Genomic DNA, 137,853 nt, shown 5'->3' on the forward strand with positions numbered 1-137,853 from the left:
TCCCTCCCCACAGAAGCTTGTGTGGATGGTGGTTCTATCTGGTGGTGGTTGTCCCTGCGGTGGTTCTGCCGTACACTTGGCTTACTACTTCATCATTTCTGTTATGGGAATTGAATGTATTGTACATCTTTTACATTGTTTATTCTGTACACATGACATCCATTGCAGTCTGTCCATCCCTGGAGAGGGATCCCTCCTCTGACGTTCTCCTGAAGGTTTCTTCCCTTTATTCCCCATGGAAGGGTTATTTTTATTCATTTTTTGGGGAGTTTTTCCTGTGCCGATGTGAGGGTTTTGGGGCAGAGGATGTTGCATGTGTACAGACTGTAAAGCCCCCTGAGCCAAATGTGTAATTTGCGATTTTGGGCTATACAAAATAAAATGAAAATGAATTGAATTTCCTGCCCCCCCCCCCCCAAACACCCGCCCACGTTATTCTGCTTCAGTTGCTCTGAGCGTGACCCAGTAAGTTGACATTTGCGTTAAGTGGAAAAGTGGAATAATTTGGGGATGAGACTGGGTTGACCCAATCTATACAAATAATGCTAAAATTCCTTTTTGCATTTCAATTACCACCAGTGCAGATGTTCTGATGTTTCTTGCCACAGTAAGTGTTAACATGAAAAACAACTTTCCTGTGGACCAGCTGTTTTCTCACCACCCACTTACATCTTGCAGATGACACTACGTGGATTAACCTGCCCTTAAATTTGCAGAATGGGACGTTAAACATGAAAGTACTGCCAGTTCTTAGACAGTCATTTCAGTAATGTAATCCTTATCACTGTGACTAACCAACGCGTCACTTAAAATAACACTCAGTAATATCAGAATAAATCAATGATGTGTAAAGAAATGGCTTCAATCCTATTATTTCTATGTTATATCTATTAGCTGGGACTCTAGGAGGTAATGAGGAGAAGGAGGTCTTCCAAGAAAATAATTATCGGAGCTGAAATGCAAATCTTAATTACAGAAAGAGCAGTAAAAAAAATTAAACATTAAATTCTATAATTAGAGTGATTAACTGATACTGTACTAATAATATGCTGAGATGTACTAAATATTAGCAACACACATTTAAGTGGAGATATGAATATTATTCAATTTTACTCAAATGTGTATAAACTCAAACAGGCCATTTCACACAAAAAACAAATAGCCACAATTTTATATTGGTTATTTTTTATTTATTTGCTCACTGCTTTAGAGAAACTTAACATAACCATCATCCACATTTAAGGACACGTTTTAAATCCATTCTATCATCATAAGGGCAAATTTTAAAACCAAATTACTGAAAGCCCTCCACAACTGAGCCCTGAACCCCTCCCACCTCTCTGACCTCCTGCTCTGACACTCTTCACTGCCGCCCCCTCCCTCCCCCCCCCCAACACCTTTAGAGAAAGATGCAAACAGCGTCCACCTGCATTGAAAATCCACCGGTTTCATTCCAATTTAATTTAATCAATTTGGACTATAAATGTGACCGTGTTTAGATACACATGCTTTTCTCGGAGGACATCCTTACAGAATACAAATACATTCATCTCATTGTTTTTTTTTTCTTAATTTTGCTCACCAGAGGGTGTTATTTGCCACATAGGCTTTTTAAAATATTGATTACATTGTTCATTACAGCCGTCGAAGCCGATATTGCTAGAATACAACGCGTGGTTCTTGGATCATTTATTTCCAAAAGCCCTTTTAGCATGCATTCTCCTGCCGTCGTACATTTCTGCCTAGACGTGCTTTTTAACCCTCAGAAGCCTAATCTGCTCCATTAATGGACTTTTTGTAGAAGTTAATTAACCATTTTCAATGATAGCAGCACACCAATCCCAGTAGAGAGCCACGCGGGGAGGGAGAGACGAAGACCGACTATGCTGTTGCCTAGCAACACATGTACAAAATTTGAAGCGATTTAGTGCCCCCATACTGGTTGTCACGGAGGTCAGATGTTTTACTAAATCCACACCGTGTGCTGGATGTCACACGGGGGGGAAGTCAACAGATCAATGTGGGCACATGTCCCCGTCCTGCACGTCGACGTGTAAAACCTGCAGCCATGCATGCATGGCGGTCTAATTCCACATCAGGATGCAAACAGAGGACACACACGACAGTCTTTTGCCGCTGTGGGATTTAACTTCTTTGCATAGTTGATCCCTCCAGGAAGGTAAAAAAAAAGAGAAAGGAGAATAAAAAATGAAAAAAAAGACCCAAGAGAGAAACTGAGCATGCTCCAAACATTTGGAAGATGATTCACTCACTCTTCCTGGAATATCATTGGCCAGCGCACCTCACCGACTCCTGCATCCCACCATACTTCACTACGCACATGAAGAAGCTCGTTATTAAAAAAGAAACTGTCCTCTCAGCTTGTTTGTAAATTGTGTGTTTGTGAGAGAGAGGGAAGGGGGGGGGGAGTGAAAGGGAAGAGGAGACACGCAAAGAGACACGGAGACGTAGGGAGGGAGAAAGAGAGAGGCGGGACGGAGCTGTTGAGGCACTCACTTCACAGCGATTTGGGTCATGCTAAACAAACGCTACACTAAAGACGCGCCGACAAATAAGAGCCTCGAGGTCATTTGAGTGTCTTCGCGGGCTTGGACAGGAGCAGCAGAGACCCACTCAGGTGTCTCCGTGCACGAGGACCGAGGTGAACGGCATCAATCACCGAAACCCGGGTGGGCAGAAATAATTATACACGTGTGCTTCACATATTGGGCGAGCAGTCGTTGTTCGGTCGTGCGTAGCGTGGCCCGGGGAAATATCAGTGTGCCAGTCCCCTGGATCATCAACACACAAATGGTGCACCGCAGTGTGTCTGTACTCGACTCCCCCTCTCTCTCTCCCTCTCTGAAGAACAGAGGCTTCTGACATGATAACTTTTTGAGGGATTAGGGAGACCTGTTTATATCTTGATTACCCCGCCGAAGACTGACAAAACAAAGGGGTTTGTGAATATTTACTGTTGAGTTTTGAGTCGTTCAGAATTTGATTTTGTGTGTATAGCAGTTTTTCAGCAACCAGATTTCTGTTGAAAAGATGGCGAGAGCAATATTTACCTCTACTATTAGATATTTATAATGATGAATGGACATTGCATGAATGTTTTAGCCACAAATAGTGATGTGCTTGACATGTAAACGTGTTCATGGACTGTAGATCGTCAGCAGTCGGCAGATTGACTTGCGTGTTCACGATAAAAAAAAATTAAATGAAGAGTGTACACAATTTCATCAGGAGAAAAACAAGTCTGCGACAATATGAATAAAATATGTGATTTGCTTATGATTAGCATACTAATAACTAATCACCATGCTAATCAGTTCATTTTGGGGCCTCAAATTGCAGGCTGGGAAATGTAAGGCGATCAATATGCAGGCCGAGGAGTGAGAAACGCTCAGAGAACGGAGCTGATGAAGCAACGATTTCAAGGGAGGGTAAAAGAAGGGGAGCTTTATAATAGGGAGAAAATGGAGGGCAGTCATACAGCAGTTACATTTGTGTAACCAAAGATGAATGGTTGATTTTTTTGGTAGAACCACAGGCGTCTTTATATTATATTGATTTCTCAACATATGGTGAGTTATAAATACATATGGTCACAATTTTTAATACAACATAATTGTGTAAAAAAAACAAAAGAGGACTCTTTGTTACATGAGCATCCTCTGCAAAATCCCCCCCCCCCCACACACACATATTAAGATGGGCCTTTAAAGGGGGGCAACAAGCCTCAATCTGTAGTCTCTAGAAGCCATTACAAGACAGGGCACGTAATCCCAGCCCAGTGGAGCACGGCCTTCATATAGAGGAGCCCAATTCGAGCTTCCGACTGAAACCAAGCGACGTGGCGGCCGCCTGAACGGGGCAGTGAGCCGAATCCCACCAAAGCTTCGGGGTGAGGAGGTCAGCTGGCCGCCGCGTTCACGTGTCACCAGCCTGTTCCACATGCCCGCGTGCTCCATCAGCAGGTGTATAAATATGTGCCATGCTTCACACCCCGTGTGTACACCGGGGACGGCGACCCAGATGGGCTTTTAAATGCTGCATTTCATGTGGTATCATTTAGTAGGTTAGTTCACCCTTCATTGGTTCGCCATCTGCTGCCCTCTCAGCCGGTGTCAGGAGCGTTCACGCTGCATGCAGCTGATCTGCCCTGCATGCCGGAAGTTTGCGCCGCGAGTCCGCGTGCACTCCCTCCACTTCAACTTATTGGAATTTAAATAAATATATATATTTTTTAAATACATCTGCGTTTTCTGATTTGTGTATGCCGGGAGCTGAGTGAGAGCACACGTGGGTTTAAAGAAGAAGAAGAAAAAAAAAGAAAAAACAAACGAGCCAAAACGCGCAGACAAGTAGACGCGCGAGCGTGACGTCACAGCCGAGGGAAGAACTTGTGCTAAATATGAAATCAAACAAGTGGGCCTATTTACACATGCTGAGAACCACTTACCTGACGAGCTGCTCCTTTAAACAGTGTGTTCTTGCCTTTCGCTCTCCGGATTGTTTCTTTGGAGGGGTTGTGGGGGAGGGTAGAAGAGGGGTAGAAGAAGAAAATAAATTCCACGGCTGGATCCAATCGTCGCTGATTAGCTGCCCCATGTGAGCGTCCCCCCTCCCTTCCCTATAGTCTCCCGCAAGGTTTTCTTTTAGTTTCGTTCATTTTTTTTTCTTTTTCATTGTTTGTCATTCTTCTTTGTTTAATATAATGATGAGATGATCGTCCTCGAGTTTCCTCCTTTTCGTCTCATCCCCCTCATTTGTGGCTTTGGAGTCAGACATCCGGCCGATGTCCCCTCCCTTCATTGACGGGCTGCCTTTATCACAATCTGCCAGATTTTGCAGTCAGACGCCTTCCAAATACACGCGTTTGGACCTTTTAGTCCTGCTTATATTACCCCCCCCCCCCTCGCACACACATATGTTTCCATTTTGCACCTCTACCATACATATCATTACTTGAGGGGAGGGGGTGCTCTGTGTGTATTTATTTGTGTGTGTCTTTGTGTGTATGTGTGTCATGACGGGGGGGGGGGGGGTATTTCGTGTTGCTGGGCGCGCAGATGATTGCGTTTTAAACATCTCAATCCGAAGTGTTCGTAGGAAAGAACCTGAATCAAAAATTAAGTGAGCCAGCATTCATAAGTTTCACACGTGAATTGTCTTCGTTCTCATTCAGCGCGCTGATTGCATAACTCGCTCTGGGAGGTGACTAAATAATTCCAATACCTCAATATTAATATTTATTAAAATGGAGGGCAAAGAGTAGAACATTTGAAATGTTACCAAAAGAAGAAAAAAAGGCTAAACATGCTGCAAGTGCGATGTCAGTACAGTCCATATGAGGAGGAGGGAGGGGGCGACTTTGAGATGACATTGAGGCTGTGTGGATGGGAGTTGAGTCTCTGGCTGTTGATGTTAGACAGTCGCACAAGGCGAAGCGGCTGCTGCCCATGTTGATTCAGCCTCCTCCTCCTCCTCCTCCTCCTCCTCCTCCTCCTGGTCTTCAGCACTGCTCCCCGCTGGACAGCTCCTGCCTGGACACCTCTAACGCTGCATGGTCCCTTTAAGTCTTTTAATGGAAGTAAAATCTATTTATGTTCCAAGAAATATTGGGAGTTTACAACTTCATCCGCAGGAGGAATCTACGGATACCTCGTTTCGACATTTGTGGCAGGCAGTGAACCCTCAGCGGCACAGATCGCAGAATCATTGTGAGTTAACTGGCTGCTGAATGATTGCGTCTGTCCGTGTGTGTGTGTGCGTGTGTGCGAGCGTTTCACACAAACGAGTCCGGCTAATGCAGGATTCTTTATTGTTCGTCTTGGTGGCGGCGGTGAGTCTGATCAAATTGTAAATGAGGCTGTCAACGCGTCGCTGTGGTCAGTGTGATGACTGCACGATGCGCTCTGCGCCGACACGCTACAGCCAATTAAATATCGAACTGATTGCTGTTCGCCAGTCTATTTGGAGGGTGCAAACGTGGAGACGCACTCCTGTGCGTTTATCAACGCGTTTGGTTGTAAACGAATCGCGTAGAACCCCGTGGCTATTTGTGCAGCCTGATGCGTAAAGCTTTTACGCATTGGACATCCCATTGTCTCCACTGTGCGTTTTTGTGTTCCAGATTATTTGAGACCTCTCTGTATCACTGCTGTTTGCTGTTCTGTATATGTGGCCATCAGTTTGGAGAATCTGCAGGTGGAAATTGCTGGACTGCACTTCATTATGCGTAATTATCATAGGCTGTGTGCTATTGCCATGGTGCGTCTGGCGCTAGAAGTGCATGTTTTAGATCCTCCAATTGAAGTTGTCTTTTTTTATTCGTCAGCAAAATCGACATCCGCTTTGTTTTTGTTTTTGCCTATTTATTTCCAGACTTTGTTTAGTCTATCACGTGCGCGCTGATCCCGTTCATGCTGTTAATTTACGCGCAATCTGTCGTCGGCTGTGTTTGACTTATGGGATCGAGTCCAGCATGACTTTGCCTTCGATGGTTTTATTGGTGTTTGTTCTGAATGAAATTCATGAGATGATTCAGTGTGCGCTTTTAAATGCTGTTTCAGTGAAACCGTGCGTGTTAAATGATGTCGCCTGATGGTACTTGTCGTGAAATAAATGCATGTTGTGCAAAATGTGTTGCGTTTCTAATAACCACAAATTCAGCGACTCCTGAAAGGGAGAAAGACAGAAAAAAAACACCGACCAAATGCTCTGTTCACGATTCCAGGTTAACGTCGACTGTTGAACCGTGTGTGCACAGGCTTCTTCTCCAGACGTTCGGTCCGAAGGTTTAAAAACCGCGAAGCTGCTGTCTACGTGGACCGGTGCTGAAGCCTCCCGTTCGACTGCCAGGACCTTTGCCAAACCCAGAGACATGGCGACGAACGGCACCAAAACGGACGGACAAGTCACGGAACTGAACGAAGTGGCCACAAATAAAGACATGCCCGGGTCACTGGAAGTCGCGCCCGAGAGGCAGATGAATGAATTGCCCGAGAGAGAAACATGGGGAGGGAGATTTGATTTTCTCCTGTCGTGTGTGGGTTATGCAATCGGACTGGGCAACGTATGGAGATTTCCCTATCTCTGTGGAAAAAACGGTGGAGGTAAAAAAAATCTATTTATATATATTTTCTTTTTCACTGCTAATTTATGAAAAACTACACGGCCCGTTGAGCTCCACGACGCACGGATTCGAGCGAACCTAATTGACCGTGACGCGCAAAGAAGGAATCTCACATACATTTACAAGCCTAATTAATTGACGTGCTGTATTTTTAATGCGTCAGTGCAGTTTCAGCTTAATATTGGTCTTCAATGCAAAACTTGCTCTACTTTTTTTTCATCCAGGAGCCTTCTTGATCCCCTATTTTTTGACTCTCATATTTGCTGGGATGCCCTTGTTCCTTCTGGAAACCGCCCTTGGTCAATACACCTCCATTGGAGGGCTTGGTGTTTGGAAACTGGCTCCAGTGTTTAAAGGTATACCTCACTTCCCCCGGAATATTTATAAACAATTGTGTCTTGTTTAAATATATATATATATACATATATATATTACTTTTACTAGAAATCATTTTTAGGATTTATCGAGGCCACATATGTGATAGCTTTTACTACCTTTCTGCATGATAGGTGTGGGCCTCGCAGCAGCTGTCCTGTCCTTCTGGCTTAACATTTACTACATTGTAATTATTTCTTGGGCCATCTACTACCTGTACAACTCCTTCACCACTGTAAGTACTGCCCGGGGACACGCACGTGACTCGTACAAAAGGACCGAACCATCTTGGGTGTCAGTTCATTAGGAATTAAGTATTTGAAGAAAAAAAAGGAGGGGGAGATGAAAAATAACACCAACACTGCCATTTTTTGTTTTGTTTTACAGGAACTTCCATGGAGCTCATGTAACAATGCGTGGAACACAGAGAAATGTTACACAAACCACTCCATTCTAGACACCACCAATCTCACCAGTTCAGTGTTGGAGTTTTGGGAGTAAGATATAGACTGCTTCTTCTGGCTCCCAGGAGAGCAGAGCTTTAAAATACCCTGCATGCGTATCCCAAGACACCCAATCCTCCCTTGCTGCACGCCCAATTCCATGTCTCACTTTTGCTCGCTCTGACTCATAGGCGCAACATGCACGAAATGACCGACGGCTTGGAAAAACCAGGCCAGATTCGAGTGCCACTGGCAATTACACTGGCCATCGCCTGGGTCCTTGTGTACTTCTGTATCTGGAAAGGGGTTAGCTGGACAGGGAAGGTAAGACGTATGCCAGATTTGGGTATCCAAGACCTCTTGTGCTGGTTTACTGGTTCCAAAAATGACCAGTACTGACAGCAATGCAGTACTATTCAGTCTTATATTACCTCATTAATAATTTTAACCAAAGTCAGCATTAAAGATTGGGTTCTAAAGTGAAAGAGAGGAGACATCAAACACTCATGTTCACTAATCCGTCTCTGCCTCCTGGTGGCTCCTCTAATTCCAATTCTCCTGACACGGCGTCTCTGCCGAGTGTGGATCCACGATAGGAGGAGCAACACGCAGCAGCACGCCACAATCTGCTTTGGTCCTCGCCCTTCACTCGGAACACTCTTCCCTCCCTCGTGGTGCCACATTTCGCAAAGCCGAGCTGGTCACGTGACCATGGCAAATACAATTTGTTTTGGCCACAAACCCCCCCCCCCCCCCCCCCACCCATCACGCCCCGGGCACACTTTGCACACAAGTGTTCTTGCACAGTGTGATGGATGCACATAGCCGTTCACAGGAAAGCCGCTTTTTGCTAAATATTTGATTGCTTATCTGTTTGCTTTTTGTTTTTGATTTTGTGTGTGGAGGCCGAAGATAATAGATCGAGACATTTTTCTTTATATCTCATTGTAATTTCTGAATAGCGTCATGAATTTCCTTAAGATTCAATGGTGTTACCCCCGCTGACCCTGCTGTCTCACATCGTACAGGTCGTTTACTTCTCAGCTACATATCCCTACTTCATGCTGTTCATTCTCTTCATCCGTGGGGTGACTCTACCTGGAGCTAAAGAGGGAATTCTGTTCTACATTACCCCACAATTCGAAAAACTCAAGGAATCGGAGGTAATGACATATCATCTTGATTCATACCCGTGCACTGCATGCCCGGGGGGAGCAGAGCTCGCCATCACGTGGCTAAAATGCTTGTGTTCCTTCGTCAGGTATGGCTGGATGCAGCCACCCAGATCTTTTTTTCCTATGGATTGGGATTGGGGTCACTTATAGCTCTGGGCAGCTATAACCCTTTCAAAAACAATGTGTACAGGTAAGACTACTGGTGATTCATAAATAGAGTTAAGCTATGAGAAAGAGGCGGAGAACGCTGCTGTATTCAATAAAAACGTAAAGATGGCAGTAATGAAATTGCTGTTTTTCAATTTCGTATTAAGGACCATTTTCAAGGGTATCTGGTAAAAACCCTTTAAGGGCCTTATCAATGTGAGTTGCTGGCGTGAGCATAATAACAATCCAAGGAGACTGCAGTTGTGCTGCAGGGCTAAAAAAAACACGACTGTGATTGCATTGAGCGATTTCTCTCCAGCAGCCCCGTGGTCGGGGTCACATACACAATCAGTTACAAGTTTCACATGGATCAATCCGTCTACATCTACATATACGAAAGATACATTTTATTATTTGTCACAAGGTCTCAAATGAAATCGTTTAAAAAAAAGAGGGGGTTTTGCCAAACATCTGTATGATCAAAAGGAAGGAATAGATTTCAGGCTCTCCTGGAAGCTCGATAAGGCAAAAAAAAGGCAAATCTGAGTCAACTGAAATCTTTGACAACAGGCCTATTTCATGTTTCCTCTCCCCAGAGACTCCATCATCGTGTGCTGCATCAACTCGTGTACCAGCATGTTTGCTGGCTTTGTAATCTTCTCCATTGTCGGCTTCATGTCACACGTGACAAAGAGACCCATTGCCGACGTAGCAGCTTCAGGTAAATGCAGATTGCTTTTTTCTCTGTGGGATCTGTCTCTGCGCAGAAAAAGAAAGAAAAAGGGCCCCGTCATTGACACCGACTGCTAAACACAACATTCGTCATCACTTCCACGCGGACGCGTGTCTGTTTGTGGTCATAACGGCGCACTATGACAATAACCCTGATTCGGTATGATTTTTATCGCCGCTATCCAGGTCCCGGCTTGGCCTTCCTGGCCTACCCGCAGGCTGTGACCGAGTTGCCTGTGTCTCCTCTCTGGGCCATTCTGTTCTTCTCCATGCTGCTCATGCTGGGGATAGACAGCCAGGTAAGAGGGCTTCGAGATGATCCGCTTCATGGGCTGACCTAAATGTTCAAACGCAGGTACATATCATGCCGCTCAGCCTCGCGTTCTGCGTGATAAGCGTGCTATTTGCTTCTTGTGGACAGATATAGCTGAGCTTTGACATCAGCTGTCAAGTCTTTTTAATGCAGCTTTATCACCTCTGTGTGGCCCGCAGGTTTCTCTGTCTCTGTATATTTGGGTTTGAATGAGGCCATGGAGATGGGGGCAAACAATGTAGTAATAAATGCAGTAACACACAAGATTTGACCACCAACACTTCAAAGTGAAATACTTAAATTATAACCTCATTCTAAACCGGGTTAATAGCCATGAGCTATTTCCAAAATGGTTGCCAAAGAAGTGGATGCTTTGTCATCATCAGCCAATCCCCAAACATTGAATTTACATGCAAACTTACGCTATTTTTTTTCTTCAGTTCTGCACCGTGGAAGGCTTCATCACCGCCCTTGTGGACGAGTTCCCGAGAGCTCTCAGGGGCAGACGAGAGATCTTCATCGCGGTTGTCTGTCTGGTGTCCTATTTGATTGGCCTTTCAAACATCACACAGGTGCGGCGGCGGGGATTAAAGAAATGAGTGCTCGAGTTGAAAGATGTGATGAAAAGATATATGCGAAATCAACGCATCTACCGCGCGGCGGCGGGGGGCGAGAGGCCATTTTAACATGGACCTGTGTTAATGACATCAAAAGCAGTAGCAGAGTATTTCATAATGCATTGTAACACATTCTTCTTTGGACAGGGTGGGATCTACGTGTTCAAGCTGTTTGACTACTACTCTGCCAGTGGAATGTGTCTGCTGTTCCTGGTCTTCTTTGAATGCATCTCCATATCCTGGTTCTACGGTGGGTATCATCAATGTTTCGCGCAGTATTGAAAAAGATGAACAACATCGTCTCGGCGGAAAAAAAAGAAACAATTTCAGTTAAATATATCAGATATGTGAGAAGTCGTCGCGCCCGCTCCAAGTTATGTCAAAACGGCGGTTAAGCCTCAAGGTCACGAGCAACCCTGCGTTCTCTCCTCGGCGTCACGCATGGCAGACCGGCGGCAAATTGAAATAAATTGGATATGAATATTTTTCATCATTGGTTCATTTGTCTCGCAGGTGTGAACAAGTTCTACGACAACATCGAGGAGATGATTGGCTACAGGCCCTGCATATGGTGGAAGATGTGTTGGGTCGTGTTCACCCCTCTCATCGTCGGCGTGAGTACTCCGCACTAATACAACCATACATCTAAAGTCATGACATGACAAATGGAACAATAAATAAAGTCAATATTACCCGCCCGCAGCCGCGGCAGGCGGTGAGCGTGCTTGCCTGTGGTGGCTGGTGTCAGGATGCGTAAAGCGTCTCGTGTCTCCCACAGGGGGTGTTCTTGTTCAGCGCCATACAAATGGTTCCTCTAAAAATGGGAGAATACGTGTTCCCGGCTTGGGGGCAGGGAGTGGGCTGGCTCATGGCGTTGTCCTCCATGATTCTCATACCAGGATACATGGTCTACATGTACCTCGGACTCAAGGGCACGTACAAGGAGGTAAGAAGCGAATCGCCTGCTAGCTTGCATTGCTAACATTTGCGGCAGAGCTTTTTGTTTGCTTTTTTGTGCGGCGTCCGTTTCCCTCCCGTTTCCCTCCCGTTTCCCTCCCAGCGACTGCGGATAATGCTCAAGCCCCCCGCGGTGGTCAGGCGACCTCAGGAGAACGGACCGGAGCAGCAGGCGGATACCAACGCGGCAGACCTATCCAGCCCCGTTAATCCCGCTAGCCCCACCGGCCCGGCTCCCGCCAACCCCGCCAGCCCCGCCAACCCAACCCCCGTCACCGCCGCCAGCCCCGTGACTCCCACCAACCTGGCTCCTCTGCCGGCTAACCCGGCCGCCGCCGCCCCCGCAGCCGCCCCCGCAGCCGCCCCCGCAGCCGCCGTTAGCCCGGTGAACCCGGCGACTAGTCCCACAACCAACATAACCATCACCACCACCACCACCACCACCAAGGCTAACCCCATCGCTACAACTGTTAGCCCGACCGGCCCACCGCCCAACCCAGCCGGCCCGACGGAGCCCGCAAAGCCAACCAGCCCGACCTCTAATCTGACCAACGCCGAGGCCAACGTGTAGACAACCAAGAAACCCTCATGGAGCGCATAGACAAAAGAGAACATTACAAAGCACTTCCAAGATTTTAATTGATTCACCTACCTCCAGGGGCAATATGTGATCAAAACCCATTTTCGAACCGTGTTTCATTTTTCCGCATTTGTGAGACCAAGCCAATGATGTCTTATTGTTGGTTTGCATTCTGAAAACAATATCAAAGACTGTTAGTGTTCACAAATACAAAACCGTAAATCTGAATTAAAAAAACAAAACAAGTGTAAACATGCTCTGTAATACTGTGAGAAAAGAAGAAAAATACATAGAGATATAGATTAGAGATTTGTTGGATATCTTCATGATTCAAGTAAATACCGTGTGAATATAGTAGTTGAAGTAGTGAACAAAATTGACATAATTGAAGAGTGCGAGGGATGCCGTCAATTTTATTGTGGATGTTTACTAAACCTCATGCAGTTGTCTCTTTTCCAAACGTTGCACTCTGTGAGGTAAACAGAAACCCGAGTAAGCACAATGCCAACAAGAAGTTCATGTTTAGCAGCTCTGTTGCAAAAGATTTTGTGTGTGAGAGAGACTGTTATTTTTCCTTCCTTTTTTTCAGTAAAAAAAAGGGAAAACTTTTATGTGATCGAAAACATTTTTAGAATTATTTTTAGGATGTTTTATACTATACGTGTTGTGATGGAGGACCAAAATCTATAGGCAGACAAAAGCAAAAACTATGCCATTTAGTGTTCGGTTGGCAAAGCACAGGGTACAAAGACGTACAGAAGAGTTAAAAAAATAAATAATTAATAATAAAAAAAGACAAAAGAATTGCAGGGTTAGAAAAGTGATTTACAAACATGGACTATCCCTAAAGGCTGACAGTCAATCCTGTTTACGTTTTGCATGCTTTCCTCAGGAACATCAGTGAAAAGTTTCTGAAATGTCTTCTGACATAAAAAAAAAAAAATAGAAGAAGAAGAACAGGAAGAGGAACAGAGACGGCCTTAAGCCAACAAACCAATTCCAACTGAGCCATCGTCTGTTTACATGACTGGGCACAAGTAATAAATACAACTTTGTATGCTAGCACAAAAACCTGGACCAACTCTGTGTTTAAGTACAGTCGTTATTCTTTTATTCACATGTGACGATCAATTGTAGTTTGGTCAGTATGTATTCAGCAATACATATGTAGGTGTATAAGTGCAGGCCGGTAAGCAAGTGGTCTGTTCCTCTTTTTTGTTTGTGTTGTCTTTGGTTTACTAGTGAATAGCACAAAGCTTTAATTTACCCCTCCCCCCCCCAGACTTTTCGCCATGGCGTGTTGGGACAATGTTAGTTTGCTTCTTCGGCAGCTACCGTGAAAGACATCCGGTTGAACGGAACATTGAAAAAACAACTCAGCGGAAGTGTGAAATGGCTACAGTTCATGTCCTGTGAATTTTGTATAAAGTTACTCTACCACAGTTTTCTCTGGAACTTTGTTGTAAAACTGTACTGTGTGAAACATGTTACTGTGAATGTCTGTAATACATTGGAAGTTATTGTCTAAATGTTGAAAAAATGGAGTTGCTGTTTTCTGCAATAATATTTTGATCACAGAAGCTAAAGCACATATCTTACAGAAATATACGAAATGATGATGACAATGAAGATACTGACGATTATATCAAAAATAGAAACTATGTCTAGTAAAACAATATTGTTTTGTATATTTTTAACTGTCTCACTGCCTACTGTAAAACATAATATAAACATGATATGTATCTAAATGGTGTCACATGATAAAGCACGATTGTTATGTTATACAAACAGAAAAAGACTGAAAAAATAAAGAATTATAGAAAATATAAATGCAATGCATGCCTGGCATATGTCCCTTGCAGCAAGTAGCAGCCCTGTGCTCTTCAGCCGCTATCAGGGAAACGAGGTCAACCCATGGCATCAAAAGGAGGATGCTGCGCTGATTCCTCCTGCAGTGATTGTTTCCTTTTCTTGCAGTTGAACCACACTGTTGTCCAGAGAGTATTTCTAGTCAATAGATGAAACAAAAATACCAATGGAATTACCAGCGGGGCTTAAGTGGAAGAAGAAGGAAAAGAAAAAGGTGTCGTTGAGCTGGATTTTGTCAGAATGAGGCCGGGGGGAGACGCAGTTGAATCAAACCAAAAAGCTCTCCTCTGTAGTTTTCGGTTTGAAGACGACACGCAGCTTGACGCTGAGAAAAAGGGGAATCTAAACATTCCAGATAAATGAAACGTGCGCAAAGAGAGGAAGGCCCTTTCCTCGTGGTTTAATCGAGTGTCAGGAAACAAGCTGAAACCTCGGCAGGAAAAAACATCACCGCAGAGCATCATCCTGGCCCTCGGGGGGCCCGGCGTGTCCACCCGCCCCATCTCCACTACCTCTTATGGCTCTGTGTGTGTGTGTGTGTGCACCCCCCCCACCCTCCTGCAGTTGCTGCTTCCATTAGCTTCCAGTGGGATAAAAGAGACGGCACCAGCTGACACCACCACAATGCCTCGCCGCGGATAAAAGAAGGAGACGTCCCCTCTGGTAGCTTGTGGGGAACTGTGTGCGTCTGTTTGCGTGTGTGTGCAGATCTGTTTGTGTGTGTGTGTGTGGGGGGGACAGAGAGAGAGAGAGACAGGGGTTAGGAACAGAAAGCCTCGTGTTGGGCTGGACGGGGGTTTGAGTAACGCCCCTCATATACGCTGAAATAAACCAGCCCCTGATGGATGGCTCAGGAGCCTCCTCCATCCCCGGCGGTGTCATTTAGCTTCATTACCTGTGAAAAAAAAAAACAGTCGCCACCGAGAACTGATCTCTCACTTCCACAGCAGCCATAGATCATCATTTTCGGCTTGGGCGGATGGGGGGGGCGGCGGGGGGAGGACGCTCCTGACCCGTCGGGATCAATCTAGCAATGCCGGCCTTCCGGAGCGACAGACTCTCTGACAATTTTATTCCCAACGGGTTCGCGCTTCTTTGCTTCAGATTTAAGGTGCTGGCTCCTAACAGATACACTCCCCCCCCCCGCCCCTGCCCCCCGTAACCACCCGTTCCCATAACGACCCTTCGTCCCAGCGCTTGAAGGCCGGGGGCCAAGTTGGCCGGCAACGTCGAAATCAGTCTCTCCGCTTGTTGGTTGTTCTGTTCTCATTTCGTCAGCCAATCTTCATCACACAGTTCCCCCCCCTCCCCCCCTCCCCCCCCCCCCTTCCTCCCCCATTAATGAGCGAATAATAGGGAACCCCTCCCAAGCCGCTCTTCATTTCCTGCCTTGCGATCGCTCGCTGATTCCGTAACTGTGATTAAGGGGTATATAAATAAACGTGACCTCGTAAAATGACAGTGTAAATTAGGTGTGCGCACGTATCAGCGCTGTGCACGCTAATTGATATAGATAGCGCTAATTAATGTGACACTATTTATCTATCTATTTTTTTTTTCTTTATTCGGGGCGGGCTCCCCGGGCTTCTCCGCTCCATTTTGTGGGCAGATCTGAGCGAGGGGGACATTGTTTGGTGTTTAGCATTTCTTGGCACTCTCTGTTTGCGAGCCTATTTTTAAAGTTTAAAAAAAAAAAGAAGAAAAAAAGAAAAGTGCCCTCAGTGTGGCCGCGAGAGAGGACACGGAAGGAAGAAAAACTGGTGATCCATGACGCTTTTATGAAAGGATGACAGAGCGCTACAGCTTACGAACTCACGCGGGCTGCGGTGATTAATCCTCGTAGCCCACTTACAGCACGGGGGGGGGGGGGGGGAAATTAAAAAGAAAAGATGAAAGTGAAGATGAAACTGTTGATAATTATGTTTGTACTTTCGCCGTTTTTGTGTCCTTAATCGCAACGGGCCTATTTGGGCTCAGTGTCGTCGCGGGTCACAGGACCTGCACATTTTTCGACGGTGGGTCTTCCTCCGTGATCATTCGGAGACATTTCTTTCCTGCCCAGACTTCTGTCTGAGGTACGCTCACCAGAGAATTCACAGCAAATAACATTAATGAATAACTGATCTTTGCAGATGCATGAATCTACATATCAATGTAATCAGAGGATGTTGTGTGCATGGCTCCTTCCAGCAGAGGGGCTGAGAGGATGTCAAGCATGCAAAGCCTCTCTGCTCATATGCTAATTGGGCTCCATTTTCCAGCATGAATGTGAAACTTGCCGTGATGAACTTGTTTACCAGTGCACGTGTTGTCTTTTTTTTTTTTTTTTTAAGGCGTCTTTTCTTGCAGCCTTTCCAAATCTTGCCGAGATCAACCCGGGGGGGGGGGGGGGGGGGGGTGCACCCTGGGACACGCGGCACCGTGGATCCCCGACGACGTGGCCGTTTTGATTAGCGCGCTCCCGTGACACAGCAGATATGGCGGTCATTTCAGGCAGCGAAGCTCGCGGGCAGAGCAGCAGCATGCGGCTGCTGCGCGAGTGGTGCAAATGTCAGAGTGTGACAAAGAGGTTACCCTGTCACCAATCATAAGGGCTTCATCGCCCTGGCTGAATGAAGATCTTTGGGTTTCGGATTAACAAATTCCCCTCTTCTTGTAAGTGAGGACTTGAATTTCCATGACACTGCCCCCCCCCCCCCTCGCCTCTTTTGGCATCTCTTAAACCCACGGAATCATGTGGAGAAACCTGTACCTGTCCGTCCTAATGGAAATGTTTCCACTGTTTGGATTTCTCTCCTGCAGTTCTGTTTAAGCAGCAGTGCAGTTTTTCCCTGTGTAGTCCCAAATGGGGGTAAGCAATTTCAATCAAAAAAACAAAAAAAGAAGAAAGGAAAAATTCCCAGCTGTGATTAAAATGATTCTCTGCGAGAGGGAATTTAACGTAATAATTTGAGCTAATCAGGAGAGCGGTCCCCTGCTACTTTGGGTTCTCCGTGGCGCTTCTTGTCTTTTGTCACAGCTTATAACGTCCCCCCAGTGGGCCGGGGGCTTATGGGAGAGTCATTGTGGATTACCGCCTGCATGCACGGGTCAAAGACTGAATGCAAATCAGGGCGAGGAACAAGCTTACTTACATTTTTCGCATACTAAGATTTCCAAGTGTGTTTTTTTGCGTATTCTGAAGGTAATGCAGGAAGGAAATGGGCTAGGCGCTGCGTTCTAATATTAATCGACTACTTTCAGAGAATGGAATAAATAGTTCATGGCAAATGTGTTTCCACGCGGTGAGCGAGGGGGGGGGAAGGGAGGGGTGACCTCGTGCCCTGGTGTGGAGCTGGTGGGAGGAAGGGAAGGCTCTCCAGCGAAGCTCCTCTAATGGCTTCCTCATGCATCCTCCCCTCCCCCCCAAAAAAAGGTTTCAGGCCCTGTGTTCCACCTGGGGAGGGGGCTCTTTAGGGCCGTGGCACCCTCTGACAACGTGGGGACGACGGGCAGAGGAATCGCACTCCGCATTATTCTGCCGCTACCACGTGCGAATGACGTGGCGCTTTGTACATACAGGCGAGTAAAGATGGAGGACGTGGACGCGCGCGCGTGCGTGCGTGTGCGTTTTACTGTACGTTAACGTGTACAAATGCTCCCGTTATGTGCAGAGACGAGAGCGGACAGCCTGCTCCGGGCCCTCGGCTTCAACACCTCTCTCCCCGGGACGTGTGCTGATGGGCTGCTCCGATTTTGACACGAGCCAAATTATCTCCACCGGCCACCTGCAGGAACCCCAGTTTTTTGTTCTCGTTTTGTTTGTTTGTGTGTAAACAGATGCTGATTTGATTGTTTTTGGCACTTTGTTATATGCAAATGGGACCAAGTGACCTCTGCGCGTGCTTCGCATGCACTCGGCCTACTGTTGCATGACATTTTCACTCATGCAGTTATGCCCTTGAACGCACATTATGACCGCGCAGAATAAGACAGATATTTTAACCGACCCACACGCGTGAATACCCCCCCCCCACCCCCCCTCTCTCCCTTTGCTCCCCCTTGCCCTGAAACCTCAGAAAAACTGAGAGAAACACACTCGGGAGACGTACAGTGCTCTGGGAGCCGCTTCGGAAGGCCCGTTAAGACGCAGTTTACTCTTTCTGACACGGAGAAGAACACACGGGGAACTTTTATAGAAGCACTGTCGTATGCAAACAGGCTCATTCACTGCTCTGTCTGTCTCACTCGCTTCCTTCAACAACACACACACGATGATTAAGAGGTCCGAGGGCCTGGGGGGCCACGCTCGGACTCGGGGGGCTGCGGTGAATCACGGCCATCATGTGATGCATGCTTTCTATTCTCATCTGTCAGAGAGGTTTGGGAACTGTGCGCACTGATGGGTGAGCCGGACCGGGCAGGCGGCCCCGTCCTTCCTCCTCCTCCTCCTCGGGCCACCCCCAGCCCAGCTCTGCTCCGCCGTCCCTCCGACTGACCCTAAACAGTGACAGGTAAGAGGCCCCCCGAGATGCAGGCTGCAGGCTGCAGGGGGGTCAATAGGAGGCCAAGAAAGGGCCAAACTGTGTGGGGCAAACAGAGTGGTTGAGTTCGCTGGTCGTAGATGACACACGTGGTCTAGGGATGGTCGTGAGACTGTCCTGTGGCCTGTTGGTTGCGGAGACCAGCAGCTCCTCAGCTGATATGATCCTTTTTAGCACAACACCTTTTCATTTATTAAATACTTTTGATTTTAACTGTTCATCCAAGATGTCTCCCGTCCGTCTGGTGTTTCTTCATTATTTGAACACAACAGCCTCCAAAATGATGACTCGTGTTGGCTTTCAACTCGTGGAGTTTTGCCTTTTAATGCTTGAATCACACTGATGTTAATAAGGTATTGTTACACGAAGAATAGAGAAAAATGTTACAAACATCAGCAGTAAAAGTGCATAAGAGGAACTTTGTATTATCTTATTTCAACACATTTCAACGTATTTCAACACAGTTTCCGAAGGACCAAATTCCAATGTATACTATAAATAAGCCCCCCCCCCCCCAGATGTGAGCATGGAACTACCCAATGGGTCTGACAGTATGAAGAGAGGCAAAGCGCTGTGCCGGAGTGAAGTTCCTGCGGTCTGTCAAACACATCCCCTGGCAGGGGCCTAATGTGGCGTGTGACACGTCACACCCTATCACTCCGCCTCACAGATGACCAGCCGCTTACGTATGCCGCGTGCACCACTGGGTCCCGAACCAGACACTGTCAGGTGTGATAACAGTTTGAGCGCCAAAACCCACTCTGAAGCCTTGCCTTGCCCCCACCCCTCGCGCGCGGCCCATGTGATGCATGCTGCAGCCGGGCCCGGGCTGCACGGTCCAGCTCGTGCATGTGAAGGCCCGGAGGAGCTCACCTGCCACAGACACACTCCCCCTCCCCTTCCCTCCATTCCAGCTGGGGGGCAGAGATAACCAGAGACAGCCCTGATAAAACCCTGGGACCAGCCGGCCGCTCTCCATGGCTGATGCTTGATTTCTTTGGGGGGGAATCAGGCATCTGAGGGGATGCTCCGCCCCTTTTTGGATCATTGAGGCGTGTCCTTATACTCCGCCAATGACGGGTTGTACCAGTGGTCATATTTACATTTTTTTCCGAAAAAACTCTTCAAACTGATTGATTCTCTCGTAAAAAAATCTTTGTTTTAATAATGGCGGAATTATGCGATGAAACCGGAAATCTCTTGAAAGGATGCAGTTAGCGGACCAATCACAGCGTTGCGGGCTGCGTGAACTCGCAAGTTTAGAAAAATGAGTCGACACACGCAAGGGGGGGTGGAAAGTCACGCGAGGGGCTCTTGCGTCTGCGTGTCCCTTGCGTTTCTCTGAAGACGCAGAAGCAAAAACTAGGCTTCATACAGCACTTGTACAACAGCTAAATCGCTTTCTCCTCCTTTTGGACAAACTGTTCTCTCGAGATTTTTATTTTTTTTATGTTGTCATCATTTTGCGGCCTGTGGGGTCAAAATGCGTCGCCTCTTTGGCGTTGGAGGTAAATGTTCCCCCCGGCACAAACTCATTATTACAATTCCCACGACGCCGCAGACAGGCTCGGCCTCTCTGACAGCGTTTTGATGCTCTCTTGCTCGTCCTCTCTCGAATTCTCCCACTCGACGACGGAGGGAGCGTTTTTTCTTCTTTTTTTCTTAATTGAATTTTCATCAAGGCCATACCTGGCTCCGTGTGAGCACGTGTGGGGGTGCGTTTAGTCGCGCTGTGTGCCTTTGTAACAGTGACAATCGTTCTGGAGAACAGTAGAATCTGCAGAGAAAACACCATTTCCACAATAAGGATTTCATCCTAATTGCATCATTTCTCTTAGGGATGTTTTTCCTATTGTAAAAGAGGCCAACCCCACTGGCTAAAAAGCATTGTCTTGAATATATTGTGTAGCTTTTTCTTTTTTTTTGAGGCGGCTCGAATCAATCTCGTCCACTTCTGGGTGCATTCTTTTCTGACTTGGATGAACTTCCTCGCCTCAAATGAAAGTGCATCCCAAATCAAAAAGGTGAGGGGTTAAGAAGTGATTTTGCATGTCTTGTCCACCTGGTCCCCCCCCCCCCCCGCCGCCCGTGTGCTCAGTTTGGTTTTCAGCATGAATGGGAACGCCGAAGCAGATAATAATCCAGCGTACTGTACAAAGTCTGAACAAAACAATGCGATGATGGAAGAGAACAAGAAGAGGAAGAAAAAAAATATCAGCAAGGAGCAAAAAAAAAAATTCTGTGCTGGATTGTTCTCTTTGATCCGGAGTGCAGTGAAAGGAGGGCATTATGTAACGTCTTCAGCACACACATGGCCGACTGTGTGACTTCCAAACACACGGGGGGAGTGGAGTGGAGTGGTGGGGTGATGTGGCAAAGGAAGGGGGGGGGGGGGGTGAGGAAAGAGATCAGGCCTTGAAAGGCAGTGGTAGATGGGCTCGTGAGGAGATGCGTTGCCGCCCGTATTGGCGTTGAGGGTCACTTCCTTTAGTTGAAAGCCTTCTCGGTCCTTACGAGCCTGTTAATGGGACACTGCCCCTCAGTGACGGTTCAGACACGTGTCTGCTGCTCAGTGCCCAGACCGAGGGACACGGGGTCCTGATCTTGCGGGAGAAAACGTGCTCCGTGTGGCTAACGAGAAACCCGCGTCATTTGTGCGCCCTAATTGGAAGCCACTCATTTCACTGGAAGGGAACAAAATGGCAGCGCGGTCATGCCATTGCGCAGCAGATGCCACCCCGCCTCGTTTTTTCCCCCAATCAATCATTTACAAATCAATCAATAATATACAAGGGCGACACAAGCCAAATGTGTCGAGCGCCATACGGCCGTGCAGGGGAGGGGGGGGGAGCAGTCAGAGATGGGGGAGCGGATCCAGCGTGCAACGCAGTGGAGAAGCGTGCTAAAGCGAGCCTGCCAAATCAATGCAACGTGCACGCGACGCAATACGGCCTAATCAAGATCGGTCCCAGCTGACGGGGGGAGGAAGTTAGGGAAAAGGCGATTGGTGGAGTGTGTGTCGGCGGTGGTGTGCGGCTGAAGGAAAGGAGAGAGGGGGGTAGAGGGGCTGACGCTGAGATGGCCTGACAGGGTCTGTTTCTGTTCATCGCGAGACTGATATGCAGAGTGACCGTGTTGTCTTCCCTTCCCTCCACAAAGGTTATGCCATTGCCAGCAGTCCACATGACACGATGAATGAGCCCCGGTCGCTGGAGCCAAGGGACGCAAAGTCGGGTCCGTCTTAAGGTGCGCAACGAAACCCTCATTTTATGGGTAAAATACAGTCGGATCCGAAATACACCCTGCCGTTTTTTCTTGTTTACGACCTATAGTGAGGGTACGGATGCATTTTTCTTCAGAAATGACGTGCTTGGTAATTGGGTGTGTTGGGCTGTCAGCTCAGGGTGCATGATCTTGCCAGCATGACTCAAGTCTGCCCGTGAGCTGCTTCCTGTGCCCGTGCATCTACTCCAGTTTGTTTGTATGATCTATTTTAGATTGTTTGGCCCAAGGATGTGTGTGTGTGTGTGTGTGTGTGTGTGTATCCTCACAGCAGAGAGCCACACATATAGGATGGGGGGGGAGAGATAATGTCCAAATAATCTACAGGCAATCATGCAAATTCCGTTGTGCAGTCGGGGATGCTGTAGAGAGGGGTTGTGCGGCAAATGTAAAATTATGCAAAGAATAGGGATCTGTATCGGCCCCTCCGTACCGGCAACATGCGGGAGACAATGCGGGAGGCAACTTGTGTGACACCACAAGGTGCCATTTGGGCCCCGTGGTGAAATCACAACCCCCCCCCCCTTCCCGTCGCTTCGCTCCTTTTTACGCACAACGGGAGCAGGACGGAGAGGACGGTGCTCAACGTGCGTGCGCCTCGACCGTGTGTGCACGCAGCGGGGTGCGCAGTGCACCCTGGGAGGCGGCGACTCCCAGCGGACGGGTCCTCGGTCGCCGGCGCAGATGTCGCGCTCCTTGTGGCCTTCACACACTTGAAGCGGGCCAAGTCGAATTCGCCGTGACCCCGATGTGTCCTCGCGATTCAGAGACTAGTTTCGGGTCGGCCTGATATCCGCGTGCGTGCGTTTTTGAGGCATAATAAAATGAAGTAAAAAATGAGGGTCTCCTCTCCGTAATCCCACAGGAGCGGGCTCCGCTGGAGAGGCGCGCGGCATTGTGGTTGGTGAATGGCTGGGTCTAATCTCGCGCGAGGGGGTTTTGTGCGTTTTTGAGCCTGAGGGGTGAGATCGGCAACGACCAAACAGAAAGAAGAGAGAGAGAAAAATAATACTTCTAGATACTTCTATGTTTTAGGTTAAATATTTGCGTTTTGAACGGTGCTCAACAAATTCAAATCAGCCAAAGAATTGAATCACGGACGTACGCCTCTAATGCACAAATACATTTAAATACATAAATATAAAGATCAGGCTGGAGTCTCATGGGTGGAAACATCTGCACTGCATTGTGCTCTCATGACACCAATGTCTTTATAGTTATTTCCACATCACCGACACACACACACACACACACACACACGGAAGAAATGTTGCATCCGTGTCAATCTTCCCAGAGGGATGACGCTGGTGTCTCTTGTTTCATCTCCAGGGACAATGAGAAATTAGGGTTGAGCTTGTAAAAGTGGTGCAACAGCGCCCTCTGCTGGTCTGGAAAGGGAACGAAGGAGCGCATCTCGGATCCAGCTACAGCCTGGTCAAGAATTATCAGTCATGTTCTCCCATTTCCATTGGAACATTAATGCAGAAGATGAATGCTTGCTTGCAAAGATCGGGTACCTAAAAGGCAACGGTGTCTACAATATGCCGTTTCCCAGCTTCCTAACTGAAAAAGAAAGCTACTGCAATCACACATAGTTAACCAAATGATGTTTAGTTATTACTGCAGATTGGAGTCCTCCAATTAGTGGAACCACTTCATTGTGGACTCAAGTAGCTGCAACACTGAAACAATAACCAAGATGTATTTTCCAGTACAGCAGTGCTACGGTGGAGATAAGTAGAAGAAAAAAAAACTTGTTGTTGTGGGTCTGCTAGAAACCATCACAGACCCTGCCCCCCACCCCTCCCCCGTCCATTGATAGCATCATTCACATTTTATTTAAGTTCCCTTGAATCAGGATGAATAATTTATTTTAAAATGTGAATGTTTGGTTACCAAAACATTTGCAAGCTGCAGGCAGGCAAATATTATTACAGAGTAGGTTTTGTTATTTGCTATATTATGACAAAAGAGGAAAAAAACACACAATGAAAGGCGTTTCATTTATTTGGAAGAAATTGAGTACAAAACAGTGGCATTTTCTTCCAGAGAAATAAGGACAAAAGTGAAAACTTTTTCTCTAAGTGAATGACACCTGAAGCAGGACCTTTCTGAAAAACACAGTCTTTGAGATACAGGTGACCTAAATATAGCAATTAAATAACGATAAAGACTAATACCTCAAACATTACTGACAAATCTACTTGTGTCAAACAAGCAGATTCCATGATGATCCCTAAAATCCACTAAAGTTCACACTAAACAAATCCGTTAGTTCAGAAGTCTTTGACGCTGCACCGAGAACTTTGATCAAAAGACAGCTGTGTTCCTGCACTTACTCATCATCTGACAACTGTGGGAAAATACCAACGTTTTAGAAAGAAACAAACATTTAAAGTAAAAACAACAACGCATGGTTTGACGATAATGAGCAACCATGCTACAATGCGAGCAAACTATTGTGAATAGAAACAAAGGATCAATCTTCATTCCGCGCGGCGCAATGATAGTCAGTAAAGGAGTAAAATATTAAAGACAGGATGGTGCATGTAACAAAGACTGTATGATATTAATACAAATGTAGGCTCTCATTGACAGTTAGTCGACAAAAAAAAAAAGAAATCTATGTTCAATACCACATCTCAATCAGTGATGACAAGTAGGTTACGCTACAATAAGTAGAGGCTGTCAGAAGGGCAAGAAATTCATTTGAGCAAGACTTAACTGCACAAGATACTTTTCTCCAGAACCACAAGGAACATTTCGGCAGCTCGCGCCATGACATCACCTCGTTTAAAAAACAGGACCAAACTCGTACTCAATGTGACCCCAAAGTGTCAGACAATTGCAGTGGAATGTTGACGCCCGATTTGTGAAATAAGGACACCCGTATTTCAGGTGAGTTTGAATGTCATTTGTGAGGGAAATTAACTGCTCCGTCATTGAAGCAGCAGAGAAATAATCCGTGGTTCTTGTTAAAAAAGAAATAAATCATGTTAGAATTCTGTTTTGCCAAAAGCCAACTTGAAAACTATCGACGCGTTCCGAATAAATAAACCACTGCTAATAGACTGCTACCGAAGGTCAGACCGCATTGGGCCTTGTAGAAAGCTAGAACATCCAGGTCCACAGAACAAGAAGCAACACGGCCCTTCAAACTGCATTGAGACAGCCTTTCCAGAGGCTGGGATTTGCAGATGGGTGATATACACCTACATAGAGTAATGGAAACCAGATACAAAAAAATATATTGAGTACAACTGTACCAGCAGTGAGTATTTCTAAAATGTTACTGATAAAAAATAAATTCTGAGTAAATATATAGCATAGAATAAGGTTTGTAATAGAAACCAGCTATTTGAAACATGCTTTCTAGTTAGACAAGTCTACTATGATTGATATTAGTTTACTAAGTAATCAGCCACAGTGAGCATATAAAATAGGAAACTAAAAGAATTCAGTTAACAGTGGATAAGTCCAGTTAGAATCTGAAGGGGGGGGGCATTGTACAACAATTAACCTGCTACCACCTCAAATGCCAGAAAAGGCAAAGGAGCAAAAGCGACATGGTTCCTTTTCAAGTAATAGGTTTTTTTTTTTGTTCTTCTAAAGAAGTGTGATTTTAGAATGAAAGACAATACAGACCGGGGCTATGGCTTATATGATGAAGGGGAGAGGCCGGGCATTTCTTTGGCTATCAAGGCAGGCAGGTCGATGGACTCCTGAACGCTCTGTGGCTCTCACAATCACAGCGAGATCTCGTCTCTGATTGTACAGACCAATAGTCGTGTCGACCCAACTCTCTCCTCTCTGTGGATAGAAAGACGCTGCCTATTTGATGCAGTGCTCGCAGCGCGTTGGACTGGGTTGATTGCAGGAGTCCTAATTTCCTGTGTGTATACGACCACTGAAATGAGGGTTTTAGTTAAGCCGAGTGTTCTGAAAAGGTCGACCTTGAGGTCCTCAAGGGAACACCGCGCGAGCACCATATAAAACATTGTTCAAGGCTGAGGGAAGTAAATGCTTGGCAAGGAATGACAGCGGGTCTGATCTCCACTCTCATAGGCAAACTTTAGAAGGAAGCGAACGTTTACTCCCCCTCGGCTTCACTGATCTGCCTCGGGGGTTCGATGACCGCCGTCCTTAGCCTTGATCTGGAGCCAGGCGTCTCCCAGCGCCTTGGCGAAGTGGTCGTCCACCGAGCCAGTGATGGACACCAGGTTGGACACGGCCTCGGCTTCTTTGTAGTTCTTTCCGAGGCTGCGGCGGAAGTGCTCCTCGATGACGGGGTCACATTCTGTGTTAGCTAACGTTAACAACAATGCGTGTGTGTGTGTGGGGGGGGGAGAAACGTGGGTTACTACCAAGCAATAGCACACTACTTCATGAGCTTTGGATTACTGGGTGCACATTGTTGAGACCGGGTCTTACCATTGGTCTTCATCAGATTTGTGGGTGGGCCGGGGGAACAGCCGTTCATGTGGCAGTGCGACAGGTTACAATTGCGGTTGCCTCCGGGGGCACAGGTGATAACGGAGGGACGATTCTATAGGTGGAGCAAAATACATACAATCAGCAAACGGACTGAGCGCTCTGTAAGTTCAGCTCTTTTACACTTGACACGTAAAAATGATCTGCAGCGGTAGAGACACATCTGAAAACAAGCGGAAGGGGTTCACACGTGCACATGAGCAAACAAGAGCAACGTCATGTCAGTGAGAAAAGATTTCAATATTTAAAACAAATTGGGGTGGGAAATGTCCAAAAATATTTGGTCTAAGTGTCAAAAATATTTGTAGAAAGAAAAAAAAAAGTCAAGTCAACAAATATTCAGTCGAACAATGTCATGGGGAAAAAAGTCAAAATATATTAGGCTCAAAAATGACAAAAACATTTGGCCAAAAATGTCAAGAGAAAAAGTCTGAAATTAGATCATTATCATAATGAAAAACTAAAAAAATATTAGGTAGTAGAAAGTCCCGATATATCTGGTAAAAATGCCAGCGGGAAAAAAAGTCTAAAGATATTAGGTAGAAAAAGTGTCACATGCATGGGGGGGGGATCACCTGACATGGTGAATGAACAGCGCTTGCCTCTTTCCAAATTAAAACATAAAAATGTTATTAACAATATCTCATACAAGGATTAGCACTTTCATCCTAGTCCCTGTGGACATCAGATGGCCGTGTACCGTCCATGAGTGTGGACGTACCTGCTGCCGCTCCACAGTCCCACTGATGACGGACCTCTCTCTGGGCCCGACGACGATGTCCTGGCTGCTTTTGGTCAGTGCCAGAGGCTGGTCTACAGCGTAGCTAGAAATGGAGGCGTACAGATGGTTCCCGTGGAGACCGTTGGTGGCGGAGGTTATGTGCTCCGAAGGAGAATGTCCCAGGCTCCAGTGCTCATTACGATTGTCTCCAGCAGAGGGACGGGCCCTAGACCAAAAATACAAATTTTCACGGAGATGACAGCCCACAGTGTAGACTAGGGGACGGGTCTTATTTCGCTTTTAACGAGTTCATCCCATTTGTTACAAATATGTCGACATTATACATATTCCTTCTTGCAGTCCTTGTTGTGGAAGCAATCTAAAATGTTGTCTTAAAATAACGAGCCTACAGAGCCTGGAGCTGGTCTTTGCATTGCACCAGTCAACAATGTACGGTTAGACTATGATTATTACTTTTTTAATAACCTCAAACTGGACTATTTTTTTTAAAGGTCCTTACAGTTGAGTGGCAAACAATCTGCTCATTTTGGTCATGTGGTCATCGTCACAGTCGATTCGGTCGTCCATTTGTTCTTCGCCATACTTCCGTTTGCTTGGGCAGTGTGGAGGAGGCCCAGTTATCTTGGACATAGTGGGCTGGGAAGGTGTCCTGGACTCATCTGTGGGAAAGGAATCAGCAGAACAAATCATCTAAAAGAACGTAACTTTACATTGAACACAAACTACTGTAGCGCAATATGGCATACCGTAAATCCTCAAATAAAGACCGGGATTCAATTAGTGGCCGGGCTTCAGATAGTAGCCGGGGGCGCGGTCGATACGGACAAATAAAGGCCGGGCCCCAAATACAGGCCGGGGGTCAAATTTTTTTTTTTTAAATGTAAAAGTAAAGAATATACTGCTGGAGGTAACATGAGAGCCCCTGCCCGCCACCTGCTCGTGAACTGGGTAGTCGCTGCCTGGGAGAAGCTGGACAAGGACATGATCCGAAAGTCCGTCAAAGTTTGTGGACTGACACTGAAAGATGACGGGAATGAAGACAATCTCATCCATTGCTTCAAAGCGGGACAGCCATGCGCCGCTGGTAGAGATGCGCTGGCGCAGCTCCGGCAGAAGAAATAAAGGCCTGCCCCTAATACAAGCCTGCCCCAAATACAGGCCGGTGCGCTGTGCAGCCTATGTAAATAAAAGCCCCGGCCACTATTTGAGGATTTACGGTATATAAAAAAAGGTTTCTGTGAAATGTTTGATTTCACTTGGCCAGGGCATACATTCATGGAATCATTGGATAATCTGATGTACTGTTCAAAATGTAATTAAACAGTAATTAGTTGTAAATGTAATTAAAATGAAATGCATAGTGTTCAAAGATCCAATCGATTTCTGGAGGCAGCGGACTATAGAAGTCATTTACTTCTTAAAAATGACATTCTGTGAAAAATAACATAAAACGGTTATTGTAAATATTAATAATTAATTTTGTCTCTAAAACATACAAAATAAGAGTTGGTGGGCATAATTTATCATTTTTTTCCGGTATTAAAAACATTAAGAGTCTTATTCACTGTTAAACATACACAGCAGTATCCACTTTAAACACATTTGATTTACATCGCAACCGATGGTTATGAGCTTCACTCAAGAAAGGCAAAAGTTAATAAAAGTCGCAACAAAAAAAAAAACACAGAACAAAGCGCCAATCGTGATAAACTAACCTTCGTAGTGCAATCTCCCGATGTTATTGTTCATCTTGTCCAGGAACTGAGAGTTCAACAGGTCCATTCTAGTGAATAACATTTACACGGACAGGCTAGTTGCTAACATCGATGTTAGCAAGATACACCAGCGAAGGCAACAACAACGAAAGTTAGAACCTGAAAAAGAGACGAATTGGGACAAACAGAAAAGGAAAGAAATGTTAAACTGGGCTAGCGTTTAAGACAATTTTCGTGGAGTTCGTTCCTTCGGCGTTATCGGCAAACGTCAACTGGCTGGCGACGGGAAACCCGACGTTGACGTTAGATATTCTGAGGCTAGCAGTAGCGCTAGCTACACACGTAAATTAGCCTCGGCTAACCTCGCGTGTTAGGCTAGCTTTAAACAGCTCACACTACTATTTGCTTTTGTAACGCGAAGTTAATTTTAGTTAGACAACACAGTTAAAACGTCGATGGTAGTTTGGTAGATAGTTTCACATATCCTTACGGTGGCTAGTTAGCAGTTATCTTAAGTTGCAGCAGCTAACTAACTAGCCGGATAACTTTAGCTAACAGCTAAGCTACTCCCCAACTTTGTAGCGAACAGGTAAAAGGTCCCGAATTAAACCGAAGGAAGCAGAGCCGAACCGACGATAAACGAAACACCAAAAAGGCTTCAAAAGAAGCGAAAACCGTCAAAAGTGAACGTTACTCACGTCATCGACAATGCTAGCTCCCCAGCCACAACATCAACACGGTTAGCCTCGGCTCGCTCTCACTCCTTCACGCACTTTTCCCTCACCAGCCCTAAAACAAAAGAGTGGAGCGCGGCCCCGGAGGGGACGAGGCGCAGGACCAACGGATGCAGCACCAGCGAAAGGTGAAACAAAAAAAAGGTGAAACAAACAAACAAACGGTTAAACATTTAACCTGAACGGTACAAAAGTTTAACACCAAGCTCTTTATCAATGTTTAAAAAGCATGATGTTTTAAAAGCTTTTAACATGTGTGGACTTACAGCTTTCTCTCAGAGCAGCTATGAGTAAATAACGGGTATGAGGTGTGTTCCATCCATGTATGTCTGATTTTTATTTTTTACCAAAGCGGAGGTTCGTTCATATGTTCACCCGACTATGCATGCTTAAGATGAAGCACATGGTGGTATCGGGATGGTATCGTTTGGGTTGTTTACAATACCGGTGCGGAACCGATACTTTAAAAACAACACCGGTGCCTGAACCAAAAGAAAGAAAGGGTTTTTTTTGCCAAAAAAAATACAATGTGAATGGTAATATATTTCGCGAAATAGAGAATTCTCCGACCAAGTCAAAGATGACTTATCAGAACGGCTGCAGAAAATTCTAACTGTTCTCCTTCCCTTTCGATGATTCGAAAACTCCCGGGGGGGTTGTCTTCTGGGTGTAGTAGGAATAGGTAGGAATAGGAGAGAGGAAACGGGGATGACAAGGTGAAGGTTGGATTCATTGTGCACTAAACAACACCCTGAACATGACAGGGAAACAGCAGACAGGGTTGAGCGAAGGATGCGGAGAGGACGAGTCCGTGGAGCACGTGTCAGGATCTAACTCAGTCTGTCTTTTCCCCTCTGTTTTCCCCCCAAGTCCCCTTCCCTCGTGTGTCTATCATCCCTGTTTGTTTTGTTTGGCCATGTGCTCGTTGTCTGTGTGTTCTTCGTCCCACCTCCAGACGCTGCCCATGGCCACACCCAAGCAGGACACAGCTGACATAGATGAGGACTCGTCAAGGGCTGCATTTCAACCCTGGCCCTGCAGACTTGGGTTGTCATTCTGTTGTGTCTTCTTTCCTGGTAGTCACCACTGCCATCTGTGAATTGATCTGCCTGACCGCGTGCCTTACTGATTGACTGACTCTCGCCCTGTCGGTAGGGTTCTGGTACACATCTTGCCTCCGCTGTCGAGCCACGGGACTCACACCGTGACCTGCCTGCCTGCCCCTAGTGTCGACAGGCAGGCAGGTCGCGGCGTAAATTGCTTTGCTGGGGCAAGAATAATCCCACGCATTTTGGGTCCTAAATCCTTGTTCTCCTGTTACAGCACATAGTTCTGAGTTGTGTGTGTGTGTGTGTGTGTAGAGAGATAGAGAGAACCTTTTTAAAAGACAATATGTGGAAAGTTAAAGAATTCAGCTTTAAGACACCAGTTAACTGTAGTGACTACTTTCAATAAATTCCTCTTTAAAAATAGTTCAATTGATTCCAGATGAATGCAGGAGGAGCATGTAGACATACGTTCCCTGTAATCTCTCATTTGTATTTATTTAAAGAAATGACTGTAGGAAACACTGCTTAGAGCTGCAAGTTTATTGATGCATGACAAGATGAAACATTACAAAATGTGTTAAACACAAACAGCTGAAGATAAAATACAAACAGCACCTGTTAAAACTCTTAAAGTTAAACTTAAATGTTGAAGAAATATGTTGTCCAACGGATTAAATGTGTAATAAATCTGTAGAACTTTTTAAAATCAGAAATAAAATAAAATTACTTCATATTGAATAATATCACCAATGTACTCACGCTCAAAGATGTCAAACTTTTTTTTAAACTTTTCAAACAAGCCTGCATTCAAAGTTCTCGACAAAAGCTTTAAAAAACAACACTCAATACCAACATTTGAATAATGTAATAATCAACACTTTACCAAGTAAAACTTTTAAAGACGTATAATGTATTTGAATTATGTTTTCATAGGTAACTACAAAATACTGTCTCATCAGGAAAGAAGAAGTTCATTCAATTTTTACTCAAAAGACAAAGATGTGGTTTTTCATGTCGTCATCCGTTCCCCTGGTTCTGTTCATGCAGATGTTTTTATCCGTCTGATAAAAGAGATTAAAGGTTATTTAAGAGTAACAGGTGTAAGTGTTGTGTTTGACCTTTGCTGACTGTTGGTAGTAATACACAAGTACACTCAGATTGTACTACATAGTCTGTTGTACTTGAAGTACCTGCAGCTGGTTCCATCCTCACATTTTGGTAATCGCTCTCCTCTGGTTCATCATTCGTCCCTGTTAGAAGGATCAGATGAATGCATGAAGAGACACTTTATTCTCCTTTATTAAAGCTCTGCTGGCCTCCAAAAGCATCTCAACTACTGCAGGTTGTTCCCTTATAGAAGTGTTCACATTAGCTATCAATGTCTTTGAGCTCAAACACAGAATCTGTGACATCATCAATACAATTTGTGTTTAATTTAAAGGATGCTCAACCAGTCACTTGATCATGTGATTGTCGGAGGTGGGAACAAGTCACTGTTATGCAAGTCACAAGCAAGTCTCAAGTCATTGCCCTCGAGTCCCGAGTCAAGTCGAGTCAAAGACGAAGCAAGTCCCAAGTCGAGTCACAAGTCAAAGCCAACAAGTCTCAAGTCGAGTCACAAGTCGTACCATTTTATTTTCGAGTCATTTCGAGTCCTTTTATTATAGTGGGGACGGGGAACCCTGGGTGATGGTGCGCTGCCTCACAGACCTAGACTACGAAGGGAAGGGTAATGGTGGATCGACTGTGACTGTGTTATAGTACTGTAACGCTCACCCCAATGCCGCAGCGTAAATAAGGAGGCGATGACTGGCTTGCAACTCCGCTGCATTTATTTATATAAAACAACTCAACTTCGGCCACTGTTGGCCGTCACCACGCCGAACGAACACTTCCGCATTCACGGCCCCCCAAAACTCGGGTTGTCTCGCGTAACTACAGCTGGTAACGGAGCAAAATGTGAACACATGCAACATCTGCATAACTGATTAACTAATAACTTTAACTCAGCTCATTACACTACTTTAAAACGGACGTTGACATAATGTTGGCGAGGATTTCCATCGGAGTCTGAATCCGGGTTCAAAAATCCCGATTTTTGTAACCATGAACGAGCTGTCTCGTTGATGCGGTCAAATGGACTGCAGTGATTGGATGTTGTTCAGGCAGCGCGCGCTCTCTGCATACAGGTGGCGCACATTTATTTGACAGATGCAGATAAACAGAGCGGCGCGGTGGTGTGAAAATATTATCTCCGAGTTTTAATGGGAAGTAGCAAGTCTTCTCGAGTCAAAAGGCTCGAGTCCAAGTGAAGTCACGAGTCATCGGTGTTCAAGTCCAAGTCGAGTTGCAAGTCTTTGTACGTTTTGTCGAGTCGAGTCTCAAGTCATCAAATTCATGACTCGAGTCTGACTCGAGTCCAAGTCACATGACTCGAGTCCACACCTCTGGTGATTGTAGTATTTAACAGCTGTGTGATGAACACACAGGATGTACTGCACCATGTTCAGGTTCTTCAGAGCCTCCGAGTGTTTCATAGAGACAAGAATCACCTGCAGAGCAGTGAGAATAAAGACGAGGTCACATCAATTATTTGAACCACTTTGTATGAATCATATAATCTTCTCAAACAGAAAACGAGAAATGTTAGCATTAAAGTTAAGAAAATATTATTAAATAAATCAGGATTAAAGCTGACCAGGAAGAAGAGAAGCATAATGTCCGTCTTGAGTTTCACCCTGGTTGATCATGTGGTCTGTAGCTGGGCTCTGATTGGTCCTCTGAGACCTTGTGGGTCCAAAACGTGAAGTAAATACAAAGGATTGAATGAGGAACATGTAAAGTCCTGCTGCCATGTTCAGAGTGAGAGAAGAGAGGCTTGTACCAACCTGCTGAGGCTTGAAGCTAAAGAAAAAGGTTTCACATTGATCATTAATTAGTGTGTGTAATAATATCTGTGACTTTGACTTATTTCAGTGAAATCTGTCTCATATCAGAAGGAAAAGATCTCACCTTTTGACTTTCTGTAGCGACACAGAAACAGCAGCAGGAGAATAATCAGTAAAACTCCAGAAACCAGACCAACAACCAACAGCACAAAAAACACAGAGCTTGGTGCTGCTTCTTCAGGATCTACACACAAGTACACAACAACCATGAAGAGATACACAAGTAATAATAATAACACATTTTATTCATAACACACTCTTCATCAACAGATTTGTCAACAACAGAGTGTCACAGAGCCAGAAAAACATAGTACAAAATAAAAGCTGGTAAAAACATAGGTACTGATGTGTTTTGTATATTGTCTCACTCAAAGAAATAGTTTATTTTAACATAACTTCTAATTCAGTGATGCCTTTTCTAACTCAGACTGTAACACATGTTACTAAACTCATACTCACATTTCACTGACAACCAGCTCTCTGCTGAGGTCAAAGTCTCCAAACCTTGAAGTGATTTCCTTCCTCTACATTTATAAAAGCCTTCATCTGACTTAGTAACTGCAGAGATAAGCAGCTCCCCTCTGACAGCATTTGGGACGAGTTTGTCATTTTTATAGAAATCCACATCATAAAGAAGGTTTTCTGTCCTCAACTTGCAGCCAAGAGTGACCGAATGTCCCTCAGTCACAGGACGGACAGGACTCACCAGGATGACATCACCACCTGTAAAGAGACCAGAGGACAGGAAGTCAAACAAGCTGATGTCCAATGACCAGAAGACATTTATAGTTTACATTTGTTATTCACATTCATACAGCAGCTGAGTGAATAGCTGCATTTCATGGATGAAAGAGACGGCCCTTTGGTGACGTACATGCTCACAGTTACATCTTTAATTAATGCTCAATATGTGGGAGACAAATGTCCACTTAGTGGCAGTGGGCTACAGAATGGTCTAAAAGGGACAAACTGATGCAGATAACTCTACAGCTTGTCCTGGTTTAAAGTCAATGGTGGATGTCTATGGTCATAAAGAGGAAAGTAAACCACAAAGACATGTTGGATAATACAGAGAAATGATATTGCAACAAAATAAGAGTGTTGAATCCTTTGTTAAAATAAATATTGAGTTAAACACATCATGAAGTCACCTCAAAAATGTCAGCACTCTGTAATAAGATGTATAAATACTTTAACCTTTAAATGAATATAAACTCACTGTGTATAGTGATGTTGGCTGCATTGCTGAACTCTGTTCCAGACTCACACCAGTACACTCCACTACTCGCTATAGCGTCGGTGTTGCATGTGGATCCAGTCATTTTCCCTCTGATATAACAGGGAAACACGAAGCCATTTTCATCAGCCCACATCACTCTCCACTTAGTAGAGGTTCCCTCACAGGTCAGTGACAGTGACTCTCTGCTGAAGTGCTGCAGTCTGTGAGGACTCACTGTGAGAGACGCTGCTGGATTCACACCTGAAGACACATCATTAGGAGACACACACAGGACAAACAATGTCAACACAAAAAGGACATTTTTTCCCTTGTGCAAGAATATAAAAGTCTGAACAAACTCACCTCCAGACCAGACAAACTTCACATCACTATATGGAGTGTAAATGACAGGATCTCCTCTTCCAGCTCTGCACACATATCCTGCTGTGTGTGTCTGTCCATGAAGAATGTAGGAACCCAGTTCAGTCCCATTGGCGCTACCAGGTAGAAGCTCATTTGTGTAGTAATAGGAGACGAATGGCTGCTCTGGAACAGCTTTATACCAGAAGAACCTCCATCCTGGAGACGGAGGTCCAACAATGCAGGTCAGAGTCACTGAGTCTCCAGGACTCGGCCATGATGGAGACACTGTGAGGACAAGCCGAGGTTCATCTGTTGGAAAGAGGTTTCACAGAATAAAGACGTGTTATGATGAGTCCCTGGTGGATTACTTTCACTGCTGATGTCCTCCATCTTTTTATCTGTCTTCAACTGTGTTAAACAGGCGTTTGGGGACAATGTCTTTAAACATAATAACTAATCTTATATTTCAAATATTCCATTTCAGATTCTTTGTCCCTAAATCTGCACTTGTAAGAGCTCCCATCAGACATCAGAAAAATGGTGATTTCATGTGTGTTTTGATGGTTTGTGTCCATCTCAATAAGTGTTTTGACTTTGTAGAAGTCAGCATTCTTCTCCTTTCTCTGGTCTCCATGTCTACCGTGAAGAGTCACTGATTCTCCTTCATACAAGGAGGACGCGGGAGGTAAAGGATCACATCTTTGTGAAACACTTAGTTCTTTGCTTTACTAAATCAGTTTAAATAAATTAACAATGATACAATATATCAGGGATTTATGTTTCCTACATAATTATAATTTAGCATAAAGTTGCAGACAGAAGATGTCTTAATGATAATAAATATTATAAGACGGGTAGATGAAATTCAGCACTCTGATTGGTTGAGAGTGAGTCACGAGGGGTGCATTATTGAACGATGATGTTCAGTTTCTGTTCACATTGACCCGAGCGTTCCATATCACTGCACACTTAAGTAACCGGTTACATTTTGGGGGACGGTTAGCTGACATTTTAGCTTTTAGCTCGGTGGCAATCGCCGGAAACCCCCCATAAAAGTAATTGTTTTGAGGCAATGCGAGCTTTCGCAACCAAGACTGATGAAATGCGATACAAAACGTTTGATGGTATGAAATGTATGTCCCAATTTGTGTTTTCATTTTGTATTCTTTTTCTAGTAAAACAAATGCAGTATTGATGCAGAAAATAACGCTGTATGAGGCAAAATGTGAGCTAAGGAATGAAAAGGTACAAGTGAGAAGACAAACTAATGGCCTCCACATCACCCGAAACGAAACCACAGAGACATCTTGTGTAGCAATTCAAACAAGGTTTCAGGGTAAAGGGGAAGTAGTCCGTACAACCATATAAGGTAGAATCATTGTTGCTATGGTTTTTTAAAACTTTCTTTGGAACAATTGCAGGGGGACTGAGGGAGTGGGAGAATATAAAAAGAGGTCACAGTTTGACAGTAGACAGACTCTCTGACGGTCTCTTGGTGAACCTGCGCGAGATGCTCACGTACCATTGTCTCTTCTAAATGAATGTTAACTTTTATTTAACTTTAATTGATTGACATGTCAGATTCTTCTCATTAACCAACCCAGAGGGGGGGTGGGGTGTTGTGCTGTAAGGCAGCTATCTACTTACGCTAGATGACGTCATCACCTAATTTGCATACCCTTTTACGCTGTATATGAGAGGAATTGTGGTAGCATGGAACAGTGTTCAGCGATTACCAATGCCAGTATAGCCTCAGCCTTGTTTGCAGTCACATTTTTAACCATAAATGGCAGCTTGTTTTGGGTGGTACTGTTATAAGGCTTTGCCTTTTGATTATGTTTTAAAGTTTTCATGTGTTTTTTAACATCACCAATTTTAGCATAAAAATCCGTCTTACAATACGTCTGCCCCTGTATCATTGCCAATAAACGGCTTTAACCAGCCTTTGAACTTGGCGTTCGAATCCCATTCTTTTCTGTATTTTTGTGTGTACAGTTTAGACTGCGACATTTCAAGCTAGCCAGCTAAATGTTTAGCTTAAACCGAAGAGCATACACCGGCGTCAACGAGGTAAGTGCGTGACAAAGGCTGTGCTTGGTGAGTAAAAGCGGTATTGTAACGTCATTTTTATTTTTTGGTTAATGATTAGACAAAGAACATTTTCCATTTACATTCGCGCATGCGCGATTCATTTGCAGTCTCGACATAGTGCAGGAGATGTTTACCGCTCCGACTGCAGCTGGAAGGGATTGCTGCGCAAGTACTCGGCCGCTTGTCAGTGCTTTGGGAAGGGGGTGAGGTTCACGACAGTACTCGCTGCTCGTTGAGAAGAAGCGTTGGAACGATACGTTCTTTTCACGTCACCAAAAGTCTCCAAAAGTCGCCAATAACGTCAGGAAAAGTCACTAGATTTGTCGCTTTTTGAAAAATGTGTCGCTGGAAGGGTCTGAAAAGTCGCTAAATATAGCGACAAAGTCGCTAAGTTGGCAACACTGGCTGCGCGTCGGGCCTAAATACCCCCTCGAACTGTTACATTATTGGACGATAAAGTACAGCCTCTCGTACCTTATTGCTTCATTAAAACACGGGCAGATGAAATACCGCGTTCTGATTGGTTGAGAGCGAGTCACGGGGGGTGCATTATTCAGCCTTAATGTACAGTTTCTGTTCACATTGACCCAAGCGTTCCATATCTCTGCGCACTCAGAGTAACAGATTAGATGCGACCGTTAGTTGACATTTTAGCTTTTTAGCTCGGTAGCGATCGCCGGTTTACATGTACGTATGGGGACTATTTTTCCTCTAGACTCATTAAATGTGATAAAAACGTTTGGTGGCTACAACCTTTTTGTGCTGAAAAGCATTTATTTGCTGGTAACCGTGTTATAAAAGCAATAAGGCACTTGAGGCTGTACTTTATCTTCAATAATGTAACAATTCGAGGGTGTCACGGTTTGGTTCTCCTTCCTGTTTTATTTTTTAGTTTCGTGTCCCTGGGTTAGCTTCACTTCCTGCCTTGTGCTGTGATTGCCTGATTGTTTCCACCTGTGTCCAATCACCTGCACCTCCCTAGTGTATTTAAGCCCTGTGTGCCTGTTGTCCCTTGTCGCGTCATTGTCTAGGTCTAGTCGTCGTTGGTGCACGTCCTTTTGATTTGTATTGTTGAATAAAGAGTACCTTTTGAAACTTTGAAGATCCTGCTTTTGAGTCCTGCCTTCCTCCGCACCAGCAGTGAATCCTGACAGAATGATGCGACCACTTAAGGACTTGGTTTTACCCCAATGTCCAAGTATTTGGGAACTCGTCTGGCTTTTGGGGACCCATGTGGCATGCAGCTGGCTGCCCAGCAGGCTCCGGGCAGTGTTCCGGGCACCGCCCTCGCCACTCTCCAGGCCCCGCTTGGGCCTCGCAGTTGGAGGCCAGCGTCCAGCCCCCAGTCCAGCAGGTGCTGGAGCTGGCCGCCCTCCTCCAGGCCACCTACAACCCCCACGTTCTGGACCTCCGCGCTGGGCTGCGGCAGCGCCGCCCACGACGCTTGTCTCCGCCCGAGTGGGCCCCAGGACGCCAGTCCCAGCCCGACTCAGCCCCAAGACGCCAGTCCCAGCCAGATTCGGCCCCAAGACGCCAGTCCCAGCCCGACTCGGCCCCAAGACGCCAGTCCCAGCCCGTCCCGGCCCCAAGACTCCCGTCTCCGCCCGTCCCCGTCTCCAGCCCCCGACGTCCGTCCCCGGCCCCGTCTCCAGCCCCCCGACGCCTGTCTCTGCCCGTCCCGTCTCCAGCCCCCCCACGTTTGATCCATTTGTGTTATCAATAACCTATTCATAATTTGTCAATAGGAATAGAATATGGCATGGTTTGTCTTAACTCTGTCCAGCTTTTTTTTCTTTGAAATGATCAATATTATCTGATTATTGATCCATTTAAAAACAAAGATTGGCTAATTAAACAGCATCAGTGTGAACTTTCTCTCCACAATATATTACATTAGCACTCCATCAACCAGGTTTATTAAATCAACATAACATAACACAACATTAATATATAAGTCCTTTAATGAACTCGTCGTGATGGTAAAACTTTGATCACTTACTTGATACAGTTAGAGAGACTTAATTTCTCTTGTAACATCAGGACGGATCTTGTGATGAGCAACACACTGATATTCACCACTATCTCCTCTAGTTAAAGATGACGATTCATATCTATTTACTGCTCTGTTGGTGGTAAAGAAATGATCATTCCTACTGAATGAGTAATTCCAGTCAGTGTCGTTTCCTTTCCTTGAGTCACATATGAAGGTAACTTCCTCTCCAGTAAAATAAATAAATAAAGGGGACCAGTTTGGCTCAATATGCAGCAAAGCATTTAGAAACAAACACAACATGCAAAGAATGAATATTGTCTTCTTTCTTGTATTCATCATAAATTAACAAAAGAGAACAATAAAGCGAAGGTGTTGAATGTATCAGAATAAAGAAAGTTGTATAAAAACCTTGAGCGTGTCCACAGTAGATGAGAATATTCAGCACTAAAATAAAGTGAGAAACATTATCATGCATCATCAAACTGACAGAAACGTCTCCGGTTACGAATGTAACCTTAGTTCCCTGAAGGGAACGAGACGCTGCGTGAAAACGCTGTGGTAACACCTATGCGTGACCGCGTCATGAAGCACGTGTGAAATCTAACCAATGGCGAGCTGGTACGTCATAGGCGGGCGACGCCAGGACCAGGACGCTATAAAGGGACCCGAAAGGCAGGACCATTCATCGCTGAACGGCCGAATCAAGTGTCACGGGCAAGCCGGGAGTATGGCAACGGCACGCAGCGTTTCGTTCCATTTCAGGGAACTAAGGTTACGGAGACGCAACTATTCGGAGAGCTTACACAGGGCGGTCCTGCGGATGTAGAAGTCTAAGACCCTAACTGGCAGAGGAGGTTGAGCTTCGCCTGGTCCGACGTTAGAAATGGAGGAGGACTGAACGCCTGCAGCACAATAGGCCCGACCATAGTGGACGGGGCCTTAGGAATATAGCCGGGGGAAGGTAGTAAGAACGCCTTCACCATGCCGGGTGCAAATTCCAAGCACGAGGGGGCCACCGAGAGGGCTTGCATATCTCCAATTCTTTTGAGGGAAGAAATAGCAAGCAGGAAGAGGGTCTTAAGAGCCACATACTTCACTGCGACCTCTGCAATAGGCTCGAAGGGGGGACTGGAGAGACCCTCTAATATGATGGCCAGGTCCCAGGACGGAACTCTAGTGCTGGCTGCTGGGCTCAGCCTCAGGGTGCCACGAAGGAAGCGGGATACCAGTGGGTGTCTCCCCAGAGAACGCCCCTCTAGTGGGGCATGAGTTGCCGACAGGGCCGCCACGTATACCTTGATAGTGGACGGGGATAAACATGTGGAGAAACGTTCCTGCAGGAACTCCAGTACTGAACCAACTGGGCAGTTAACTGGGTCCAGCTGTCGTTCCCCACACCAAGTGGAAAAAAGCCTCAACCTACCGGCATACGCCTTCCTTGTAGCGGGGGCTCTGGAGTGGAGGATGGTCTCCACGACATCGGTCGAGAGACCGGATTCTAAGAGGCGGGTCCCCTCTAGGGCCACGCCCATAGTTTCCATAGTTCCGGGCTGGGGTGAACGATGGACCCCGACGCCTGAGACAGCAGGTCCGCCCTGATGGGAATCTCCAAAGGAGGACCTGCGAGGAGCGACATAAGGTCCGCGAACCATACTCGAGCCGGCCAAAACGGGGCTACCAACAGTAGACTGACGCCGCCCTGACGGACCTACTCCAGACCCCTGGGAGCGGAGCAACCGGGGAAAAGGCGTACAGACATGACCTTGGCCACGCCTGCACCTGCACTGCACAGTGAGGGGTCTCTCTGAAGGCAAACAGGTCTACCTCGGTAAGACAGCCTCTCCACAGGAGCTCCACCACCTCGGGGTGGAGTCTCCAGTCCCCGGGCCTCGGCCCCTGTCTCGACAGGGCGTCTGCCCCCTGGTTTAGGTACCCTGGGATATAAACCACTCACAATGAGCGGAGTTTCCCGAGGGACCATCATATGGCCAGAGCCCGGTGGTCCTCTGCACTGGGGACAGCACACTTTTCCTGGCGTTGAGTCTCAGCCCCAGACGGTTGATGTGGGCAAGCACAACATCTCGATGTTGGGCCGCCAGCCGCTCGGGTGGCGCTAAAATCAACCAGTCGTCTATGTAGTTCAAAATGCGGATGCCCTGGAGACGCAATGGTGCGAGAGCTTCATCCACACACTTGGTAAACGTATGGGGTGAGATGGCTAGGCCAAAGAACCCGGTATTGGTTAGCTTTGTCCCCAAAAACAAACCTCAGGAACTTCCTGTGTCGTGGGAGGATGGGAATATGAAAGTAAGCGTCCTGAAGATCTATCGTGATAAACCAGTCCTCGGACTTGATCTGTGCCGCGATCTGTTTGAGAGTGGAACTCCACGGGAAGGCACAAACCGTTCATGCAGCTTACCAGTCCTAGTAGGCTGCTGCCTATACGCCGGCCAGCTGATATGTAGCTTATCAGCGGCTCAGACCTCCAGCAGTTCTTGGGCGGCGGCGGGGGAATGAGGCGTCTCGACGTCCTCAGCCTCCGCTGCCTCCACGCACACCACGTCCAGCTCCTCGGAGCTGGAGGATCAAGGAGAGCGGTGTCTCATCCGGGGTGGAGGAAGCCGCTGCGCGTGCCTCCGACGCCAGGTACGAGAGCCTGGGTCCCGCGGTAAAGGGCCGGGAAAGTGCCTCGGCCGCCCCGGAATCCTCCGCGAGATCCACCTGCAATCCCCACGAAGACATCTGGCGCTCTGCCTCAGCACGAGCCGGACCGGAGCCGCGGGGAGCGGACGAGAGAGACGGGAGCGCCAAGACAGGCGCTCGCAGCTGAGCGTGCTCCACGCCCAAGCAGACGACACACAAGGTGTGCGAGTCCCTGCCCGTATTGAAACTGGTGCAAGGGGGGGCACACTGGACAAACCCACTCAGCCATTACTACTTGTCAAAACTTCACACGCACTAGATGAAGGCCCAGAGATGAATGGTCCTGCCTTTCGGTGCCCTTTATAGCGTCCTGGTCCTGGCGTCGCCTGCCTATGACGTACCAGCTCGCCATTGGTTAGATTTCACACGTGCTTCATGACGCGGTCATGCAGAGGCGTTCCCACTGCGTTTCCACGCAGCTCGAGTTCCCTGAGAGGGAACTATTAACTTCTGGCCTATAGAAAGTTGTATTGATGAAAACTATGATTTAAAGAGAGATAGTACTTACAGAAAAGCCCCAACACAGCAAACAAAGTGTGTCCCATCCTCACGTCCACTGTGACACTCTGACTCTCTGCTTGTGAGAAACTCTTCTGCTTTGAGTCAAGAGACAGATTGAAATGTGGAAATGCAGAGACAACAGATGAATATCAGATGTGAGGAACTTCTGCTTCTGCTGATGTGATGCATTCTGGGAAGCCTCTTTCATCACAACTGAACTGTAGCCTGTAAATTTGAGTCAAAATAACATTTTGTATTCATTTTCTTTTGGGTTGTTTCTCTTACTTGTATTTTGCAATAGAAAAATAAAAACTCATTCAATTATACATTTAGAGAAGGATAGAAATCGGCAGTAAAACGATTAAAACACATCAAAAGAGAAGACGGTTAAGTCTCTTTCACAATCCACCTCATTGCATAAGACGAAATGGAATAAATGGAGATGTGAATTTCCACCAACTCTGTAGTTCCTCATTTGCAACAACGTGTTGAGAAAGCAATTCACTTATACTAAGTAAAATATGGAAGTAAATCTGTGCCATCGGGGTTTGAAATAAAAAGGTGATTGAATTTCTAGCACTGAATATTTATGCATTGAAATTATGTACCTGAATGTTTTTCAACATTAAAACACTGAAAAAAAAATTCAACCTAAAAAAACAAAAATATTTAGCCGAAACAAAAGACATGGTTACAATATTCAGCCGCAAAAGAAATGACGGTTACAATATTCAACCCAAAAAATGTCAACCTTGAGACACCAACATCCGGGACACTAAGGTAGAGCAATCGATTCTAGATTCAAGATCAAGAGCGTGCGTCAATCAAAAGGAGCGAGCACCCAAAACACCTTCGGCTTCGGATTGTAGTCATGTCCAATAATAACGGGGCTTTAACTCTTCTTTATGCCATCAGTGTGGCAACGTATGAAGAAATACATAAAAGAACATATAATGTTCACCCTGAAACAAAACATTTGCTTGCCACTGATGATATACAACTTTATTACAACTATACAAATCAGTTAAAATCCTATAAGCTCGGTTGGTTGTGTGTGTAGCGCAGCTGCTTTGTGGCTCAACATTATTTTAAGCGACACGGTTCGAATCCCGGTTGTGGCGGACTTTTAATAAATGTTCTTTTATGTATTTTTTTATACGCAGCAGTGACGTAGTGTTCGTTTATACAATCGTAATCGCTGCAAAGGATATGGGATGCATTTTTGAACATTTTCAGCACAATATGTTTGCAAATGTGTGACGACTCAAGTGACGGAGGCAGACAACATCTGCCGCTGTCGGGGGAAAACAAACACGCACCCGTAGCCAAACCTACGGTGGCCCTGAAGTGCAAAGCAACATTACAAAGAATGAAACACTTTTACAAAGCTCGAGACAAATTAACATTTTGGAAAACAAATTAACATTTTAGAAAACACATTGACATTTTATAAAACACATTTACATTTTAGAAAACAAAAAGCTAAACACTTTTACCAATCCCGAAACAAATTTACAAAGGACAGATTCTTCACGGCAAGGGAATGTACCAAATACCGGAAGTGACGGAAGTGTTGAGCGCGGTGTTTTCATTGGTTGTGGAGTTCATGGCGACAACGACGTTCATTGGAGGGATGTTTTGCCCGTTTTGTGGCAAACACATAATGCGGTTTTGCGTTACGTGTGGTCGGTGTTTGGAGTTGTTAAAGGACGCGGACCAGACGGAAACACCAGACATACTGCATCATTGCGTTCAATTTTTTAACGAGGGTCACTCGTACGCTGTAACCGTGGACATGATGTCAAGTCTACACGGTGTAAACATCAGCTTGAGGACTCTTAAAAGTAAACTGAACGAAGCAGGGTTGTACCGCAGAAAGCATTATTCCTCGCCAAACGCCGTTGTTACGTGCCTACTGGTTTGGCTACACGTGCATGTTTGTTTTGCCCCGACAGCGGCACATGATGTTTACAAATAACATTTTCATATAACATTTATTATTTAACAACTTTGTGTTACTGCCAAACATTGTACTTGGAAAAGTTGTTGCATGTATTTACATGATTTTGTCTCTAAATTGAAAAAGTGACATGTGAATATTGTCCTGCTTTTTTTATTCATATAACGCTAAATGAAGATGTGAAGCATGTGTTTGACAATGTACTGTAGGGGTGAACGCTGCAGCTGCTGTACGCTAAATGTACAAAAACTGCGCAGGATTTTAGAACGTGCAACATTTTACAAACGGCGCCCCATACTGTAATGCTACCCGCACATGCCGTGCTCCCTCGACCCCCGGCTTTTGCGCAGGTCTTTCACCACTGTGGAATGCTGGGTGATGGAGTTCTTTACCTAGTGACAGTAACATCTAGTAACATCACATCTTTCCCCTTACAATGAAATAATATTTACCCCTGTAAAACATAGCCATCTTTAGGTACCGTTATGTAACATATAAACTATACTTGTAAACAACTTCTACAATTTTATTTACTTGAACAAGAGTTCAAGTACACGTTGCTTTTTCTTTCTTCCAAACAAAACAACCTAAAGATAGTCTAGCAACTCTCAATCAACCTCATAAGTGGCTGAACATGTCTCCTAGGTCTAGCCTGTCTTTCAGCAGCTGGCGATTTCAGCAATTTGAAAGGTGTTGCCTCAGCCGTTGAGGCAGACTTCGCTGTCAGACCACTGCCTGATAGCTCAGTAGATTCAGTTGTGTCCTCCTGAACCGTGTCTTGAACTATACTGTCCTGTTCAGTCGTTCGTAGTTGAAGATCTGTGCAGTTCCTCCTCAGAGACACTCCATTCTCCTTTTGGATCCTGTAGGAGCGTGGAGCAACTTCCTCCTCCACCTGTCCCTTTTGTCGCTGTAGAGACGTCCCTGAGACACACCAGGGGGGTATTGCACAAAAGTAGAATAAAGAAATCCTGGTTAAGTGATAAAGCTCCTCTTGACTTAGTGTGAACTGCTCATCAGTGTTGTGCCTGAATGCGTTCATTGAACGATAGTTCATGAACTCGTTCATATTTTGGGCGAACGTGAACTGAACGTACTGTATTAATGCCTGATGAACGTCACTGTGAACTCGTTCATTCTGGTGTCTATGAACGGCACGTTCTTTCAGGTTAACATCGTTCAATAGGGTGCCAGATTTCTATAGAAAACACACCGTAAACACCCAAAAAGTGGTACGGTACGGTGCAGATTTTTGGTACTTTTCTCAGTGGAGACACAAATAAAAGGGTACGACCCGACCCCTACCGTACCGTACCGCTCGGTGGAAACGCAACAAAAGTGACCATCACATTCCCACCAACGAAGTCTCACTTTAGCAACTGTAAAGATCCTTATGAATTTGCACTGCCCTCTAAAGGTGAATGAAATTCATCACAGTCACAACAAAGCCATGAAATCACAACACGTTTGTTCGTACGCACAAAGAAATGTCATCTCTGCATTTTTTTGTGATGATGCTTATATTATAAGAATTGCCCTCTATTTATTAATTTATTTCATCATTGTATTAATTCCCTTGTCGTATTTACACTGGGGACTGGATGAATCATATTACATTGACACTCAAAAACGATTTGCATCCAATGTCAATGGATGTCAAATTTTGGTTGGTATTTATCTTGCATGTTGTGATAAATAATAATAATAGAAAAAAATAGAAATAATATCTTCTGGGTTTTCGAGATAATATTTTAAAATACGAAAAATTACCCAAACACACACACACACACACACACACACACACACACAGTTTCCTAACCCCATAACATTGTTTTACTTCGACTTCTCCGTTTTGCTACGTTACTTTCTTCGAGTTTGAACAAATATTATCAAATGACTACAATTCCCAATATTCTCTCTCTCAAAATTCTCCCCCACTTCCGGTTTCGCATCCGATATACCTGAACCTTCACCAACATCTAAGTGGAGGACAGCAATCAATCAATTTTACCTGACTCGTAACTACTTATCTTTACCTTTCCCAGTCGGCTGATCCAGCGGAGAAGCGAATCAGAGAAAAATACGATCACCTACATAAAAGAAGAGTTCCTCGTTTGTGTGACGTCATAGTCTCCTCCTCGTTTTCATTGGTTCTCCCTCCCGGCTTGAGAGTTTTCCCGCGCGTCTTCTGGCGTTAAACAACACACTGCCCTGTCAGCCTTTTAGCGGCTGTAAGCTAGCTCATCCTCCGCAGTTTAACACAAACAACCCGTAACGGTGCTTTTGCGGCAGATAATGTCCTCCCAGAATTACGACTCGGCCTGTTTACCGGACTTATTGCCGCTGTACTACCGACGGCTGTTCCCCTTCTCACAGTACTACCGATGGCTGAACTACGGAGGAGGTGAGTGTACTCATCAGACAGCCCGGGCCCAGCTAGCCAAAGTCACATGAGTATACTGCCTATATATATATATATATATATATATATATATATATATATATATATATATATAACGCTATGTGTGTATAATGCCTTCTTTCAACCACAGTGCAGAAGAACTACTTTCAGAATCGAGAGTTCTCCTTCACGCTCAAAGATGACATCTACGTCCGCTACCAGTCGTTCAGCACGCAGACTGAGCTGGAGAGGGAGATGCAGAAGATGAACCCCTACAAGATTGACATCGGAGCCATTTACAGTCACAGGGTGAGACACGCGTGCATCTGCCTGGATTTACGTGTCACCGGAGACGCATCGTGGAGTTGAGCTGGATCTCTGTGTCACCCTCAGCCCAGTCAACACAACACCGTGAAGTCGGGAACCTTCCAGGCCCTGGAGAAGGAGCTGGTGTTTGATATCGATATGACAGATTACGATGACGTCAGAAGCTGCTGCAGGTGAATTGGTGACGTGGTTTATTCCCGTTAATCGACTTATCTGGACAGTCGCATCACTGAGCTAACACAAACTCCTTCGTCAGTGCTGCAGACATTTGCTGCAAGTGCTGGACCCTGATGACCATCGCCATCCGGATCCTAGATCGGTCTCTTCGAGGTTTGTTCGCCATCAGTCTTTGATTTTCTGCTGAATGATACAACACTATATTTTCATTTTAAATTTTTTTTTTTTTTATCATGTGTTATTGTAGATGACTTTGGTTTCCAGCAGCTGCTGTGGGTTTATTCCGGCAGAAGAGGAGTGCATTGCTGGGTGTGTGATGAAGGTGCCAGGAAGCTCTCTTCGGCAGCACGCTCTGCAGTTGCAGAATACCTCAGTCTGGTCAAGGTAACATTACTTTTTTTTTTATAGATGTCTTTATTCACAAGTAATTCAGATTGATCAGATTTGTATTTGCAGCCCTACAAACATGAAAATAGTATTTTAAAAACCTGCTCATTCTTAGACTAGACTATGATATTTTGTTCATTTTATTTGTTGTGTCTTTACGAAAATGGTGAGTGAAGTTTTTCCGTGATGTTTATTCTGTGCTGGTTTTTTTTAGGGAGGTGACGAGACGTTGAAGAAAGTTGTGCTCACAGATCCAATTCATCCATTTATCAGGTAAGGATTGGATCCTTTTCAGAGTGTCGGTCTGTTTTGAAGCTGTAACTTTTTTTGTCTCTAAATGTAACGGCTGTCATTGATGTTGTGATCTCCACAGAGAGTCTTTGGTGTTGGTGGAGCGGTACTTTTCCCGGTACGCACTACAGGAACAGGACATTCTGGGCCGCAAGGAATCTGTGGACAAAGTGTTGTCACTCATACCTGAAGATATCCTTTTTTAGCTAATGGCTGGAGAAAAGGGAGTAAATACTTGTTCTCACGTGTAATATGAGAAAGGAGACCATATGAATGGATTTGACCTTAACTCCAGCTTTCACATGCAAGAAAAGAATTACAGCACTACTTCCAAAACGAGAAGAAACCAGAGACCCGTTGGAAACTGGTGAAGGATCAAGCCGTGAGGAAGCAGGTTTGTAATTCTGCCACCTTCTTTGACCCTGATTTTTTTTTTTTTTTATATTTAAAGTAGAAGGCTTATAATGAACACGGGCAAAATGATGTAATCTCTCTTCTTCAGGGCACTTCCAAAAAGGGCCAGCACTTTGAGAAAGAAATCATGCTGCAGTATTGTTACCCGCGGCTGGATGTGAACGTCAGTAAAGGAGTGAACCACTTGCTGAAGAGCCCCTTCAGCGTCCACCCCAAAACTGGTGAGCAAGGATCTAGTGAGATTAAATTGAGGCGGCGTGGTGAACACACCGCAGGCGGTCTCACTGTGGCGTCTCTCTTTTGACCTCTGGACAGGGCGCATTTCTGTTCCCATGGACCTCAAAGAATTGGAAACATTTGATCCATTCGCTGTGCCCACCATCAGGTGAGCGATGATTGGATGCTCCCATGCTCTGCCGTGTCTGCCGGCGTTTCAGATTAGTCGGAGATGATGTTGCTTTCTTCTGGGTTTTTTTTCAGTCAGATCTGCGAGGAGCTGGATCGACCAAGGTCGGGCGAAGAGGACGGGAAGTCAGAGGACGCCAAGGAGAAGGAAAACGAGAAGGAGGCAGCAGAGAGAAGAAGGATCAGAGGTAAGATTCTGGAAATAAAAAAATATTCTGCCTCAAAGAATCAACTGACATGATGGAATGTCCATCGTTTAGCTTTCTATTACATGAAAAAAATACTGTCCTTATTGAGCAAATGTGTTATGTGTCAAGTTTCATATCGCTAAGTTTTCCTTTTCTCGACAGATTACAAAAGAACGAGCCTGGCCAAGTATGTAAAGTACTTTGATCAGTTCCTCGATGGGATGGCTCGCTCGTGGAAAGGAGAACTTCTAAAAAAAAGTGGTCAGTATTATTCGTCGTGGATTAAATGAGAGCGCAGCGACGTTTTAGAAGTCCTCTCGTTTAACTCCTTGTTTGTTTGTTTACCTTTTCAGATGTTCAGAAAGACTTCTGAAGCAGATCGACAATCAGGAAGAGATGCAGAGGACAAATTGTTAATCGCTCCCCACTTTCATTAAACATAAAACGCGGTAATAACAAATAATTAAAAAAACCTAAGCATATAATCTCCTCGCTCAAGGATCTTTCTCGTCCGTTTAAATTGTTGTGATGTTTGCATGTTTTTTTCTATTGTACAGTCATGTGTTGAAAATAAATTTGGTATTTCCACTTTTTCAAAATCTTGTATTCAAGTGACTTTTAACAAGACCAAAAACTTGATTAGCAGATTAAGATATTCTTGTCTAGAATATCAGTAAGCAGTTTGGTTAATTTGACAAACCATTTTTGAAAGGTTGGCTATATTTCTCACTGATAAATATCTGGGTGATGTTCATATTTTTTAGAAATTATGCTTAGTTCTCCAGTGTTAAGGGGATTAATGAGCTCTCTCACCCGCTGTCAAACATGTTTTGTTGAGGCATCAACTGTACATGTTAGTAGCTATTCTGTCAAGAATTTCCCACTAATATATCTATGTAGTATCCCTTTTATCAATTCAGGCATTTATTTCCTCCAGTGTTGCATTGTTATAAAGAAAATGGGCACATCTTTAAAAAATCAAATCATCATTTTATGATATGGTCACATACAAAACAAAAACGTAATGCACCGTATAAACTAATCTTCATAAAAGTGTATATTAAAAGTTTTTTTAAAATATTGTTTTACTTGCTGAGGTACGTTTTTTTCACTTTTGTGTCTCAGCTTTTACTCATCCAACTATCAGCTGTTTTTCAGCAACACGTGACACTTTAAAGCAGTGTTAAAAAAAGCAAATATAAATACTCAATATAATAATGTATTTTAAATGTCGTTTTTTTCAAGAAGCCCCAGTCGTTATTACTATATTTGCATGTGACAAGAATTACCATGGTACAAAGTAGACTGCGCGTGCCTCCTAAATGACCCGGAAGAGGAAGGGTCTGGTCTAAACCGGATATTACCGCGGAACGGAGGTCAGGAGCTCTCTCTCGCAGCCATCTTGGATATAGTGTCCCGAGTCGGTGAGTGTCTCCTCCGATAATCCAACATCATCCAGCCGTTTTTCATACATTCCCGTATGTATTAAACGTTTCTTGTGGTAAAGTAAAGCTGTGTCATCCGGCAGGTAGAGATATGTGTCCTTTTTCGTCCATTGGCCCGCTGATAAAAGCCCTGATGTACCGCTGATAACCTGCTCAAAATGGGGTGGCGAGGAGGGGGGGCATGATGACTTACAGTTTACTGGCAGGCTGTTCGGGCCGCAGTGAGCTGTGGGACAATAAGTGTGCGAATTGGTTGTGCGACAACTTTAAAACTGGATAAACCGTAACGGTTATCTGTGTTACTCGTTGTTAACTTCGACGTCCACGTTAAAGCTGTCTGAGGCGGTTAGCTAGCCGGAGTTAACGTTAGCTGAACGTCGCCTCAATAGGGAGCTAACGTTAAAGCATGGGCTCTGTCACCTGTTCCAACACGCCAGGTCCCGACTGAATGGGCTAACGGCCTCCTGCTAACGTCAGTTCTCAAGTGCCCCACAAGTAATATCGTCTACATGTGTTAACTTAACTATGAAGATGTCGCTAGCTTGAGCTAATGAACGGTTGTTTCCTCACCAGCAACAATGCCCGGCGAAGCAACAGAAACGGTCCCAGTCACCGAACAGGAGATGCAGCAGCCTCAAGTCGAGACCGGTTCGTATATTTATGCTTCTCTGACGTGCATGTGACATGCACATTTTAAAATTAAAAAAATAAATCCACGGGTCCTGGAACTCAAAGAACGGGGGGAAATGTTCAACAAATGGCCTTTCAAGGAAGGTTATTTGTTGAGTATGGGAGACAATATTGCTCGAGTGGACGTTTTTTTCATGGCGTAGACTGCTGGCTGGACACTGAGCTGACGCAACAGGTGACGGTTATTTTCACTGTCGCCAGCCATTTGTTGAGATATGTCTAGAGGGAGTTTTTCCCCACTGAGGAATCTGCAGTGGTAATGTTTTATCTTGATCTGAAAAGAGTAATCCAGGACCCCACTTTTTATTTACACAAACTCACAATGGCGTGTGGTGACTTGCACTGACAACTGGATTTAGCACATAATGCATGGTGTTTTCCCTGTGCGTAGAAATGCCTTCAACCCACTTTTAATAGATCAGTTCATGCCCATCTCCTATGAGGTATTCAAAAACGTCTTTGCATTTTTTTTTAATTTATTGACATGTAAATTTAAATATTTAGGCTGATGCCAAGACTTTATAGAATGCAGATGTGTTTTGAAAATTATCAGTTGGAATACTATAAATGGTTCTTCATATAACCAAATTAGATAGTATTTATATAAATGATCAATGGGTTTTCCTAGGTTTGTGTTGATGGCTGTTATCTTGGGTGCTTTTAGATATGGCTAGAGGGAAAAAAAACTTGTTTGAAATCTTCTTGTATTTGAAACTTTGTGGACTTGAAAGCACATTATTAGGAAATATTGGCTCCATAGCAACACAACTGCAGTGGTGTTCAGATTATGTGCGATGGAGGAAAATAGCTCTCATTAACAATTTCACGCAATTTACTGAGCTCAACCACCTGCAATCTTCACGTTGGTGCCCCTGACTGAACTTCTTAGCGCACTTTTTCTGGACCTTTTTGCGTCCTGGGGGCTCTGCTTGCTAAGCCTTCTTGTGGGAAGAAATGGTGCCCGCGGAGTGACAGTCAAAATAATCATTACAGGATTTTGTTTTTATCAGCATATTTTCAGAACACTATAAATGCAAACAATGCTCTTCTACAATACACAGCCTTATTAAGTATTTAAGTGTGTTGAGTATTGGCTCCATAAACTTTTGGAGTATTACAGTACCGGACACGTTCTTTGATCAATTTAAGACTTTGGAAAAAAATAATCTTTTTTCATGTAAAGTTGTGCCTAGATTTCTCACATGGACACTGCATGTGGTTTCGGAAGCAGGCGTACTTTTTTCTTCACTGCACATCACGTTGTTTCAACCTTCACAAACTCATCGTTTCTGTCCACACATGGAGCACAATTTCTTTCTCACTTCACGTAGTATTCCTGAAGCTCTTAAAGCTTGCATTCAATTAGATTTGCTCCCCATCAATTACTCTGATTGCCCTTCCCCTTGTTACTCCTGTTACTTTTCCTTAATCAACTGTAGGAGTATTGAATTCTTCTGCTCCTTCTGAGATGGCCATTCCTGTGAGCAAAGTTATCCCACTGGAGATTCCTCCAGAAACCTCTGTTCCTGCTCAACCCATGGATTCCCCAAAAGATGCTAGCATTCAGAGTACTGATGATAAAGCAAATGGTGTCACTGCAACTCAAGAAAAGGCAGAGTGTAACAAAGACACCAGATTGGCGTCCACACCTGAGCCACAAGAGAAGACTGCCGAGGCACCTGTTGTCTCCCTAGAAGGGCCAAATGCTGCATCTCCAACTGTAGAGGTACAAGGTCAGGAGCCAGTTGTTGTTGCTTCTGCGGAAGAGTCAGCTGGCCAAGAGGTGACGCAGATTTTGGTTGAAGCAAATGTCCACGGGGCCAGTGCAGTGGCAGCAGAAATACTTGATGATCCCAAAGGAGTCCCTACTGAAGTCCTTGCAAACACCAAAGATGTGAAGGCAACTGAGGCCCCAGTGACCGAGGTAGAAGAGTCGAGGAATGTGTTTGTGGATGAAGATAAAGTGTTACCCATTAAAGTTAATGTCAATTTGGCCAATGAAAATGAAGATCTTGCTAAGAAAGAAGCTGAAACACTTCTCCCCAAGGCCGTTCAGTCAAAGGAGTCCTCCAAGCGTGAAGGACCACTTCATACCACTTGCCACCCGTCAGGTTGGTCTGTCCAGATAAAAAAGCACTCCCCTCCCTACCATCATCATTTGAATGAGCACTTTTTGATTGGGTTAGGCATATATTTTTTTACCAGGGTTTTGTTTCCCTTTGGTGGTTAGTCAGTTCTATCTTGAAGCATCAGTTTACCGGTCCAATAGCAGGTGTGTGTGTGTGTGTGTGTATGCATCGTGTTGAATTTGATATGCACTGAAAATAGGATTTTTCCTTGTCTTGATTATATCGTGACTAAATAGTGAGTACCAATTGTGCATTCTGATTGCCGTTTTGCATCAATCAGTCCGACAGGTATTTTTTCCTAACCTAAAACAAGGAGATTGTCTTTTGTTTGCGATCATTTAACCCGCATGAGTAAGACCCCAGCTTTTCCTGTCCGTAAATTTAAAGATTTGATTTTTCTATTCAGCTACTCCTCCTGCCCCAGGGTCCTCCCAGAAACCTCAGGCAGCTTCTGGCCCTGCAAAGCCCAAAGGCAAAGATGCCAAGAGTGCACAGGGTTTTTCTGCCCCAAAGGCTGTACCTGGCAGAAGGAAACGCTCCTCTATGTCTGCCTCTTCCTCCTCCCCCACCTCACCAAAATCCAATTCTTCTACTACCCCCCTTTCAGCTGTGCCATCTCCCCTGGCTACCTCACCGGGAAGCTCCTGTGCTAATCAGGCAAAACGCTTCACCCCAAAAATTGTCAAGGCTGGCAAACAAGGAAAAGCTAAGAAAGGAGAAGCGTTTGTTTCGGTTCCGTCCCCTGTGGTGTGTAAGGAGACACCAGCAATCGAGAAACCGGTGGAGGCGAAGCAGATTGCAGCCCCGGCTGCTTTTAAAGTTAGCGCAAAGCCTGCAGTGGCAGCTCCAGTGTCATTTTCAGATACTCTTGCGTCCAGCCCCTCCACACCAGTTGAGTTTAAGACCGCTCCATCAAAATCTGCCACTGTAATCGTTGCTGATGATGACCTCCCTCCACTTATTGCACCAGAGAAGCCAATTCCAGTGCCAGAACCGGCACCCTCTGTAGAGGTTACTAAGGTTGTTAAACCAGCTAAAAAGGGATCCCCGGCCCAAATCAAAGCTGTTAAAGAGGTTCCATCAAGCAAAAACTCTAATGTTGAGGCTGCTGTAACAAAACCTGCTCCCATTCAGGCTGCTAAACCAGCCGCAGAGGCTAAACCCTGTCCCGTTAAAGCAAGTAAACCACCCGCAGAGCCTAAACCTGCTCTTGCCGATGCAGCTAAACCTGCTCCTGTTAAGGCCCCTAAACCAGCCGCAGAGGCTAAATCTGCTCCCGGTAAGGCTGCTAAACCTGCGGCAGAGGCCAAACAGGCTCCTGTCGATGAAGCTAAACCCGCTCCAGTTAAGGCTAGTAAGCTGGCTGCAGAGGCCAAACCTGCTCCTGTTAAAGCTGCTAAACCAGCAGCAGAGGCTAAACCCGCTCCTGCAACTAAACCAGCAGCAGAGGCTAAACCCCCTCCTGCAGCTAAACCAGCAGCAGAGGCTAAACCCGCTGCTAGAGCTAAACCAGCAGCAGAGGCTAAACCCACTCCTGCAGCTAAACCAGCAGCAGAGGCTAAACCTGCAGCAGAGGCTAAACCTGCAGCTAAACCAGCAGCAGAGGCTAAACCTGCAGCTAAACCAGCAGCAGAGGCTAAACCTGCAGCTAAACCAGCAGCAGAGGCTAAACCCGCTCCTGTCAAGGCCACTAAACTAGAAACAGAGGTTAAACCCGCTCCTGTCAAGGCAGCTAAACCAGCTGCAGAGGTTAAATACGCTCCTGTTAAGGATACTAAACCAGCCGCCGAGACTAAACCCGTTGAGGTCGCTAAACCAGCAGCACAGGCCAAACCCGCTCCTGTTGAGGCTGCTAAACCTGCTCCCGTAAAATCTGCTAAACCTGCCCCTGTCGAAGCTGCTAAGCTGGTTTCTGAGGTTAAGGTGGCACCTGCTGAGCCATCATCTGCTCCCATAAAATCCTCTCCAGTTGAGCCTGCCTTTCATGCCCCAGTTCCCCATAAACTCACATTTGCTGAAGCGGTTGCGAAACCGATCCCAGTTAAACCAGAGGCTGAGGTAATTGGTAAGACTCCTACAGAACCCATCTCTTCACCCAAACCTGCCCCCACGCTCACTAAAACCCCGGTCAAGGTGGAGCCTGTGATCAAGAACGACAAGGGTATTTTCCATCTTTGTTTCCAACTACCTGTCCGTTATGTTAATGGCTCAGATGTGCTGTTGTCTTAAGTTATGTTATGGGAACATTAGCTTTCTTTTACATTTTATTTTATCCTTTGTTGAAAAAGCTACGTAGTTGCTGACAAGGAGACCTCTGGTTAGAAAAGTGTTGCATACTCAAAATGTGGTGTTTCTGATTTGCGTTTTTAAGATGTCTAAAATGTATGTACTCATTGAAGTGGTCTAGTTTCTTCTGAGAAATGATATTGGTTGGGGTTAGTTGCTTTTTGGACTTGGTGAAACCGCAGTGACCCTTTTGCAATACCAATTGGTTGTTTGCAGATTCAAATTAATTTTAGGTGGGTGTATAGTCATCCATGATGACAAATCATCATGTTCTATTAACCTGCCTATTTTCAATCCCCCGATTTAGGACTTTCAAATATACAAACGTGTAATAGTTACCTGGTTGTGACCATTTTATTCCCCCCCCCCCCTTTTTTTTTCCTAAGGATCTGGTACAGAGTCAGACAGTGATGACTCAGTCCCTGACCTGGAGGAACAGGATTCTGCACAAACACAGACACAGCAAGCTCAGGTGAGAAAACAGTCTGGTCATAAAAAATGTTTGTCCTTTTACTCTTCGGTGATGATTAACACAGTGACTTTCGTTCTTCTGAGCATACTGAAGCCAACCTTTCTGTCCTGAGAAGAGTTTTTGCAAAATTACTTTATGTCAAGCTCACCATATTCCTTGGCATGCATTTACTTTGTTTACCTAAATTATCTTGTCTCTTGCAGCTTGCTGCTGCTGCAGAAATAGACGAGGAACCGGTCAGCAAAGCCAAACAGAGCCGCAGTGAAAAGAAGGCACGAAAGGTAATGAGGGATTTCACTACACAAGAATGTCATGGTCTCTTTTCTACTTTGTGCCGCTCGTAGCTGGACACATTTATGAAATGACTTGTTTCTTGCAGGCGATGTCAAAGCTTGGTCTCAGGCAGGTAACAGGGGTCACCAGGGTCACCATTCGCAAGTCAAAGAACATCTTGTTTGTAATTACCAAACCAGACGTCTACAAGAGCCCTGCATCAGACACATACATAGTCTTCGGTGAAGCAAAGGTACGTAGCCATTGTCAAAACTATCCACCTTTCTCTTGATCCCTTGTAACTTCTAAACACTGATAGAAACATCCAAGGAGATGCTCCGAATCATGTTTAAAGCTTTTGGCTCAAAATGTCCTGCCATATAACAGCGTCTAAATCTCATTTTATTCTGTGTTCTCTAGATCGAAGATCTTTCCCAGCAAGCCCAGCTGGCTGCGGCAGAAAAATTCAAGGTACAGGGAGAAGCTGTATCAAACATCCAGGAAAACACACAGACGCCAACAGTACAGGAGGAAAGCGAAGAAGAGGAGGTAAAATGCAGTTTTAGTAAAGATTGGCTCTACATATGAATAAACATACTTTGTTTTAACATGAGCTTTAAGAAATGATGCCCCGTGTCATTATTATAGGTGGATGAGACCGGCGTTGAGGTCAAGGACATCGAACTCGTTATGTCACAAGCCAACGTGTCGCGAGCGAAGGCTGTACGCGCCCTGAAAAACAACAACAACGACATTGTCAATGCTATTATGGTAAGATTTCTGAATGAGCATAAAATTGCTTTGAGTCTTTATCTGTAAACCAGTTAAATGTTGATTTTTAGATCTCTGTAAATGTGTTTGTGGAGCTCTTCAGTGATGATTTAACACAGTGACTTTCGTTCTTCTGAGATCACTGAAGCCAACATTTCTGTCCTGAGAAGAGTGTCTCTTTATAGTGCGAGAAAGTGAATGTGAACACATGTGATTATAAATCATCTTTTGTTCCCTCTTGCAGGAGTTGACGATGTAATGGGACCCTCGCAACAAAGGGTTGAAGAAAGGTTGCTGATTTAAGCTCATTTATACAATTTATACCCAAGATGGAAATAAAGTTGTGGCTGATAAATTGAAATTTTTAGTTTTGCACATCATTGGAAAATGGGTGGACTATTTATTGTGGTCTGGTTGCATAAATGATGGTTGACTTATTTTTTTGTTTCTGATTTTCTCATGAGTATGGTTCACAAAGAGCTCTAATCTGAGCTTCAGATAACTATAGATCAGTGGGAAAACATCTTTGATATTCAACTTATCTGAATTCTGGCATGATGCACCAACTATAATCTGCAACTAGAGGTTGCATGCCAGTAATAGTGGGGAAACCACTGGTTTATTTGTAACTAAAACTTTTAGGTAAAAGTTTTAAAATGGTTAGGATGTGGAGAAATACCCAGGAATTATATTATGAGATTTAGTTTAATAAAAAATATTAAACTTTAGCAGTTTCAATGAGTGGGTCCTGCTTTTGGTTTGTCATTCACACAGGAGAATCACCTGATGCACACATAATCCTACCAATGACTTTTTTTAAATTTCACTGCCAAAGAGATGGTGAAATGTGCCAATAAAGAACTGTAACTGAGAGCTGCAAGTTGGGAACATAGGGCTACAATTTAAGGCTGGATTTTTTTGACAAGATTAATGAATTTTGCATGCCTTAAAATACAATACATAAGTTATTTAGTAAAAGTACTTTTGTACACTTTGTACTTTATTCATGAGTAATTAATTGTCTTGGACAAAAGTTGCAAAGCCTCTGAGCTCAGATAGAAAAAAAAAAACTTGGTTTTCATACTGCGTTCCTGAGCTGTTTATGCCCCTGCTAACATTAAGAACCTTCTTGTTTACATTGTTTTGAAGAAGACCGCAGTACTTAACAGTTTGTCAACACTTGAATAGCAAGTTTCAACTCAATTTTGGACTATCAACAGCTGCTATACTTCTGGTACATATATGAAAGTAGGTATGTGAGGACAAATCCTTAACTTTCACTTATTTGAATTGTTTCACCCTTTGGATATTATATAGTCCAATTATGCAACACCTTCTGAATAAATCCTTGCTGATAGAAAAATAAACTCCCAAGAACAGTAATTTACATGACTAGGTTGTCAACTATTCATTTTATTTGTTGCTCTAATATGATGGTTAATAATTGGGTTTTCACTAACTGAATGATTTATCCAGAACATAATAAATAATAATCTTAATGTGGCAATGTATGCATATACACATATATGTAGATTAAGCCAGCTTTATGCCTTTTTTATTTTAATTTCTTTTTTACAACTCATAAAATTAAAATTATACATTTTTTATTTTTTCATTAACATATTTCTACCCCTGCATCGTAATTGTCCTCAAAAGCTTATATATATACATATAGATATATTTGTAAAATTAAAAAATAAATAAAATAATTAACGCAATAAAGGATATTTGATCACACTGGGTGGAACGCGAAACACAGTAAATCCCATTCGATTCGCCCTCCCTCCCCTCCCTCAGCCCCTCCCCGGAGACACAGCTGTGGCTGCAGCCTCTAGAAACGTCTACCACGCAGCGCCTGCGTCAGCGCGGACATTCTCTTCCCGGGATACGCAAGAAGATTCGGAGTAGACCCCACAAGCTAGAGGCGTTTGCGGGCTCGTTCCTTTCCTTGTTTTTTGTCTGCAGACCTTCAGATTATTCTTTCACGAGACCGATTTTCCCCCCACGGAAAAAAAGAAGCTCACTTCTCATCGAAACATGTAAGTTGTGGAGAGTTAAACGCCGCCGTAACTATGGGGGGAAAGTGCGACCTGCTAGCTGAGCTGCTGATAGCTCGCTGAGCTAGCCATTCGAGCTAACGTTAGCTAGCTGATCGTTAGCCGTTTGACAACATGCGTTTTTCTTTTTTTTCCGGCGAAGGCGGGAGGTTGGCCTTCCCTTAATGAATTAAACTATAACGTTACGTCGCTTAAACCTGGTAGACGGAAGAAAGAAAACGCAATGCACCCTCTAATTATTACAGCGGACTCGCCGTTGCAGCATTTAGTTTGAGTCACGGCCGCGTTTTGCAGTTAGCTTCGGCCAGGTGCACCGCATGGCTCAACCGACGTAGCGGCTAACATTACAGTCAGCGTTCTTAGCTCGGCTAGCTGCGTTTATTGAACAACCGCCCCCCCACACCCCAGCATGCTATCATTGGATTCGCATCGGGTCTATGTGAGCAGTGTTTTACAAAGAAAATAAACGTGCTTGTGTTTACATTCAAAAACCTGTCAAGACGTCATGCCTTGACGGGAGTTAACGACTTTAAATGAACCGTTGTATCGTTAGTTTACGTAGCTTAGCGCTGGCTACTCCTCGTTCATTTGTAAGAGGATTTGGCTTATCACTGCGCCCGATTTAATACCAAGATCAATACATTTTATGTAAACGTATAGAAGTAAGCTTTATAAAATATTTTAACTAACGCGACGGACTAATGCCGCCGAGTCGCTATTAGAGAATGTGGCCGCTGGCACGTGACTTCAATATACTGGAAGGCTTTCATCGTAGATTGCGATCGCGGGGGAACATTTCACACATCGTTTGAGCGTCCTTTGGGGGGGAGAAAACACCGGATTCCTTTTCTATCTAACCGTACTCCTACTGTAGCTGTTAGACTGTTAGCTGAGCTTCATTTGAGTAGAGCCCCACCGATGGTATTATTATTATTGATGGTAAACCATGGACATTAGTCTCAACAACGTGGAGGGGAACTTTAGCTGAGCCTTTCTAAAAAAAAAAAAAGGACTTATTACAGGTGAGTGCGATGTGTAACAGGATGCTGTGTGTCAACCTGATACCTGGACTCAAAGCTCACCTACCTGTCAGCAGCACCTATGACCCAATTGATGCATTTTTCATGTTGTGGGTCCGATGAGCTGATCTGTTATAGAACAAATGGTAAATTATTTGCCTTTCCATCCTAACATGCTGTTTAAATCTCAACGTGTAATGAAATGTCTTTTTGGCATCTACACTTGGATTTACGTGTGTTTATGTTGGATGTCCCCCCATCTTTTTCCTACACAGGCATCCAGCAACAGCCAAGTGGTACGATAGGAGGGACTCTGTTTTTATAGAGTTCTGTGTAGCAGACAGCAAAGATGTCAAAATCAATTTTGATAAAGCAAAGTTTGGTTTCAGGTACGTCTTTTTTCCCCTAATGGGTTTATAGTGAAAACGGCAACCTTTTTCTGACTGACTTTCACGAGACACCTGTGTTTTGTTTTTTTTTCCCTCGAAATGACTTTGCTGTTATTGCATTTCCGCAGTTGTTTTGGAGGAACCGACAATGTCAAGCATGAGAATGAAATGGATCTTTTCGAGGCCATTGACGTTAATGTGAGTTCCACTAAAACGTTTTGACAGTATTGCAGATTTTATTGTACAAAATACTGACAGAAACTGACTTGACTTGTATTTTCTTTCTATCTCCATGCAGGAGTCCAAACATAACCGGACAGATCGCTCGGTGTTGGTCTATTTAAGAAAAGCACAGCCAGGGAAGCCGTGGCCGAGGCTAACAAAAGAGAAGGCCAAGGTCTGTTATTGGATGCAAAGGACAGTGTGCAGCGTTGTTGCACATGTTTACAGTAAGATAATCAATTAATGCAAAACATGAGGAACACTGTTTTGTGTTTTCACAGCTGAGTTGGCTCAGTGTTGACTTCAACAACTGGAAAGACTGGGAGGATGACTCCGATGAAGAGATGGGGAACTTCGATCAATTCTCAAATGTAAGCTATATGCACTGATTAGGAGAGCGAAGTCCTTCATAAAGGGTGCAGTGTTGATAGGATTTTATCGAATTTAACTGTCCGTTCTCCTCATTTTGGTTTGTTTACGGTTCTTTTTTTATATCATATTTTGTCATCTCCAAAAATTAATTCCTGAAAGGATTATCTTTTTTGTATTTTAATTACATCTAAAGCTGTGACACTTGGTGTCACTTTAAACGCTGTAGCATTCACCTGGATATGAATCTATACGGTCAAATAAATATTGCTGACATGACAATACCGGCTCATGTTGAAATGGAATGAAGTACACACACATGGCTGTGTTATTCATCCTGTCCTCCTCACTCTGCCGCTGAGATTTACTTCCCTACAGGGAGAAGGGAATGCATTGTATCAGCCAGCACATCAAATTTAACATGGATTTTAAGCCGCATGGGGAACTTAGTTCTGGACTACAGTCCGGCATTTTAAAAAAAAGCTTTTGATTTGAACAATTGGGAATTAGCTGAGCTATAAAGAGTTATGCTTTCTGGAAATATTGGCGTGTTGATAATGCATGATCTTTTTTACTTGCTATTTATTTTACTGCACTTTTTTTGTTTTTTATTGAGCGTCATTCTTTTAGTTTACCTTCTCTTATCTGGCTTGGCTGTGTGGCTGGAGGAGCTTGGCACAGAGTTCACATGAAAGGACTGATAACGGATCTTACCAATACTCAGGTCTCAAATAATTTAGCAACGAGTCACGTTAATTAGTTTCGGTACCAATCATTTAACCGTCCTAAAAACATACCAATAGCTTTTGGCCAAGCATGAAAGTTTGCAGTTTTGCAAGAAATATTTTCCACCATTGTTCTACTGCGCGTGCTCCGCTCGATATCCTGTTAAAGTATTTTACTAACAGTTAATACTTTTAATGGTTATTAAAATCTGGGTTTATATTTCAGATCATGAACAACATGGGCGGAGAGGATGACCTGGCAGATCTAGACGGTCCGGAAGAAGTAAGAATCCATGTTTTATATATAAATAAAATCTGATCATAAACATTATTGCCGGTGTTTAGGACTGTTACGGTATTATGTTGATGTGTAACCTCTCAACGTAATCTTTTTCCTTTTTTTCTTTTTCTAAGGAGTCTGCAGATAGCGATGACGAGAGTAAGCGTTTATGACGGGGCTTCTGTAAATGATGGCTGTCAATTTAACTTGAATAAAATATAGTGATAATGTCATTTCTGCTCCACTTTACTTTCAGAAATGCCAGACTTGGAATAGAAGACTGTAAGAAGAAAAATGGAAGAACAGACGACAAGAGGAATCATAACAGATGTATATCTTGAAACTGAAGGCAGTGACACAGCTGTACATACGAGTCGGTAGCCATATTTAAATCCATAGCCTCAGCTCCAAACTCTTGACCGATCAGTACTCTGACGGTTGATATGCATGGTATTGTACAGAGCAGCTATCTCCACTTCCATTTGCTGTACTGCACCTTTTTGGCCATCTTGTTTTACTGCTAAATATTACAAGTAAGCACACATTATTTGTTGGAAAAGCTGTGTCGTTGTCCGAAACTGAGCAATATGTGATAACCGATTTACAAATTGTTTCTGAATTAATTGTGGTTTAAAAAAAAAGAATAGGTCCACCCATTCCCAATGTTGTGGTTTTTAAGTTGACCAGTGTAGTTTTTCTTGATTTAAAAAAAAAGCTAGCTATGTACACCATATGAATTTGATGGATTTATTTGATTGGGTTCCTCTAAAGCCTTCCACTTACCGTAAATTAGATATCCAGGGATCCAGTCTTTGTTTCTGTGGCTTAACCTTTCAGCTTACATGTTTCCCTTTACTTCTTGTTTAATGTTTTGAAAAATTAGAATATTCTGAAATCATTGCAGCATTTTCCCAGTTTGTCACCTCCTTTGGTAATCTGAATAGATTCCACATATTTAGTATCTTAACAGTTCCTCTTTCCATACACACACACGTTAGACTGCAGAAGCATGGTGAAATGTTTTGCAACTGATGTGGAGGCTCGACGTTTAATTGGGCCTCGGCATCATGTGGTGTTTTTCTCCAGGTTCTTTCAGTTTGTTCATGATGATCCTCCCTTCTGGGCGACGGCGTGTCGGACCGATACAGTGACGTGTAATGACCAAATTATATTTGCTCTGTCATTAAAAGTGTAAGGGGAGACAAATAGTGTTTAAGTACAGTGGAAATTCTTTTTTTATTGTCTACATCTTTCTAATAAATTGTTTAAGAATCAATTTCAATCTTTTTTTTTTCATTTCAAAAGTTGAAGATTTTCAACAGAACACATGGGGAAGTCCATCTGGTGATAAATGTCATTTAATAATATGTAATGTTTCACTAAAATATATTTTGGATTTTAAGTAATGCAGTCCAACTAAAAAAAAAAGCAATTATACAAGTTGAGCTATGTTCTTGCTGTATTTTACATTTTGTTAAGATAAATTACCTTTAGATTGCAGCACTGGATTTTAGACTGATGGCAACAAATTAATTACGTTAATGAAATGTTTAAATTCAAATACTCTTTCTGACCTAATAAACCGTTGGTTCTACTTAAAATCCAGTATTTCTACCGGTAACTAACTGATTATTTCGGTGCTAAGACCCAGAAACGTTCAGGCTCTTGGGGCAGAATATTAGCATACTTTCACTGCAGGCCTGATTTCTTCAGTCATTTCCGAGACGGCGGCTTTAATTTGCAGTTGTAGTTTCCTGTTTTTACTCTTGAAACATTAAAATAAAAGACTACATTGGATATTTCTATGTATACAAACTCAAATTAACCTAAGTACTGGCACTGGGGTATTGTAGCTTACTATAATACCATAGAATAGCAAAACTAAGAACTCACAAAGCAAACTTCTTAAAAATATAAGATTTTGTCCGATGTGCGTATACACACAGGCGCCACACTAAAGCGGCGCGTACAATAATGCACCAGCAATCTAATGACATAAAACAGTTACTCCCGTGTCATTGTGATATATATATATATATATCTATATATAACTTGAATCTATTCATTTTACTTCATTAATTTGTAACTTACATTTTTTTTATTATCTGAAAACATAACATGGGTTAGTTATTACTAAAAAACAATACACACTAAAAGTGATTCGGGCCATTGTTATTATTATTAGGGATTTTCTTGTGAAGTCCGGGGGAGTCATGTGACCGGATGTGTACTTGGTTGTTGTTGGGACGTTTACGCTACTCTGTCCGCTCCGTGATCATGGCTGCAAAGGACCACACCAGCCATGTTCGCTAATTTAAAACCCCAAGGTTGGGAATAGTTGTTTATTATTTATCGCCGTGCCATCTTCACCCCGCACATCCGTTTAGGCGAAGGTTTAGAGGCATCTGCGCCTTTGAAGTCCACGCACCGAAAGGTTGGCTAGCTTTAACTGAAATATCAGCGAAACTTTACATGGTGGCAGTGTGGGAGGAAGATGCTCTGCACGAAGAAAAAAATGCGTCTGTGTGCGTGCAGCGTAAACAATGTAACTTCATCTGGCTGCTAGCTAACGTTAGCCCGTGAACAAAAGGGGGTGAGCACGCCTCCCATCTGTTATCAAGCGAGTGTGTGTGAGTGTGTTAGCGTTAGTCCTTATCCACGGACCGGTTAGATATATTGCATTTTCACCCTCCGTGAGCCGATGGGCGTCATGGACCCGCACCAGCGTGGTCGCGGCACCTTCTCCCTGGCTACCAGATAACAGCGCAGCTTAAGAAGGACCGCGATCACGGACGTTGACGATGCTATCAGTTAGCTATCTAGCTAGCGTCCCTTAGCTACCGTTGGGTTCTATTGTGATGATTTAGCCGAATAACCTTGGAGCTGGAACCGGGGATTCTTATTTTTTATCCGATGTTCTCCCGAACGGTACGTTCAGCCCATCGACGAGCCGAGGTCGTGTGGACCGACCCCGGTATCCGTCGGTAGCTCGGCGGTCGCTTTAAAGGGGAAATGTCCGTTTGAGAAGACGCAGCTAGCGCGACTCGGCTAACGCGGTGGCTGTTTTTTTTTTTTTTTTAAGTACGGCCTTGTCGAATTAGGAAGCCGCGTATCCACACCAGGCCACTTTAGTTATCAACGTGCGCGTAACCGTTAAAGCTGCCCGATGGATGGTAACCTGCTTTCGGGGGAGGGGTCGCGGCTCCGAGTGACCCTACAACATAGGCACAAATTCCGCCCGGTATCTTCTGTTTCGGTTCCCAGTGGCTTTCCCCCCCCCCCGGGGGCCGTGCTCGTGTCGCGGTAGATTGGGCTCGCGTTAGCGGCGGTTGATGAATGGCGTCCACCCGTCACATCCCTGTTGTCCATTTGGCGTCCGTCGTCTGCGACATTTTTTTTTTGTGACGGTTGTCGTTGGAACTAAATGGTGCTGTCACAAGGTGGCCCCGTAGAAAGAGAGAAGGATAGAAATGTATTACGTATCGTGTTTAAATATCCCTTTCTGTGAGTCATAGCGATGTGCTTTTTACAGTGTGTACATTTTACATTGTTTATGAGGAGTTTACGTGTATTTTTCTGTTGTCTTTTTTTCTTCAAATCTTTAGATGGACTCAAATAATCATTTCAACTATGACACGCACTCCTCCGCAAACTCAGGACTGAAACTCTCCCCCGGGGATTCTCTCTATACTAATGGCTCCTCCATGAGTTTTCCTCAGCAGGGCAAGAGTGAGTATTTTTGCGTCTGTGCTGTATTTGTTATCCAGATCAAAATTGTGAAACGGCAAGTTTAACTTAATGCTTAATGTCCTTCCGTCTAGCAGATATGAACGGCGAAATGAATGTGAACGGTGTCACTACTGTACTCGGGTCCGGCGGGGTTCCTGGTTCACACCCGCCATCAGCTCCTTACCCGCACATGAGCAACCACCACCAGAGCAGCATGGGCTATGACTACCTGTGGGGGGGTCACCCCCAGTATGGTCCAGCTATGGGCAGCTCTCCTGGCCACGGGATGCACCAGAAGCAGCCTGCACCTGGGATGGTGCAGCCTCAGTCACAGCACCACTTCCAGGGCCACGGACAGTACCAGCTGAACGGGGGTGTTGACAGCTCCCACCAGCCCCCCGCGTCGGGCCCACCGAACATGCCCCTTACTGGGAGTCAGTACTGGAACAGGAGTAACCCCGGCCCGCAGCAGATGAGCTACAACTCCCACAGTATGTACGGGACTTACCCGAGTCAGGCACATCCTGGAATAACACAATCACAACAACAACAACACCAACACCAGCAGCAGCAGCAGCAGCAGTCTCTACAACCCACCCCGCATCAGCCGTCACAGCAGCACCTCCACTCCCACCGGCACCCACACCACCACCACCACCACCAGCAGCACCAGCAACCGCAGCATTATGGCCTGATGCCCAATGGCATGCCCTACTACCAGCCTCAGCACCCGTCCCTTCCATCCCCCCAGCAGCAGCAGCAGCAGCCATCGCCGTCGCTGCACTCCCCGCCCCAGAGCCAGGCTCCGATGATGCCCCCGGGCGCTCAGAGTTTTACTCCTTCTTCGCGCGGCAGCCCCCAGCACCACAGTTTATGCAGAGGGGCCACTGGCAGCCCACTCCCGGTGGGAATTGCCTCGACGCAAATGATGTCACCGCCAACAGCGCAGGAGAGTGGATCACCCAAAGGTCACAGCAGGGAGCGGAGCCCCCATGCTAGCAATGCGGGGCTGTCCACCGTCATGCAAGGTGATCACTTTACAAAGTGAATGATGTTAAATCTGTGCCTTGAACTGGTTAGTTGTACACGTTGACGCCACTGGTATCCAGGAAACGTATTTCATTATATAAAGTAAAAGCTCTCCTCTACTTCACATTTCCTCTTTTGATGTCACCAGCTCCAGTGATATTCACACAGTCATATGGTCTAATTCCTCTTTGCCCATATTTGGCCTAGACATCCTGGGAGCTGATTGAATTAACGTGGCACTTCCTGGTTGCATTTTTTTTTTCCTGGCAACTGTATGGACAACAATTATTTGTCATTTGCAATCATTTTTAGCCCCTTTTTTTCAGCTTCTCGATTTAAAAAAAAATAATATTGTTATTTAATGTATCTAGTCTGTTTATAGTACTACAGTTAATATAACATTTGCGTTGTGCGCATTTCATCTTTCTAAATGTGTCACTTTCGGCTTTGGGGAATTATAACATCCACAAAATAAGTAGTCAGCAAATCTATTGATTATGTAAATAATGCTATGTAGTCCTGCTAGTTATTTCTTGCACATGGATGTCTATTATAGTCTAGAGCGGAGAATTTGTTGTTGTCCCCTGATTTGTGACAATGCTAAGAATCAACCAGCAGGTGCCACTGTTTGATTGTGTAAACCAGTGAATAAATTAAAAATTCACTGAATTTTATTTAATCGGCTAATTTGCTTATCCCTTCCTCAGGCCACACAAAAGAAGCTGTCAAGGAGGTTGATACCAGCTACAACGGTATGGAAAGAGCATCTGCTGCCCATCGGCTACCCAAAAGTTCATCTCACGCGGGACCTGATTACCGTCAGCATTCTGAACGACGGGAAATGGCCTCCCCGGTCAGAGAGACGGCCGTTAATACACCCACCCTGTCAGTGTCGTCTCTGCTCTCTGCATCTACCAAGGCCCCAACCCCTCCTCAGGCCCCTGAGTGTCCCACGTCGGCCCCTGGGCCTCCTCCTTTATCGCCCCTTGAGGTGGAATCTACTCCGCCACGACTCTCAACGCCCCCCCATGTGTCCTCTACTCTATCTCCAGCTGCTCCTCCCAGACTTTCCTCCTCGCCACTAATGAAGCACGGCCTCAGGCCTCCCCCTTTGGCCGCGTGCGAGACATCCTCCAAGCATCTGTCTTTGGGGTCCTCCTCTTCCTCCTCCCTGCCTGCGTCCCCTCAGAAGTCTTCTACACCTCATGGTTCAGCTGATTACATGTCTAAACCGGAGTCATCAGACTCTTTGACTCATCAAGCCACGTCTTCATTGCCTCCTTCAGCTTCTAGACCTCAAGCAAATGTCACAACTGCACCCATCTCGTCTCTTCAGCAAATGGTGCAAGGGTCCAAGCCACCTCCAATGACCTCTTGCTTCTCTGATACGCCTGGAGCTCAGCACGAGCGGTCTGGACCCCCAAAATTAACGCCTGCTGCCTCATCAATGAGGGACAAAACCTCATGCGCCGGTGTGGCTCCACCTTTAATTTCAGCATTGGGATCTCCAACCTCAACACCACCCATGGTGTCTTCTACATCATCGTCCTCTTCACCCGTCACGTCTGTCCCAAAAACCCTTTTAGCTGGCAGTAGACCAGATGACCGAGCGTCCTCGCCCCAGACACGCGCTCCGCCAGCTGCTGACCCTGGTCTTTTCCCAGCATCCTCGTCACCACCAGCAGCCCGCGAAGGCGTCACAATCCGACCTCCATCTACCCTACCTCTTCTAACCGCTCAAGCCTCCAGGACTGCACCCTTGTGTGCCCCTCCTGCTTTGGTGTCTCTGACCCCGTCGGTGGGTACGTCCTCTGGAGTGGTCCAGAGTTCTGACTCCGAGCAGCATCCTCCTAACGCCACTCCTCCCCGCGCGCCGAAGCGGTCGCCGCCGCCACCGCCGAAGTCCGAGCACCGCAGTCCGAGTGAGGAAAGGAAAGCGTCGGCCAGCGAACGAAACGGGACGCCAGAAGATCACCCTCCTCCTCCTCCTCCCCAAATCACGCCATCACATACGGCGGAATCTACTGAGACTGATGCACCTGAAATTCAATCACCGAAACTCCTCACCGATCTTCCCGGGAGACCCCTGCAGACCACGGCCCCTGACAAGAGTAAACCAACCCCCCCTGAAAAGAACCACCCGATGGAGCGCACTCGAGTCACAATCTCTCCAGATCCCTACAGCAGAGAAGTAGAACCTCTGACGGACGACGACGAAGAAGGTTTTACCATTTCATATGCAATTGACGGCCCTGACAGCCCCGCGCCAATGTCGAGGTCTAGAATGAGCTCGAGCTCGAGCTCGAGCTCCATCCTCGAGTACGAGTCCTGCCCGCGCGACATCGTTCTGACCGACGACATCGTTTTGAGCGACGACAGCGTTCATCTGTACCATTTTGCGGCGTCGTTCGTCGGCGCGCCCCACGCAGAGGAGGAACCGCCTGCCGGGTTCGACGCCACCGGAGTGAGCAGCTGTTCGGCGGAAGACTTCCGGGGCGACACGTTGGACTCCGCCAGGGAAGGGGAAACGTCTGAGGCAGAGGAGGCCAAGGAGGGCTGTGCCGTCACTGGGGAACCTCTGCTGGAGTCCCTCTCTCGGATAGACGAGCCTTCTGGCATCTCAAGTGAGTCCAACCCACACTCGTTTGTGGCATGTGAAAACAGGATTTTCTATATTATCCCCTTCACACATTGTTCATATTGTCACACATTATATAGATAAGTTTCCCAACACATTCTGCTTTGTGTGTCGTCGTCCTTGTATTTTTGTGGTTTCATATCAGGACCTGAAGCAGAGTCGAGTCCCGGAGGACACGATGCGTCAGACTCCGCCAGACGCATTAGCGTCAACACCACTGGCAGCGAGACCACGACTCCCCCGAGTTTTAAGATGAGAGACGAGAACTTCATCGCCTTCAGTACGCCCGCAGAGAGCCTCGCTGTGCACCCACTCCAAGCCGTGACGGATCCCATCGTGTCAGCGGGACTCCAAAAAACGCTGCGGAAACCGCGCAAACCTCGCACTCCAAAGGCCAAGTTGATTAAAAGCCCAGGTATAAAACGTCCGGATTTCAGTAAAATGTGTTAAAAGCTTTAACTGTTCAAATATTAAATGTGACTTTTGCCTTTTCATGTTAAGCTCCGGAGGAGGCCAAGCGGAAGCCTCGGGCTCGAACCCCGAAAGTGGAGAAGGTTGATGCCAACGAAGAGGGAGGCGACAAAGAGGCGGCAGTCAAGGGCAGAAAGAGGAAAAAGTCCCTCAAGGTGGACGGAAAGGAAACGTCTGACGCCAGCGGCGAGGCCGGGCCTCCCACGGGAGAGGTGGATCCCATCACGGCCACGATCGACGCGGTTCTGGCCAGCGCTTTAGCTTTCACCCCAACGGTCGTGAAAGCCAAGAAACGGGTCAAGAAACAAGACCAGCAGGGAAGTGGTGCAAAAACAGCCAAGCAAGATGGCGAAAAAACGGCCAACGACGGCGAGGACAATGATGACGACAGCTCCACTGCAGGTAATGAAGGCGCTTCGTTGTCCTTCTGTGTCACTGGTGATGTCATTTTGCAGCGGCGAGGTGTCGCGGTTTAACGGACTAATGGTGAGTTGTGTGTTTACAGGTGAATCCACCAGACAGAGGAGGGTTGCAACGGAGGAGCAGGTTCAGTTCCCGATGGGACATGGGTAATGTTCCCATGTGGAGTTTTGTTCATTGTGTTGCTGTGGTTTCTGTAATTTTCAACAAATCTGATGCCATATACTAAAACGTGCCCAGCAAGTTAGCCAAATAGCTGCTAAATTAATCCATTTAGAACTTCTTCACTGTGACTAAATGCACTTCATTTCTGCATCACGTTTTCTGCATTGAAGCTCTCGGTCAGCTGCAACAATTCAAAATCTAAATTTAAAAAAATATATATATATTTTTCAATATGAATTAACCTCCTGTAATAATGACATCTCTCCACTGTAGTTGGAAGAGGGAGATTCGTGTGAAGAAAATAGAGGAGCGCATGAAGGGCGAAACCTGGTACTACACACCCTGCGGACGGAGGATGAAACAGTTCCCGGAGATAGTCAAGGTATTCATCTTCCCGAGGGTTATGCAAAACCATAAATGTCCATTTCAAATGATTTAAAGTGGCGCGATAATAATGTCAAAGCAATGACATCACCCCGCCTGTCCTCTTAACTGCTTCCACCAGTACTTGAAGAAACACACGGACAGCGTGGTCGGCAGGGAACACTTCAGCTTCAGCCCGCGCATGCCCGTTGGAGATTTCTACGAAGAAAGAGAAACCGCTGAGGTCTGTATCTTCGTTTACCCAATGCTAAAAGAAGATTTGGATCCTAGCTGCCGCACAGCTTTGACTCACGGCAACACAAACCCGTCCGGAGGACTCATCCATCTCTACTTTGCGCTGCAGGGTAAGCAGTGGATCCTCCTGGCCAACGAGGAGGTTCCCTCGATGATCATGGCGATCACGGGCCGGCGAGGTCGACCCCCGAACCCCGACAAAGAGAAACCGCGGCGGGTCCGTGCCCTGAAGGTGGGGCAGGCGCGGCGTCCCGGCAGACCCCCCAAACCCACGCTGATGGACCTCCTCAGCAAAGTCGACGCCAAGCTTTTGAAGCGCCTCGAGGCCAAAGGTGAGTGAAGACCGTTTATAGCTAGTATTACACAATTGGCAACGCACAAAATGGTTGTATTTCCGTTTTTAAAATGGGTTGATTTCCATTTTCATAGAAGCTCTCACGGAGGAGGAAAAGGAGAAACTTGCGAAAATCAAGAAGAAACTGAAGAGAAAGGTATCGAGTTTGCTTCATGTAGCTTGTACCCTTTTGAGCGGTTTTCCTGTTCACGTCTCGTCCTGATGGTTGCTGCTGTTTATTATTCAGGCCAGAATGAAGAGACGGGAGGATGCCAAGGTTAAGAAGATGAAAGTGGAGAAAAACAAGGCCAAGGTGCAGATATGATCAACCCAAACGATTCATCAGCGTTTTCCTCTGCACCACCCCTTCCTCACCTCCACCTGTTCTTTCCCTCCTTGCACGCACAGCCTCAGCTCGAGCAAGAGGCACAGGACCCAAAACCGAAGGCTGAGCCGGCCGACCCGACGGCCCCCCAGGCCGCGCAGCCGGCGTCGCCCGCCGAGCCCAAGAAACCGGGGCGCAGGAGGTCGGTGAAGGTAGAGGCCCCTCCGCCGCCGCAGCAGACCGACGAGGAGCGGATCGCTCAGGGCAAGAGGGTGCTGGGCGCCCGGAGCAAAGCCAAGGCCCTGGCCAAGGCCCAGGCGGAGGCCGAGGCGGCCGCTCAAGCGGCTCTGACCGCTAAGCGGGCGGCAGAGAGGAGGGCGCAGACCCAGAGACGCCTGGAGGAGCGGAAGAGGCAGCAGCTGATCGCGGAGGAGCTGAAGAAGCCCATCGAGGACATGTGCCTCACTGACCACAAAGTGAGTCGTGCAGTTGAAAGTTGTTTTTGTTGGTTTTTGGTTTTTTGTTGGTTTTAATTGTGACCTCGTCTCGCCTCTCCGTCAGCTCCTGCCGGAGCTGTCCCGTATCCCCGGGGTGGTTCTCTCTGGCAAAGCCTTCGCCCACTGCCTGGCTGTGGTGGAGTTTCTACATGGCTACGGGAAGATCATCGGCCTCAATATACCCAAGGACGTCCCCAGCCTCGCCACCCTGCAGGAGGGTCTCTTGGGCCTGGGCAACGGCCAGGGAGAAGTCCAGGACCTTCTGATCAAGCTGATGGAGGCGGCTCTCCTCGATCCAGGCCTGCCATCCTTTTATCAGGTGTGTGACACCGGACATTTTCCCCATTGTCCCAATATTTTTATTTTTATTTAAATTTTTTATTTTATTTTATTTCTTTTTCTCTCCCTTCCAAACATCAGTCAGTAAAGATCCTCGGCGACAAGCTGGTTGAAACGGAGCTGACTCGCAGCACCGTCTCCGAAGTGCTTCGAGTCTTCTTGGAATCTCACGGCTACGAGACGGACGTCTGCGACGCGCTGAGGACCAAGACGTTTCACGCCCTGCCTCCGGACACCAAGGCGGCCATCCTCGGCTTCCTGGTGGACGAGCTCAACAGCAGCAACGCTGTGACGAGGTCAGGACAAGGAGTCAATGATCAGGTTACCCGTGAACCTATTGAAGTGTGACTACTGCTGTCGTTTCACCTCGTTAATGTATGCATTTTAAATTCCAGTGACATTGACAACACATTAGAAAACATGGCAACTTACAGGAAGAACAAGTGGATCATCGAGGGGAAGCTACGCAAGTAAGACCATCAAATGAATTGGAATCCTCAACCTTTCACGTGATTAAAAACACGGAGCCGTAGGACCTGCTGATTCTGATCGTCTTTCCCCCTCGCAGACTGAAGGCAGCACTAGCGCGCCGCACGGGCCGCTCGGAGGAGGAGCTTTGCTTTGAGGAGAGGAGGCGCAGTGCCCGAGTGGCGGAGGAGGAGACCCTCAGTCTGGAGGATGGCGGCCTGGTCTCTGAGAGAGGCAGCCGCCGTGTGCGCAAGGAAGAGCCCAAACTCAGTGATGTAAATATCTGCACAAAAAAAAAAAAAAAATCCTCTTACAGCTTTTTTCCGGCATTTACTTTTGATCTTCTCTCTCACAGAGTGAGAGTCCTACTAATGCCAGCATCCCAGAGCTCGAAAGGCAGATCGATAAGCTATCCAAGGTAAGTCAAAGTAACACAGAGGCAGCTATTCTTTTTACCCTGAGCTCTATTGAACATTGCTCCTTCGGACCTCCGCAGCGCCAAGCGTTTTTCCGGAAAAAGCTGCTACAGTCGTCTCATTCCATGCGTGCTGTGCTGCTGGGCCAGGACCGCTACCAGCGCCGGTACTTGGCCCTCCCGCACCTCGGGGGAGTCGTGGTCGAAGGGCCAGAGGAGCTTTTGAGTGAGTCTGAGCGTGACGTATGAAAGAAATGCAATTCCTCTCATTTTTGAGACCGCTTGACTGACCCACCTCCGTCTGAACGTTCCTCATGTTTCCATCACGCAGCTTCTGGAGAAGTCCTTGTAGCCGAGGTTCCCGTCACCTTCCTCAAGAAGGAGCCCAAAGTGGAGGAGATCCCCACGCCCACCACTCCCCCGCCTACTCTACCGTCCTCCCCCTCCTCTGCTACCTCCGTGCAGCCCCAGAACTCTTGCACGGAGGACGACAGCCTCCCCGGCACGGCGTCCCTCATGAGCACGCCCAGAGGTCGGGGGCGGCCCCGAAAAATCAAGCCAGAAGTGGAGCTACACCTGCGCACGGCGAAGATCCGCCGCCGGCGCCGGAGCAGCGCCAGGTCGCCCGGCGGGGACGCGGGGCCTGGGTCGCCCGGCGGCGCCCCGCAAAACCTCACGCAGGCCGCTTTCCAGAGCTGGCTCAGCCAATCGCAGGACGCGGCGGCGACCACCACCACCACCACCAACGGCGCCACATGCGCGGCGGCCGGCGACGCCCCGGAGGGGAATCGCCCCGAGGAGAGCGTGAAGGAGGTGGCGGAGAAGCAGGGGCAGTGGTTCAACCTGCTCCCCAAACAGCCGTGCGACGAGGACTCCCTGACCGCGAGTCAGATCCCCGGCTCGCCCCCTAAGCTCCTCCCCCAGCCGGCGGGCGCTCCGCCCGCGATCGCCGCTCCACTCGCGCAGGTTTGCAAACCCCAATCGGCAGCTGTGAATGCAGGTGACTAAACCTCCGTGCGTGTGTGTGTGTGTGACTAAAGGCTCTGTCCGCCCCTCAGCCGGACCCGCCCTTGCCGAGCCTGACCGCCGCTGACCTCTCGACCCCGGCAGCACCGCAGGAAGTCCCCCCTGCGCTACCTGCCGCTGCAGCGCCACCGCTCCCCGAGCTTCTTCAGGCTCCCGCTGCTCCCGCCGCGCCCCCCCCGACTACCCCCGCCAAGCCGACGCGCAGGCGGAGGAGAGGCAGCCGAGGCAGCAGCCCGGCTCGCAGGGGGGCGAGAGGAGCAGCGGCCAAGCGCCGCGGCCGCCCCCCCAGCTCCGTGTTCCAGGAGCTCGAGCAGCTGTACTTCACCCAACTGGTGGTCAAGCCGATACCAGCGTGTGAGTTGTGTCTTCTACTTGAGCTACGCGTAAACTTCTGTTTACAAACGGATTGTTTACAAGTAGTTGAGTCCAAGGAATGTTGGGCTCCACGCTGACAAAATCATGGTCAATTATTCTTCCTAAATTCTAATCCTGATGCTTTTTTTTTTCCCCCAGCAATGGTGCGCGGCTGGTGGTGGATCAAGGACCCAGAGGAACTGTATAGCACCTTACAGGCCCTCCATCCAAGGGGCATCAGGGAGAAGGTTCTCCACAAACATTTAGCCAAACACATGGAGAGTTTAGCCGAGATGTGCAACAAGCCAATCGACGGTGAGTTCTGTCCCTAATTGGATCCTCCGTTGTCGAGTGGACTTTTTCATTTGGCATCATTTAACATGCTTTTTTTCCCCCCGTTGTCTGTCTTTTGCTCGTCGTCCTGGGTTCCCTTTGCAACTGTTCTCACTGCTCTAGACCCTATATTTGAGTCCAAGGCAGACGAGAAGGACCTGCTGCTGGAGGCTCTGCAGCAGCCTTGGCAGGTGCAGGAGAAAGCGATGGAGACCGATGTTTGCGCCCTGCAGTGGGTGGAGGACCTGGAGCAGCGGGTTGTTGCAGCCGACCTCCATCTCAAGGTGAGAATGCATTTCCTCGTTTTTGTGTGTTTTCTATTCTCCGGTTGAGTTAAAGTAAAATGTAGAGGGTTGTTTTTCAATGCCGTTCTCCTTGAGCAAACTTTGAGGTGAATTTCAAATTATTCTACTTACCTTCATGTTGCTCGAATAAAAATGCAACAAACTGACTTGTGTGTCTGTGGCCCATTCACAATGTCGACATCTGAGTTGTAGTAAAAACTAATATCCATCTTTGTTTGTGCCAGGCGGCCCCTCAGAGCGCGGTGAACGAGGCCGAGTCCAACGCAGAGACACCGATGGCTGAATTCCAGGTAATCACTCCAACACTTGATGAGCCAATTCCTGTGGTGAAGGATCCTACCACTGATCCTTAAACTGTCCGTCTCCTTTTCTCTTAAAGCCCTACACGATCCCAGACCCCGACTCCACGCGCGGCGACCTGCAGTACTACGAGCACGACGCCGACCCGCGCGATGACTGGATCGTGCGGACCAAGAAGGAGTGGTCCGGCCTGCCGCGCGTCGCCACGCACCCCGTGGACCTGGCGGTGCTGCGGCTGGCCAACCTCGAGCGGAACATCGAGAGGCGCTACCTGAAGGAGCCGCTCTGGAACCCGGCCGAGGTGATGCGCCTCGCCCCGCTGACGCCCACCCCTGGAGAAGAGCATCCCATGGATGTCTTCAGGTGAGATGGACATATGTCTCTGGAAAGGAATGAGTTCTGTGTTTGTTTTTTTTTAACTTAATTCCCCCTTTTTAAAATTTTCCTTCTAGTCTGGAAAGCGAGATCACGTCCCGGCTACGAACATGGCGGCAGGCTCTCGACCGCTGCCGCAGCGCCCCCCAGGTCTGTCTGTGTTTACTGCAGCTGGAGAAGGCCATTGCATGGGAGAGATCTGTCACTAAAGTGGTGAGTAATCTAACCTCCCAGGGCTGTTGTTGTTCGCACAAACTAAAATAAATGAACACCAATTCCAACGTTATCTTAACTGTAAGGACTCCTTCTTGTTTTTTTGTTTTTTTTTAAATCCAGAATTGCCAGGTCTGCAGGGAGGGAGACAACGACGACCTCCTCCTGCTGTGTGACGGCTGTGATCGCGGCTGCCACATGTACTGCCTGAGGCCCAAGATCACCCAGGTGCCGGAGGGGGACTGGTTTTGTCCTACCTGCGTCGCCAAGGTCAGAACCCGTCCTCTGAATTGATTATTTTGTGTCGAGTGTTCCCTCCGACTGATTAGTCCACGACCAGAAAACCGGATCGTTGCCTCGTAGGTTTCCATATGTGAGGAATTATCCGCTCGTGTTTTGGTTCACAGCGAAATCCAAGTCGATAATATACAAATACGATCGTAAAAAAAAAAAAGAACGGTAGTTGTGAGCTTGACCTGTTTACCCTGTGGCTCTGTCCCTCAGGACGAGTGTGACGTGCAGCGCTGGTCCAAGACCAGGACCCGGGTGAAGAAGCGGCGATACGAGGACGACAGCTCCGAGGACGAGACGTCGGCGCGGCGGAGCGGCAGCGGCGGTGGCATGGCGACGCGGTTCAAGGAGGCGGCGACGCCGCCCTCGTCCGCCCGCCACTCCGGGGAGGGAAGCGCCGCTAAGCGCCGCCGCATGACGACCCGCAACCAGCCCGACCTCACGTTCTGCGAGTGAGTCGTCCTGTCCGCTTGGTGTATTTTGTGACTCTACGGGTTGAAAGGGTCATTCTTTGAGGGACGAATGTGCGTTTGTTTGAATCCCACCAGGATCATTCTAATGGAGATGGAGGCTCACTCGGAGGCCTGGCCGTTCCTTGAACCCGTCAACCCCCGACTGGTCCCGGGCTACCGCCGCGTCGTCAAAAACCCCATGGACTTCCTCACCATGAGAGAGAAGCTGCTGCAGGGAGGGTACGAACACGCCGCTCCAGGCATTAATACTTGAACCATAGTGAATGAAAAATGTCTGCCGTGTGACACGTTGCGTTGACGCCGGGCCCCCTTTCCTCGCCGCAGGTACGCCAGCTGCGAGGAGTTTGCGGCGGACGCTCAGCTCGTCTTCAACAACTGCGAGCTGTTCAACGAGGACACATCGGAGGTGGGCGCGGCGGGACACTCCATGAGGCGCTTCTTTGAGAGCCGCTGGGCGGAGTTCTACTCGAATAAGGACAAATGAGTCCACTCCCGGACTGCCAGCGACGTGTATTCTCTCATGTATAGGTATATATATATATAGAGAGAGAGATTTTGGCTATTTGTCTGTTATTGTTTCCTCTGCCGGCGGAATCTTTTCCAGGCTTGAAACCGGTTTGAACTCGTGCCCATTCCTCGCCACGGAGAGCGAGAATGTGCCTCTCTCCACTTTTCATTCCCCCGTCCTCTCCTCGTCCTCACCTCGGCTCCTCATCTCAAGTTGGCGTTTCTCCCGTCACCCCCCCCCCCCCTCCGGTCACACTATCACAGCCTGACCGCTGCGCACTGGACCTGCTCAGCACTGCTCGACGGCTAAATGGATCAAAGCTCGGGCCGCCTCCTACCCGTTCAATGGAATTGTAATGTAATGTGGTCTTATGCCTAGAAGTAATTTTTTTGCTCAATATATTTTTATTATATATTCTATACATAAATATATATAAAGATTACAATAGCTGGGATTATTTAATAGCAATAGCGTGTAGTGGCTGTGTACAGATTACCTTATAGAGATGTCTAGACCTGTTTCTGAAAAAGGCCAGTTAAACTTAAAATAATCTGTTCTTGGACTGTCACGAGTAGATGTTGTATAACCTCCACTTAGGTCTTGCAGTTTCCACCTACACACGCAGACATGAACACACACACACACACACACACACACACACCAACCTTCTGCTGCTCTGTGAAAGACACTGGTTTCTGAGACTTGAGGATTTATTCGATGTTGGTCAGCCTGTCCAGGCTTGGACTTTTTTTATTTCACTGTTCCTCTTGTTAAAAGTAAATTATCATCTAGTTTCACAGACTATACAACTGAATGGTTTATATGGCAACAAATAGCTCACACTGAAAGTTTGCTCCATTATACTATCTAGTGGTCACGGGGGGAGACGGCGTTAGCAGGTTAGAACTCTTCTGAGCAGGTAGAAACATCTAACCCTAGGCTGAAGATCCTCCCGTTTTAAAGATTAGATTTGCAACGAAGCTCTGATGATGAGGTTCTGGGCCCCCCCGCCTGGTTTTCTGTCTTACATTCCTTGTTGATTTATTTGTTTTTGTTTTTTTCGTTGTTTTTCAAGGGCCAATTTGTGATGTTGCGTTGGCCCGGTGGGTTTGCTATGAAGGCGACATGATGACTCCTCACTCTGGGTTTTATTTAAACGTGTTTCTTACACTGAACTCAAAAGCCGTTGATAGGAAAATAGACTTTTATGTTCCTTGTGACACTTAAAGGAACTGATGTTTTTTCAAAAAAGGAAGAAAAAAAATAGATATGAAAACCAAACGTGGTGTTACGTGAATTTTTAATAATGTACAGTTTTGGTGACTTTAAATTTGTTCCTTTATATTTTTAGGACCAAATCATCATTTTTAAGAGGAGGTATTGCAAGACTCTGTTGTATTACAGTGATGTAACACGTGTGCATCTGTAGAATGTACTGTGCGTTGAATAAAAACCACATCTAGTAGAATATTTGTCTTTGTGTCTCACTTCCCTTCGTTTAGGCCTTTGTGCCTTTTAGACACAGCAGCCTTTTTGATGTGTCGCAGCAGGGTAATTAATGGTTATCAGAGTCAATCTCTCATGTAATGCTCTCTGTGGCACATTTGTTATATTGGAAATTGAAATGAATTGTTTTCGGACCGTTAGTCTGAAAAAAAAGCTATTTGAAGACATCAGAATAGACACTGAAATATTGTGTTTAATGACCAAACAATACATCCAGGGAAAACAATTCATCAATGAAGAAATAAGCCTTGGATTACATCAAGTAAAAAAAAAAAAAAAAGTTTAATATAAACATTTTTATAAATACTTGAAAGGGACATGAGCCAAACACACAAAATAAGGTAAACTTAGGTAACACACACTTGTTACACTCACCTCATGCCTCCACTAAGACTCACTGTGCGTCACCAGCCAAGCTCGCTTACATTTAAGAATAAAAGGCCTTAGACAGCACTGAAGGTGTTTTTTGGCGGGGCTCTGCAGCTGCGTGGAGGGTTCTGTCCGGGGCATCTGCTGCCATCACTGCCAGCTGCCCCACAGGGGCCGAGGCTCAAGTACAACACATTCAAACACACTTGTGTTCTGACGCGTCAGGCCCAATGAGGCTAAATACAAACAAACAAAAAGGTAGCTTGGAGACCCAGAGTGTCGTTTTTGTCAGTTCTTTTGATGCCTCTTTCTTTGCCCTCTATCACTCCCTTCAAATCCCTGAGCTGGCGCTTTACGCGGGAGTGTGTGTGTGTATATTTTTGTGGGGGGGTAAATTCTGTCCGCGTCAGCACTCTGGGCAGCGAGGGCTGAAAACTCCACACGCCAGCGGGTTCCAGGGCGCCCCGCCCCGACTCCAAAACAGTTGGGCTTAGCCCCACAAAAGGGGGGGATAACGGTTCAACAGTTGCGCTGGAGAGGAGGGGGTAATCCACGGCATAATGGGGCACGCCAGCAGCAACCCTCCACGACCCCTCCACCAACCAGCCGGTTCGTTCTGGACTCCGACCCCGGATCCCCTCGGGGCCTCCGGGGTCGGAGTCGCATCGGAGTGCTAAACAAAATAAAAATAAAAAACATCTGGTGACATGTTAACTGAGTTCTGTCTGACGCTGCAGAGGTGAATATTTTGCGACGGTGGAACTCGGTTTGTTTGAGAAAAACGTCTTCACATTGATATCAAAGCGTGGAAATGAAAAGCCTGCACAGATGCTGCATCACAATGGGCTCCATGGCAACAGCATCATAAAAGACTGTCCCCCCACCCTCCTCACTCACTAATGGTCCCTTTCGCCTATAATTGATATGAAAATCAGGCTGAGCAAAGGGTGCCAGGTGCTCGAGGGCGGAGCTAACACGGCCACGCTAACACGCTAACACTGTGACTATGCTAACATTCTAATGCCCAGCAAGTATTTGCTTGCTAATTAGCATTTTGCACAAATGCCCGAGCTGATTTCATTTCAACATGATTTAAGATAAGATTTTAGGGGCGGGGGAGCTATTTTGGTTGGATACGCCACGTTATTATTAAGTCGGCCTCAATGAATGCAACTTTAAACGAAACCCACTTCTGTGGCAATGCCTTTAATTCGGGGTCGTTTTCCACCACCGTTGTGTCATTTCACGTCCTCGGAAGAGGCCGCAATCACTCCAGTCGGAAGACGAGTGAAAGGCTCCACGTGGTCTCCTGAAGATGCGGTAAATTGCTCGTTAGAACGTGTTGGAGGGAAAGTGGGCGGGTCGGGGGGCGTCACGTGTGCGACCTTGGAGGGACGTCGCGTCGAGAGGGCAAAGTGTTTGTGCACAGGAGGACTTGAGGGCCTGAGGTGTGTGTGTGTGTGTGTGGGGGGGGGGGGGGTGGTTGAGAGGAGGGGAGGCTGCTCCCATCAAACGATCTCTCAGACGTTACATGTTGATGAGGGATGTCGCAGAGACCCTGAAGCCCTCAGACCCTCAGAGCTGCACACGGACACGCAGAGGGACGGACGGACGGACAGCAAAATAAAAACAGACTGCTGGTCGAAATGACTTGGCGGGAGGTAACCATCTTACATTATTTGATTTTTCATAACCCTCCATGACGTGTTTAATCAGAAATAGACTCATTTTAACAAACAACGTGTATTTGTGCAAAACCAGAACTGATTTACAAACCAGATCAAGGACAACTAAAACATACATTCATTTAAATATTGTGTGAAATACAGGCTGCTGACACATGGTTGACTTTGTTGTTGTTGTATTTAATCACAGTTTAAATGCTTTTAATACCCCTTGTGGTGTCATCACTCGTCTCAAGAAGACGATTGATGAATAATTACGAAACATCTTCGGTAAATATCGGCCACCTTCTTTTTCTGTTCATGTCCCCCTTTCTTCGTGGAGCTACGTAGTCGGCAGTTCTGGCGCGCCGTTCTGGCCGAGCTGCTGGGCACCCTGGTCCTGGTGAGCGCCATCCTGGGGGCCTCCGTGCCTGGCCCCGGGGAGGCCCCCCCGGGCCCGCTGTACCCGGCGGTGGCGGTCGGAGTGTCCATCGTTGTGCTGGGACACTGTTTTGGAGAAATAAGCGGTGCACAGGTGAACATTTCTGTTTATTATTAACTTGAGTATAAGTAGAGCAGTTCAAAAGTATTATTAACTGAGCTGCCTTTAAGTATCCAAAATAAAACTAGTAATTGTTGCCCCTGGGAGAAATATATTATCATATAAGATCTGTTAGAATCTTGTCATCTTCTTAAATATAAAATCTTGAACTCAAAGTGATCGCTTTCCCCCTCTGACGGCGGCTGAGAGTTTGTGATCATCGCCTCCCGCTCCGCATCTGCACGGTTGTCGACCTGTGACGTTGTGACGTTGTGACGTTGTGTTCTGCTCAGGTGAACCCGGCTCTCACTCTGGCTCTGCTGGCCACGCGCAGGCTGGAGGTCCTCAGGGCCGTCGGCTACCTGGCCGCTCAGTGTTCGGGGGCCTTTTTAGCCGCCGGGGCCCTGTACCTCGCCCTGCCGCTCAAAACCACCGCGGACCACTTCGTCAACAAGGTCGGCCTTTCAATGAGAGAGAGAGAGAGACTTCACATCTTCTGACACTCATCGCGCTCCTCTTCATCCGCTCCCCCCCCCCCCCCCCCCCCGGCGCAGGTCCCTCTGGAGGTGAACGCGGCCCAGGCGGTGGGGATCGAGGTCCTGTGCACCTTCCAGATGGTCTTCACCGTGTTCTCGGCGGAGGAAATGCGACGGAGGGAAAGCCCAGAACCGGGACACCTGGCCATCGGCTTGGCGCACACCGCCGGAGTGCTGATAGGGGTACGAGCTACGAGAAGCTCCACAGTTATCACAACGAAGTGAGTTCAATGCTGATCACGTATATGTGTGATGTTTTTCTATCAGGCCCGATTCTCAGGCGCTAGTATGAACCCGGCACGTTCTCTGGGCCCGGCCATCGTCGCAGGATTCTGGGAAAACCACTGGGTGAGAACATTTTATAACAACTTTATTATAACATGTAATACTACATCTTAAAATTATTGCCACAGCCCATATAGAACCACAGACAGCAATTATTTTATCAGTTTTAACACTGAAGCTATGCATCAGATTTAATCTTCACATCCAATTTTGAATCCTTATCCAACCAGGGTTTACATTAGCATTGAGGGGACTTTGTTGCTTTAATGTTGCTGTCCATTCACTCCACACTAGCAGCAGCTGCAGCGTTCACCCCTACAGTACATTCTCAAACACATGCTGCTTGAATGGTCTTGTTTAAATAAGGAATAAAAACACGACAGTTATCATTAAGGTGCAAATGTTTGCAAAGAAAGGTCAGATTCCTCCCATCCTCACCGACCTTGTCAGTAACTTCATAAAACTCATTTCAATTATTATACGCCGCCTCTTTGCTACACGCAGCTGTCGCCTCCATGCATTTCTTTTTTTTTGATGACACATGCGCGGTGTGACACTGGAGGCTGGTGTTGCCAGATTGGGTGTTTTTTCCGCTACTTATTAAGGCGCGTTTACGGTGTGTTTTCTATAGAAATCTGGCACCCCATTGAACGATGTTAACCTGAATGAACGCGCCGTTCATAGACACCAGAATGAACGAGTTCACAGTAACGTTCATCGGGCATTAATACAGTACGTTCAGTTCACGTTCACCCAAAATATGAACGAGTTCATGAACTATCGTTCAATGAACGCGTTCAGGCACAACACTGTCTATGGTGTGCTATACCATATTTTGAGAGCATTTTTTATATACTTTTTTAATAAACTTTTGAATGACATTTCTACGTCATACTATACGTTGACATTTTCAGGATTATTTTATTACATACTATACAATGTATTTTTACTACAACATTTTTTATTCTATACTTTAGTATTGCCTCTTAAAGATGTATCATCTCTTTTATAGCATTTCATACTATGCCGTTTTGCAAATTCAATTTGCACGGCTTACTATGAATTGACTTTTTCTATGACATGTGTTTTCTTTACATCCTAAACTATGCCATCTCTACATTTCTACTAAATGATGACCTTAGTTCAGATAATATTCAGGTGATCCTATGAGATACTTACTCGTCTCATCCGGGTCATTTAAAACGATTCCTCTTGCCTCAAGAAGCATCTCGTGAACCCCCCCCCCCCTCTTCTGCGGCCCTCCAGGTGTACTGGATCGGACCGGTGATGGGCGCCATCCTTGGTGGAGTGTCCCACGAGTTCTTGTTCGCGCGCAGCGCCTCTCGCCAGAAGCTGGTGGCATGCCTGACCTGCAAGGACATCGAGATCGTGGAGGCGGCCAGCATGACGGGGTCGTCTCTGTCCACGGTGACGCAGAACGCGAGGGCCAAGCAGGCCGGCAAACAGGAGAACAACTGAGGACGCGTGCAAGAAGAAACCCCACGTCATAACACACCACCCACAATCACAATGCTCATCAAGTTCAGTGATGTTTTTTATGCTTATGCATTCAAATTATCGTTAGTCGTGTCTTAAAGCTACACAATTTACTGTTTGGCATTTTTCATTCAGTTTGAGTAATATGGGGAGGTCGACAAATGGCTTGAAGTCACCTAATGCGTATTTTCTTCTCAAGAGACCACAGTAAACTCACAGGTTGGTCCCGTATTAATGGACCCATTAACGACGGGGCGGTCACTGTGATAACCGCGTATTCCTCTCATCATCTCAGTGCGTTGTGGCGCACTCAAGAGCCCCCTAAAACCGGCCCCTAAAAAATGAATATTTGCCTTGTTGCTTTCTGTTCCACACGTGAACAGAAGGCTTCGTCATAAAGGAGACGAGTGTTGTGTTCGAGGTCCCATGTGGCAGCCATTAGTGTAAGAAAAGGCTTAGCCAATATTGTGAGATTCAATGGCGTCACTTTCAAATGAATTTGCACATGATTATAATGTATTATGGAATTCATTGAAACGCGGCAGAAAAAAACCCCTCATGTCGGCCATTTTCAGTTTCATCCCTCGTCTGTGAAGCCTTTGAAATGCTAAAGAGGTTCTTGCACTGCATTGTGGGTTCAATGATGCTCTCACAGGCCCGTCTCTCCTCTTAAGCCTCCCATTCACCATCAGATGGACCTTTTTTTTATCAGTAATGGCTCTAAAGAAATAATACATTCAACCAGAATAAGCTTTGTAATATGAAATGGATACAGTGTTAATGTGTGTGTTAACGTGTGTGTTAATCCATGTGTTAACGTGTGTGTTAATGCATGTGTTAATGTGTGTTGGGGTGAGCGAGAGACAAACATTTATTATTAATGTTGTGTGCGTTTTTAGTATAATTTCCATATTTAAAGGGTCAGTTCCCTCAAATTCCCCCCGAAACACATTAGCTCAATAACCTCAAGCAGTATTTAACCATGCTGAGAAAATGGGTTTCACATGTTTTTTGAGATATTCTTCTATACTTAATTACTCGCTATGACAAAATCTGTTTTTTTTATTTGTATAAACTGCATATTTGAAATGAATATTATAAAAAGTGTATTTATCCTATTTGACTCTTTAGGAAAACATGCTGTATTATCTGGATTTGCCTGCAAGTCTAAAATAAACCATGTTAGCAATCATTAAAGCAGTGTAACCTGAACACACACACACGCGCACACACAACGTGCACACACACACACACACACGCACACACATACACACACACACGCACACACACAACATGCACAATGGCTGTAACCGCCACAGTGCTGCTAGCATTTTGCATTGTGTGTGTGTCCTTTCTAACATGCATAAAACGGCAAGCACAGCATTCCCCATTCACCCCCCCCAGTAAAGGCTCTCTCATCTGGTCAGCGTGATGCCCCCGTGTTGCTCAGTAACCTCACTGTACCCCCCCTCCCCCACACACATCCCTCCTGCACCTCTCCCTTTACAACAGCTACACACACACGTGCACACACACCACACACACGCCGAGGCAGAAGACCACTGATGTTCGGGGCAAAGTCAAGTCCAGCTCGTAGTGTTCGTACCCGCCGGCCTCTGCAGCGGCTGCCGCCATTTTAGCTCCTCTTGCAGGCAGCGCTCGGTGGAGTCGTTTTCCTCAACAACAACAACAACAACAACAACAACGATGACGACAAACAGAAGCGATGATGTTTTCACAAACTCGAGCACCGTAAATGAGAGAAAGCGCTTAGTTAGCTGTGTAGCGCCGTAGTTCCATACGTCGCTCGGAGACAAAGGTTTCACAGGGGTCAGGCCTTTCAGTGCACGGGTCAGATCAGCGCTGCTGGGCAACTTCCGTCCGGGGCCCCAACTGTATTATCTGCATGTGTGAATATGTGCATGTGTGTGCGTGTGTGTGTGTGTGTGCATGAGCGTGTGCATGCATGTCAGTGTTTTTCTCTGTTTGTCCATCAGCCTTCGTGTGCCCTGATGATGACAGTTATGAAATGTCAACATATGACATGCGCCCAAGAGAAGACTGTCTCCGCTCTTCACCTCAGCTGTTCCTCCTCGTCCCCCCCAAAGTACAACATTCTGCAGACCCCCCCTCTCTAAATGTCTTTCATTCTCACTTTATCTGTTTCTCTCTGCCAGTCTTTTGGCCTAGTTGTGTGTGTGTGTGTGTGTGTAGGGGGGTGGCGGAGGGGTTAAGTTTTGTTTGATTTATAATGACCAGCAATGCCCCCTCCCCCGCCCCCCGCCCTTGACCTACGGGGGGATTATGGCGTCACCTGGGGCCCCCGGGTGGGGTGTTATAAAGCCTCTGCCCGGCCCTCTCCCCTCCGTCAGAGAGGCTAAAAGGTCCCCCGGACGCCCTGTCGGTCCAGCGTCTCTACATCAGACACATTTAACGTCCACCTCCGGCTCGACAACTCGTCCCACCTGAGACCCCTCCCCGCCCGCACCCCCGCCTTACCTCACACCTTATGTCTTTGGGGCGGGTGGACAGAGGCGGAAAGCGAGCGCAGCGGAGTTGACTCCACCAGCCCAGTTCAGGGCTTCGGCAAAGGTCCAGTCCATTTTTTGTTTTGTTTTGTTTTATTATTTATCTGGTCGTAAAAGGTTAAAAAAAACGACCTTTTTCTAGACCCTGATTTCTCTTTGAAGAACCTCCTTCATCTGGTGGAGAGCCTCTAGCAGTCACCATGTGGGAGTTCCGGTCCATGAATTTTTGGCGGGCGGTCTTCGCCGAGTTCTTCGGGACCATGTTCTTCGTGTTCTTCGGCATGGGCGCCGCACTGCGCTGGACCACGGGGCCTCTCCACGTCCTCCACGTGGCCCTGTGCTTCGGGCTCGCCGCCGCCACCCTCATTCAGTCCGTCGGTCACATCAGCGGCGGCCACATCAACCCCGCCGTCACCTTCGCCTACCTGGTCGGCTCGCAGATGTCCCTGTTCCGCGCCGTTTTCTACATAGCCGCCCAGTGCCTGGGCGCTGTGGCCGGGGCCGCTGTGCTTTACGGGGTCACGCCCGGCAACATGAGGGGCAACATGGCCATGAACACGGTAAGGGCCGCGGGGTTTTTTACACGGCAAAAAGACCAAACTCAACAGATTCCTTTGATTTGAACATTCTTGTGTACCTGCAGCTGCAGCCGGGCATCAGTCTGGGGATGGGCACCACCGTGGAGGTGTTCCTCACCATGCAGCTGGTGGTGTGCGTCTTCGCTGTGACCGACGAAAGGAGAAACGGACGCATGGGGTCCGCCGCCCTGTCCATCGGCTTCTCCGTCGCCATCGGACATCTCATGGGGGTGAGGAGGAACACTGACATCCAACAACAGTTACGTTTAGAAAAGAAAACAGCCCGTTGGTAACGAGTGTCTTGTGTGTTAGATGAACTACACCGGCGCCGGGATGAACCCCGCCAGGTCCTTCGCCCCGGCTGTGCTCTTCAGGAACTTCGCCAACCACTGGGTGAGACCCGCGGGCCCCGAGCGAAGGTCACAAGTGAGCCGAGCTCTCCGGTTGTTGACCCGTTTTCTGCCGCTTGCAGGTGTACTGGGTCGGGCCGATGATAGGCGGCGCCATGGGGGCCATCCTGTACGACTTCATGCTCTTCCCGCGCATGAGGGGCCTGTCCGAGCGCCTCGCCGCGCTGAAGGGAAGCCGCCCCCCCGAGAGCAACGGCCAGCAGGATGCCCGAGGGGAGCCCATCGAGCTCAAGACGCAAGCCCTATAAAGCCCGCCCCCTTTTCTCAGAGGGATGAGGGACAAGGCCCCCGTGCTACGCCAACCTCACCCGCTAACACCCCCACACACGCCACCCCACCCCCTCCATGCCTTCACACACCATTGCAAAGAATACTAAACCCCAAATGGTCAGAGCTAGACTAACACATGATGAGGTTGTTTTTCCGACGCCACTGTAAAAACGAACAGGTTCACAACCTTTGACCTCAACACAAAACAGGACTCCTCCCCCCCACCCCAGTCCTCACTCACGCTGTTTTTTTGGATCTATGGTGAAATGAGAGGGGTCAGAGGGCACGAGGCAGGTGAATGTGGAGTAGAGGGGGGTGGGGGTTGGGGTTTGGGTAGAGAGGGCAACATTCTGGGTTTGTGGTCGTTTCAGGTTGTGTTAGACCAGTGAAGATGGGCATGCTTTTTATCAATATTCATCTGAATTTATCTCCATTTTAGGTTGTTTTCTGCACTTCAGACACAAGACGTGGATGTATGATACCATTACATTTTACCAAGGTGTCAATATTTTCACTCACTACATTTTATCTGTGGTTTGTGTTTGTGTGGATACCTCTGCAGCATGTGTGTGTGTGTGTGTGTGTGTGTGTGTGTGTGCGTGTGCACGTTTATGCCTGAGAGTGAGCGTGTGCATTTGTGTGTGCCTGCCTGTGAGTATGTGTGCATATAGTTAGTGTGTATATGTGTTTGTGTGCGTGTGTGTGTGAGATCGAGATTGCAGATACAGTACTTTTCATTTTTAATTTCCATTACCCTTCTCCTGTTTCGTACCCATCACTGTTTTCATTTTGTCACCAATTTTTCTCCTCCCCTCACTATGGTATTTGCTATGATATTCATTTTTACATAAACCATCAGCTTTTTTTGTTCTGAACCAGCGCAATACAAAGGAAATGTTGTTTCCCAGACTTTGATAGCAGGTCTGTTCACTGCAGATCGGCCGTGCAAGCTTTTATTATTATGACCCTCACTGGGAGCATAAGGCGTTTCAATAAACGTTTCAATGATAATAAACATAGAAAACTTGATGAAAAGTGCGAGTCATTTTTGTTCCTTTAAATTGAGCATGTTGTGAGGTTGCTGTAAATTGAGGAAAATGTGACTTGCAGTGCGTCTTGTGGCCAGCAGAGGGCGAAAAGAGCACGTGACGCACACATTCAGAACTTGAATAAGTCGAGGGTCCGTGTAGGTCCGTGTACCTTTTGATCGTCCCTTTTACCGTAAAAACCAGAAAACCAAAACACTCGTTTCTCGTTTTTCGTTTCTAATCCAAAACGGTAAAACGGAAGTGGGCGGGCGTTTTCTCGTTTTTCGTTTAGAACCTTTTCACTCCGTTAATCCCTTTTGTGTGTTTTTCCATAAAACGAAAATACGAAGCGTAGCCGCTAAACCGGAAGTACGTAGATTTTCACAGTAAAATCCACGCAACTGTCTGCAATGACAGCGGTTACCAGGGTAACATGAGGAGAAAAGTTCATTAACGGATATAAATAAATAATCCGGGTCCGACGGGATGTGTTAGCAGCAGTAGTTGACTACACTCGCTGCTCTTTGAACCATAGATTTATCTAGGTCACTTATGTCGAACTCCGCCGCAGGTGTCTGGCTGCACGTCCAGTGCGGTCCGCCACCGCAGTGCGTACGGCCGTACAGAGAGTGTCAAAGACCTCAAACATGTCAGTGTGCGTGTGAATGCCATAAACAGGTCATATAAATTAGTCAAGGAAAAAGTATACTAAACCACAGTAAAATATTCCAAAATATCTATAAGTTACAATATAGCATTGGAGAATATCATAAAAAGGTGAAAAAATAAGAACCAAAATCATAAAAACTATAAACAATGTCATTAAAAAAAATAAGAATCAAATCCAATTATTCTAATACTATTATATAATTATATAATAATTATAGCAGGACCAAAATAACCATATTGTTGCACGTCATGAACATGTAAAAAATTGTTTATTGGTATGGTATCATTTAAAAAAATAAAAAGTATAGTATACATAGTATGCTAAAAATTATTTTAAAAAAGGTACAGTGTGACAGGTCAAAGAAATTCTTTATAATATTCAAATTTCGTTAAATAAAAAGTATGTAATGAACCACAGTAACGATGGCAAGAAAATAAAATAATTTATTAAAAATAATAAAAGGAAAAGCATGTCATAAACATCTCACAAAAAAGTCATTAAAAAATAATAAAAAGTCATAGTATACTGCGTCATGATCATGTAAAAAAGGCATAACTTAAATGCACTATTATTATTATAGTATCGGATGTCTTACACAATAGATACAAAGTCATGGTATGCCAATAAGGATCTAATTATAATATGGAAAAGGTTATTTCATAAATAATAATATTGTAGCATATCATAAACAATTTAAATAATAATTTCACATTTAGGAAACAACACATATTTGCTTTTTCACTGCTGTGAGTTATGCGAGACCAGTAAGGTGCAGCCGGACAGCTTAGCACAAACACCTAGCACATGAGCCATCTGGAGGACAGAAGGTTGGACGTGTCTCACACAGTTTTGTAACCTCAGTCGTTGTAATTCTAAAAACACTCCAAAAACGTCTCATTTAGAAATGTTCCTTTTTATTTTGCATATTTGTTTCAAACGTGACGTATGGCTTGGTTTATTAGACTGAAGGGTTCGTCTGTATTCCGCAGCCCCGAAAAGAAAAAAAAAAGAGACAAAGACAAGACAGACAAAACAAAGACACAACTCTGAGCAGCACAATGGGCTGGAAAAGGTCCTGACACCGGCGTGCACGGCGCCACTCTATTTCTATCTCACACAAACACTCGCACACCAAATGCACTCGCACACGTCCAGCAACACGGCACCTGCACCCAAACACGTTCACTTGATATGCATTGACGGCTTTGTATTCTGAGTATCTTAAAAAGACAACACAAACAATCCGGCTCCAAAAGTTACAGGTCTAAAAAGAAAATGAGCCCAACGAGCCGCTGCGGGGGTTTTCTTTGATAAACTATTGTGTTTTAAGGGTTGAAGTCTTTCTCTCTGCTGCAATGCTCCAGCAGCAACAAACAAAAGTTCCTCGTCCCTCCACATCGTAATTGCATATTCTGTTAGTCTGTGACTAGCAACGTGCCCGCGGCAAATAAAAGGAACAGAAGGAGGAGGGGGGGGCAATAAACATTTTGTTCAATCGAGATGAGAGACCAATAAAAAGGACAAACACAACCTGAACCAGGTGCAGAGACAGACAGACAGAGATCTAAGGCCATCGGCAGAAAGTTAACCTTGGAGGGGAGGTAATCGGGCCTCTGCTTCTCAAAGAGGAACCGGTCCCAGGCTCATCTAACATCCAGCGTCCCGCTCGGCACCTCCGGAGAAACTGCAGCCGCAGCACTAAAGCGTCCAATGTGACGCGTTCCTCGTGTTCTTCCCCCGCGCGCTCTGCAGCGGTCGGCCCGCCTCCGACCTCGGGGGGGTCAGCGGAAACATCCAGAAGATTACCAGTCGCCTGCCACGCACGAAAAACCTTCCCATCGAGTGCTGATGACCGAAGGAATAGAACATTTCATCACCTGTTACAACATCAATAACAATATATATATATATATATTTAAAAAAGAGGAGTGAGTGCTTTCTAAAAGCCCTTTGGATTACATCACACTCCCTGGTAAACCAGTCCCGATGATGTCACAGGTCTACAGTCACCGCTCACAGTCACCGCTCACTGCATGCGGTCGGGCGGGGGGTAATGGAGGAAGGCCTGCGGGGCGGCGAGCGCGGCCAGCGGAGGGTGGAAGGTGGCCGCCGGGGCCGGGGAGGCCGCCAGAGCGGGCGCCGGCGCACCGAGGGAGAAGCTGTAGCCGAGGTACCCGGCGGAGGGCGACGGGGCGTAGGGGTACTGCTCCAGCGTTGCGGGGGCGTAGGGGCTGAAGGCGGAGCTGTAGTCCAGGTAAGGGGAGGCGAGGGCCGCCGCTGTGGGGCCGAGCTGGGACTGCAGCACCAGGCTCGGGTGGAGGAAGGCCTGAGGGTAGACGTACTGCTGGGCGAGCCTGGGGGGGGGGGGGGGAGCAACGGGGATTAAACGAGCCATCAACTGAGTGGGAACGGTGTGTTATGATGGATTCACAAACTGGATGAAAGAGGTTAGCATGACAATTTATTATGAACTACTCAAATTCCACTATCATTTCAATGAAAAAAAAATTCATGAAGATAAATGTGTTATTTATTCACTGTTATTTCACAATAAATATTTTGATATTTTTCATTTGTTATTCTTATATATCTGAAATAGCTTGTTGTAGCAAGAAGCCATCTTGAATCTTAATGATCTTTCTTTGTGTGAAAAACATACAACATGAGAGGTGAAAAAAATGAAATGAAACACTCAGGTCTGACCACATTAACCTTAACCACACACACACACACACACACACACTGCCGTTATCTTTTTTCTCCTTTTCTTTACATCCCAGCATTAAACATGCAAGTCCCACTAAAGCTCCCTCATCCTCTTTAAGAGCAATTATCCGCCGTGTTGCCTTTAAATAGACCTTCTCCCTTGTGACTCAAGTAATTAGCTCACTGCCTGGTTCAAAATGAAAAGCTCTGTTCCAAATAAAATATCACGTGTGCTCTCACACACACACACACGTACGCACGCATGCACACACACACACACACACACACACACACGCACACACACACACACAAGATGCCACAATGAATGCAGAGTATATGTAACTGCCGATACACAAGAAGCGCCAAGGTGTCCGACCCGCTGACCCCGCGGTGACCTTGCAACCGAGCGTGTGTGTGGGGTGGGGGGGGAGAGGGATCAGGCCTGCTGCTGCTTACCCCTAAACAGAGCCGGAGCGGGGATCGGGTGTACATGACAAACACTGCGCTGTGTACACAACACACACTGACACACACCACGTACCAAGCCCGCCAATATCATATATTAGTTATTTCACCTTACTTAAGCTTTCGGAGGAGTTATCGAACCTTTAAGTTGCTTTGAAAACAACAATTTCTGTATCTGCTTGATTCGTGGAAGTCAAACTGAAACATGTACATAAATTGAGTGAAATGTAACTGTACGACACCGTGTTTTCGTTGCCTCAGCGAGGACATGAACAGGATGGCTGCAGATGTCTCGTGCATCATCTCTTGGTATTGCTTCTGTATATTGAGTAGATTATGGGTGCGTTTGGCAATGTGTTGAACACATTTCTCTGTAATTATTAGGAAAGCTCACCAAGTAACACTTTGTGTCTTTGCCTAGTCGGTTAAAATAAATGGGCTGTTTTATTGCCGGAGCATCTCTTGGTTCCGAGCAGTTGCCAGGCAACCGGCAGATGCTGCAAAATTACAGGTTGGAAAATAGTACAACACATAATTATCCTAAAAGAACAGAACATTTAAAATACAAGTCTCAAAACCACTATACACAAGGTGTTCATTTCGTCTGGTGGTGGTGCAATCAAGAAATTATGATAATATCTCTTTTCAAACAGGAAGCTCTCAGTGTGTGTCTAAAACATTCTGGTGACAACAAGAGGCTCAACACTAAATATATCGGACTGACTTTGAGCATGTGAAATGTCGCAATGTATGTCATATGTCATATGTATGTCGACCTCAAAAGCCCCGCAGCGTTGCGTTTGGGGGTCGACGTGTCAGCGAGAGCAAATCTCCTCACAACCCTCCTGACATTTTGGTCCAAAGGAAGCTCTGAGAGGTGCACAAGAAGGTGTGACCATCACCTACTTCAGCTGATCATTGTGATACAATCACAGAACACACACTCACACGCACCGAGCATAACTGCCGTAACTTGCTGGAGAAAAAGTGGTGTGCATGTGTGAGGAGTCCTAATAGGTCTGCAGGGGTCTCCGAGGGAGGCCTGGCCTAAAAAAGCGACACCATGACTAACACGCAGTCTAATGGCATACAACAACAACAGGTCGGGTCTAAACACGGCTGAAGCTGGTACCAGCTCGCTCTTCAACACCACTGTATCACATGCCTCCCTCACTGGGAGCTCTGCGAGTCCCCCCCGCCCCCCCAACCCAACCCCCCCCGAGCAGAAGTGCAGTGTCACTCCCTCGGCCGCGTGCCGCTGCACCGGCACGACACTTGATTCGACGTGACAGCGGCATCGCACAAGAGGAGAGCTGCCGCCTCGTGTAGTCAGTTGAGCAGCTTAGGAGAGTCTGTGTGTGTGTCTGTAGGTGTGTGTGTGTGAGTGTGTGAGTTCAGGGAATAGCAGGGCTAATTGGCGCAGCTGCACGCTCACTAGCAGACCCACGAGAGCAGAATAACCTCCATCGACTCCCCGCCCCCCCCCCCCCCTCTCTCTCTGGGTTCACTCCCTCACAGCCTGCTTCCTCTGCACCTCCTCCTCCTCGCTGTCCTCCGTCAAAAAAAAAAACAGATGAAAAGGATCAGATGCACAGAGTTAAAAAAAAAAAGAAGATGAAAGAAAGAAAGGGGGTCGAGGTCAAGGACTCCTTGGGCGAGGAGCGAGTGGGAGGGGGAGGAAGAGGGAGAGATGCTTAGAGGTGAAGGATCAGCCATCGTATCCTTCATGCCTCGGGACAGCCACGCTTATAATAGTTCACATCAGGGATGTGAGGAGGGTGAGTCAGTCAAAGGGGAAAAAAAAACAAACACACATGACCCGCCGTCCTCTCTTGACAGTAACAAACACACACACACAGACACACACAGCTTGAGGGCGGGTGAGGGATAGAAAGGCCAACATCAGCGCTGGACACTTGCTCTTACGTGTTGTGTTCATCTTGTGTGGAACACAACATGTTTATTCTTCATGAGCTTATATTTACAACACACCATTATTCGATGTCTTCATGTTTGTTTCTTTGAGAAGTGCCAATCCATAAATATATATATATATTTATATGTGTTGTGTCATATGTTTTATCAATGACTCGTGTCGCAAGTACGTCTGAAACGCCAGCTCATGTTCTGTCAGGAGTCGCCTCGTCTGTTTTTAAAAAAAAAAATTACGAGCCGCTGATATTTCACTCAGAAACATTTTCACCATAAACCCACAAGCAGAAAACCGCGTTACGTGCCCCACCGGCCCCCAAACACACAGCAACAACTGTAACCCATCAACAGGTGGGCTGCTGCCCCCCCCCCCCTCCCCACCCGCGTACTGCTGAGAGAGAGAGGAAACACTCCACATTTAACAGCCTCGCTGCACATCTATTGTCTGTCTGGTTGACAAAAAATTAATTTCATTCCCTCCCTTGAATGACAACGCCCCCCCATCCCCACCCCAGACATATGTAGTCGACTCCTGCTGTAAGTGTTGTTCAACCAAATGTGGTAGATCCGAGGGGTCCAGCGACCGATAGACCCACACCTACGTACACCTGATACATCACATGACATTCAGTAGTAGGTGTGGGCGAATGGAGGGTGAATCCCCTAAAATCTAAAGACGTCCTTCGCTTTGCCAAGAACTGTTCGCCTGTGACTGCAAGCCATACCGATCATGTCAGCACAGGGATCTCAGCAGGACACGTGTGATCCAAAGCTGTTTTCTTTAGGGATCCAGAGGCGGTGAGTCGATTCACTCGCTCGGATCTCCTGAAGACAAAGGACGTGACTGACGGTGTTTAAAAGCAGAGGTTTAAAAGGGAATCCGTCGCCTTCAGCTGTGCCTCTGCTGATAATCATTATCAACTGATTGTCGCCATAAAACCAACCGACTTCTGGCTCACGACACATCTTCCCTTCAGAGTGCTTTGTGTCGAAGAGTAAAAGCCGACCATGAAATGACTGGTTGATTAAAGGGGGAACTCCGAGCAGCTGGGTCTCTATTCTTCTTGCTTTTGGATGTGGTTTGCGCTTCATTTAGGGGATTTACTTCTTTTCTTTATTTGACCTGGTTGTAAATTGAATATCTTTGTGTTTGGGACTAAGAGGTCAACTCAACATATTTCATAGAGTGAGTGATTAATCAAGGAATCATCCGTAGTTTCATATTTAATGTCTAGAGCCGGCTCAGAAAATATTTTATTTATTCTTTATTACAACTGGTTTATATTATTAAATATTTCTAAATTCTACTAAATCTCCTCACCGACAGCATGTTTTGGCTTCATCAACCTCCTGATTTCTGATTCATTCATTAATATATGTTAAGTTTAAAAAAAGATAATAGGAGAAAAAAAAGGAAAAAAACACTACAATAAAAGAAAGACAGATGAACACGCCGTCTCTTGAATTTGCGGGCGTTTCCTCTGCGACAGACAAAGAGCCACCTTGTGTGTGTGTGTGTGTGTTGCCTCACAGGTGGGTTAGTTACTCAGTGGGGGGGGGGGTGTCATTTCCGCCTGGTACGCTGCAGTCACGCTGCAGGAGGGCGTCAATCAACCCGTCATCACTCATTCATGGACTCATCTGGGTCATCCTCAACTCCCTTATCACTCATTCAGAAAATGGGGACTGCAATATTAATAGCACTCAGAACCGTTGAGGTTTTTAATGGACTTCACTGTAGCCGCCGGGAGCAGCTCATCCTGGAGAAAGTCAGTGGGAAGAACCAAAACACGACATCATGCACAATCCTTAATCCCGCCTGCAATTTATTTTTTAATTGTTTTGTTTTTACATCAACCAAAGAATAAAACACTTTTTGCACACTTTCCCCACAAAGACCGGATATTTAACTCTGAAACTTCACCCAGCTGTGGATCTGTTTGATACCATCCTCATCCAGGTTCACCAAAAACCTCACTCCCACACCAATTGGAGCTAATTAGTGTAAATCCTGTGAGCAGAACCGCGCCTCCAACACGTCTCTCCCGGTATTCCCATAAACTCAGCTCAACCCACTCCTCTGAACCCACCGGGTTACGAAGTGTTACTTTTCGTGACATCTACAGACGAATGGACATATTTACGAAGCAGATGAAGAATCTTCTAGCTGAGAAGCTGAAATCTCTGAAACAACAACCATCCGCCCAGTCTTTAACTTTAAGATACTTCACGTCGCCCCGGAGTCCTTTCGAAACCTTTTCCACCGACGTTCGACAATCCCACAGCCTTTCACCACCAGACCCGCTCGTCACCTCAGAACACCACGTGCAAATCATCACCCCCGCGGAACTGAGTCACTCCTCTCGGTGGAGCGTCAATGGCGGTTAAAAATGCATCTATGTTACATTTAGGTGGTGATGAGGACGCATAGTCGCATTATTAGGCCTCGATCTGTGGGACAGGATTTCAACCCTTTGAGGGATTGCTGAGCTGTACAACCGGAGATATTAAACAGATATGAAGGAGGAAAAAAGGAGAAGGAATGAAGGGAAGCTTCACCAAATGTCTCCTCGGTGAAACCTGAGTGGTGCGTGACAGAAGTTTGGGATTGAGCTTCTCGTGTGTTTGATGGTCCAGAAAAGCGAGAGGAGACGACAGCGAAAGGCAAATCCGAAAAAACGTGCTTCAGACGCGCCAACCGAGCGGAGAGCAGGAGTGCTCCCAAATGTCAAGGGCGGAGGAGTGAGGCGCGTTGAGGAGGAGGAGGTAGGAGAGAGAGAGGTGGAAATAGAGGTATTGATTATACTCCGTCTTACCCGTATTGCCTCTGAGCCCACGTGGGATGGACTTGCTGAACTCCAACGGAGAGACCTGCAGACAAAGAGAGGCAGCGATGAAGGGACAACGAGAGACAAGGACACGAGGACACAGGCGGTTTTCTCTCCCTTATTCCCTCAGCCTGCACGCACACAAACAGTGGTGCACAATGACCTGTGACCCCTCTGCATACAGAGTTCACCAGGAATCAGCTGAGTAAGAAAGGAGAAGGCTCTCCTCCTCCTCCTCCTCTTCCTCCTGACTTCATGTCACCATTCCTCCTCCTCTTAGTGTACAGCCACGACTCCCTCAGCCCTCCTCTTTTGTTCGAACCCACATCCAAACACAAAACACATATCTACTTCCTTTCTTCACTCGGACAAAGAGGAGACAGACGCACTGTTCTTCTCCCGACAGTCCCCGTCCCCCTCTTTCTCTCCCTCTTTCTATTCTCCCTGGCACACAATAAGAAAATATACTGAGCGCTGCCATCTCCCATTGGCCGCGTGCTCGGGGGGGAGTCGCGTCGCACAATGAGGACACGCAGTCGGGTTGTTGTTGGCGCCAGTGTTTGTCAATCGCACCTCCACTCGGCAGTATTTCAGCCGGTCGCGCTTTAAGAGGAGCAGAGAGAGAGAGATGCTGTCACGGTCTGGTGTGCAGCGAGCCGTCGGAAGGAGGAAGGGGGGGCGGGGGGGGGTGAAGGGTGAGCGCTGGTGGTTGACACCGAAAAGGCCCAGCGGCAGGACAGCTGTGCGTTAAGTCCACTTCACAAACAGTAGTGGGAATGAGTCGGCTGGAAGGAGCACACTAGTAATTTTTTTTTTTTTATCCAACTGACCTCCGTTCTGTGCACATATTCATTGATTTTCATTGGATTGATCGTCCCGGGCTGTGGGGCTCCGTTTATTTCAATGCAACACCCGAAAAAGTAACGTGCAAGACACCTCGAAAAATCGCTCGCGATCCATCGCCAGCGACCATCCGGCTTGGCCTCGCGTCGCGCTGCCATCGTCGAGTTATTGCGGCGCCTCCTTTCGTGCCATGCATCAGTTTGTGAATGAAAAGCTTTACCGTTTTTACGCCAACATTTGGTCTCTTTGGCCGTGAAGTGCAGAAAAAAGAAGAAGCAGTTCCATGATTTATAGGGACAAAAAAAAAAATCATAATCCAGTACACTTACTGGATTGGGAGCTGCGGGGCTTCGCCCCCAGGTAGGCCAGGTTCACGTTGGCCTTCCTGCCGTCGATGATGGGGTTGGCGTCTTTGCACGCTCGCTCTGCCGCTCCTCTGTCCACCATGGTCACCTGTTGACGGTGTCACAGCGTCACCTGATTAATAAATACGCTTTGAGCTGCTCAAATTGCGTGCAAAGGCTTATCTTTCCAGTGCAGAAGGATTGACCCTCAACATGATGGAACATCAGGCACAGAGCAGAAAGGGAGGAGTCGGGTCAATGAAGCTCATCTCTACTTGAATAAATACATCTTTTGTTTTGCTAAATGTGTGAGGAGACGTGGACTCCAGCTCATGAATACAGCCATCGTTGTGTTTGAATGCTTCCAGTGGGGCTCATGTAGGAGGCAGATTTGTGTTATTTTTTCACTCCGTGCTGTCAAGGAGGAGATACTGGAATCCACCTTGAGGGGGTTTGTGGAGGAGTGGGCAGATAGCAGCGGGAAGGGGGTGGTGAAGGTTAGCTCACACACACACACACAAACACACACACACACATAGTTGATACATGAGCTCCACCACGGAACACTGAAAGTAAAAGTGCCTTTGTTTGCTTTCGTTTCGCAGCATCAGGCTCCAGGGTCTCGTCATGCAAACAGAGGCAGCGGATGGTTTGAGACATTTTGGGGCCGAACAGGCTGCTGCAGGGAAGTCAGACGGCTCAAAAGGGGAAGTCAGGGATGAAATGAGCACGCTGTCCCAAAGCGACTCATGACAACCTCTGGTCACTTGGCTGATCACTGGAGAGGCTGCGATCAGTTCAGCTGCTGCATGTCAGTCCAGTCTCCACATCCTGCTAGAGGGGAGGGGGGGGGGGGGGTAATGCATGAGGGGGGAAGTCAAAATTAAACTACCGCTGGCCTTATCTTGCAGAGCCAACTGTCACACCTCTGTGACCACTCCCCCCCCCCCCCATCCCTCGCCTCTCATTTTCGTGTTTGTCCTCATTCTGTACACTTAAACATGTGTCAGAATTCTGCTGCAACAAAGTGGCAGTGTGTGCAGCCTCAAATGCAAACACAAAAACACGGCAACCATCAAGACAAAGTGCTTCAAACAGACACGATCTATGGTGTGTTTTTGCGAGTCAAACATGAATTAAATCCCATATGTGTTCAACTCCTATCTCAGTCAACCGGCACACACACCAGTAACTTAAATCCACTCACAAAGCCATATCCTCTGGACTTGCCCGTCTGTTTGTCCGTGATGACCACCGCCTCCTCGATGTCCCCGAAAGTCTCGAAATATCTCCGGAGTGAGGCGTCGTTGGTGTGATACGGCAGCCCGCCGACAAAGATCTTGGTGTGAGTCGTGTCTTTCTCCATGGTGGGGTGCATTATTTCTAAAGGGACCCCGACCAGCTGACCTAGAAACAGCGGGGAACTCATGCGGCTCGCGATTCAAATGAATAAACGAAGGGTAACAAAAGAGAAGAAGAGAAGAGAGCAGCAGAGTAAGTTCCCGCTCCTCGGTCACCGAGAGGCTATAATAAAAAGAATGATGATGATAAAAACGACAACAGCTCGTCCATGGTTAAACACGGAGCCTCGAGATGCAGCTCGCACAGCTTCTGGATGTGTAGCCCTGCTGACAGGTGTCTCGGAGCCTCATGTCTCCTGTCTCCTGTCTCGGAAGAGAGAGAAAAAATAAAAATCGTAGTCTTTAGGCGTCTGGAGGCGCGTCTTGTATCGTCCCGTCCAATAGAGCAGCCGTGCGTCTTTTCCATCGGCGCGACCCGCCTCCTGCTCCACCCTGCTGCGCACGCACACACGATGACACACACACACACACGCACGCACACTACACAGCAGCTGATACACATTCACCTATAAAATGGAGGAACAGTTGAATATCCACGAATATACAGACGAGCAGGCTCGCGCAGCAAATGCCTTATTGCGTATCACCTTTCCTGACGTCACATCAGGGGTCACTACGTCAGAGCCAGGAGAGTTTGGCCTCCGGTTTTTACACTAAACGAATATCTTGGATAAAAGCTGTGGCTCATTGAACAAAAAACGAGAGGAGACGTCACGATGACTAAATCAACTTCTTCGTTTTGCCTTTGTATTATTACGTGTTTTCAAATAGTACAATACAAACATTGTACAGGTACTATGAAGTTTAATTTGATTGATTGTATGTTGATGGTAAGTTGAAAATGTGCTCTATCAGTGTCAAAAAAGCATAATTTACACGCCACGATGAGCGATGAGTGTCGCCTAAGAAAGATTCTTCTCGTCACCCTCAGCCACCTAATTTCATTTCACACACATCAGTTGTATCAGTGGCAGCTAGTCCTCATTAAAACCATCGTGTTTCTGTGTATCAGTGTCCATCTTATTTGCCCACACATCAGTGTAGTGTTTCTGTTGTGGTTAAACACCAGACAAACCACAACTTGATGAATATCCACAGGAATATTTTCTCCTGCTCTCGCTTACATGCTTATTGTTGCCGTACTCCCGGCTCGCGTGTCTTGCACCTCTATGATCAACAGGTGGCGTAGTTTCCAGAGGTGGGACAAAGTCATTGTTATGCAAGTCACAAGTAAGTCTCAAGTCGTTGCCCTCGAGTCCCGAGTCAAGTCGAGTCAAAGATGAGGCAAGTCCCAAGTCGAGTCAAAAGTCAAAGCCAACAAGTCTCAAGTCGAGTCCAAAGTCTTACCATTTTAGTTTCGAGTCATTTCAAGTCTTATTACAGAAATAAAATGTATACAAATCATGTATGTCTGTAAGATTTGTATTTGTACCTCTTTAAACAATGACATTAACCAAATACAGTAAGAAACAGAAAATGTAATTGTCACAAAAAATTCTATTTCAACAGAATATTGCACTAGAACAATGCACAGCAGTGGCTCATGCTGTAACGCCCTATACGAGTGTCCAGGAATTGTGAGATTGGCTGTTGTGATTCATCTACGATGCTTTTGTTCATCTGGTATTCTTCATACCTGTAACAGAAGAATATGAAACAGATGTCAGAAAATCCCTTATAACCACATGTTTTATTCGAAAGTACTCTTTACTCATATCAATGTTGTGTTAATATTCATTGTCTATTGTACACTAAGGTATACGATAATACATTTCCGTTTATGCAATATTAAGAATATTTTCACTGCTTCAAAAGCCCTTCCCTCAAGAAACCGAAGTCATATGCTTTAAAGCAAAGTGGGGACGGGGAACCCTGGGTGATGGTGCGCTGCCTCACAGACCTAGACTACGAAGGGAAGGGTAATGGTGGATCGACTGTGACTGTGTTATAGTACTTTAAAACGGACGTTGACATAATGTTGGCGAGGATTTCCATCGGAGTCTGAATCCGGGTTCAAAAATCCTGATTTTTGTAAGCATGAACGAGCTGGATGCTCAGCATCCGTTCAAAACTTACCTTTCTTTGTGCAACTTCAGGTGTCGAACAAAGTTGGACGTTGTGGCAGCTCCGTCTGTAATCTTCGACCCGCATGTTTGCAAATAGCAACTCGTTTTTTGTCGACTACCTCGTAATTTTTATAGCCAAACGAAACTATCTTCGGTATCATTTTTCCAACTGGCGCGTTGTTGCGCTTCATTGGTTGTCTTGCAATGTGCCTGTTTAGATGCTGTCGAATCAGAACCAGGTGGGACTGCAGTGATTGGATGTCGTGCAGGCAGCGCGCGCTCTCTGCATAAAGGTGGCGCACATTTTTTTGACAGATGCAGATAAACAGAGCGGCGCGGCCGTGTGAAAATGTTTTCCCCCAGTTTTCATGGGAAGTAGCAAGTCTTCTCGAGTCAAAAGGCTCGAGTCCAAGTGAAGTCATTGATGTTAAAGTCCAAGTCGAGTTGCAAGTCTTTGTACGTTTTGTCGAGTCGAGTCTGAAGTCATCAAATTCATGACTCGAGTCTGACTCGAGTCCAAGTTACATGACTCGAGTCCACACCTCTGGTAGTTTCCACTGTGAACCTCACCATCAGTTTGAGGTAAGTTTTTAATTATTGTCCGGTCTGTATAATGGTAAAAATGAAGTCTGAATCTTAAATATTTTGGCTGGTGGGTGCTCTTTTATTTTGGTTTAAGCACCTGCCCCCGAAAATGTCCGTGCACGTGCCTGTGTTATTCATATCTCAGACTCAGATCAAAATAAGGGGCGGGGTGGGAAAACGTAGGATTGTTCAGCCTTTTAGTGCATCACTGCCCCCAGTGGTGGCTGCAGACGCTGCATCCCTAATGCATCCTCCCCCAACCATCAACTCACTTTTGACTTCTTCCACGACTCATGTGGCTTCTGTGACTTTCTTCCACTGCCTGGAAATCAGAGCGTTTTGTCTCAAACACTTAAATAGGAGTTTAAGAGTTTAAAGCTTCTTAGCTGAGTCACATTTCTCTCAAAGTCAGGAAAGTGCAGAATGGGACTTATTTATCAATCTATACAAGGCAATTTTATGTGTATAGCACATTTCAACAAGAGGGCAATTCAAAGTGCTTCACATAAAACCATTAAAACATCCAAACGTAAACGAAATTTACAAACAGTTCCAGTCAGATGAGAATCTAGAGGAACCTTTTAAGTAATCACATGCAGAAATAGCCCCCATGTTAAAAATAACTTGGCAAAGGTGGATGATTTTAAATGGTAAAGTGCCCTCGAGGTTGCATTCTCTTAAATAATCTGCCCAGTTTTTTGAGGACAAAAATCCCATAATGGGACTTTTTCAATTAAGTTCAGTTCTCCATAACAAAGCTGTGTTCAGTAACAAATAGATAATATTTTAGATTTCTCAGTACGATAAAGAAAGCTGGCAGGAGTTTGCTGAGTCTTAAAGCTTTTGATGCGTGTTTTCTTACAGCCATCAGTTGCTAAATGGAACAGTCCCTTGGAAATTGACACATTATTTTTGCAACACTAAATGTCTTCTGACATATCGAGACGGTAAAAAAAATATACAATCTCAAAAAAGGGACACCCACGCCATGTGAAATTGTATTTATCCACTTTTACTGGAAAAAAGGTATTACAGAGGTTCCTCTAGCAGAAGCAAAAGACTTTATGCTACTTCAGACTACATCTAACATTTTAAAATGAATCTCAGTAGCACTCAGGAGACTGTAATTATGTGTCCACAGAGCAGCACTAGCTCCCATTTAGATGAGTCTGATTTGATGATGCTTCATTTTAGCAGGAGATATGCAGCACTTTACTTTGATCCGTGTCTCTGGGCATGAAACACACTCAAAGAACTCAATCTGTGCAGATGATGAAATGTCTCCATAAGATGAAGGTTCTCGTGTCCCCAGGGGGAAGCATCATGGCTCTATGTTACAATGACGTATCGGGGAAAGAAAGATCAACGCTCTTTTTTACTCTACCTCTGTTGATAAAAAGAAAATGTCTTTATTGATCTGGAAGAAAAAAAAAACAATATTGGTTAAATTAGCTTGAAGGTGCTTGACTACGTTAAACTCTTATGAAATAAATTGCTTTTAAATGGTTTCATTACCAGATGTTCCTGGTTTGACTTCAGAATAAACAGATTCCTCTTCTGCTACAGATCTGGATTTTCCTACCAATTTAAATATTTTATTTTAGTATTTCTACAAGTAGTGCCTTAGTTAAAAAGAATGACATACTGATATAAGTTATCAGAATTGTAAAACACAAAAACACGCAAGAAAAAAAAGTGTAACATTAAGAAGAATATGTTATAATAATAGTTGAAGTCGGAATAGACAGACATTTAAGAATATTTTAAAAACAACAAACTACCATTTTCTAACTTTTAAAAGGTGTTTTGTTTTGGATGGAGACAGAACGTCTCTCGGTTACGTATGTAACCTTCGTTCCCTGAAGGGAACGAGACGCTGCGTAAAGACGCTGTGGGAACGCCTCTGCGTCACCGCGTCATGAAGCACGTGTGAAATCTAACCAATGGCGAGCTGGTACGTCATAGGCGGGCGACGCCGGGACCAGGGCGCTATAAAGGGACCCGAAGGGCAGGACCATTCATCTCTGAAGGGCCGAATCGAGTGCCACGGGCATGCCGGGAGTATGGCAAAACGCAGCGTCTCGTTCCCTTCAGGGAATGAAGGTTACATACGTAACCGAGAGACGTTCCCTCTCGGGGAACTCGAGCTGCGTAAAGACGCTGTGGGAACCCTATGCCCACTCACCATATGAGCAAGTGATCGTGGTGTGAAGTTTAAGACGCACACTCAGACGAGAGCACCTGTGCTCCAGGTGTAGCGTTAAGGTCAAGGTGGTAAAACCTCACAAACGTGTGGGGAGAGGACCATCCTGCCGCCATGCAAACGTCGTGAAGCGACACTCTTCCTGACCTCAGGGCTTTAGAAGCAGCCATACCCCTAGTAGAATGGGCCCGGACAGCCAAAGGTGCGTGCTGGCCGGCCGATTCGTAAGCAAGTGTGATGGCCTCAACCACCCACTTGCTCATCCTCTGCTTAGTCACTGGGCCGCCAGTATTGGGGGGCCCGAAGCATACGAACAGCTGTTCGGAGAGCCTATACAGGGCGGTCCTGCGAAAGTACAAGTCTAGGGCTCTGACTGGGCAGAGGAGGTTAAGCTTCGCCTGGTCCGACGTCAGAAACGGGGGAGGACAGAAAGCCTGCAGCACAATAGGCCCGACCGAAGGACGGGACCTTAGGAATGTAGCCGGGGGAAGGAAGTAGGAACGCCTTCACCATACCGGGTGCAAATTCCAAGCACGATGGGGCCACCGAGAGGGCTTGCATATCTCCAACTCTTTTGAGGGAAGAAATAGCGAGCAGGAAGAGGGTCTTAAGAGCCACATACTTCACTGCGACCTCCGCCATGGGCTCGAAGGGAGCACCGAAGAGACCCTCTAGTACGATGGCCAAGTCCCAGGACTGAACTCTAGTGCTGCTGGCCGAGTGCCACGAAGGAAGTGGGATACTAGCGAGTGTCTCCCCAGAGAACGCCCGTCTAGTGGGGCATGGGATGCCGACAGGGCCGCCACATATACCTTGATGGTGGACGGGGATAAACCTGTGGTAAAGCGCTCCTGCAGGAACTCCAGTACTGAACCGACGGGCAGTTAACTGGGTGGCAAAGAGCTTCCATCTACCGGCATACGCCTTCCTCGTGGCGGGGGCTCTAGAGTGAAGGATGGTCTCCATGACCTGGGTCGAGAGACCGGCTCCTAGGAGGCGGGCCCCCTCGAAGGCCACGCCGGCGGTTTCCATGGCTCGAGGCGAGGGTAAACGATGGACCTCAACGCCCGAGACCGCAGGTCCACCCTGATGGGGGTCTCCCACAGAGGACCTGCGAGGAGCGACGAAAGGTCTGTGAACCATACTATAACCCCTGGGAGCAGAGCAACCAGGGAACAACACAGAGGACGAATTGGTGGTCTGGAGGTAAACAGATGCAACTCGGCCTTGCCGAGGTGTTACCAAAGGAGTTCCACCACCCCGGGATGGAGTCTCCAGTCCCTGGGCCTCGGCCCCTGATTCGACAGAGTGCCTGCCCCCTGGGCCAGAGTCCGCAGGCAACGCCGAGTGACCTTGATCAGACGGAGCTGGTTTCCCCTCAGGGAGAACCTCCTGGCCCTGAGCCACCACTGAACAGTGGGTGGCTGGCCTAGCTTGACTGCAAGAAGGGTCGAAACTACTCGAGCGGGAGATGGCTGTGATAGCCCGACTCTCTGTCTTGGGGAAGGGCTCGTACTGAGGCTTCCAACCACAGCAGGGTCTCTTCTCGCTCCGATATACAAGCCTGATGGAGGTCTACCCGGGTGGGTAGTACCTCGCGACGTTGAGGGGGCCGCCACGGGCACTGGGTGGCGCAGCCTCCGTCGACTGTACGCAGGGCCCATTGAGATACATGGCGGAGGGCTCGCGCTCCAAAAGGACCTCTCAGAGGAACCGGCCCTGCGGGGCCGGTCTCTGGAAGTCCTGAGCCCACAGACGCAGCGCCCTGAAACTCAACGCGAGGTCAGCCGTGTGCCGCAGCTCACGCACTACCTCCGGAGTTATCTCCTTCCCCCTCGGCCACCTCGGCAAGCAGCTCTGCCTAATACGCCTGGACGAGCCTCATCGTATGCAGGCAGGAGGCCGCCTGCCCCGCCGCCGAATAAGCCTTGCCCACCAGAGCCGAGGTAATCCTCGCAGGCTTGGTGGGCAGCACCGGTGTACTCAGCGACACGGTCGCGGGGGAAACGTGGCCCGCCAGGGCTCCCTCCGCGGCCGGCATGCTCACATATCCAAGTCGCCTAGCCTCAGCTAGAGAAGAGTACAAAGCCGTACACGGGTTGTACACTCGAGCGGACACCGGCTTCCCCCAGGACGCCCACACCTCGGTGTGAACGGCAAGCACCGGCGCGGAGGAACTATGCGGGAAGGCAAAAACCGTTCTTGCAGCTTACCTGTTGTAGTAGGCTGCTGCCTATCCGCCGGCCAGCTGATGTGAAGTCTGTCAGCGGCACGGGTAAGAACCTCCAGAACCTCAGGAAACGAGCGCCAGGGTCCCGCGGTGAAGGGCCGGGAAAAGGCCTCAGCCGTCCCGGAATCCTCCCCGAGATCCACCTGTGATCCCCACGAAGACATCCGGCGCTCGGCCTCAGCTCGAGCCGGACCGCAGCCGCGGGGAGCGTGACTCACCGAGCCCTCTTCGGAGAGGGGCTCTTCGGAGAAGAGGGCTCGGCGAGAGAGACGGGAGCGCCACGACAGGCGCTCACAGTCTCCGCAGCCCCCTCGAGGGCTAGCTGAGCGTGCTCCACGCCCAAGCAGACGACGCATAGGGCGTGCGAGTCCCTGCCCGTAATGAAACGGATGCAAGGGCGGGCACACTGCACATACCGCTCAGCCATTTCTAAGTGGAAAAACTTCACACGCACTAGATGAAGGCACAGACATGAATGGTCCTGCCCTTCGGGTCCCTTTATAGCACCCTGGTCCCAGTGTCGCCCGCCTATGACGTACCAGCTCGCCATTGGTTAGATTTCACACGTGCTTCATGACGCGGTCACGCAGAGGCTTTCCCACAGCGTCTTTATGCAGCTTGAGTTCCCTGAGAGGGAACTCACATCACAAGGAGTCATTAGTTGATGTGGACTTTATTTACCTTTGTTCCTCTTCTTTTTAGTGGGGGGGTGAACCTGGGCATACGTCACGTTGGCCTCTAAGAACACATTTTCAGTTGAATATTTATGGATGGTTAAATATGAATGAATGAGATGTGGCATCCCCTCATGTTTGGTAATGACTGCATAGTATTGTCATAATTTCGAAGTAAAAAAGTATTTTTAAATGACCAATTTCAAAAAGGTCTAAAGTTTGTCATGTGCTTGTATGTAGGATGTGTGTATTGTTGACATGGGCCACGTTGGATTACGGTATGAACGTATTAAACTGGAGCAGGTTTCACCTGTTAAATCCTCCAGGAAGCTGTGTTGGTGTTGACTGTACCTGCAGCTGATGCAATCCTCACATCCGAGTAAACGGGGCTCTTGTCTGGTTCATCGTGCTTTTCTGTCACAAAGACCACATGAAGAACTTTGTTAAGAACTAAATCATCTCTCATGTAAGAGGTAACTCTCACTAAATAAAGTAAATCACCTACCCTTCTTTTTAAAGTTTTTGAACTGAACCACAGAATATGTGAGGCTGGATTCATCTGAAATTATAAATTTGTTTAATTCAAGAGATTTTGCATTAAATTTGAATCATCTGATTCTAGGTTTTTTACAGCTGTGTGATGAACACACAGGATATAATACAAAATATTCAGGTTCTTCAGAGCCTCTGAATGTTTCATAGAGACAAGAATCACCTGCAGAGCAGTGGGAAAAAGGATAAGGTTACATCAATCATTTGAACCACTTTGTATCAATTATATTATCTTCTCAAACACAAAAGATGAAATGTTAAGATAAAATTAAGAATATAGTATCAGGATTAAGGCTGGACAGGAACAAGAGAAGTGTGATGTTTGTCTTGAGTTTCAGATTGATCAATAATTAGTGTGTGTAATAATATCTGTGACTTATTTCAGTGAAATCAGTCTCATATCAGAAGGAAAAGATCTCACCTTTTGACTTTCTGCAGCGACACAGAAACAGCAGCAGGAGAATAATCAGTAAAACTCCAGAAACCAGACCAACAACCAACAGCACGAGAAAAACAGAGCGTGGTGCTGCTTCTTCAGGATCTACACACAAGCACACACAACCATGAAGAGTACTTTTGTGTTGTAGTAGTAAACAAGTACTACAACACATACACTCAAATACAAATTTTAATAAACTCATACTCACATTTCACTGACAACCAGCTCTCTGCTGAGGTCAAAGTCTCCAAACCTTGAGGTGATTTCCTTCCTCTACATTTATAAAAGCCTTCATCTGACTTAGTAACTGCAGAGATAAGCAGCTCCCCTCTGACAGCATTTGGGAGGAGTTTGTCATTTTTATAGAAATCCACATCATAAAGAAGGTTTTCTTTCCTCAACTTGCAGCCAAGAGTGACCGAATGTCCCTCAGTCACAGGACGGACAGGACTCACCAGGATGACATCACCACCTGTAAAGAGACCAGAGGACAGGAAGTCTAACAAGCTGATGTCCAATGACCAGAAGACCTTTATACACATTTGTTATTCACATTCATACAGCAGCTGAGCGAATAGCTGCATTTCATGGATGAAAGAGACGGCCCTCAAGATTGTTGAATTGGTTGTTAAAATAATTTGAGTTAAACTAAATATAATTTACATATAATACCCTTTAAATGAATATAAACTCACTGTGTATAGTGATGTTGGCTGCATTGCTGAACTGTGTTTCAGACTCACACCAGTACACTCCACCACTCGCTCTAGTGTTGGTGTTGCATGTGGATCCAGTCATTTCTCCCCAGGAAGAACAGGGGGACAGGTGGCCATCGTCATCAGCCTTCATCACTCTCCACTCAGTAGAGGTTCCCTCACAAGTCAGTGACAGTGACTCTGTGCTGAAGTGCTGCAGTCTGTGAGGATTCACTCTGAGAGACGCTGCTGGATTCACACCTGAAGACACATCATTAGGAGACACACACAGGACAAACAATGTCAACACAAAAGGGACATTTATTCCCTTGTGCAGGAATATCAAAGTCTGAACAAACTCACCTCCAGACCAGACAAACTTCACATAACTATACAGAGTGTAAAACACAGGATCTCCTCTTCCAGCTCTGCACGCATATCCTGCTGTGTGTGTCTGTCCATGAAGAATGTAGGTACCCTGTTCAGTCCCAGTGGTGCTACCAGGTAGAGGCTCATAGGTGTAGTAGTAGGGTGAATGTTGTGGAACAGCCTTATACCAGAAGAACCTCCATCCTGCAGACGGAGGTTCAATACTGCAGGTCAGAGTCACTGAGTCTCCAGGACTCGTCCATGATGGAGACACTGTGAGGACAGGCTGAGGAACATCTGTTGGAAGGAGGTTTCAACATAGTAACTTGTTTTAAATTTCAAAATATTCATTTCAGATTATTTGTCCTTAAACATGTCTGATTAAACATCAGACATCAGAGAAATTGTGATTCCATGTATGTTTTGATGGTTTGTGTCCATCTCAATAAGTTTTTTGTCCTTGTAGAAGTCAGCATTCTTTCTCTGGCCTCGATGTTAAAGTCAGTTTCCCTGTAATTAATAATAAAAGACTCACAAAGAAAGGAGTACATTTGACCTGAAGGAGGCGCCACATTCTGCTGATGTGTTGATCCACTTGTGTTATCAATAATTGTCATGCCCAGTCCGATGTAGTTTGTCTGTTTTCTTTGACTTTCTCCTACTTCACAGTTGTCATCGACACTAGAGTCCAACTATCCAGACCTTTCCAAGATGCCAACATGTTGCCATAACCTAAAGAAGGTATTTAACAATGCCCGAGTCACTTCTCTACCCCCACATCGGAAGTATGATTGTTCCATCGACCTGCTCCGGGGCTCCTCTCCGCCCAGGGTAAAACCCTACTCCTTCTAGGCACCCGAGACTAGGGTTGGGTATCGTTTGAATTTGAGCGATTCCGATTCCAATTCCGATTCCTGGTTTCGATTCCGGTTCCCAGCGATTCTCGATTCCGATTCTTTTAAGAGGCAGGGTCAAAAAAGTTTAAGTTTAAGATATTTTAAATGAGCTAGCTAACCAAGGGTCTTTCTGAAGAAAATAGTCTGACCTTCTCCATCAATATTAATTCTTTTTATTAACTTTACTATGAATTTCTAACAGGGCTGTTTTCAACTACAAAATATAAATATCAAACTATGAACTTGAATATTGTATAAACATTATAAATTATGAATATATTTTAACAAGGGTACACTTTCCTCCAGAGAGCTTTATTTTTGAAACCTCACAAAAACGAACCCTTGGAATCAGAGGAAGAGGCAGCGCGTCAAACACGGGGCACACGGAGGGGGGGGGGGGGGGCCGCGCAACTCTCCCAACCTCAAATCAGGGACACTTTCGCTGACGGGGGGAGTGCTAGTACAATCTTTTTTCTTTCTTTGCAGCGCCAGCCTCACTGCTCACTTTAACAGATAGGACCGCTCCGCTCGGGCCACCCGGCACCCGCGCGCGCACACTGGTCTGATGCGTCACAAATTCACAACAACCGGGAGTTTTTTGCCGAGTTTTCGGTTTGTTTTGAGAAGTGTAACCACACTTTGGACCGCCAACGCACGCTATACATGTTCGATCGCGCTGTTATGCTAACACTTCCGGTGGACGCTTCTTCGTTGGTGTTCAGCGGTTTCTATTTCCGTCGGCGCCGGCGGACTGAGAATCGAAACTAGGAATCGAATTTTAAACTTTTGAACGATACCGGGTAAATCGCAAAGCTAGTTTCGATTCCAATCGATTCTCGATTCTCGATACCCAACCCTACCCGAGACGCAAGCCATGAAGGAGTATGTGACCTCCGCGTTGGCTGATGGCCTTATTAGACCTTCATCATCCCCAGCGGGAGTTGCGGTTTTTTTCGTCGGTAAGAAGAACAAGACCCTTCGCTGCTGTATCAATTACAGGGGCTTGAACAGCATCACTGTCATGAACAGGTACTCCCTCCCTGTTATTTGATCAGCCTTTGAACTATTACAGGATGCGAAGGTCTTCAAGAGGACTTAAGAAATGCTTATCATCTGGTCAGAATAAGGGAGAGGGATGACTGGAAAACTGCCTTCAACACCCCAAGTGGGCATTACGAGTATCTCATAATGAGAGTATCTCGTAATGGCCTTTGGACTAACCAATGCTCCAGCTGTTCCCATTAAAAGAGAATGTAAGTATTAACACTGTAAAACCTTTTTATGTTTATGTTTGATATGTGTTGATGTGCCGATAGGGGCGATGGTGGCGCATTGAGTAGTGTCGTGCGCTGGGTGCCGCAAGGGTGGCGGTTCAAATCCCTGACGCTCCATGTGCCATGTTGAAGTGTCCCTGGGCAAGACACCTGAACCCTAATTGCTCCCCAGGGAAAATGTAACGCATGGGTAATAAGGCAATGTAAGTTGCTTTGGAAAAAAGCGTCAGCTAAATGTGATGTAATGTGTGCATTTGGTCCATGGCCTGTCTGTTGAACTTTAAAAGTCAATGTGGCCCCTGAGCCAAAAGGTTTGCCCACACCTGATCTAAAAGGGACAAACTGAGCCAGATAAATTTACAGCTCCTCCTGGTTTTATGTCTATGGTCATAAAGAGGAAAGTAAACCACAAAGACATGTTGGATAATAAAGAGAAATTATACTGCAACAAACTAAGAATGTTGAATCCTTTGTTAAAATAAATATTGAGTTAAACTCATCATGAAGTCACCTCAAAAATGTCAGCTCTCTGTAATAGAATGTGTAAATAGATATGAAAACCCTTTAAATGAATATAAACTCACTGTGTATAGTGATGTTGGCTGCATTGCTGAACTGTGTTTCAGACTCACACCAGTACACTCCACTACTCAATCTAGTGCTGGTGTTGCATGTGGATCCAGTCATTTCTCCCCAGTAAGAACAGGGGGTCATGTGGCCATCTTCATCAGCCTTCATCACTCTCCACTCAGTAGAGGTTCCCTCACAGCTCAGTGACAGTGACTCTGTCCTGAAGTGCTGCAGTCTGTGAGGACTCACTGTGAGCGACGCTGCTGGATTCACACCTGAAGACACATCATTAGGAGACACACACAGGACAAACAATGTAAACACAAAAAGGACATTTATTCCCTTGTGCAAGAATATCAAAGTCTGAACAAACTCACCTCCAAACCAGACAAACTTCACATAACTATACAGAGTGTAAAACAAAGGATCTCCTCGTCCACCTATGCACACATATCCTGCTGTGTGTGTCTGTCCATGAAGAATGTAGGAACCCAGTTCAGTCCCAGTGGTGCTACCAGGTAGAAGCTCATAGGTGTAGTAAAGTGACCGTTTGGGAACAGCTTTATACCAGAAGAACCTCCATTCTGCAGAAGGAGGTTCAACTCTGCAGGTCAGAGTCACTGAGTCCCCAGGACTCGGCCACGATGGAGACACTGTGAGGACAGGTCGAGGATCATCTGTTGGAGAGAGGTTTCAACATAGTAACTAATCTTACATTTCAAATATTCTATTTCAGATTCTTTGTCCTTAAATCTGCACTTGTAAGAGCTCCCATCAGAGAAATGGTGATTTCATGTGTGTTTTGATGGTTTGTGTCCATCTCAATAAGTGTTTTGTCTTTGTAGAAGTCAGCATTCTTCTCCTTTCTCTGGTCTCCATGTCTACAGTGAATAGTCACTGATTCTTCTTTATACAAGGAGGACGCAGGAGTTAGAGGATCACACCTTTCTCTTTGTAACAGTTAGTTCTTTGCTTTACTAAATCACTTTAATAAAATGAACAATGATACAAGATATCAGGGATTTATGTTTGCAACATAATTAGAATTTAACATAAAGTTGCCGACAGAAAAAAAAGTCAGTCTCCCTGTAATAAATAAAAGGTTCAGGTAATATGAATAAAATGCATTACTAGTATTATTACTAACTCACTCTTTATCAACAGAGACAGAAACACATAGTTGTTGGAAGAATTAATTTACGGTTCATTGTCAGTGGACAAAAGGTCTGTGACCTATTCAACTGATACATGGTATTCCTGTGATAAACAGATTTTAAGGATTATTTGTGAAGCAGGATCTGGCTATTTTCCCAAGGAAATCATGTTGTGAAGTTTTATTGCTTAGGAGGTAAACAAAAGTTTCTCATCCATCTCTTCAATCATGAATGACAAAGCTATCTCTCTGATGTGGGAGCTGATCCATCTACTGATCTAGCTGATATATCTGTGCCCTCATCCCCTGAGGAGGTGTTTGTCACCTTAGACTATTTAACCTGAAGCCAAAAGAAGAAGTCTTTGAGTGGCCTTGATGCATGTCTTGTATGTGTCAACTTTGCTCCATGCTTGCAATTATTTAATGAATGTCCTGTTTAATGATTTCACACCGGTGTCGATTAAAATTGTTCTAACAATATTTAAAACATACTTAAAACAAAGTAAAAGCTAGTAAAAACATAGGTACTAATGTGTTATAGTACTTCTTTAGTACTACAACACATTGGTATGTTTTTGATATACACTCAAATATACAAGCATGAACCCTTCTTCACATACCATTGACCTTTTCCTCACATTTTTAAGATTATGTGTTTTTACTTAACATAACCATTTTCATAACTATATTGTCTCACACAAACAGTTTATTTTAAGATAACTTCTAATTCAGTGATACCTTTTCTTACTCAGACTGTAACACATGTTACTAAACTCATACTCACATTTCACTGACAACCAGCTCTCTGCTGAGATCAAAGTCTCCAAACCTTGAGGTGATTTCCTTCCTCTACATTTATAAAAGCCTTCATCTGACTTAGTAACTGCAGAGATAAGCAGCTCCCCTCTGACAGCATTTGGGAGGAGTTTGTCATTTTTATAGAAATCCACATCATAAAGAAGGTTTTCTTTCCTCAACTCGCAGCCAAGAGTGACCGAAATTCCCTCAGTCACAGGACGGACAGGACTCACCAGGATGACATCACCACCTGTAAAGAGACCAGGGGACAGAAAGTCAAACAAGCTGATGTCCAATGACCAGAAGACATTCATAGTTTACATTTGTTATTCACATTCATACAGCAGCTGAGTGAATAGCTGCATTTCATGGATGAAAGAGACGGCCCTTTGGTGACGTACATGCTCACAGTTACATCTTTAATTACTGCTCAATATGTGGGAGACAAATGTCCACTTAGTGGCAGTGAGCTACAGAATGGTCTAAAGGGGACAATCGTTTGTTAAAATAAATATTAATTTAAACTCATCATAAAGTCACCTTAAAAATGTCAGCCCTCTATAACAAGATCTGTAAATCTGAAAACTTTAGATATGAAAACCTTTAAATGAATAGAAACTCACTGTGTATAGTGATGTTGGCTGCATTGCTGAACTGTGTTTCAGACTCACACCAGTACACTCCACTACTCGCTCTAGTGCTGGTGTTGCATGTGGATCCAGTCATTTCTCCCCAGTAAGAACAGGGGGACAGGTGGCCATCGTCATCAGCCTTCATCACTCTCCACTTTGTAGAGTTTCCCTCACAGCTCAGTGACAGTGACTCTGTGCTGAAGTGCTGCAGTCTGTGAGGACTCACTGCGAGAGACGCTGCTGGATTGACACCTGAAGACACATCATTAGGAGACACACACAGGACAAACAATGTCAACACAAAAAGGACATTTATCCCCTTGTGCAAGATTATAAAAGTCTGAACAAACTCACCTCCAGACCAGACAAACTTCTCATAACTGTACAGGGTGTAAAACACAGGCTCTCCTCTTCCACCTATGCACACATATCCTGCTGTGTGTGTCTGTCCATGAAGAATGTAGGAACCCTGTTCAGTCCCAGTGGTGCTACCAGGTAGAGGCTCATAGGTGTAGTAGTTCAGTGACAGTTTGTGAACAGCCTTATACCAGAAGAACCTCCATCCTGCAGACGGAGGTTCAACACTGCAGGTCAGAGTCACTGAGTCTCCAGGACTCGGCCATGATGGAGACACTGTGAGGACAGGACGAGGGACATCTGTTGGAAAGAGGTTTCACAGAATAAAGACGTGTTATGATGAGTCCCTGGTGGATTACTTTCACTGCTGACGTCCTGCATCTTTCATCTATCTTCAACTGTGTTAAACAGGTGTGTTCAACATTGTAACTAATCTTACATTTCAAATATTCTATTTCAGATTCTTTGTCCTTAATTCCGCACTTGTAAGAGCTGCCATCAGACATCAGAGAAATAGTGATTTCATGTGTCTTTTGATGGTTTGATACTGTCGGGGTTAAACAAACACGCACGCGTAGCCAAACCAGTAGGTTCAAAAACCAGAAGGCACGTAACAACGGCGTTTAACAACCAGTAGGCACGTAAACAACGGCGTTTGGCGAGGAATAATCCTTTCTGCGGTACAACCCAGCTTCGTTCAGTTTACTTTTAAGAGTCCTCAAGCTGATGTTCACACCGTGTAGACTTGACATCATGTCCACGATTACAGCGTACGAGTGGCCCTCGTTAAAATATTGAACGCAATGATGCAGTATGACTGGTGTTTCCATCTGGTCCGCGTCACCGACCACACGTAAAGCAAAACCGCGTTAAGCTGTTCATGTGTTTGCCACAGAACGGGCAAAACACCCCTCGGCCGCAGTCGATGTTCTGACGCCATGAACGTCTTTGTTGCCATAAACTCCATAACCAATGAAAACACAGCGTTCAACACTTCCGTCAATTCCGGTATTTGGTACATTCCCTTTCCGTGAAGAATCTGTCCTTTGTAAATTTGTTTCGGGACTGGTAAAAGTGTTTAGCGTCTTGTTAATTTGTTTTCTAAAATGTAAATTTGTTTTCTAAAATGTAAATGTGTTTTCTAAGATGTAAATTTGTTTTATAAAATGTAAATGTGTTTTATAAAATGTAAATGTGTTTTATAAAATGTTAATTTGTTTTCTAAAACGTTAATTTGTTTTCTAAGATGTAAATGTGTTTTCTAAGATGTAAATGTGTTTTACAAAATGTAAATGTGTTTTACAAAATGTAAATGTGTTTTACAAAATGTTAATTTGTCTTGAGCTTTGTAAAATGTTGCTTTGTTTGGCAGTAACACAAAGTTGGTAAATAATAAATGTTAAATGTATATATAAATGTTAAATCTAAATGCTATATCTAAATGTAAAAAATAAATCTAAATGTTAAATCTAAATCTAAATGTTAAATATATATTTAAATGTTAAATGTTATATATAAATGTTTAATCTAAATCTAAATGTTAAATCTAAATTTTAAATCTAAATGTAAATGTTAAATCTAAATGTTAAATCTAAATGTAAATCTAAATGTTATATATAAATGTTGAATCTAAATGTAAATTTTAAATCTAAATGTAAATTTTAAATCTAAATGTAAATTTTAAATCTAAATCTAAATGTTGAGTTTAAAGGTCAGACATGACGACTGACAATTACAATATTTACGGTAATTCATGCAGCAAGCCAAGATGGCTGCCGTATGAATCAGCTCTTGCTATAGAGCAGGGGTACCGCGCACCGCGGCTGTTTCCCACCCCGTCGATTGGACCATCTCGAACGGCTGCAGATGGTCCGATCGACGGGGGCCGGACCGTCCGTTAAACGGGGCGGGGGGAACGATCGCGTGGCCGCATTTGGTTCAGCGATGGTCCGTTAAACGGGGCGGGGGGGAGAATCGCGGCCGCGTTCCAGATTTTTGCACCAAAATGAACACGAGACAAAAGAACGTGCTCCAACGATGAGTGACGTTAGACAATGACGCGACAAGGGACAACAGGCACACGGGGCTTAAATACACAAGGGAGGTGCAGGTGATTGGACACAGGTGGAAGCAATCAGGCAATCACAGGACAGGACGTGAAGCTCACCCAGAGACACGAGAGACAAGAAAACTACAAAATAAGACAGGAAGAGGACCCAAACCGTGACATTTTGCTTGACGCACGCTGCTGATCTTGAATCTAGAACCGATTGCTCTTCCTTGAGGTCCTGTGGTTGAATTATTTGCGGTTGAATTTTTTGCGGTTGAATTCTTTGCCGTTGAATGTTTTGCGGTTGAATTTTTTGCGGTTGAATTATTTGCGGTTGAATTTTTTGCCGTTGAATTCTTTGCCGTTGAATGTTTTGCGGTTGAATTTTTTGCGGTTGAATTTTCTGCGGTTGAATTATTTGCGGTGGAATCATTATATAAAAACATTAAGATACATAAATTAAATGCATAAATATTCAGTGGTAGAAATCACCTTTTTCTTTCAAAATCCGATGACACAGATTTACTTCCCTATTTCTTACATTAAATAACTTTAATTCATGTTGGTTACTCTGTTATCCTCTCTACCTGTCCCTGTAGTTATGGCCTCCTCATTGCAAATTTCAGGCTCATCATTTTCGGCAAGAGACTGGCTTATCTGCTGCTCAGAATAAGAAAAGAAGAGAAATTAAGAGTTTTGTTATCAAAATTTGCATTATATTTGCAAAGTCTATGGATCGCCATATAGTGGGTTATATGAAAAGGCTAATATTTTAATTCCATTTAATATTTTGCTTGCGAATAGTCAGGGCTCACGCATTGAGCGTGACAGTCACTCATTTCGGTCTCTAGTCACGCACTCCTGCCACACATCCAATTTCTCACGATAGAAAAGAAAGAAATCAAATTTCGGTCCGGGCCGTGTTCAAATTATTTTCAGCTTTTCTTATTTCTATATTTTTAGCAATCCTTTAAAATTAATTTCAGCTTTGTTTATTTCTGTATTTTCAGCAATTTTCCAAAATTAATACAAGCTTTTAGCATTCCAACATATTTTCTGCAAGAAATGCATTTTTTAGTTAGATTTGATGATGTATATCTATTTACTGTTCTGTTGTTGGTGAAGGTAACTTTCTCTCCAGTAAATAAAGACCAGTTTGGCTCAATATGCAGCAAAGCATCTAGAAACAAACACAACATGCATGTGTTTATCATAAATTAACTAAAGAGAAAAGAAATATTAAATGTAAAATAGTGATCGAAGGTGTGAGTGAATGTATCAGAATAAAGAAAGTTGTATAAAAACCTTGAGCGTGTCCACAGTAGAGGAGAATATTCAGCACTAAAATAAAGTGAGAAACATCATCATGCATCATCAAACTGACAGAAACTATTAACTTCTGGCCTTTAAAAAGTTGTATCTATGAAAACTATGATTTAAAGAGAGAAAGTACTCACAGAAAAGCCCCAACACAGCAAACAAAGTGTGTCCCATCCTCACGTCCACTCTGACTCTCTGCTTGTGAGAAACACTTCTGCTTCGAGTCAAGAGACAGTTTGAAAGGGGTGAAACATCCGGAGAAATGTGAAAATGCAGAGGCCACAGATAAATATCAGGTGTGAGGTTTCCTCTGACTTCTGTTTCTGTTTCTGATCCATTCTTTATACTACAGCAGCACATTTTATTTAAAACATATCCAGTGACCCAGAGAAAGGTGTTCCATCATTTCAGAATGATTGATATAAAACCCTGTGAGGTAAAGAGAAGTGAATCACAGAAGCTCGCTGAAAAAGACCAAAATAAATCCACCAACTTCTAATTAGACTTTAATGTAGTAAGTGAGCCAATATATTTTATTAATCATTTTTGTTCATCAAAGTCACATTCAACTCTAACAGCAAAACACAGCAGCAGGACGATGTGGTGCATTCTGGGACGCCTCTTTCATCATAACTGAATTGTGTAAATTAAAGTATTTTTTGTTTTTTTTGTTTGTTCTTATTTTGCAATAGAAAAATAAAAACTCTACATTCAGCTATACATTTAGAGAAGGTATAAATCGGCATTAAAAGAGGAAATATTTAAGAATTTACTTGAGGCGACATTTAATAAATTCCAGTGCAATATGATGAACACATGAACCGCCTTCTTATGAGTCTGTATGAATAACCTAAAATCGAAAATTGATATATTGATATATATTACCGTATTTTCGCGACTATAAGGCGCACTGGATTATAAGACGCTCCTTCAATGAATCGCCGATTTTAGAACTATTTTCCTATATAGGGCGCACCGGATTATAAGGCGCATAGAATAGAAGATACTGCAGTAAAGCGTTTGACTGGGGTTGCGTTATGCATCCACTAAATCGGGCTGTGCTAAATCAAACTTCATTAAGCGTTCTGAAAACTCTTCACTCCCATGGTAACGTTGTTGTGGATATTAACAATATCTCTGAACCTCCAACTTTCGTTCTTGATTAATGAAAACATTCTTGGCAAATGCTTTCCGTCAGCTCGATCCCAAGATCGATAACGTTAACCAGTATAGATCAACCAATTGATCCATGTATATGGCGCTCCGGATTATAAGGTGCACTGTCGTTTTATGAGAAAAAAAAAGGATTTTAAGTGCGCCTTATAGTCGCGAAAATACGGTAAGCACGTCTGTTCTGGTAGTCATGATATTGACATATTTTTTTATCAAAAGTGACTTTATTGCGGCATTTTGGATTTTAGGCTCAAATGCCAACAAACACCTCACAGCTCAATGTTTCCACAAAGGAATCGGTTCTTTTGATGCTGATTTAAAAAATAAAAAGGCTAAATAAAAGAAATGTAACAAAACGAAAGGGTGAAATGAAAAATAAACCGTTTTGATAAACTGTGCTTTAGAAAAAAACTCTGCAGCCAGAGCCTGAGAAAAAGAACCACACCTCTTCTCAGACTAACCTTTATTGTTTCCATTCACACATATAAGACGTGTTGCTGTTGGTTGTGTGGTGGCAAATGACCACGTTCATACCAGGGCTCTTCCGCTTCTACAGAGGTGTGATACTCTGATGTATGATAACATGTTTTAATTCTAAGAAGTAGACTTTGAAGGAAGTTCCATGAACTGCAAAAACAAATCATGTAGATCTAATGCAGTGGACCCGTGCATGGGTGCAGTGCACGTGATGAAGCCCTGAGCAGATGGTTGTAGATCTTGAAGCTCGCTGCCAGGAATTGAAAAAAGCCTTTTTAAAAGTTGAACCAGTCAGGGAGGGCCACAGCTTTTTGATAATGTGTCTCCTGGGTCACCTAGACATGGAGACCTGGGCCATAACCCGAGCAGGATGAGTCCTGGACTAAAGGAGGACTCATAGGGGCCGATTAGGGCGCTCTGACGCCCCCTTGTGGTCCTCTGAGGACATTTCAGACTCAGCTGCTCGGTGAGGTACGGGGAGGCTCTCTGGGAGCCCGGTGCCTCTCGCTCCGCCTCGTGTCGTTCAGTACCCACAGCGCCATCACCCTCCCTCTCAGGTGACCCTGTCTCCTCTCTAATGGGCCGTCGTTGGTGCTGCTGGTCTGGTGGTGGGCCGGGGCACCTCAACGTTTTCATAGCAGGCCTCGGATTGGCTGGAAGGAAGGGATGGAGACTCTCCACTCATCAGAGGTGTCACAAGTATTCACATTCATTACTCAAGTAGAAGTATAGAAACTAGGTTTTAAAAATACTTCTGTGGAAGTTGAAGTATCAACTCAAGCGTTTTACTTAAGTAAAAGTGTAAAAGTACTGGTTTCAAAACTATTTAAAGTATAAAAGTAATTTAAGGGGAAATAAATTAAGGACAAACTCAGACTTTTCCCTAGGTGGGGGGGGGGTGCATCTCTGTTTTAATGATGGAAAACACTGAGCTGGCAGCAGTCTGTTATCAAACCATTGGCCAAATAAACCGTTTATGAGCAAATACAGAATCCTTCATTTCTAAAGCCTCGCAACAATACATCACACCTAAAAGACGCGTTGCTTCTGATTGTGTGGTGTCACATGACCACATTCACACCAGGGCTCATCCGCTTAAACAAAGTTCCATAAATTGCAAAAACAAAATCACTTAGAACTAATGCACTGGACCCGTGCATAATGCAGGGTACAACACAGAAGAGCTGCAGTAAGCACGTAAGCAGATAGTTTTTCCACCGTGTGACTGAATTTATTAATTGTGTATTTAGTAACGCTTTGCTGCGCAAAATAAAATAAAAGATATCAAACGATCTCCTGTCATACGCATTAGGAAATTAAGTCACTTGTCTGCAGATCAATGCAACCCAATGACAAACAGGGGCGGGGTTGTATGTAAATTGTTGACTTGACTTACATTGACGTGTGTGAAGTAGTGCCGTGATGATCTGGACGAGAGATCAACGGGCCCCTGACGGCTCGAAGCCCCCGTGTTTACACTTTAATGGACCCTTAATTCCTACAACTCAATGTTCCAAATAGGGCTTAAGGGCAAAAACAGGACTTCCATGAAGCACGTTGCTATATTTCTGTTCACTGTGTCAGAATGAAACACCTCACTGCTGCTGCGTGGACACACACTGTCCTCTAGTGGAGACATATGTGACTCGTTGAGACTTTGCTTCCTTTAAACTCCCCCAAAGAGATACATCACCTGTAGAGGGCCCCCTTGTCAAAGTTATTGTGTCTTAATTATTTTTTTTGTCTCTCTCATGAGTTCATAAACAATGATGAAAATCATGAACATTTGAAAGTGGGGAAGAGAAGAAACGTTTGTTTCCACGCAAACCAAAGACGGCGTTTCACAACCAATCATCATTTCACGTTCTATTATCCTGTCAGTTTTACATTTATAGGTAGTGTAGCTTTCTATTCGTGTCAACCGATTTTTTTGTTAAAATAGCGACTGGAGGTGCAGACATTAAGAGATATGGTGTAATGTAATCTTGTGATAGTAACAAAGCTGTGATGTTTAATTTAAAATCTCTCCTGAGAAGGTAGGCATTTCCTTCTTTTATTTTGGTTGTTCGTGTCCATTCGGTCATGAATTCCATACCTCAAAAGGTCTAGAATTAAAAGAGGTAAAACAACAATAAAGTGCTGCATTTAAATGTCCTTTAAGAAAACATGAGTGTTAGTAACAAACCAACAGACTTGTAAATCCGTTACTGAATATAATACCATAAAAATAAAAGTAGTACAACTCTCCATTTTCTCATCTGTGCAAATGTTTCTGTTGATGAAAAAAACAAATAAAACAGGAAGAAAAATGAATCTCATTGAAGTGTGTTGTTTAATAATTCAGTATACTGTGATTCAAATAAAGACATTTAACGGTCCTTTGCCTTAATTTAAGAAAACTATAAGGGACCCGCTTCAAATCTGACTACAAACCATGTGTACATGGAAACATCACCTCCCTACTTGATATGGGGAGGTTTATTAGTAACCTGCTACGTATCTGTTGTGCTACAATCCATTACATTTGAATCAGTCATGTAACAAGCGTGATATCTTTATACTAGAATGCATTAATGCTGAACAACAAAGTTGTTTGGACTCCTCCATTATAAGTAATAAAAGGATTTAGTAAACTGACTGAGCTAAGAAGACACATTTCTCACGTGCTTGGTGAAGGTTATTTAGGGCTTTTTAATAGAAAAGTAAGCTGACATCTTTATATAACGTGAAAAGTGTTGGATTTTGTCTCATGCAAGAACAGTCTATGAGGAACATTCCTTAAGTTATGCAGTTGTTAATAAGCACTATATCCAAAATACTTTAAAAGGCCCAACTGCTTGCATCTGTACATGGCACTTATTGTTCCACTCTTTAGCATGCACTCTCGCTTCAATGCGAGGAACTGAGTAGAATCACTAACATAAATAATATCATGGTGAAAGAGGGCAAGAAATTGCTTAACAAACTAAAACGATGACCTCTTCATTTAAGACGATCAGTGTCTTCTGACATGCACCAGGTGCAGTGTCATTGTAAAAGGCAGCTTACAGCATGTGCAGACGCTGTGGTGCCCCCTTTACACGGACTTTCTCCTCGAACGAGGGAACCCCCGGAAGCTGTGCCCCGGTGAAGGCGTGCTTCCCGGGGAAGAGAGCGCCGTGTTGTCCCCGGAGCCCGGCAAGCCGCCCTGGATCCTGTAGGAGACGGAGTTGCAGTAAACGGAGTTGATGTGGCCGCCGGGGTGCTCACCACGGGACACGAGGGGACTATCGCAGATGCCCAAACGGTAGCACACACAGGAGCAGAGGGAGCCGAGGCTCGACTTGGCCCTGCGTCGGCCCGCCTCGCTCTGAAAATGCAGCCTGTCTCTGCAGGGGCTTCTCTGCCTCTCCTGTTCCTGCGCTGGGGAAGCGATGAGGTTGGTGCAGCTGGTTCCATCCTCCATCGGGAGGAAGAGCGTGCTGTGGCTGCGGCTCCTGTTCTTCTCTCGTTGGCAGCCTCTGCTCGGTTCGCCTACAACGCAGAGGCCCACGGAACCGTCCAGGAGGCCTCTGTCCCGCTTCAGGGACGCTCTCTCCTGAGCGTCCCTCCGCTCGTCCTCCGTGTTCATGGTGAGGAAGCGAAGCACCACCAAGTTCAGGAAGGCCCCGATGACAGTCAGCCCCACCAGGATGTACATGAAGCTGAACGCCACGTAGGGCGTTTTCTCCTGGAGGTCCTCCTTCTTCTGCAGGGCCACAAAATCGCCGAAGCCAATAGTGGTGAGTGTGATGAAGGAGTAGTAGTAGGCATGGAAGAAGCTCCATCTCTCAAAGTGGGAGAAGGCCACGGCCCCAACGCACAGTGTTCCAATGCAGGACAGGAAGCCCACCAGGACCATGTTCTCCATGGACACCTCAGTGCGTCGACAGCCCAGGCACTGCTTGGCCTTATGTAGGAGATAGCGGACAAAGGTGTTCATCCTTTCTCCCAGGCTCTGGAACATGACCAATGTGAGAGGGATTCCCAGTACAGCGTAGAACATGCAGAAGACCTTTCCTGCATCCGTGCCCGGTGCTGCATGACCATAACCTTAATGCAGAGGGATGGAAATGATAAGGCACATAACCTACAACGCATACTGTGGCAAAGGTTGGATGGTGAAACATGGATCTTTAAAAAAAATGTTTTATTCAAAACAGTCTGCAAAGCCTAAAATGTTGCATTGATTTACAGGAATATAAAATGCTCATCTGTGAACACGATAGCAACATACCTTACCCCTCATGTCTAAAGATAGCAGCATTACATCAACTTACCAATGGTGGTGATGACTGTTATGGCAAAGTAAAAAGAGCCAGCGAATTTCCATTGTCTCCCCGCGCGATGGGGCTCAGCTTGCAGCACCACTCGTTCGATTTCGCAGTAGTCGACCTCGGAGAAGCGGTACTTCTTCTTCATCTCGTTGCGCTTCTGCTCCAAGATGCGTCTGCGGGAGGTCTCCGTCTCCGACTCCAGCGCGTCGAACACCGCGGCGCCGACCAGCAGGTAGGAGAACATGCAGAGGATGAGCGACAGTGTCCGGATGTTTTGCTTCTTCATCCTCGGCGTCGGCGGGAGAAAGGCGCGCGATCACAGGTGGACACCGGTCCCTCCGCACGGCGCGTTGCGTGAAGCGTAACGGGGGGAGCGGGATATAAAAGCAGTCGATCCGTGTGACCGGGGCTCAGGTGTCCTGTTTATGTAAAAACGCGCGTATCGTGCTGCGCGCATCGAGATGCTCTCCGCGCGTCCATCAGCAAGTGGCTTAAGCTCGCATTTTCGCATGCGCAAACCAGTCCAGAATAATAACTCACAAAAAGCCGTGTGAAATGCACACATTAGCAGCAATGTTTTAGTGCCACGCTGGCAGTGTGCAACAAGTGGGCTCCCGACTCAACTAACACCAGTCTAACTTGAGGAGGGGGGTCAGCACCATGGACAGCGACCAGTAGGTCTCTTAGGTTTGAGCTGGCGCTGAAACTGCGCATCTAAAGAGGGAGTCCAGTTGACACAGATTTACAAAGCTATCCTAAAATATGCAAGTCCTGGTATGAAGATTAAGCAGCTATTCCCCCAGTCACGTGATGACGAAGAAAGAAATGTTCGTGGTGAGTGTTTATTTGCACTACTAAGAAAAACACTGCAACATAAATAATGATGGGAAAACAGTTTTCAACTCAACAATAATAATGATTAAGCGTGGACAGTTTAAATTGACACCATACGGGATGCAATGTCATTTCATATGAATCTCATATTATTATGATAATAATAATTATTATTATAAAAAACACAGTAAAATAAATTGAAGTATTATGTAATGGATTAGTATGTGTACTAAGGACAATTTGTTTTCTAAAAAAATAAAAATAAAGGGGAGGAATACTTACTCATACGAGTTGACATTAAGAAGAATTAGGTGATACTTTGCCAACGTTTGAATCATGATGTTGATGTTGTTAATTCTGAAAACATATCGAAGACATCGTGACTTCATGGATGTTTGTGTGTGTGTGAGATGCTGCTGGAAACCAACTGTAGGTGATGCTGGTTGCCATGGTTACTCATACCAGAAGCACCGACTCAAATTGTCAGTGAAGCTGCAGCATGTTCAGCATAATGATCTGGGCCCTCGTTCTGTAAATGCTGCAACATCAAGTGTCCTCATTCAAGCTGGATTTTAAAACCCTAAAACTTAACCCGCATTCGGTCTCAGAAGCACCAGCAGCAGTGCAGGTGAATTACTTTGGGTTTCTTTTGTTCCTCGAAAACAGAGCAACCTGGGCTCAGCGGCCCTGTTTTTGTGGTTTTGATTCAAAACAGCTCTCCATAAAGCAATTATGTAACTGCTGATAAGAGAGGAAACCGGAGCCCCGACCAGCCGCCCATCAATCTGCACAGCGTGTATTCACATCATTATCAAGGCCCAGGGACCTGGAACACAGTGAGGAGGCCCATCAGTCCCCATCAGGCCCAGGCTTCAGGAGAAGTATTTAGACTCGTAGAGATGCTTCATTGATCTTGTTTTGTCGCTCTCTCAATAATATTTATTTAGCACACACACACACACACACGGGAATTATGGCCATTCAGTGTCGGTTTTCTTTCTCTTAATGCCTTCTATTATTATTTTTATTCTATATCTTTATTATTAAATTCTGGCTGTTGAATATGTTTAATTTGACTGTGTTGCTGTCTATATTTTTATTATTGTTATAATTTGTCAGAGTTGCTAATTGACAGCTGGTGAGTTAATAGAATCTTTGTTTTGCTTCCTTTTTCAGACAAGAAGATGTATATTTAGTCGTTTCTAAGATATTATCTAGAAAATAGCCTGAATTTACTAATGAAAGTAACAATCATGAATCCTCAAAAGACCATTCGTTTTGATTAATGATCAGCCTGAAACAGCAGGAGAGCGAATAGTTAGGAACCTTTTTGATCTTCTTCATCCTCATTATATGGAATTTATGAAACAGCCCACTGAAAAACGCAGATCCGCCAGAGCAACCAAAATTAAAAAGATATTTCATACCAAATGTTGTGACTTGATTTTAAAAAACTGGATCTCAGTCTGGGTCGTTTTTTGGGGGGGATTTTTGAGTGGAAGCGGTTGTTCTTGTTCAAACGATGGATAGTAATTGGTGGAATGCTGCGTGAGCGACTGGAATCAAGGTACAAAAGACAGACGTTAGAACTCGGTCAACAAAAAGCATTTGTTCAGATTTGAAAACATGAATTTAAAAATAGAAATGTTTTAAAGCTCCATATGGCATAATGCAAAGAAAAGAGGAACTTTGGTCTCCAGGCACATTTCAAAACCCGTGGGCCCATCCTGCAGAGGGGGGGGGATGCAAATGCAGAAAAATCCTGAAGGAAGGCTCACAGAAAACCAGACTTTTAAAATTGACAGGAGCTCTTCAGCAGGGAACAGCAGCTGTGCTTTAAAGGACTTACAGCGACAATGCAAGAGGAGGACGAAACAGAGAGGTAATGTGATGAGGCAAGCTACTATGTCAGAGACAAAGAGGACCTGAAGACACAGAGACGCGGACAGCGGGGAGTTCAACTGCACAGGCTTTGATCTGGATGATTATAATAATAATGATGACGGATCTGATCATTTAGGAAACGTTCCAGTTTTTTAATTTACAGTTTAGGAGACAAAATAATTATGCTGTATCCTCATCAGACACACGAATCAAACGTATTGTCTACTTTTGCGCATTCCCATTTATACCCATACCAGTTCATATGCACACATGTACATGAATGTGTATTTGTGTGCATGTGTGTTTGTGTTGTGTTTGCTGAGATACAGCCGGTAAATTGGACTTCTTTTCTTTTCTTCAGTGTTATACTTTGAGTAAGCCCGCAGTTACAGCGCCCCAGGCATTAAATTGAATGCACCTCATTAAAAGAATGCACATTTAAATAAAACCAATTCAATGATAGGTGAAGAGACAGGTTGTTTAAATGTAATAAACTCCAGTAAGATGGGAGCTCTAAGTGACAAGGGGGGAGGTAGAGTAAGTCAGTCTCAACGTCAATAAATGATTGTCTAATCTCCTGGAGACGCAGCCAGACCGGGTTCACATAATTATTAAAATCCCTTTATAAATCAAATCAAAAACCAAATATTTCCACCTGTATTGAGCTGTCTGAGAACAAGGCAATGGGGAATGAATTTTACAAAGCGGCGGCATTGAATAGGAAGCGTTTTTTACTGGATGCCTGCAGGGCCCGCTGGTTTCCACAGTAACTAAAAGACCCAAAATAGAAACGCACACCAGCGACCATTCAAAATTAAATCCTCCTGTGATAATAAACGGTTCTATGAATAGCCTCTAATGGTGATATACTCTCTTGTATAAATACATCAGTCCAATTACTGTCAGAGGATGGACATCACGATCAAATTACACGTGTACACCCCTGAATCCTTTGTGCGGCTGGTTCTGCAAGTAAGTGAATCCAATTTATGATACAGTAACACTGCAGATATTACAAAGCTCTCAGACTGGATTAACAGATAAATTGGATAGTGTTTGGACCGTTGGTGTGTATCAAAGAGAGAGTGCATGTGAGTTCTAGATATTGTGACAAAGACGTGATGCCTTTCTGTGGAGTAAACCAGCCAACAGTATGTAAAGGAGTTAGAATTAGCACAACCTCACGTATCTTCAGTAGTAAAATGCAAAATAAACTATTAATGAAATAAAAGGAAACTGCAGATTGAAACTAAATATTCCCCCCGGATATATAAATACAGATTCAACTGAAGAGCATGGGCTTTTTGGTTGATTATTATTCATAAACTTAACTCTGGTTTGTTATATTATTAACATTTGAGATTGGTTTACAGTGAGATATGAATTACTTGATATAGTGACTCTACTGTTGGAGCCGTAACTGTTGTTTCTATTCTGAATTAATTTGTTTAAAAAATATTAATTCAAAAATAAATGATTTAGTCATGAAAATAACAAGCTGTTAGGGCTCGACCTGCCAGAGAGTCGCACACCTGACGCCGCTCTGCTCATCGCCACAGCTGCAGCTCGTCAGCTCATCCCACAGGGAGGTTAAGAAGCAGATCTGCCAGTGGCTCGCTGTGAGTTCGTGCTCTGTGTTTCCCCAGAGAGGGTTGATTGTTCTTCCCCTGTGCTCCTCTTGGAAACCCTTCCGGAATTCCCTACGCAGAGTTTTGGTTTTCCCTGTGAGTATCGTGTGAGTTTTCATTTTTTGATTGGACTAAGAGCGCCCACGGACTAGAGAAGTTTTTGGAGTTGCCTTTTTTTGTTTTTTCTCCCCCCTGCCAATTAAGGAGGCAGTTCTCGTTTTTTGGTTTGTTTCTCGTATTTGGTTAATTTGTGAAATAAACTACGCCGTTTTCCGGCTAAACCTAAGCTGTGTCTGGTGTCGTGCACTTGGGGTCAGAGACAATCCATAACAGTACGAACTCACCATGATGACCCCAGCCGACACAGACCGTGGCAGTTTAGAGGCTGCCCTGGAGAGACAGCTTCAGCTGACGGACAATCATACTCACCAGCTGGAGGCGGCCGCCATTGCCGTGCAGAACCTCCAGGCCCAGGTCCAGCCCCTTCAAGCTTCGGTGGAGAGCCTGACTCAGCATCAGGTGGCGTCGGCGGCCCAGCAAGCCGAGATTCTAATACAGCTACGGGCATTGACGGCGGCTCTCACCACCCAGCCGCCGAACCAGCCTCCGCCGGTGAGGGCAGTGATCCCGCCCCCGGGGGATCCCCTCCCAAGTAGCCCTGCGGAACCTGCCTCGTTACCCTGGGAACCCTGCCTTTCCAGCCCACACCCGTTCGGGGGTGACTTCGAGACTTGTGCCACCTTCATAATGCAGTGTGAGTTGGTGTTTACTCACCAACCCAGCCGCTACACCTCCGACGCTGCCAGAGTCGCATATGTGACGAACCTGCTTACCGGCCGGGCCGCCCAGTGGGCTGCCGCTTCCTGGTCCATGGGTGCCAGTTTCCGTCACTCCTACAGGGAGTTCGTGGCCGAGCTCCGCAAGATGTTCCACCATCCAGTAAGGGGTAAGGACCCCGGCGCCCGGTTGGCCAGCATCCAACAAGGCAGCGGCTCGGTGGCGGACTACTCAGTGGATTTTAGACTGGCCGCTGCAGAAAGCGGGTGGAACGACCCAGCCCTTCGGGTTGCCTTCCGAAGGGGACTCTGCGAGGCAGTGAAGGACCAGCTAGCTACACGGGAGGAGCCCGCCTCCCTCGACGACCTCGTCAGTCTCGCCATCCGCATCGATGGACGCCTTAATGAGAGAAGGCGGGAGCGAGTTCCCCGGGGACCCCTCCCTATCCCCCACATCTTCAGCACACGGGAGAGGAACCCGGTCGCCCATTCGACTTCCCCCAGTCCCGTCCGGCCTTCCACGTCACAGACAGCGACCGAGGAGGAGCCCATGCAGCTGGGACGCACGCGCATCAGCCCAGCCGAACGGGAGGCCCGATTCAGGGGAGGGCTGTGTCTCTACTGTGGCCAGAAGGGGCATCGCATCAGCGGCTGTCCTACACGGCCAAACGATTAGGCTCACCACGACCCCGGGAGATCCTAGTGAGCCGCCTTTCGTGTTCCCGTAGTCCTGCATCACCTAACCGGCGGGTTAGCGTCACCCTGGCTTGGGCAGATCAACGGATTACGGTAGGGGCCCTCCTCGATTCAGGGGCGGATGACTGTTTCCTGGATTTGGGTTTCGCTGTCCAGGCTAACATTCCAGTGAGGACACTGGAGAAGCCTTTGGAGGCCTTTGCACTGGACGACCGTCATCTAGCCCGCATCACCCAATGCTCCCACCCAGTCTCCCTCACTGTGGCGGGTAACCATGTAGAGACCCGCCAATTCTACCTCATCCAGTCCCCGTTGGCCCCAGTGATTCTCGGGTACCCCTGGTTCGTGCAGCACGAGCCACACATTGCCTGGTCCTCTGGGACTATTCTGGAGTGGAGCGCCTCCTGTCACGCCCAGTGCCTCCAGGCAGCTCCAAGTCCGTCACCCCGCCCGACTCCCCGTGCCCCTTCCCCGGACCTTTCCGCTGTCCCTCGGGAATATCATGATCTGGGAGAGGTTTTTAGCAAGTCTCGGGCTCAGTCTCTACCTCCACATAGGCCATACGACTGTGCAATCGACCTCCGCCCAGGGGCCCCCCTTCCCAGCAGTCGGTTGTACAGCCTGTCCATTCCTGAAAAGGCCGCCATGGATGATTACATCTCGGAGTCAGTGGCAGCAGGGCTCATTCGGCCTTCATCCTCCCCGGTGGCAGCGGGGTTCTTCTTTGTGAAGAAGAAGGATGGGGGTCTCCGACCCTGCATTGACTATCGCCAACTAAATGACATTACGGTCAAGAACCGGTACCCCCTCCCCCTCATGAGCTCCACCCTCGAGCCCCTGACCCAGGCTGCCATCTTTTCCAAGCTGGATCTCCGGAGCGCCTACCACCTGGTCCGGATCAGAGAGGGGGACGAGTGGAAGACCGCCTTCAAGACACCCCGAGGTCATTACGAATACCGCGTAATGCCATTCGGCCTTACCAACGCCCCGGGGGTTTTTCAGGCGCTCATGAACGACGTGCTCCGCGACATGCTGGATGAGTTCGTGGTTGTGTACCTCGATGACATCCTGGTGTTCTCCAGGACTCTCGAGGAGCATGTCCAGCACGTTCGTCGGGTGCTCAAGCGTCTCCTCCAGAACAGACTCTTTGTCAAGGCGGAGAAGTGCCGTTTCCACTCCGCCTCTGTCGACTACTTGGGTTTCATTGTGGAGAGAGGGCAGACGCGGGCCGACCCCCGCAAGATCCAGGCGGTGGTAGACTGGCCGAGCCCTACGTCGCGAAAGAAGTTGCAGAGCTTTCTGGGATTTGCTAACTTCTACAGAAGGTTCATACGGAACTACAGCGTCGTGGCAGAACCCCTCACCAGGCTGACCTCCTCTTCCCAGCCGTTCATCTGGTCCCCGGCCGCCGACGCCGCTTTTCGGTCACTCAAGAGGAGGTTCACTAGCGCCCCAGTGCTGCTCCATCCCGACCCAAAGCGACAGTTCATTGTTGAGGTGGACGCCTCGGACACCGGGCTGGGGGCAGTCCTTTCCCAACGGGCGGTGGGAGATCAGAAGGTGCACCCCTGCGCGTTCTTCTCCCGGCGTTTTCTTCCCGCGGAGATGAACTACGACATCGGTAATCGGGAGTTGCTGGCAGTAGTAGCTGCTCTGGGGGAGTGGCGCCATTGGCTGGAGGGGGCAGAGCAGCCATTTACCATTTGGACAGACCACAAGAACCTGACATTCATCCGGGCGGCCAGGCGTCTCAATGGGCGACAGGCTCGTTGGGCCGGTTTCCTCAGTCGGTTCAATTTCTCCCTGACCTATCGTCCCGGTTCCCGCAACATCAAAGCGGATGCCCTGTCCCGACTACATCAGGGGGGGGGACTGGCCACCGAGGAGTCGGCACCCATCGTCCCCGAGACCCGGGTGATCGGCATGGTGGCCTGGGGCATCGAGACTGTCGTGAGGGGGGCGCTGCGCTCCCACCCTGCACCGAGTGGCGTACCCCCACGTAGGCTTTTCGTCCCGGAATCTGTCAGGCCCCAGGTACTTCAGTGGGGCCACGCCAGCCAGTTTGCCTGTCATCCCGGGGTCCACCGCACCTTCACCTTCCTAGCTCGACGTTTCTGGTGGCCCACAATGAGGAACGAGGTGAGGGACTTTGTGTTGGCCTGCCCCGTTTGTGCCCGCAGCAAGGCCTCTCACCAGGCAACTGCCGGGCTGCTGCAACCCCTCCCTGTTCCTAGCCGTCCCTGGTCCCACGTGGCCTTGGACTTTGTGTCTGGATTACCGGCCTCCCAGGGTAGGACGGTGATATTAACAATAGTAGATCGGTTCAGTAAGGGGGTGCACCTGGTGGCCCTCCCCAAACTCCCTTCGGCGTCAGAGACGGCGGACCTCCTGATGAGCCATGTGTTCCGGCTCCATGGCCTCCCCCAGGATGTGCTCTCGGACAGAGGACCTCAGTTCATATCCCAGGTATGGCGGGCATTCTTCAAGGGGTTGGGCGCCTCTGTCAGTCTCTCTTCTGGTTATCACCCACAGACTAACGGGCAGACGGAGAGGATGAACCAGTGTGTGGAGACGGCACTCCGCTGTGTGGCTGCCAAGAACCCGTCCTCCTGGAGTCGGTTCCTCCCATGGGTTGAGTACTCGATTAACTCCCTTGTCAGCTCTGCCACAGGTCTCTCCCCTTTCGAGGTGTCGCTGGGGTACCAGCCACCGCTGTTTTCGGCACAACAACCTGAGGTGGCAGTTCCGTCGGTACAGACTCATCTGGACAGATGTCGTCGCATCTGGGGAGTCGCCAGAGCCGCTCTACTCCAAGCGGCTGAACGTAGTAGCCGGGGGGCCAACCGTCGCCGGAACCCAGCGCCAACATACCACCCCGGGCAGAGAGTTTGGCTGTCCGCCAAGGATCTTCCCCTGCAGTCAACCGCCAAGAAGCTGGACCCCCGTTTCGTGGGCCCCTTTGAGGTCACGAAGGTGCTCAGTCCTGCCGCAGTGAAGCTGAAACTACCGGCTTCTATGCGGATCCATCCTGTGTTCCACGTATCAAGGATTAAGCCCGTCGCCTGCAGTCCTCTGATGCCTCCTGCCCCGGACCCACCTCCACCCACAATCGTGGATGGACACCCTCAGTGGAGGGTTCGCCGACTGTTGGACGTTCGGCGTCGGGGGCGAGGGTACCAGTTCCTGGTGGACTGGAAGGGCTATGGCCCGGAGCACCGTAGCTGGGTATCTCGCCGGCTCATCATGGACCCGGGGCTTCTGACCGCCTTTTATCGAGCCCATCCCGAGAAGCCTGGCAAGTCGCCGGGTGGCTCCCTTGGAGGGGGGGGTAGTGTTAGGGCTCGACCTGCCAGAGTCGCACACCTGACGCCGCTCTGCTCATCGCCACAGCTGCAGCTCGTCAGCTCATCCCACAGGGAGGTTAAGAAGCAGATCTGCCAGTGGCTCGCTGTGAGTTCGTGCTCTGTGTTTCCCCAGAGAGGGTTGATTGTTCTTCCCCTGTGCTCCTCTTGGAAACCCTTCCGGAATTCCCTACGCAGAGTTTTTGTTTTCCCTGTGAGTATCGTGTGAGTTTTCATTTTTTGATTGGACTAAGAGCGCCCACGGACTAGAGAAGTTTTTGGAGTTGCCTTTTTTTGTTTTTTCTCCCCCCTGCCAATTAAGGAGGCAGTTCTCGTTTTTTGGTTTGTTTCTCGTATTTGGTTAATTTGTGAAATAAACTACGCCGTTTTCCGGCTAAACCTAAGCTGTGTCTGGTGTCGTGCACTTGGGGTCAGAGACAATCCATAACACAAGCATTGATAAGAATAGCCCCTTGTAGTAATACAATCTTATCACAAGCAATGTGTTATACTAAATACATATGATTCAGATACATATCGTAAATCAATTAATTGATTGAGTACTAATGAGCAAAAAGTGTCGTTCTGTCTCCGTTTTTTGCATTGACTGTATATTACAAGGGTTTTTACAGATTAAAAAGAATATATATATATATATATGCGGATATAAATGGCCAAATACTCAGGAACAACCAAAAGTCAACGTATAAAAGCAAGTTGCATTTTCCGGTGACGCGACTGTCATTTTTCACGGCTCTGGTTTGCAGTATTTATTGTCATCAACTACTACAGTGTGCTGCCTTCCCGTTCTGTCGGAAACTCAACTTATTTCTCACCGGAGAGCACATCGACAACGCTGCATTGTAGAAGCTGACTGACTGAGCAAGGGAGCAAAGTGTGTAGGCCCCATAATAATAATAATTATTGATTATAATTTTTTGATAAAGTGTTGACAAACACCATTAGCATTTATAGCGTACATACTTTCCTATTTTACCGTATCATAAAGTGTGGCTAGATGGTGATTAAATACTGTAACTCAACCCTCCTGTTGTATGATTTATTTTCCTGTAAAAAAGAAAAAAGTTCGGTTCAAAGGTGAACTTCGTTTCCGATCAAGCGAAGTTAACCGCAAACGCAATTTGTGCCAAGTTTTGTAAAATCCGATATTTAGCCCCGTAGACTGGGAGTACTCGAAGGCAGCACCAGTGCTGCAGACGCCAGCCGTGCCGCTGTCTGACGATGGTAGACTGGATAGCCGGATGGTCAGGGCCGTCCTCGTCTAACCTCAACATGCGAGTCTAACTCGATTCACGTTCGTCAATAGCGCTCAACACCGTTCTACGCGTTTATTTAAGCCTCGGCCAGTCACGTCGCGTTTGTTTTGAACCATGGAGGACGACTGTGTGTGTGACTACGACTCGACCTGGGACACGGAGAGTGATGGAGACGACCCGGCCGGAGAGAGCCAGACCCGTCGGTCGTGTCAAGACAAAAACAAATCCGGCTGGACCTTAACTGTACGCGCTTTAATTCCCACGTCGGGGACACAACTTACGTAACTCATGTCATGGCGTTGGAATACGTTGACCTGTAACTCCTCGCTCCTCTCCAGTCGTTGGCTCCTGCCGGAAGCTAGCGATAGCCGGATGCCTCTGTGCTAACTAGCCTAGCTAGCCTCTGACGTTAGCTTACTTTAAAGGGATGTAGGTTGCTGGCCCGACGTTTAAATATTCATCTGGGGCTGCTCACAGGCAATACGATGCCTGGTGTTTAATTTACAGCCCAAATATGCCTTTATAAATAAAGTGTTAAACCCTTTTTGCGGCAGTGGTATTGGGGATTAGCTTGGCCTTAAACGTTACATGTCAACTTGTAACACTGCTTAGCGTTGTGCCAGCTTCTCTTCTACATCACATGTAATGGTATCGTTGGTAAAGATTACGCTTCCTGTCGTGTATAAATTTGTATTATTAGGACGCAGCAATCCCGAATAACGTGTCATCCACATCTCAAATTATATAACGGTGTGACATAAGATGCAGGTTAATGGCATTTTCTCATGTCTCATTTGCAGTGGCATCACACGCCCAGAAACATGAGGGCAGCAAAGGACATGCAGACCTACAGGAGAGGATATCCAGTAAGTCACATTAAAGTGATCTAACCAAACGGAGCACAACAGAGCGAGCCGTCGAATAATATAATATAAAATTTTCTTTTTTTGTCCTTGGCAGAATCTCACAGATGACGAGTGCTCCGAAGACAAAATGAACAATTTGCAGTTTTATCTAAATAACTTTCCCTCCGCTCCTGATGGTAACACATTTAAGATTTCCTGACTAGATGTTTTCAGCGTTGGTGGAAAGTTCTGCACGGTGACATGATGCTTTCTTTATCTTTTGTTGCAGATATCTACATTGAATCCTTTCTCAAGGAGTGGAAAAACGACTACAAGCGACTAGAGAGAGTTCACTCCTACATCCAGTGGTGTGTATTTTTAAATGCGTTGTTGTGTCTGTGTTTGGCCTAAGGTCGTTATTCTGTTCTTTTGCAGTCGGGAGCATACGGCACACTCTTACTGGGAGGGAACTTTAAACAGCCTCAATTTAAACCCAAATACCAATCCCTGCCTTACGTTGGCTAGGAACCGCTGCCCGTACAGTGGGAGTCATCTTCACTGAACGTCACTATGGTTTCATTAGATGTGAATTGATTTTCTTTCCTTTTTTTTCTGTTAATCATCATCCATTTTCAGGTTGTTTCCACTGCGAGAGCCGGGGGTTAATTACATGGCTTCAGAACTCACCAAGAAAGAAATTGAAGTAAGTGAACAACACAGAACAACAAATTCAATTTACATTTATGGTGAATGCTGAGCCAAAATCAATGTCCCCAGGTGGCTTAAACCGAGGCGAAATATCTGATATCGAATAACTATTAAATTATATTGTGATCACTATTGCAAGAAGTAAACACTGCCATTCATCAAGCATATTTCAGTGTTTAGGAACTTCATATAGACAAAACCCATATTTTCACCCATAACAAACGTTTGTCACAAACTCATTAAAGCTGTCCTACATTTCATTTGTTCATGCTCCACCTCCGCTGTTTCTGCTCCGCAGGCCTTCAAGAAGAACGAGGACGCTAAGAAGAGACTAGTCGAGTCCTACGAACTCATGTTGGGCTTCTACGGCATGCGTTTGGTCAACAAGGAGACGGGCGAAGTGAAACGAGCAGACAATTGGAAGGAGCGATTTGGAAACCTGGAGCGGTGAATATTAAAGCCTTTCTCTCACATGCGACGTCTTTGCCTCGATGTGCGTTTGTAACCTCGGCTTCGACCGTTTCACCTCCCGCAGGAACATGCACAACAACCTGCGCATCACTCGCATCCTGAAGAGCCTCGGGGAGCTGGGCTTTGAGCACTACCAGGCCCCTCTAGTGCGCTTCTTTCTGGAGGAGACTCTGGTGAAGAAGACCCTCGGCAGCGTGAAGCGCAGCGTGCTCGAC

The 137,853-nt window shown here is 46.1% G+C and overlaps 11 protein-coding genes, 3 long non-coding RNA genes and 2 other non-coding genes across 35 annotated transcripts in view; 10 read left to right on the plus strand and 6 right to left on the minus strand.

Annotated features, from left to right (window-relative positions):
* Positions 1-5,399: 5,399 nt before the first annotated feature.
* On the plus strand, positions 5,400-14,313 carry LOC119221976 (sodium- and chloride-dependent GABA transporter 1-like). 3 transcript variants are annotated; one of them, XM_037478253.2, is made up of 15 exons: positions 5,400-5,729; positions 6,746-7,124; positions 7,369-7,500; positions 7,654-7,754; positions 7,907-8,016; positions 8,154-8,286; positions 8,991-9,125; positions 9,224-9,327; positions 9,881-10,005; positions 10,203-10,315; positions 10,770-10,901; positions 11,094-11,196; positions 11,460-11,560; positions 11,725-11,892; positions 12,007-14,313. In XM_037478253.2, the coding sequence occupies exons 2-15, from the start codon at positions 6,893-6,895 to the stop codon at positions 12,472-12,474; spliced, it is 2,157 nt and encodes a 718-aa protein (XP_037334150.2). In that variant the 5' UTR covers positions 5,400-5,729; positions 6,746-6,892; the 3' UTR covers positions 12,475-14,313. The 3 variants fall into 3 exon arrangements, with proteins under 3 accessions (XP_037334150.2, XP_037334152.2, XP_037334151.2); XM_037478255.2 differs by lacking the exon at positions 5,400-5,729 and adding an exon at positions 5,834-5,851; XM_037478254.2 differs by lacking the exon at positions 5,400-5,729 and adding an exon at positions 6,229-6,247.
* A 9,833-nt stretch (positions 14,314-24,146) lies between these two features.
* LOC119222038 (transcription cofactor vestigial-like protein 4) lies at positions 24,147-29,926 on the minus strand. Its single transcript, XM_037478369.2, has 6 exons — positions 29,804-29,926; positions 29,106-29,264; positions 27,890-28,049; positions 27,370-27,595; positions 26,589-26,703; positions 24,147-26,463 (listed from the first exon to the last, which is right to left on the minus strand). The coding sequence occupies exons 2-6, from the start codon at positions 29,185-29,187 to the stop codon at positions 26,264-26,266; spliced, it is 783 nt and encodes a 260-aa protein (XP_037334266.2). The 5' UTR covers positions 29,188-29,264; positions 29,804-29,926; the 3' UTR covers positions 24,147-26,263.
* A 1,204-nt stretch (positions 29,927-31,130) lies between these two features.
* Positions 31,131-34,706, minus strand: LOC134130214 (uncharacterized). The gene is made up of 7 exons (XR_009956608.1): positions 34,296-34,706; positions 33,901-34,020; positions 33,777-33,792; positions 33,587-33,675; positions 33,390-33,440; positions 32,079-32,138; positions 31,131-31,949 (listed from the first exon to the last, which is right to left on the minus strand). It is a non-coding gene; the product is annotated as an uncharacterized LOC134130214 (long non-coding RNA).
* A 12,091-nt stretch (positions 34,707-46,797) lies between these two features.
* On the plus strand, positions 46,798-49,858 carry prim1 (DNA primase subunit 1). Its single transcript, XM_037478382.2, has 13 exons — positions 46,798-47,070; positions 47,219-47,376; positions 47,461-47,567; positions 47,651-47,724; positions 47,819-47,955; positions 48,173-48,231; positions 48,332-48,441; positions 48,552-48,643; positions 48,752-48,884; positions 48,979-49,048; positions 49,144-49,256; positions 49,419-49,517; positions 49,610-49,858. The coding sequence occupies exons 1-13, from the start codon at positions 46,962-46,964 to the stop codon at positions 49,627-49,629; spliced, it is 1,281 nt and encodes a 426-aa protein (XP_037334279.2). The 5' UTR covers positions 46,798-46,961; the 3' UTR covers positions 49,630-49,858.
* A 798-nt stretch (positions 49,859-50,656) lies between these two features.
* On the plus strand, positions 50,657-57,683 carry naca (nascent polypeptide associated complex subunit alpha). Of its 8 annotated transcripts, none has more exons than XM_062562700.1 (10): positions 50,657-50,680; positions 51,275-51,349; positions 53,927-55,200; positions 55,249-55,681; positions 56,193-56,278; positions 56,482-56,559; positions 56,658-56,804; positions 56,972-57,100; positions 57,200-57,322; positions 57,567-57,683. In XM_062562700.1, the coding sequence occupies exons 2-10, from the start codon at positions 51,280-51,282 to the stop codon at positions 57,579-57,581; spliced, it is 2,355 nt and encodes a 784-aa protein (XP_062418684.1). In that variant the 5' UTR covers positions 50,657-50,680; positions 51,275-51,279; the 3' UTR covers positions 57,582-57,683. The 8 variants fall into 8 exon arrangements, with proteins under 8 accessions (XP_062418684.1, XP_062418685.1, XP_062418686.1 ...); XM_062562701.1 differs by having other exon boundaries at positions 53,927-54,724; positions 55,259-55,681; XM_062562702.1 differs by lacking the exons at positions 53,927-55,200; positions 55,249-55,681 and adding an exon at positions 52,831-53,502.
* LOC119223882 (small nucleolar RNA SNORD59) lies at positions 56,321-56,394 on the plus strand. The gene has a single exon (XR_005121036.2). It is a non-coding gene; the product is annotated as a small nucleolar RNA SNORD59 (small nucleolar RNA).
* LOC119223881 (small nucleolar RNA SNORD59) lies at positions 57,419-57,493 on the plus strand. The gene has a single exon (XR_005121035.2). It is a non-coding gene; the product is annotated as a small nucleolar RNA SNORD59 (small nucleolar RNA).
* A 1,471-nt stretch (positions 57,684-59,154) lies between the features above and the next one.
* On the plus strand, positions 59,155-63,659 carry ptges3b (prostaglandin E synthase 3b (cytosolic)). The gene is made up of 9 exons (XM_062562713.1): positions 59,155-59,282; positions 59,317-59,361; positions 60,674-60,787; positions 60,916-60,985; positions 61,086-61,184; positions 61,291-61,380; positions 62,330-62,386; positions 62,518-62,542; positions 62,640-63,659. Coding segments are annotated over exons 2-9 (477 nt in total). The 5' UTR covers positions 59,155-59,282; positions 59,317-59,359; the 3' UTR covers positions 62,660-63,659.
* Positions 63,660-64,604: 945 nt separating this feature from the next.
* On the plus strand, positions 64,605-79,477 carry baz2a (bromodomain adjacent to zinc finger domain, 2A). 9 transcript variants are annotated; one of them, XM_062562691.1, is made up of 30 exons: positions 64,605-64,817; positions 65,989-66,112; positions 66,205-67,140; positions 67,849-69,765; positions 69,925-70,194; positions 70,281-70,652; positions 70,756-70,819; positions 71,109-71,217; positions 71,341-71,442; positions 71,563-71,785; positions 71,883-71,944; positions 72,035-72,100; positions 72,196-72,588; positions 72,674-72,928; positions 73,030-73,244; positions 73,344-73,418; positions 73,517-73,691; positions 73,772-73,834; positions 73,913-74,057; positions 74,163-74,797; positions 74,890-75,211; positions 75,371-75,526; positions 75,668-75,828; positions 76,074-76,139; positions 76,229-76,512; positions 76,602-76,737; positions 76,861-77,007; positions 77,242-77,480; positions 77,577-77,720; positions 77,826-79,477. In XM_062562691.1, exons 2-30 carry the CDS (start codon positions 65,989-65,991, stop codon positions 77,983-77,985), a joined length of 8,016 nt encoding a protein of 2,671 aa, XP_062418675.1. In that variant the 5' UTR covers positions 64,605-64,817; the 3' UTR covers positions 77,986-79,477. The 9 variants fall into 9 exon arrangements, with proteins under 9 accessions (XP_062418675.1, XP_062418678.1, XP_062418676.1 ...); XM_062562694.1 differs by having other exon boundaries at positions 66,208-67,140; XM_062562692.1 differs by having other exon boundaries at positions 64,605-64,710.
* Positions 79,478-81,368: 1,891 nt separating this feature from the next.
* On the plus strand, positions 81,369-85,525 carry LOC119222034 (aquaporin-4). The gene is made up of 6 exons (XM_037478366.2): positions 81,369-81,545; positions 81,892-82,083; positions 82,383-82,544; positions 82,644-82,808; positions 82,893-82,973; positions 84,177-85,525. Exons 1-6 carry the CDS (start codon positions 81,531-81,533, stop codon positions 84,387-84,389), a joined length of 828 nt encoding a protein of 275 aa, XP_037334263.1. The 5' UTR covers positions 81,369-81,530; the 3' UTR covers positions 84,390-85,525.
* A 1,610-nt stretch (positions 85,526-87,135) lies between these two features.
* mipb (major intrinsic protein of lens fiber b) lies at positions 87,136-88,171 on the plus strand. Its single transcript, XM_037457017.2, has 4 exons — positions 87,136-87,495; positions 87,579-87,743; positions 87,826-87,906; positions 87,986-88,171. The coding sequence occupies exons 1-4, from the start codon at positions 87,136-87,138 to the stop codon at positions 88,169-88,171; spliced, it is 792 nt and encodes a 263-aa protein (XP_037312914.1).
* Positions 88,172-90,196: 2,025 nt separating this feature from the next.
* Positions 90,197-100,802, minus strand: rbm38 (RNA binding motif protein 38). Of its 3 annotated transcripts, XR_005120734.2 has the most exons (5): positions 100,217-100,784; positions 98,995-99,118; positions 97,811-97,865; positions 91,851-92,245; positions 90,197-91,736 (listed from the first exon to the last, which is right to left on the minus strand). XR_005120734.2 is itself a non-coding variant. In XM_037478376.2 (4 exons), exons 1-4 carry the CDS (start codon positions 100,436-100,438, stop codon positions 91,918-91,920), a joined length of 729 nt encoding a protein of 242 aa, XP_037334273.2. In that variant the 5' UTR covers positions 100,439-100,784; the 3' UTR covers positions 90,197-91,917. The 3 variants fall into 3 exon arrangements, 2 of the variants coding, with proteins under 2 accessions (XP_037334273.2, XP_037334274.2); XM_037478376.2 differs by having other exon boundaries at positions 90,197-92,245; XM_037478377.2 differs by lacking the exons at positions 90,197-91,736; positions 91,851-92,245; positions 97,811-97,865 and adding an exon at positions 97,876-98,425 and having other exon boundaries at positions 100,217-100,802.
* Positions 100,803-104,334: 3,532 nt separating this feature from the next.
* LOC119199483 (uncharacterized) lies at positions 104,335-109,585 on the minus strand. Its single transcript, XR_009956279.1, has 7 exons — positions 109,328-109,585; positions 109,102-109,221; positions 108,634-108,687; positions 108,480-108,542; positions 108,136-108,192; positions 104,537-104,599; positions 104,335-104,438 (listed from the first exon to the last, which is right to left on the minus strand). It is a non-coding gene; the product is annotated as an uncharacterized LOC119199483 (long non-coding RNA).
* Positions 109,586-116,026: 6,441 nt separating this feature from the next.
* On the minus strand, positions 116,027-119,449 carry LOC134132699 (uncharacterized). The gene is made up of 3 exons (XR_009956884.1): positions 119,371-119,449; positions 119,219-119,254; positions 116,027-116,163 (listed from the first exon to the last, which is right to left on the minus strand). It is a non-coding gene; the product is annotated as an uncharacterized LOC134132699 (long non-coding RNA).
* Positions 119,450-121,779: 2,330 nt separating this feature from the next.
* LOC119222006 (potassium channel subfamily K member 15-like) lies at positions 121,780-126,259 on the minus strand. Its single transcript, XM_037478323.2, has 2 exons — positions 125,182-126,259; positions 121,780-124,954 (listed from the first exon to the last, which is right to left on the minus strand). The coding sequence occupies exons 1-2, from the start codon at positions 125,462-125,464 to the stop codon at positions 123,960-123,962; spliced, it is 1,278 nt and encodes a 425-aa protein (XP_037334220.1). The 5' UTR covers positions 125,465-126,259; the 3' UTR covers positions 121,780-123,959.
* A 9,255-nt stretch (positions 126,260-135,514) lies between these two features.
* LOC119221989 (opioid growth factor receptor-like protein 1) overlaps positions 135,515-137,853 on the plus strand; it is a 3,884-nt gene continuing 1,545 nt past the window's right edge. Inside the window, exons 1-7 of the mRNA XM_037478288.2 lie at positions 135,515-135,857; positions 136,415-136,480; positions 136,575-136,656; positions 136,749-136,827; positions 137,096-137,162; positions 137,466-137,614; positions 137,703-137,853. The exon at positions 137,703-137,853 is cut by the window's right edge and continues 1,545 nt beyond it. Coding sequence (XP_037334185.2) covers positions 135,729-135,857; positions 136,415-136,480; positions 136,575-136,656; positions 136,749-136,827; positions 137,096-137,162; positions 137,466-137,614; positions 137,703-137,853 — 723 coding nt within the window. The 5' untranslated portion in view covers positions 135,515-135,728. The remainder of the gene's footprint in view (positions 135,858-136,414; positions 136,481-136,574; positions 136,657-136,748; positions 136,828-137,095; positions 137,163-137,465; positions 137,615-137,702) is intronic.

The sequence above is a fragment of the Pungitius pungitius genome, chromosome 1, assembly GCF_949316345.1.
Source record: "Pungitius pungitius chromosome 1, fPunPun2.1, whole genome shotgun sequence".
Classification (NCBI taxonomy): domain Eukaryota; kingdom Metazoa; phylum Chordata; class Actinopteri; order Perciformes; family Gasterosteidae; genus Pungitius; species Pungitius pungitius.

What these genes read in the sequence shown, in the direction of transcription:
- LOC119222034 (XM_037478366.2), top strand. An exon ending in GAGAAATAAGCGGTGCACAG is followed by an intron (nt 82,084 to 82,382) that starts GTGAACATTTCT and finishes TGTTCTGCTCAG; the next exon opens with GTGAACCCGGCTCTCACTCT. An exon ending in CGGACCACTTCGTCAACAAG is followed by an intron (nt 82,545 to 82,643) that starts GTCGGCCTTTCA and finishes CCCCCGGCGCAG; the next exon opens with GTCCCTCTGGAGGTGAACGC.
- LOC119221976 (XM_037478253.2), top strand. Translation starts at nt 6,893, where the DNA reads ATGGCGACGAACGGCACCAAAACGGACGGACAAGTCACGGAACTGAAC. An exon ending in AAAAACTCAAGGAATCGGAG is followed by an intron (nt 9,126 to 9,223) that starts GTAATGACATAT and finishes TTCCTTCGTCAG; the next exon opens with GTATGGCTGGATGCAGCCAC. An exon ending in TCACCCCTCTCATCGTCGGC is followed by an intron (nt 11,561 to 11,724) that starts GTGAGTACTCCG and finishes TGTCTCCCACAG; the next exon opens with GGGGTGTTCTTGTTCAGCGC.
- rbm38 (XM_037478376.2), bottom strand. Translation starts at nt 100,438, where the DNA reads ATGAGTTCCCCGCTGTTTCTAGGTCAGCTGGTCGGGGTCCCTTTAGAA. An exon ending in AGTCCAGAGGATATGGCTTT is followed by an intron (nt 99,119 to 100,216) that starts GTGAGTGGATTT and finishes CACCGTCAACAG; the next exon opens with GTGACCATGGTGGACAGAGG. An exon ending in GCCCCGCAGCTCCCAATCCA is followed by an intron (nt 97,866 to 98,994) that starts GTAAGTGTACTG and finishes CTTTGTCTGCAG; the next exon opens with GTCTCTCCGTTGGAGTTCAG.
- mipb (XM_037457017.2), top strand. Translation starts at nt 87,136, where the DNA reads ATGTGGGAGTTCCGGTCCATGAATTTTTGGCGGGCGGTCTTCGCCGAG. An exon ending in GCAACATGGCCATGAACACG is followed by an intron (nt 87,496 to 87,578) that starts GTAAGGGCCGCG and finishes GTGTACCTGCAG; the next exon opens with CTGCAGCCGGGCATCAGTCT. An exon ending in CCATCGGACATCTCATGGGG is followed by an intron (nt 87,744 to 87,825) that starts GTGAGGAGGAAC and finishes CTTGTGTGTTAG; the next exon opens with ATGAACTACACCGGCGCCGG.
- LOC119222038 (XM_037478369.2), bottom strand. Translation starts at nt 29,187, where the DNA reads ATGTTATTCACTAGAATGGACCTGTTGAACTCTCAGTTCCTGGACAAG. An exon ending in CGGGAGATTGCACTACGAAG is followed by an intron (nt 28,050 to 29,105) that starts GTTAGTTTATCA and finishes CCTTTCCCACAG; the next exon opens with ATGAGTCCAGGACACCTTCC. An exon ending in AAATCTGATGAAGACCAATG is followed by an intron (nt 26,464 to 26,588) that starts GTAAGACCCGGT and finishes TGTTAACGTTAG; the next exon opens with CTAACACAGAATGTGACCCC.
- baz2a (XM_062562688.1), top strand. An exon ending in GCCTGCCATCCTTTTATCAG is followed by an intron (nt 72,929 to 73,029) that starts GTGTGTGACACC and finishes TCCAAACATCAG; the next exon opens with TCAGTAAAGATCCTCGGCGA. An exon ending in GTCCTACCTGCGTCGCCAAG is followed by an intron (nt 77,008 to 77,241) that starts GTCAGAACCCGT and finishes TCTGTCCCTCAG; the next exon opens with GACGAGTGTGACGTGCAGCG.
- LOC119222006 (XM_037478323.2), bottom strand. Translation starts at nt 125,464, where the DNA reads ATGAAGAAGCAAAACATCCGGACACTGTCGCTCATCCTCTGCATGTTC. An exon ending in AACAGTCATCACCACCATTG is followed by an intron (nt 124,955 to 125,181) that starts GTAAGTTGATGT and finishes CTCTGCATTAAG; the next exon opens with GTTATGGTCATGCAGCACCG.
- prim1 (XM_037478382.2), top strand. Translation starts at nt 46,962, where the DNA reads ATGTCCTCCCAGAATTACGACTCGGCCTGTTTACCGGACTTATTGCCG. An exon ending in TTCGCTGTGCCCACCATCAG is followed by an intron (nt 49,049 to 49,143) that starts GTGAGCGATGAT and finishes GTTTTTTTTCAG; the next exon opens with TCAGATCTGCGAGGAGCTGG. An exon ending in AGAGAGAAGAAGGATCAGAG is followed by an intron (nt 49,257 to 49,418) that starts GTAAGATTCTGG and finishes TTTTCTCGACAG; the next exon opens with ATTACAAAAGAACGAGCCTG.
- naca (XM_037478219.2), top strand. Translation starts at nt 51,280, where the DNA reads ATGCCCGGCGAAGCAACAGAAACGGTCCCAGTCACCGAACAGGAGATG. An exon ending in TAGTCTTCGGTGAAGCAAAG is followed by an intron (nt 56,805 to 56,971) that starts GTACGTAGCCAT and finishes TGTGTTCTCTAG; the next exon opens with ATCGAAGATCTTTCCCAGCA. An exon ending in AGGAAAGCGAAGAAGAGGAG is followed by an intron (nt 57,101 to 57,199) that starts GTAAAATGCAGT and finishes TCATTATTATAG; the next exon opens with GTGGATGAGACCGGCGTTGA.
- ptges3b (XM_062562713.1), top strand. An exon ending in AAAGCAAAGTTTGGTTTCAG is followed by an intron (nt 60,788 to 60,915) that starts GTACGTCTTTTT and finishes GCATTTCCGCAG; the next exon opens with TTGTTTTGGAGGAACCGACA. An exon ending in TAACAAAAGAGAAGGCCAAG is followed by an intron (nt 61,185 to 61,290) that starts GTCTGTTATTGG and finishes GTGTTTTCACAG; the next exon opens with CTGAGTTGGCTCAGTGTTGA.